This window comes from Coptis chinensis, chromosome 3, assembly GCF_015680905.1.
Source record: "Coptis chinensis isolate HL-2020 chromosome 3, ASM1568090v1, whole genome shotgun sequence".
In the NCBI taxonomy this organism is placed as follows: Eukaryota; Viridiplantae; Streptophyta; class Magnoliopsida; order Ranunculales; family Ranunculaceae; genus Coptis; species Coptis chinensis.
In genome coordinates this window covers 11,976,709-12,104,208 of record NC_141458.1, presented here as the reverse complement: position 1 = coordinate 12,104,208, position 127,500 = coordinate 11,976,709, and the positions used below count along the sequence as shown (strand labels likewise).

Genomic DNA, 127,500 nt, shown 5'->3' with positions numbered 1-127,500 from the left:
GGATAAGTTGTAGAAAGACAGCCCGCATTAATAATGAGGATGTGGTTTTAGCAACGAACTCATTCATTGTATGTGTAGGTCCGGTCTCAATTCTGAAAATGAAGGTGTCAAATAGTTTGTCCTTCCAAGATATCGTTTGCTAGGAGGATTTAAAAAATTATGAAGCTAATGAGGAGAAACAAAAGGATCGAGTGCAAACTCGAGATTCCTTTGAAAAAGGGTGGAAGGAGGGAATCGAGGTGGATGTTGTGGAAGTTAGTTCTTGATAGGGTGAATTGTCACCTACTCGAAGAAACTCATCAATTCCTCATCTAGATTGGTCATATCCACATTACTATGGTAGTCCTCTACATCTTTGAGAAAGTCATTTATCCCGGCCCTCATCAATAATATGTGTATCGACTAGTGTAGGAATGAAAATGTTGGAGTCCGACTTTCCAAAGGAAAGAATTTTGGGAATATGATTATCGGGGAACGTGTTGTTGAAATAATCTCGGCCGAAGCTCGATCATGCTTACCTCTCCATCCATAGGCGAATCGGGTAATGCGGTCCTTGTTTTAAAAACATTGACTTCAAACAAGATGGCCAAAAGACATGGACATTGAACCATCGCGGCAATTAATGAGCACATTGGCGGTTGCCGAGGAAAGGGCCCTAAAATGATCGGACAGAGTCGTTAGCGACTTACGTAGATCGAGGACTACAAAATCAGCCCGGATAGTAGAAATCTCGAACTTTTACCAAAGACATTTTCGACTACACCCTTAGGATACTTAATAGACCGATCGCCTAATTGCAACGCGTCATTTTAGTGGGTTGCATCTTGTCTAGACCTATTTGTCTATACAAATAAAATGGGAGTAAGTTAACACTAGCCCCCGTGTCTAATAACGCGTCGTCAGATAGGAATCTCCTAAGGTGCATTATCAGATAGGAGATCTACCGGGGTCCTTGTACTTAACAATTCCATTATTTTTCGGATAAGGTTGGGAATTGTTCGTTAAAAGCGTCTTTTGGTATATTTGTCTTACGCCTAGTAGTACACAATTCCTTAAGAAACTTAGCATGATGTGGTAGCTTTTTAATAGCTTCGAGGAAGGGAAGGTTTATAGTTAGATTCTTAAAAACGTCCCTAATCTCCTCGTGAATTTGTATCCCTAGTTAACATGGCTAATTTTTGTGGAAACGGTGGTTTCGTCTATATTTAGCAATGGAATCACCGGATATTTAACCGTGGCTTTCTCGTTTCTTAGGTCAGGTCAGAATCGGTACCTCTACGATTGGTAGGCTCTTAGGTTTCTATTTCGTATCTAGTCAAATAGTAGGTGTAGGGGTTATCTTGGTGGGGTAACTATAGGCATAGTTACCTTGTTATCAACCACTCGCCGAGCGGAGAGTGGTGATAGCATTTATCTCACCTACATTTTCATATTCATTACTAGTATTATCGGTTACCTCAAAAAGGCTGTGTTTGTTGTTTTAGGATTAGGTATTTGCGTGACTGGCAACACACCTTTGGTTTGGGCTTTATCTTGAGCCAACTGTTGGGTTAAATTATTAACGGATTGTAGAAATTTGTTGGTTAGATTGAGCCATGGTTTGGAAAAGTTTTTGGCTCACTTGTATGAAGGTGTCAAAGGCGATCGGTTGTGTGGGTGTAGTAGTCACGGGTGGTGTGGATGGAACTATTTCACGTGAATTATTTATTGGTGGATTCGATAATTATTATTGACCAGGAACGATACCTCTATTAGCATTATAATTATTATAATTACCTTGACCTTGTGCTTGACCTTGTCGAGGTTGCACTTGGTTGTTATAATTATTAAAATTACCGACCAATCATCCTTGTCTTGATGGAGCTTGGTTAAAGCCGCGGCGTTGGCCTAACATATTGATTATTGTACCCTCGAGGTGGGACTTGTTGGTTATTTCTCCAACCGGAGTTGGGATTTTGTCTCCAAGGGCGTTAGGTTCACTATTAATGGAACAAGCCCTGTTCATAGGCTATAGGACGATGGGAATGGGATGCTCGGGACTCCAACGAAACTACATGGGTTTGAATTTACATTCATGACGGGATAGGCTTTTGTTGTACGAAATGGCCTCTACTTTTTAGTGAGTGATTCGATTAGAGTTTTAAGCTCGAATCGTGTTTAATTTCAAACATACCGGGCGGCCTTAACTATTGAAGAAGAACTAGCGAGCCGGGAGTAATCGCCACTACCCCCAATTATTATTTCGCTTTTAGTTTGGTCCTCTAAAATTTATAAGCCTCCGAGGCTCCTTTGCTTAAGAAACTACCCCATTCATTATGTCAAGGACTTCTTTATGGTGGTGTAGAAGTCCTTTGAAAAGGCAACTAACTAACGGTCTTTTCGCTAAGTTATGGTGTGGACACTCTATAAGCAGATCGGTGAAACGATTCCAAGCCTCGAAAATGATTCATGAGGATTTTTTGAAAGAAATGAATCTTGGAAAGCATCTCATCCGTCTTTAGGGGTGGGTAAAATGTTCCATAAACAGTGAACAAGTTTAGCCCACGAGTCCACGTAATTAGCGCCAAGGCGCTTAACAAAGACGCCTTTATCGGCTAAGGTGAAAGGGAATATCCTTAATTTAATTTGTTCCGTATCAACCGTAGGATGATGGAATGTTGTTAGGACTTGTTCAATCCTACGCGATTAAGCCGATAAGGTTTTTCATGGTCTAAACCATGAAAACGGGTAACAAATTAAAAATATTTGGAGGATTCTCAAAATCCCCATTGGTCTGCTAGAACGATGCAAGATTTGGGGCTATCGCCAAGGCTTTGTAGAAGTCCGAGAGAGGAGTCTCTCTTTCTTCCCCATTATATCGGTGGTGTGTGTGAAATAGTAGTTAGAGGTGTAGTGGGTGGTATACTAGATAGATTTGCTTGTTGATGTTGTTGTGTATTTACGTTCGGTGTTTTGTTCGGCCGACCTTAATCTCATGCAAGACTAAGTCGAACTTAACTAAACATGCAACACTCCAAACAATTCGATATACTAGTAGAAAACCTCTAACCGGAGATCGAGGTATGGAAGAAAGGAATACCCGACAAGGCCCTTGATTCGCTTTATGAATAAGCGTCTTGTTTACGCTTGTTCGGTGTATATAGCAGGTTAGAACACTGAAAAATATGAAAGATCAAAGTTGAATCAAACTCGTGGAAACCGGAAATTTTTTGTGGCGCTTCACAAGATAGAGGCGCCAAGGCTCAAGTAATTTTCAGATTACATGTGTTTTTGTATGGTCGCGCTCAAATGGGGCGGTCGCTTCGGTGAATTCGAAGTTCCAGTGTTTGAGCTGGTCTTTTGGTATGAAGCTTGCTTCGCTGTGGTAGACGAAATTCCATTAACTTAAGCGAACTTAGCTGGTCAAAGGACCAAGCGTCTTGGCGCTTCGGTGTAATGTTTGCCCGGAATTTTTCAACTCTGAAATGGACAACCACAGTATGAAACAAACAAGGGTGGGTGGGTTTAATGGGACTTAAAAATGACTACTTCTACAAGGAAAACAATGCTAAAGTGTAACTAAGATGGCAGCGGCGCCATTTGATAACTGTAAAATGTATAGTCTACCTACGAAATGAACGATGAATTCACAACGTAAGTAAACTAACACTAATCTTTTACACTCTATTATCAAAGCTTCTACTCTCGTGCGAATTGCACTAAGTGGAGTAAGAAGTTCGTTCCACTTCTAGTTCCCTAGCATGGATTGTTTTCTAAGTCTAAGAAATCGGTCTTAAGTCAATGAGAGCTTTACGAAGGGGAATTAGACTACGATGCAACTACCCACGAAATGCAACTAGTCGACTATCTGACAACTAAGGGAATACTACGTTGATTCAATGTTAAGGAGTTAGAGGGGGATTGATTCCACCTTAACTCAACTTAATCCACTAGCGGAAGTCGTCAGAATCCGAATTGAACTCGCTACGCTGAGAACAATCGGTTCTTCCTAATCCCTAATTACACATGGCATTTCTACCAATTAATAATTAGCATGTGAACGATTAAACCCATTCTCATGGTGAACTAAACGTTTCTAGAGTGGAAAGGAAATTACGACAATCTCCGATAATTGGAATCAAGCTTTTATCAAGGCTTCTCAACCCCCTCTAATGGAGGTTTAGCCTTGAATCATTCCGCAATCATTTCCATTTAAATTAAATCTAAACATAATATAAAGCATTGAAATTTACTTAATTAAACAATAATGAAATCTAAATTAATGACTAAAATGAAATAAGAACAAGAATTGAAATTAGATCTAGAAATGGAAATGACAAAAATCGAAATTGATAAAAAATACTACTTTATTGATCTAATCAAATGAAGAACAAGATTCAAAGGTTTAATCTAATACAATGAATTGAAACTAATTAAACTAAGTTCTAAAACTAATTAATGGAGGCTAACTAATCTAGGTCTAACTATCTACCTAACCTAACTGCCATTAACAAAGAGCTAAGCTTTTGTTTTTATACATTCATATCCAAAAATCGTGCATGGGCTTGGAGCCATGTTTTGGGCCAGAGAATCAGGCCCAAAACCCAATTCTTTCAGTCCAAAAAGGCCTCTTCAGCTGCAGTTGGCTTCCACAGACTTTTCGTCCACTTTTGCTCCTCTGATTGGGTCAAGGCTTGGACCATTGCGAAGCTCTTTCCGAGTCGGTCGTTTTGACATAAGGTAGGCCTCAATCCGAGGTCTGAGTCCAAAGATATGGCATTCGGACGTTCTGCTGACTTTTGCTCCTTTATCTCGCTAAAGTGGCACATTTCTGCACATAATGGACTTTGAAGCCTGAAATGCATAAAAACACGTAATCAGTATTAACTCTTACTTATTATTCACATAATTGGTCTAACAGTATGATTATTAAGGGGTTAAAACTACAGTTTTGGGCTCTTATCAGAGGACTCCACTTAGAGCGTGCTATGGGTTGCCACTAGGGCAGGGAATCGGGTCGGGTTTGACCCGACCCGAATCCGACTTTTTATAGCTCGGGTGCAGGTCGATTTTTATATCTGTTTTCTTATTCGGGTTCGGGTTTGTCGGATTTTGGTTTGGGTTCAGATATATTTTTTGGGTTTTTTTTGAATTTTTAGTGTTATCTGATTGGATTAGTCAGATTCGGTTGGGTTCGGATATTAAATTTTTGATATAATCGGGTTCAGGTTTGGATTCGGATATTATGAAACTATTCGGATTCGGATATAGCTGTAAAGGGCCATTCAGGTTTTTCATTAGCTGCAATGAAGAGAGGAAAATGGGTTGAGGTTTTCTGGAAAGACCGAGTTCGCTGAGGAGCGAGCTGCCTACGTATCCTCTCTTGGTTTTTCAGGGGAGAGAAGAATCAGGTCTCACGTAGTTCAAGCAGGTGGTATTTATAGGCCTAAGGGAGTGTCGATCCTAGAGACACGTGTGCCTCTTGCACATATGTAGGGTGGAGATTATGAATGTGTGTTGGGCTGGTTTTAGTATGAGTCGTGGGCTGATTGGAAGTTGGTGCGGTAGTCCCTATTTCCCGGTGGTGGGAAGTACAAGTAAGATTTTGGTAATGATTACACCTGGTGGTGACTTTATCTGAGGCCACTACAACATAAATGGCATTTCCCATCACTTAAAAAGTGATGTCAAAAGTATAAGACATCATTTTTGAGAGTGATGTGAATGGTGGCGACGTGAAAAGTCAGGGTTTTCCACATCACTTTTTAAACGATCTCCACAAGTGATGTTACTTCACATCACTTTTTAATTGATGTCCACAAGTGATATTATAACTTTGCATCACTTTTTAATCGATGTCCACAAGTGATGTTATAACGTTTAACATCACTTTCCATTCAGATTTCAAATTACTTGTAAAGTGATGTAAAATAACTCTATAAATCACTTTAAAAGTGATGTCCCATTTATCAAAAGAATAAAAAATAAATTAATAAAAAAATATAATAATAAAAAAACAAAATTAGCAATATCATCTCAATATAATACCATTTTCCCCGGTCACTTATCATCAAATAAAAATGAAATTATCTTCAAAATCACATTTAAAGGTTATGAGGTAAACCTTGAAATAACCGAATCCAAATAACCACAAGTAAACCTTAAAAATGAAAGTCATAAACATAAGTGTGTAGAAAGTCAATAGAGTGTCAAAATCATAATAAGAACATATCACATGACAGCCTAAAAAGTACGATGGGGAAAACCCCAACTTGATAATTAGCACCTTATAACTTGTCCTCAAATTCGGAGAGAGGTGTCATTTGCTCCTTCAAGCCCTTCCTCCTACTGAATCTCGGACACAAGAGTTCTTTGCCCATGAATTCCAACCTCCAAAGGATCCGAGGACATCATGTCCCAAAGTGATCAAACACATACTTGTGGGGAGGCCCGTCGGATGTTGCAAACTCTAAGTTGACCGGAGAACCCAAATTACTCAATGACTGGCAAGTACACTTTGATGTTATATAATGGAGTACCTGGCCTCTACATCTTCTCAAAGACATGCCCACGTTTCTTATTCAAAACACCATAAATGCCACCAAGTGCACCTTTCGGGGCCGGATCTCGACCATGTAAACAGGCTCCAATAGCCTTGGCTTGGCAGTAATCTGTGAAGCATAGATGACTCTCCTTGCTATTGGAATAACCTGCCCACCACCTCTGTGAATCGTCTAGAGCCTCAAGGAAGGATAGTACACTTAGCTTGTCTGCAGCCAAATAAAAAAGTTATATCAGCATCGCGCTTAATAAACAGTTCAAAAGACCCAAGGCAATGCAGGTGTCAGAGCTATCGAAAACATTTAAAAATTGGTTCTAACAAAAAAAAAAAAAAACAGACAACTTGAAAATTTGGTCCAAAACGTGCAATAAATGGGGACCGACAAAAAGAATTGCGAAATGAAAAATAAGCGATATCCATCCAATAAAATCTAATTGCAGCCAATACTCGACTCGAAAAGACCAAAGATTGCTCGTTACATTTTTACATTTACTTGGGTCCATTCCAAACTGAGACAAATCTACCTCTCCTATATGCAAAGACCTAGAAAAAAAAGATTGGTATCTTAGTCCAAACTTAATTATTCAATAAGGAAATTCGGTTAATGAAAAAAAGAATAGTACAATATTCTCACATAGGTAAATGCTTCTACTTGTTGGCTAAAAGGAGGACTCTGAATAACTCCGGATCCTCGAGGAGTCCATTGACCACTGCATCATCACAGCCACAAAAAAAAGTAGTATCCGGGTCCTACAGTCCCCTACACTAACTAGAGTCAAGTTGGGCAACAAGCTCCCAACAATCCAAAAACCATGTGTCCTCACATTTGGTCTGATCACAACAATAGTGAATAAATAAAACCTAGTAGTACATAGACACATGCCATACTTCTTGAAATTAACCTTCCAACTCACCCCGTGTGCATTTTGGGAAGTCATATTAAAATTTTAAACGCGTTGAGGAATTTCAGAATTTAACAATCCTACCTCAGGCAAGTATGAGGCCAATCGTTGTTCTAAAGGAAGTGTCTCAATCAACGGCAAGAAACGCTCCTCCCAGAATAGCCACAAAAGTTGCAATTAGGTGCCCAGCAATTGCTCCGCTAGCCACACCCCAAGGAGACTATACAACACCTACAGCGATTGTTGCAGACATAGATCGGTCCCCTCATTCAGCAAAGAACACAAGGTTGAAAGACTTCCATATGATTTCAAGTGGATTTGTTAGCCACTTTGCCATCTTTTTCTTCACAAGTTCCTCAGCTTCAACATATTCTCCAAGTTCAGGGCTTTTCTCATCAACCTTAACGACATTCGTCGGCAGATCCCACACGGTTTTTAATGATTTGAGACCAAAGAACATAAGAAGAGTTACTGCAGCATATTCACCAAGAGGTAAAGTTATCTGAAACTGTGCAGGAACTGAATGAAATATTCTTCCAATTACCATGGACAAGATAGTCATGTTTAGAGAGAGAGAAGCCATATAGCCAACAAGACCAGCCCTTTCTCATACTGCATAGCTAACAATGCGGCAATAAAAAATGTCTTGGCCCCGATTTCAGAAACAAAAATCAATGTGAATGCGGGTGTGAAACCTGACTTTGCAATTGCTTCTAAGATTGCTGAAGGACTCCCTTTTGCAAAAGCAATCAGCGAAAATGCTAGAGCATATCCAAGTAATACAATAACTATGGAAACAAAATATGGAACTTGTATTACTGCTTAATTGAAGGAAGAAGGCTCGATTGGTCGGTTTGAAGTTGGAGGTCGATTGAAATAGAAGAGGATGAAGAGCATAACCATTTTTTCGGTTTGTTTTGGGTTGGGCTATTTTTGGTGCAAGAAAAGAGTCAAGAGGTTTTTTATTTTTTATTTTTTGTTTAAGGGCAGCTAGTCTAGCAAGCCAAGCATGCACATGTTTCATTTCTGTTTAACCTAATTTTTTTTACATGGTCTTTTTCTAACTAATTAATTTAATTAAGAAGAGATATGTTAATAATAACATTTTTGGAAGTCACATTATAAGTGATTTTGAAAACTTGGCAAAGTCACTTTTAAAGTGATGTTGAATACATAGATATTACATCATTTTATAAGTGACATGGTGAGTGACAACACCTTTAAAGTGATGTTGAACACATAGATATTACATCACTTTATAAGTGACACAGCGAATGGCGTAAAAAAGTGTTATTACATCACTATCACGACATCACTTATTAAAATGATGTTGTATAACTCTATTACATCAGTTTCTAAAATAAGTGATGATATTAAAAAAAATGTGATAATTATTACATCACATGCTAAGAAAAGTGATGTCATAGTTTTTAGATGACATCACTCCGCTGAAAGTGATGTAAAATTAGTGATGTCATATGTTATATTTGTTGTAGTGGGCGTTCTGTCTCCAGCCGTTTGTTCGTCCTGAGACATCCTTGAACGAGCTTAGGCGTACCACCTACATGAAGGGAGCTGCTCACAGATCGGTCTTGGAGGTCGATGTCCTGAGTTCGCTTATGCTTCACGCGTGCGCTATATCCCTTAATGAAGATATTGCTCCCCTACACCACCTACATGAAAGGAGCTGCTCACAGATCGGTCTTGGAGGTCGATGTCCTGAGTTCGCTTATGCTTCGCGCGTGCGCTATATTCCTTAATGAGGATATTACTCCCCTACACAGCCCCCTCTCAGTAGATTCTTTATATCCATGGAAGCGATCTGCTGAGAGAAAAAATGGAAGTTCGTGCAAAGCATGAGCGAGCTATGGTGAACGTTCTGACTGAGATGTCGTAAAGTTTGAATCGTGTGGCATGATGATTTGGCGGGAAAGGGAAGTTGGCCCATGATTGGCACGTGACCGAATCGTAGCAGTTGGTAAAGAAACGTGTCGCCGCATTATTCGGAACTTTGAGAAGATAGGTCCTTGGAACACGTGTGTGGGCTAGAGCATAGGCTGTAATCATAACTTCTTGGTAACTGAATAGGCGGTTGTACAAAATCAAATTTGGGACATTCGAAAAAGTATTTCTTGTTTCCTTCTCCAACAAAAACGCAAGCTAGGGTTTCTCAGGTTAGTGCTTCTGCTGCTGCTGCCTTTCATTTTCAATTTGCTTTCTTCTTGTTCAAGTGCGATTTGTTGAGTAGGTAGGTCAGTGTTAGGCTGTAGGGTTTAAGCTTGGGTAGTTGATAAGAAGGAAACGTCATAATGTCTGATTCTGACGATACTCGATCAGAAGAGGTTCGAGAGGTTTCATTAAGTTGTGGTGAGTATGAGGATGACAATGAAGAATCGGTGAGTGTTGGCATTCAGGTTGAGTTGGATGAGGGAGTTAGGGTAGACGAGGGTAATACACGATCTGGGTCGGAAGGTGTGCGCGGGCAAGACGTCCAGTCGAGGGGAAAATTCGTCATCAAGCGAAGTTGCCCCTCAGGGACGGTGGATCGTCGTCTTTGAGCCTCGTTCTAACCGAGGGAAGCTTATGGGATCAACGTTCCCGATCTAGAGATATACGAACCACGGTTGAGTGAGAATGTATGTAGTGAGGAGTACAACCCGCCGAACGGGGTGGGGGGGGGGTAATCATCTGTGAGGGCCAGCTGAGAGCGTATATGCAAATACCATTCTCGAAACTGGTTTGTGACTTCTTGGCTCATTGTTGGAAGTCTCCTTGTCAGTTTGTTGGTAATACCTGGCGACTGTTTAGGGTGTTCAACCTGTTGAATGCGAGTGGGGAATACCACATAGGGATGTCCGACATAATCGAGCATTATGTCGTGAGGCGATCTGGTAATCTGAACTTTAGTTTGCAAACGATGATGACGCAGCGTCGGCAGCGTGATTGGACGGTGTAAGCAACGAGGCCTGGACAAAGAGGCCATTGCTGCTAGTTGGCAACTACTGTGCTAGTGGATGTAGGTTGCAAACTATGATTTGTAACATATCCGGTGGGTAGGAATGTCTTTCTTTTGTTGCTTTACTTGGTGATTTACTGTTGTTCTAACTGGCCCAAGTCTTTGCTTTGCTTGTAGATTTTTCTGTGAAAATGCGAATTGATCGGGGGGAGATAGAGAGGTTCGCGCGGCTGACTTGAGCAGAAAAACAAATGAAACTTCCCGAATTTGCTCATTTCTTTGTGGAAAAGGGTGGGCCTGCGATCCGAGAAAAAAGAAAGGCTCAAAAGGACCGAGCTCGAAGTCAGACAAGGTGAGGGGTGATGGAAACGTGTGTAAGTGATTTGGTAATGCGGGAAGATAGGAATCGGGCTCGTGGCGGCTCGAGACGTCCCTCTGGAGGTGGTGCTTCAGGGGCTGGTGGGTCGAGCTCCCGACGTGAAGGGGGGTCAATGGATGCTCTTGTAGAGCTGGAGACGATGGTCTTCAATCCTCGTGTACGAAGCAGGTCGGAGACGAGAAGAAATGACGCCTCCGAATAAGATGTTGCCCGAGTTGCCAAAGTTGCGCGGCATGCTCTTGGGGAAAGCTCCGCGGGGGGGCGCTTCTGGTGGTGGTCAGACTGGGGCTACGGCTAGAGTCGGGTGTGACCGGAGCAGGTCATGGACTTGGCCACCTTTGGGGTGGGGTCTAGTCCGTCTCCTGTGGTGCAAGAACCTAGTCCGCTGGCGAAAGCAAAGGCTCCCCGCAAAGCGAGTGGAAAAGCTGTTATGGTTGCTGATGACTTAGAGTCACAGTTTGTGTATTTAGACGACAACGGGGTTCAACGAACTGTGAGGCGAACTGATTGTAGCTTCAGGTCGAGTATGGTAGCAGCCTGTCTGCTATAACAAATAGCTCTGGACGGCAACCGTAAGGAGCTGGATGAGAGAGGGCTGGCTGATAACCTGAAGCGGATGCAAATCGCGCAATGTCTGGTATGTGGCTTTGTCCCTCTTTGATGTATTTGTTCACCTATGTACGCTGGTGTGACCTGGTTATTAACATATGTGTGCAATTGCAGCTTGTAAGTGAGTTTCAAAAGTTGAAGGAGATTGCTTTCGGGCGCATGGAGGCGTATAGAGAGATCAGTAGTGAAATTTGTCGACGAAGCTGAAAAATGTTCAAGACGCCGCTAAGATGGAATGTGAGGAGATGGAAGACCTGAAGAAAGCACATCAAGCTCGAATCCGCAAAGATGCCGAAAAGATATCGGGCGTAAGATCCGAGGCAAAAACTTCTGGAGGATTTGAAGAGAACGCCCCGGCAGCGGCCGGATGGAAATTGGTAAAGGTGAACGAGTATGCCTTAACCGCAAGAAGGTTACTCGGGACGCTTATGAAGACTTATGACGTTCGGATCTCGACTTTGTTGAAATTTTGGAAGCCGGACTATAACGCTTTTGAAGGAGGAACATGCACGCGTTACGCCTCGCGACCATGATGGAGCAGTCGCGAGTGGAGATGTCGGTAGTGTGCTCGCTTCTTCAGTGATGATTCCAGAAGTTGTGATACCGCGAGCTAAAGCTGTTGTGTCTAATGTGCTTATGAGTTTGGATTTGGATGGAGTGTCTGTTGTGGTTGACGGGAGGGATGCTGAAATTGATGAGTCACTGGTGGCTAGAGAGCTAGTTGTTGCGCCTGGAGATGGCGAATTGTAATTTCGTCTTGTTAATCTATTTGCTTGTAAGCTGTGATACAATAGAGCTGGTTTCCTGGGGTAACTTGGGCAGTTCGCCTTTCTTGTGTTTATGTGCTACCACTTTGAACGATCTGATACCCCGTACTGGTTTGGGGTAACCATGTGATGATGAATATTGGTTAGCCGGGTTGGATTTCCTGAGTAGGCTCAGCAACTCGGCTAAAGAACGAACTGTGGTTAAGGCTTGTCCGAACAGGTCGTTGTCTTGCTTATGTGCTATGTTTATTTCTTGTTTCTCTGTCGTGTGTGTGTCGTCTGCTTGATTGAATGTATGAATGGTGATACTGCTATATCTATGCCTATCGGATGCACTGCGGTGATAACTGACCTGCAAGTAACCTGTAGTCTTGAATGAGCGTCTTGTCGTTAAATTGTGCTCAGCTTTAGGTGTCCCCCGTAATGATGTTACCAAATCGCTGCGATCTTGTCCATAGAGTAGGACGTATGGTGGTCTGTTCATTGCCGCGAATGGGAGTATTTCCTCACGTGTGTGACACGTGTAGGAAAATGAGCGGTTCAAGGAGCTTAATGATGGCGGGCAGGTGGTCTAACGTTTGGCATCTCAAGGTAATTATGATGTGCTTAGGGAAAAGACGTTACCTAATAAGTAAACTGTTCGTAGAATACCAAAGGTATTTGCTTAGCTTCTTGTCTTAGCTCCTCTCTGCCTTAACGCTGTACACTACCTTCATCTCTGCGTCCACAGGTATGTTTGTTTTCATTTTTGAATGCTATCTTTGTGAGAAGGAGTTGGTGTATATTTTTAACTCATGCGGTATTGTCTCTGTTCGTAGGTTTGATCATGGCAAGGTGTCACCCATATGTGAGAGGAGAAGGAAGCATGAGAGAAACTTCACCTCTGATAATGGAGGAGATAGAGTTCAATCCTCATGTTCATGGCGATCGTGGTAAGAGGAAGGATGTTTCTATATGAGCCAAAAGCAACAAGCGACCTAGGAGAGCTGGTCGTCCGGTTGGTGGCATTGTGTTTAGGTCGCCACAGCGGGTAGGCGACACTGATCGTCATCTTGTGGGCGTAGCGACCTGAGGGAAGGTCGCCAAGTCGCTGGTGAGAGTTCGTCCCCGCGATGTGGGGATGTGGGGAGCGAATTCTACTACTTGGGGAAGACAGGGAAGAAGCATATGGTGAAATGCTCGAACTGTAGCTTCCACTCGGCACCCATATCAACTAGCGTTCTGAAGGGAATCGTGTTAGATGGTGACAAGGCGGAGGTGAAAGATGAGGACATGGAGACGCTGTTAGGGACGATGGATATGGCTGCTTGTTTGTTGAGCTCATGATGCGCTAAGTTGTTGTGTCTGTTTCCAGGGCAATTTGGATCTTTAACTTTGTTCGTGCAGTTTCTTGCAGGGTATGATAAACTAAAAGATGCTGTGCAAAAGGTTGAGACTAATAATAATCCTCATGTCGAGCTGGGATGTATGCGAGTTGCGTAGGGGGATGACAAGAGGAAGCTAGAAGTGATGACCAACAAGTATCAGAATGCTGCTGCCGAGAATGTTGCATTGGTAAGTGATATGACTGATCTAGAGAGGGAATTAGCTGAGGTAACTGCATATGCTAAAAAATGTCAAAAGGTAGCGCACAAAGCACAGAAGGCGTATACCAAGGCACCGCGGTCGCGATATGCCGCCTCGACGAGAAGTATCGGCCCCAAGAAGAAAGCCTAATCGAAGGTGAGGAGGAGGAGAAGGTATGTGATGATCTTGAGATCCGCGACGATTAATACTCGCCTCAACTAGCGCTACCCCAGAAGATAAGCATGTCTTGACTGATATTTGATGATGCAATCTACCTTTGTCTATTTCAGCGAAACATTGTAAGTGTTGTTTACATTCTCCTCTCTTATATGAGAGTTAACAATAGAGTTGTGTCTTCAGGCTTGCTTGAGTAGTTCGCTATTTTGGTACAGAGAACTGGTTTCCACGGAAGTGGTAGTTCGATGCTTTGTTAAATTTGTAATAGACACCAATCTGGATTTCCTGGGTAATTCCAGCAGATCGGTGAATCTAGTTGTTGTGGCTGTGGTCAAGTATTGCTACGGATTGTACTCAGAATGTATGTTTCTGCTTAATTGCTTGTAGTTAGCATCCTGCTTATTATGCATGTGGCTTGAAATAACTAAGGAGCTTGAGACTTAGATTAGAGACACGTTTTGCCTATGCTTAGCGCTTTCTTCCTTGTTCATCATGTTATAAGAGAAGAAACGTTGGGAACATTCTAGATAATATGCGCTTAGAATTAAGAGTTCTCCACTAGGTGCATTGATCTGAGCTTAGAAGTAATACTCAGGAGAGTGTTTTGCTTCAGGCAGAGCGTGTTGGCTTATAAAAGCGTACTGCTCATGGAGAACGTTCCCGTATGGTCGACCTTAGAAGTATAGGTTCTTCGACGAGCGAGGTTCGGAGAGGCTGTAGAGCCTGTGAGCTCCATAGAGCTGTCTGCTCACGGAGAGCTTTCTCGTTTGGTCGATCCTAGAAGTATATGTCCTCGACTTAACAAGACTTGGAGAGGCTATGGAGCCTGTAAGCTCCAGAGAGCTGTCTGCTCACGGAGAGCATTCTCGTTTGGTCGATCCTAGAAGTATAGGTCCTCGACTTAACAAGACTCGGAGAGGCTGTGGAGCCTGTAAGCTCCAGAGAGCTGTCTGCGCACGGAGAGCATTCTCGTTTGATCGATCCTAGAAGTATAGGTCCTCGACTTAACAAGACTCGGAGAGGTTGTAGAGCCTGTAAGCTCCAGAGAGCTGTCTGCTCACGGAGAGCGTATTAGCTTATGACAGCGTATGGTTCGCTGAGAGTGTTGGAGCAGGTAAGTGTACTGGTCGTTCTTCCGGTGTGAATTGTATGACTTTTCAATGCAAGTAAATGGAGTAGATTGTAATAGGCAGCATAAGAAATTTAATCTTGAGTTTATACTAAATGAAAAACATAATATACAACATCAGTGGTTTTACTGATAAAACTTTTTCAGCAGATAAGTATTCCAAGGGCGAGGCAACAATTTCCCCTCTTGGGTTTTTATCCAGTATGCTCCATTGCCTACAACGCGTTCCATGATGTATGGGCCTTCCCACGTAGGTGCTAATTTGGAGTCGTCTTGTGTCTTCTTTAGCACTAGATCGCCAGGCTGGAAAGATCTAGGATGCACTCGTTTATTGTAGAAGTTCTTCAGAGTTTGTTGATAAGAAGCGACTCTGATGGCGGCTAAGTCACGCCGTTCTTCTAGCAGGTCGACCTCTCATGCTAAAATGGAGTCATTGTGTCCCGTCTCTACGAGCTCTGACCGAGTCGTAGTGACTGTCAATTCGGTGGGAATTATGACTTATGTGCCATAACACAAGGAGAATGGAGATTCACCTGTACTGGACCGAGTTGTGGTGTGATTAGCCCACAAGATGTTCTCCAACTGATTCGGCCATTGGCTTTTGTTCTTTTCAATCTTTTTCTTCAGATTTTCTAAAATTGCTTTGTTGCTAGCTTCTGCTTGACCATTACTCTGAGCATATTGTGGAGTAGAAAATGCATGAACGATCTTCCACTTGGCTAGAAATTCTTTAACTGTTCTGCCTTTGAATTGAGGGCCATTGTCCATCACTAGTGTATGTGGTAAACCAAATCTGGTGCTGATGTGAGTCCAGATGAAGTTTCTGACATGTGATTCTTTGACATGCGCTAAAGGAATGGCTTCGACCCACTTAGTGAAATAGTCGGTTGCAGCTAAGACGAAACGGAAACTGGTGCTTTTCTATGGAATGAATGGTCTCATGATGTCCATGCCCCACATGTGAAATGGCCATGGGCTCGCTATACTGATCAGCTCGCGAGCGGGCTAGATGATGTTGTGGTCGAATGTTTGGCATCTTATACATTTGAGGATGTATGCTTTGGCATCGATCTGCATACGGGGCCAAAAGTATCCTTGGGAAATTGCTTTATAGGCTAAAGAACGACCTCCGGTATGGTTTTCACATTCTCCTTCATGGATTTCCGCAAAAATCAATTGACCCTGCTCTGGAGTAATGCACCGCAAGTGTGGGCCACCAGCAAATTTCCTGAATAACTTGTTATGAAATAAGCAATAGCGACGAGCTTGATATGGGATTTGCTTGGCCTTGGTACGTTCTACAGGGAGCGTGCCATGCTGGATGTAGTCTATGATGGGTTGCATCCATGTCTGACTCAACTGATTAGCGGAGAGAGGGAACAGATCGCTTATTGCTAAGGCGTGCTCAACTTGGTACGCAGGTCGGTCGGCTACTTCGATGAGTAGTTGTCTTGGGGAGCAATTCGGTGTTTGAGTGGCTAAGTAAGCTAAACTGTCTGCGTGACGGTTCTCGTCACGCAAAAAATGATGTATGGTAGCTTTCTTAAAGGAAGGCAGTAAATAATGTACGACTTGAAGATATTTCGAAAAGTTACCTTCATGGGTAGTGTACTCTTTTGCAACCGGCGAATCGACGATTCCATGAGTCACTAAAGACTTGAAGTTCCTGTACACCGAGCTGTAGCGCCATTCGAAGTCCCATGATCAATGCTTCGTACTCCGCCTCGTTGTTGGAAGTTGCGAAGTCGATTCGAACTGACTTCTCCACCATAGTTCCATCGGGTGACACTAAGACGACTCCGATGCCACTCCCTCCAGGGTTGCTAGAGCCATCTACAAAGAGAGACCAGATTGATTTGATACGCTCCTTTGTGTCTGCGAGCTCCATTTCTGGTTCCCAATTTGGGTCATCGACAGGGAAATCTGCTAGGAAATCTACGACGACTTGACCTTTCTGAGAAGTTCGAGGTACAAACTCCATATGGTGTTCACCGAGTTCTTCGGCCCATACTACCATACGAGTAGTCTTGTTTTCTTTGTGGAAGATTTTCTTCAAGGGGAGGTCGGTAAGTACTTTGATCGGATGTGCTTGAAAGTACATCCGAATTTTCTTGCCGAATACAACAAAGCAAGTACGGCTCTTTCAAGGAAAGAATAATTCCTTTCCGCTGGCGTGAGCGTCTTGCTTGTAAAGTAGATCGGTTTTTCTGAGTTGTTCTCCTCTTTGAAGAAACTGAGATGATGGCGAAATCTGATACCGCAAGATAGAGCCCTAGTGTTTCTCCATCTGTTGGTTTGGCTAAAACGGGAGGCGTGGTGAGGTACTCTTTGAGAGTGGCGAATGCTTGGTGGCATTGATCGTTCCATGAGAACTGCTCGCCTTTTTTGAGGAGTTATAGGAAGGGTCGGCACTTGTCTGACTCCCTGGATATGAATCGGTTGAGTGCAGCGACCATGCCTGGCAGCTTCTATATCTGTTTCTTTGTCTATGGATCGGGCATGTCTAAGAACGCTCGGATTTGATCTGGATTTGCTTCGATCCCTTGTTGTGACACCTGATATCCTAGAAACTTTTCGGAGGACGCTCCAAAGAGGCATTTCTCAGGTTGACCTCATTCGAGCTCGCGTATCCGGAGAACGCTTTCTCGAGAGTGAGTGAGTGGTCGCCGCTTTCTTTTTTTGGCGACCACCATGTCGCCGATGTAAACCTCCATGGTATCTCCTAACATGTCCTGGAACATGTCAGTTACCAGACATTGATACGTCGCTCCAGCGTTCTTAAGGCCGAACGGGAGAACGTTGTAGCAATAAATTCCTTGCTCGGTAATGAACGAGGTCTTCTCTTGATCCTCCTCAGCGAGTGGGATTTGGTTGTATCCACTGTACGCGTCCATGAAGGAGAGAAGTTCATGACCACAGGTTTGGTCGACAAGTCGGTCAATGCGAGGTAGGGGAAAACTATCTTTCGGTGTTTCTTGATTGACATTCGTGAAATCGACGCATAGGCAAACTGTTCCATTCTTTTTGGGGACCGCGAAGATGTTGGCGATCCAGTCTGGATAGTCCACTTTTCTGATGAAACCGACTTGCTTGAGTTTGTTGACCTCGTCATTAATGGCTTTCTGAAACCGTAGGGATAACCGGCGAGGCCGTTGGTGAACTGGTCTAGCATTGGGATTTACATTTAGTCTATGACATGCTACATTAGGATCTATTCCGGGCACGTCGATATACGACCAAGCGAAAACATCTTTATTCATAGCCAAAAAGTTTACAAGTTGGTCCTTAAGTGTGGGGGTCAAGGTTAGCCCCTACATATACGAACTTGGGATCATCATCAGTTCCTAGGTTCACTTGCTCTCTGTGTGCATGCTGAGGTGTTGTCTTTGGTGCTGATACTTCTTCAGATGGTGATACTTTATCGATCTGAGGGAGAGTGAAATTACCGAGAGTCGGAGCGATATATCGCGGGCAACGCATAAATGGGGGCTGGAATGGCTGCTGTGGTCATGACAATAGAGTTTGGGGTGACCTCCGGAATTGATATTTGTTGCGCGAAACATGACGACGCGACTTTTGGGGTGCTAACTGGTGGAACAACAACAGTGGAGGGGGCTTCTGGGGTCTTGACTGGTGGATTGACAACAACTGATACGACTTCTGAGATCCGATCTGATGGATCGACAACGGTTGGACTGACTTCTGGAGCTAAAACAGACGACTGAACCTTCTTTGCTGGAGCCCCCAGCGTTGTTTTGATGCTTTGGCTCTGACCTCGGCAACCAGGTCTTTGGCCATTGTATAACTGGTGGGCTCGTTCCTTAGGTGGATTGGTCCACTGTCCGTCTTACTTGCTGATAGGATTTGGTTACAATGATACGCTTCAAGTTGATTGCTGCTGTAACGCCCGTATTTAAAATACGTATTTATTTATTAATTAATTAATTTAATTATTTATATAAAATCTGTTGGATTGGATTTGGATATGTGGGCCTGGTTTTTTGGGCCCGAGTCTGCGTTGGGCTAGGGTTTCAAACCCAAGTATATATTCGCATTGTTCTAGAGAATAGGGTTTTTAGAGAATAAAAAAATAATAAAAATTGAGGCAGAGCTAGAAACGTGTTTGCTCGAGCATTGGAGCGCGACGATTCGGACGATGAGGGTTTCGTCGAGTTGAGTTTTATTACAGGTGAGTAGTTTACGCGATGTATGTTTTGCTGTATGTTTTTCGGTTTATCATGCTGTAATAATTCTATAATAATTTGTGGTCTCGCCAATTTGTAAAAACGGTTCACTGTTATTATATTGTTGTTGGTATATTGTTTTGTTGGAAAACTGCGGAAAACTCTGTTTTGGGCGTTAATGGCTGCGTGAACCAAAGCCAAAGAATAGTTAGGACTGTTAAATTTCTATTGCAGGTGGTCTTAATATAGATTGGTGGGATGGGAAGATTTTGAGTTTGATGTTTGGGTGCTGTCAAAGTTTGAAGAAATCGTCAATGGAGATCGAGTTGTTTCTATAAGTGGTGAATGATGTTGGAATCGAGTTGGTTAGTAGAGTATAATGTTGGGTTTTGTTGGGGATCAAAACCCAACTGTTTAGGAGCGGTGGACGATGCCGTCGGCTCAGAACGATTCATGGCGGCACCAAGAAATCGTCAGCAATAGTTTATGTAACTGTTATTGTTGGTTTTTCGCTTTTTGATTATGGATGATTGGGTTGATGTTTGGTTTTGGGTGTTTGAGGTGCTGCCAAAGCTTGGAGGCGTTAATGGCGTCGGTGGTTGGGCTGTTTTTGGGTTTAATTGGAGTGTGAGGCTTTTACCTAGACTAGTGTAGAGTTGATTGTAGTGAGGGTGCGTGAGGGCTGTCGAGTGGAGCTTGTAGAAGCCATTAATGGCGCTTTAAGTTCTGAGATCTAGTTTTAGTGAAGTTTGTGAATTCCAGAAATTTAGGATTTCGTGTTTGTTAAAGTGGTGGGGGTTTGCACCCTCTTCATTTTTGGTTGGTTTGTGTGGGGTGGTGTGTGAAGGTTTTGGGGTGGCCGGTTTTGGTGGCTGGAGGAAGAGAAGCTTGGAGAAGATGAACAATAGCCGATTTGGGCTTTGGGCCTTGGGCCAAAGCCTTTAGGTTTCGGTTTTTGGGCCTTAGCTTATTAGTTGTTGGGCCCGGTTTTGTTTTAAGTTGTTGGGCCATTTCTAGATTAAGCTCTATGGGCCAGTTTCATTTGTTTTGATTGGGCCCGAGTTTTGTTTTAATTTGTGGACCAGTTCAGTTTAAAGTTTTGGGCCAGTTTCTAATATTGCTTGGGGCTAGTCCAGAGGACTTAAAAATAGAGATTCAAATGGGTCTTTCAACATGTAGACTTTTGGGTTTGGGCTCGGCTAGTTGGGTCCGAACCGTTTCCTTAGTCATGAGCCCATGAGCCATGCACCTTGACCTTAGCCATGAACCATGGCTATGACCCTGAACCTGTCGAACATGGAAACGACAGTTTGACTTTGACAATGACAGTTTGACTTTGACAATGATGTGTTGACTTTGACTTTGAATTTGACCGTTGACCGTGGAATGTTGATTTTTTCCAGTTTTTCATATATTTAAGAATATGGACAAATGTAGTAATAAAATACTGTCGAAAATGGTATAATTTGGTTGTCAGTATCTAGGAAAGATTTGACGTTGATATTGTATATATTTTGACACGTGATGAGATAGAAACTTTAGGAGATATAATTATTCCTAAAATGCTATAAAAAAATGTTATGCGGTATGTTTGGAGCTATTGTGACGTTATGGGGTATGTTGAAATTGTTGTTCTGTTAAAGGATATCATATGATAAAATATTGACTAAATGCAATATCTTTGAGAACTTTATATAAACGCTCCATTATTATATATGTGAGATGCTACTATGAGGTAGTATAATATTGGTGAATATTTTCCCACGGGATTGTGACTTAGTACAATAATATATTGGCACGTGAAAGAAGAAAAGTGGTTATGAGTTATAATTGAGATATTTCTAAATATTTTGGCTTAGTGCAATAATGTATTTGACCTGCACGTGATATAGTAGAATGATTATGAGTCATAAATGTATGACACTTGAATAAATTACATAACGAAAATCCTAGAACCTAGCTACCACAACTCATGTGATTTGCCCCGTATTGGGCGCACGGGTGCAATGGATTGGCCCTTATGGCGCTTTGATGAATCTGAATGGCCTTCGGTTAGGTAATAATGGATTGGCCCTTCCGGGCGCTTTGATGAATCTGAATGGCTTTCGAGCATAAGTAATGTGATTGGCCCTTCTGGCATTTCAGTGAATCTGAATGGCCTTCGAGCGTAAGTAATGTGATTGGCCCTTCTGGCATTTCAATGAATCTGAATGGCCCTTCTGGCGTAGCCGAATAATGGCTTGATTATTCCATTCGCAAAATAGAACGAGACGCGCGATATTTTATGCCGAATAGTGGCAGTACTTGCATAATGGCTTTCGTGTGAGGGTTACGGTGCGCGTATCCCGCCGGGGTAGTTACGCACGGAGTGGTTCATTATGTAAGGGGAGGCATGTGGATGTACATGTTCGGCGTTGGAAAGCGATTGTGGTAGCCAGGGAAACTAGGTAAGACATAGATACGACGTGATTTTAGGGACACACAAAGAAAGCCTTAATTAATATAATTATGGTAATGTGTTGGTTAATAATATATCTTGAAATATATGATTGGATAGAGTTTTGCATAAGGGTGGGTCAAACTAATTACTTGGGCAGAGACGACCCACTCTGTAATTGAGCATGAAATGCGGTACGGATATAATATGCTTGGTTGGTTATTTGTTAGATGTTAGAACCTAAGGCGCCTCGATGGAGGAACTACATGTGCCTTATTTATTATATGTATAGTTTGTTGTGTGGTTAGTAGGAAGTTAAGGCGCCTCAGTGGAAGAACTACCTGCCTTAATTATTGAACTTAAGGATGTTGTATTAGTTATGGAAAGTTAAGGTGCCTGGGTGGAGGAACTAACTGCCGTAAGGATTGTGTATATATTTGGTATAAGTAAATGTTGTATTTTAGAGCTACTCACACCAGCATTTTTATAATGCTGACCCGATTTGCATGTTTGCTTATCGGGTGTGTTCATTAAATGAACATAGTTGATAAGTCTTGACATGTTTAGTGTTGAAGAAGATTAGTTGCTGCTTGTGGTTTGCGTTAGCGTCGCATTTCAAGATAGGCTTTGTTTTCCTTTGAGGTGATATAGATTTTCAGTTAAGATAAGGTTATTTGCATTTTCATTTGTTAATTTTTGTAATGAAGAGGACTTTTGTTAATTTGAAAATTTTATTGGTTTTTAATTATCTACATATTTAAACTGTTCATGGGTTTTTGGGAGTTGAGAGTGCGTCACACCTCGAAGATCGAAGAGTCGGGAACAAATAATGTTTTTCAGTCTCAGCCGAAATTGGGTGTGATACTGCCGCCAGTTCCATCTCCCTCTAGGGCCTGGAAAATGGAGAACTTGATGCAATGTTGAAGGTACAGCTTGCATTTGATGGATCCACCGACCTAGTATGGCGTTATAGATGTTGATGTCCGTAAACTTTTGAAGCGTGTATTGCAGCTGACTTTGTCTTCTTTAGACCCTACCGATACTGGGAGTATGATGTCACCGACGGGGTCGGCCCTGGAGCCATTGAATCCATAAAGGGGGGCAATCGGATCCATGAGGACTGATTTGGGTAAACTCATCTCTTGAATGGTGTGATAAAATGAAATGCCGCACGAGCTCCCAGGGTCAATCAGGACGCGCTTTACTGTCCAGTCGATAATCTTGACGTGGACGACAAGTGCGTCGTTGTGAGGGAGGCAGACCTTGTTGAGGTCGGCCTCTGTGAAAATAATATCTCCCGAAGTTCGCGACACGAAGCCAGCGGAGGGTGTGCTACCGGGAAGTGAAATGATACACTTCCCCGAAGAGCCGACCGATGTCGATTTTTTCTCTCAGAGGAGGTTACGTAATCATCGGGAAAGTAATCATATGAATGGTTCTAGCATTGTCACGAATCGGACGAAAGTGTTGTCTTCACCGTGGCGAACGGTCTCAGGGGCGCCCTCGCTTTGAGGGCGAAGCTTGAAACTCTTTGGTGGTTACTTAAAGGCGGAGATCGATTGCAGACTTTCGGGCGCGAGCCATAAGTTTATGGCGCAAATCTCTCCGTCGGGAATATTGGTGTCTTGTTTAATATGACCAGCTTCCACAAGGTCCTGAAGATAGTGCTTAAGCCCCCAGCACGCATTGGTTTCATGGCATTTTGCTTTGTGGAATGCGCAGTAAGGCTTGTCAGGTCGATCTATTGGTTGCCTCACATCCGGCCGGAAGTATGAGGCTCATTTGGATCTTGTCCAAGATGTAACTAGGGGCGTGTCAAGACAAAGAAACTCTCTGTTGTTATGCGGTCGGATAGTCGCTTTGGTGCAAGCGACCTGGATCGCATTTTGGCACGCGGGTATGATCAGAGATCGCTGCCACCTCCTGGTCCTCGGCTAAACCACTGGACTTCAAACTTTCTTGCAACTTAATATACTTGTCGGCCGAAAGCATACGCCAGTTCGGACAAACATTTCGGGCACTCTTTCATCAATGATCCGGAGAGGTCGGTATTACGACTCGACAAAGCGTTAGAAAATGCCGGTGTGGCAAAAGACTCTTCGGGCCGCTTTCCATACATAACATTTCGGCCTTGAACCGCCCTAAGAATTGGCGAATGGTTTCATCTTCCCCCGAATGATAGCCGAAGCGGTGAGTCAAGATCCGCTTTCTTTTAAATCATTTGTGCACGTATTGACCGGCAAAACGGTCAAGAACTGTTCAAAGGTTTTGATAGAATCAGGCTCAAGTGAGAAGAACCAATCAAGTACGCCATTCTTGAGACTGGCTGCAAATAATCGACAGTGAAGGTGGTCAAACTCGAGGGAACTGTACAACACCAGACTTTGGATGTAGCGAGCCACATGCTAACCGGGGCACGTGCTGCCATCGTACATTGGGAAACGTGGCTGGATGAAATCTTGAGGAGAGGGTTTATCGAGAACCGCCTTTGACCGAATCCGGAGACGCGGTATGTCTTGAGCATTTTTGAACAATTTGGTCGATTCTTTCTTAATCGCGACTCTGGCCGATCGGCGACGCTGATGCCGTTCTTTCGTTGGTAAGCATCTACTTGTGCTCGTAAAAGCAAAGATTTTCTTGCCTGAGCAAGGAAATGCTCTCGTTTGTTAAACCCCAGTTGGTTTGCGAGGTTTTGAACTTGAGCTTTGAGGCTTGCCATGCTTCGTGGGCTTGAGAATTGTTGGGTTTTTAGTAGTGTGAAAGTGGATTCTCAAGTAATCGAGACCACTGACGGCGCCAATGTAAAGGGGCGTTCAGGTTTTTCTTTAGCTGCAATGAAGAGAGGAAAATGGGTTGAGGTTTTCTGGAGAGACCGAGTTCGCTGAGGAGCGAGCTGCCTACGTATCCTCTCTTGGTTTTTCAGGGGAGAGAAGAATCAGGTCTCACGTAGTTCAAGTAGGTGGTATTTATATATAGGCCTAAGGGAGTGTCGATCCTAGAGACACGTGTACCTCTTGCACATGTGTAGGGTGGAGATTATGAATGTGTGTTGGGCTGGTTTTAGTATGAGTCGTGGGCTGATTGGAAGTTGGTGCGGTAGTCTCTATTTCCCGGTGGTGGGAAGTAAAAGTAAGATTTTGATAATGATTACACCTGGTGGTGACTTTATCTGAGACGTTCTGTCTCCAGCCGTTTGTTCGTCCTGAGACATCTTTGAATGAGCTTAGGCGTACCACCTACATGAAGGGAGCTGCTCACAGATCGGTCTTGGAGGTCGATGTCCTGAGTTTGCTTATGCTTCGCGCGTGCGCTATATTCCTTAATGAGGATATTGCTCCCCTACACCACTTACATGAAGGGAGCTGCTCACAGATCGGTCTTGGAAGTCGATGTCCTGAGTTCGCTTATGCTTCGCGCGTGCGCTATATTCCTTAATGAGAATATTGCTCCCCTACAATAGCCATATCCGACCCGAACCGGATCCCTGCCCTAGTTGCCATGTCTTAAAGAGGTACAGTCTTATTGTCCCTGCTGGGTGTTCATTGTAAAAGAGACTGCCACACGTGTTCGGCAGTCTTTCAAGCTAAATGTGCTCATAGGAAACCGATATTTACGTCTCTCCAACCAAATCAGCCACATAGTCATAAAAGAAGAATATTTATTTCCGGCTCTGTCTCTCTCTTACACCATAGATGAATAATAATAAAGCTGAATCTCAAAATCTTGTAAATGTTGTGCAATCCAAATTTTGCATTCGTGTTGTTCTATTTGCAAGCCAACCCCATGAACCAAACAGAGCACTAGTAAGTAGTAAGTACTAATAATTTCCAGGCCCAAACAAAAGATGGTAATATATCCAATAATAATACTCAGCTATGGACTGCTCAGCAGCAAGCACCACTCTTCACTTCCACCACCACACTCCCAAACGCCTCCAAATTTCACCGAAATTCCAAAATCTCAAAACCCACATAACCCGCCGGTCCCTAATTATCCTCACATCCACTCTATCCCTCCCCACACCACTCTCCCTAAGCAGTAGTGAGGTCACTCCCACACGACAACCTGACGTCACAATAACCGACCGTGTCTACATAGACTTGAGCATTTGCCCAAATTACTTCCGACCCGACCGAACCTTAGGCGACGACGAATACACCGCGTGTGAAGAAACCGAACCATTAGGCCGAGTCGTAATTGGTCTATACGGAAAACAAGTCCCATTAACTGTCTCCAATTTCAAACAAATGTGTATTGGCACGTCAACTGGTTCGTCCTATAAAGGAACATTAGTACATAAAATATTTCCCGGGGAATATTTCATTGCTGGGAAACAAGGTAGGAGAGATAAAGGTGAAGTGAAACCACCTTATGATGAGTTGGCCAGAAATACGGAAACGGTTGAGAGTAGAGCGTTTCTTCTACAACATTCTAGACCGGGTGTTGTTTCCTTGTGTTTATCGGAGAATGATGATGAGGATGAGATTAAGTTGGACCCGGAGTATAGGAATGTTGAGTTCTTGATTACTACTGGGCCCGCACCGACTCCGCAGCTTGATGGTAGGAATATTGTGTTTGGGACTGTGCTTGAAGGTTAGTTAGTGCTTTTTCTTTGTTACATTTCTTGTTTTCACTGTATTGCTTAACTAATTAACTGAGTTACTCATGTGAAAATGCATGTTCCTAAGTTTAGAGTTGGGAATAGATGGAATCAATTTTATTTTCTTTCACTTGTTGAAGAGAGTGTAGTTACCATAACTGTAAAATCCAAGCAAAGGGTTAACCATGTGAACATTTTGTGAGCCAAAATGTTGAAATTTAAAATAAAATACGACCATATGAGAAATTACACAAGAGAACTAGAGTGGCAACTTTGGCTACACCAGAGGAGGTCATAATATTTATGAAAGCTTATGTATGTCATTGGTTTAAAATCTTCAAGGAGATTAGATGGTGCTTTTTTCGTGTCTTTTGTAGGTAGCTGGGATTGTTTATTGTCTTTATTCTTTAGATATGGGGTGACAACTTTTGTTTCTCAACTTCGAGGTGTATTGTTTGTAGTTCTCTTGTATTTGGAGGTTTCTTGGTCTTTGTTTCTCATTATTGAATTACCATCTCTCGGAGCCAAAAAAAAAGAAAGAAAAACAAGCAATTCATTGTAGAGAATAAAAGGAAGGTTATGTGATTCCCTTGAGGAACCAAGGTACATACTTAGATACCAATTATCTGACTAGAATAGTTTAGTAAGTTGCTAATATTTACGTGACTAACTACCACTCTGTTCTAGTTACATAGATACTTTCTTTTTTCAAAATTAAGTGGAGAAATACGTTTTTCTCTTAGTGTAAGAATCATCGATATATAACTTAAATAAAACCTCTTTAGTTTTCAGTATCAGTTGAAGATTTCTGCTTCCGTATTTTGTTTAGCGAATTTTCTTCAAAAGCAACCTTGTTATTTTTACAGTCATTTCTGTTCTGTTTTGAAGGGAGATAGAGAAGAGCAGAGGACAGAGGGACCTCTCTGAGTTAAAAAATTTGCAACGCTTTTCTAGTCAGAGTATTCAATGAGTGAACTGTGATCTGTAGGTTTTAGTTCATTGTGTATTTATTTATTCATTATATATAGACAGTGCTAGGTTGTGGACTGTGGTGTTATGGTTGTATCACTATGGTGGCGGTGCTTAGGCTTTGGCCTATTGTTCTTGTCTTTTGGCTTTTCTTTACATGATGTTTATGTTTTGTTTCTTATTTTCTTGTCCTTTCTACGTGGGGCTCATGGGTTTTGGGATTGGTCCTCGAATGGTATTCTGTAGTCTTCGCTACTCTATGAAGCATGGATACTTCTCCAGAGGCAAAGTATTTGTGTGTCCGACATGTATCGGATACTTACACGCCTCAGACACATGTCCGATACTCCATTTGGAGTATTTGATTATCAAGTGTATTTTACAATTTTGGACACGCTGGGGATATGCACAGGGAATTATTTGTGTTTTTCTTAGTTTTATCAATCGTAAAGAATTATAACAAAACAGGACCGAATATATGGGTTTTATCCACTCGTTTAAAACAAAATTGATTTTATGCTTATTGCTTAATCTTTTAGAATTGGCCATACTTTGAATTAGATGATTAGATTGAAAATTTGGGGGAGAATATTAGTTTTCAATTGTAGGTATACATCTACAATGTTTCTTTTAGCATATCCTTCACATATCAACATCTCACTTTTTTTTAAAATGGCGTATCCATTGTGTCCCTGTCGCGTTGGGCCGTATCCGTGTAGTGTTAGTGCCTGTGCTTCATAGTCGCTACTGTTCTTGGTGCTGATGTATATTCACTGTGATACTAATATAATATCTTTTATTGAGAAAAGGAAAAAGCAAGGTATATCTGTTATTTTTTAGTAGAAATGCATCGAGTTAAAGTTGGCAATATTGTTATTTATGAATATCCAATATAAGATGGGCACGTGTTTTACAATGGGTACATTTGATACTAAAAAGTAAAAAAATTTATTTTTCTGTGAGCTTTTTGATACCAACATGTTGTGATACGTGTCATTATTTGATCTATGATTTTGGCGAATGAAGCTGTATCCCCCTAATAAGTATTCATAATCATCTTATTTGTCGTTCTTGGGATTCAAATAATAAGGAAGTGCTCTATACTCTTTTTTTGCTTAGTAGGTTTGAATCGTGTTAATGTCAAAAGGTTACATTTATAGTGTAGTAAGAAATCTGGAGTAGTGAACTCCAACTCATGCTTTAGAAGCTCGACCAAATCTATGGTATTTTCTATATTTATATCATGGACCTCCACTTTGTTTAGATCCATGGGGGTTTACCATCACACAAAAGCCATTGTTGTTACTAAATCTAACACCAAAGTGTGCTGTCATCTCCGCTGCAAAGTTCACCTCTGGAGTACGCAAGATGTTCTATACTGAAAGAAGGGTTGTACATTACTGAGATTAAGTTACAATAATGAGAGATGATATTGGTGTCAAAGATATAATGTAATATCTCTTTGTTGTTCTGAAATTCACCCATAATTTTTGTCTATCTTTTTAGTATTTGTAGTCATGAAGACACCAGGTGATTTACATACGTGTCTAAACAAAGTATAAGGGTCTGCGTATCAAATACAATGCTGCTACCATCCCAAATCACCACTCTTTGACTTCACCAAGCCTCCTCAAACCGCCACTTTTGTCTCTCAATCACAAATCTGAAAGAACAAAGAGAGAGCAATACTGGTGAGAGGGTGGAAGTTCTGGGGAAAATATGGTTGTCCTTAATTGTTGAGAGCTTGGTTTTGTGGGGGTGCTCTGAATATGGATGACCATCCTCGGTAGTTTTGGTGGGCGTAAATGACTTGAATGAAAGAGAAAACTGTTAGAAAAAGATAAGGTAAAAAAGGATCAGAGTAGCTCTAATATCCCAATGTATTACTATTGTATGAATTTAGTGCTGCTTCTTTGTCTTCGCTTGTTTGCCTTTCTTTTAAAAAATTGTGTTCTCTCGTACCATGATTATCTATTTTTTACAACCATTAAATATTCTTCTGTATCTCTGTTATGTTTACCTAGATTAGTTTTATCTATATTTCAAATCCCATTTTGAGTTTATGACTACTTCTTTTAACTATTTTTGAGTTTGTTTGAGATGGAGGTGTGACATTACAGTCTGGTCTTCAACTAGAAAGGTGTCCAGTTCCCTAATGGTCAAACCTTGGGAGGTTGGGCCTAAAATCTTGGGAGCAAACACCTTCAGTGCGAAAGGGATTTAAGATTTTAGGGGGGATAAAGTAGTAACTATTGGAAAGAAAAAAGGTGGAACATGATGTCGAATACAAACTTCTACATTCTGTTCAATCAATAGTTTTTATGTAAATAATAAATGCTCTTTTCCTCTTTTGCTCTTGGATCTCTTTTCACGGAATTTAAGAAGATTGCAGCAAGTGATGTCATATTTATCATTTATAGGGTTTTCATGGTGCTTGCAATTATTGCCTTTTTTACTTTCAACTTGCATATGGTTGTTGTCGTTCCCTTCCTATGGATCTGTACCGTCACAAAGTGGAGATGCTTGTGCACTTGCCTTTACTTCTTCTTTATTTCGAGTCTGTCTTTTCGTAGGGAAGGGAACAGGTTGGTTTCAGGCCTGGTTGAAATATATCCGAATCCGAATCCAAAACTTGTTTACTCATCCGAACCTGAACACAACTCACCTGAGCACAACTCGGGTCACAAATTCCATTAGTATATGAAACTGAAATTTATATCAGGTTTGTTGGGTTATCAGCTCGAATTCAAAACCGTCTTCCATCTCTCCAAAACTCCCAAGCCTTTATTGTTAAATCTCAAAAAACCAACTGTGAAACAATATAAATATACAGTTTAATGTAAAAAACAAGTTTGGAAGCAATTTCCATTGCATATCTTCATCAGATCTGTATGAGAAGAGCAGAGAAAGGGAAGAAGAGTTGAAAAGTTAAGATTTTCATCATTAGATCTGTTTAGGAAGTGCAGAGGAAGTGATTCAGAGGTGGAAATATTATTGAATTCATTGCAGATCATGCTAAGTAAAGAGAAGTTAAGAAATTCCAAGGAACAGCCATCAGTCACTCAATGAGGGTTTCAAAGAACTCTGCATATGCTCTATCGACACATAGGGTCTATTTTGTGTTCTGTTTTCTCGGTAACTTACTTTTAAATTGTATTTTATGACACTACCCTTAGTGAATTCTTAAATTCCTTTAGTAGCTAATCGGATCTAAACGGGTTTTCCGGGTGTCAAGTATTTTCCGAACCTGACCAGATTATGTATTTTGGATACTTTAAGATACCAAACCTGGCATTATCGGGTTTCTGTGGCGTCGGATATTGGGTGAATCTGACCTGATTCTTTGCCGTACTTTTCGTCATTCTTATTTATTTCTAGGCTTCTAGCAGATTATTCGTTTTTTGAAGAAGTTTTGAAGTTTCTAGTGTGATCTCCTAGTATGTGAGTATTAACACAATAATTATGTGCATAGGATGCAGAAATTGTCAATCCAAATGTGGCGTGTGTGTATCAGTAGTATTAAGATTTTGATTTGTTGCTTACTTACTGTCCATTACTGTGTATGTCATTTTTGGTTCTTAATTATATGTTGGACAGTGCACTGTGAGTGAATTTGTGCTGGAAGAATGAAAAAAATAGAAGTGGTGCTAAATTGTTTATTAATTTTTGTTTCAGGCCTTGATGTCGTAACGACCATAGCTGCTATACCTACTTACAAACCATCTGATCGGATACGCCAATTCAACGATTTGGCTGAGTTTTTTGGAGACGAAAGAGCTCAGAGTGCACGTAATATATGGAACAGACCTCTTAAAACAGTCTATATAAGTGACTGTGGGGAGCTTAAAGTGGCCAAGCCTTTGCTTTCTCCAAGTCTGCCTTGATTGTTCCTTTTCGAGATCCAAGGGGTATGTTCATAATTTGAAAGTTTTACTTCATCTACTGATACATTTTGTTGTTCCTTGTTAATTACATGGTCAAAGTGGTAAACACACTTCATACTATTTCATTTTCTTAAATAGTATAAGCATTACAATTCTTTGTGGAAGTGAACTTTTCCTCAAAACTATATTTTACCCTTTTTTGTTAGCAATGCTCATATATTGTGGTCATCTCGGCCAGCATGTTATGTACAGTGTCACTAAACGTACATGCATTAGTATGTGTTCCAGAGCCTCTGTATGTACCATTATATCATGATCATTTTAGCAAAGGAACGTTGCATTAAAGAATCCTTGACACGGTTGACAAAGGGTCAACCATAAAACCTTTACACCAAAAAAAGATGATCTCTGACTCCCAACACTAATCCCAAGAAAAAGGCCCTGATTGTAATAAAGGAAAGTGTGGTTCCAGCTGCCAATGAAGTATGTGTTACTTGCTATGATTTGTTTGCAGGGCTTTATGGAAAGACATAGCCATCTCCTTGGCTCGGCACAGTTAACTACTTCACTTTACTATTTACCTATAATATGCTTTGCAATATGGCCTAGATCAGTGTCGAGTCGAAATCCAAAGGTGTTGAAACATTTTGCTTTGTTATTTTCCAATATCTTGTAAGTAGTGGTTAGATGAATATGGAGTGGAAATATGAAGTGGGGGTAAGTTTTATCTTTGAGATCGGTAATACAACATAAAGCTTGTCAGTAAAGCTTTCTTCTTCTTCTTGTTCTTCTTAAATTTCTGTGTATTTTGATAATCAATAGTTGATCGATAGTGATTTTCAATCTCGAAAAGGTCAGATGATTTTCTAATGAGTGTGGACATATACCAACCTAAAAGGAAATCGATTTTTGATTTATGATTTTTGGTGTCTAGAGTTGAAATCGGGTGGGGCAAATATCTGATGTAATATAAGTGAAACATCATCTACTTTGAGGGGGACCATAAAACCATTTACTTTTCCTTTAATCTTCTTTTTTGAAAATCGGTGTCATCCCATCATCATCATTTTTAAGTCCTCATAACCTCATTTGATGTTTTTGTGGTGTCCATAGTTTCACGAGGGGATTAGATTGAATCATAGTTGGTGATTTCGAACGAAACCTCAGAATTGAAATTGAAATATTCGGTATGTGCCGCTGGGGTACTATTGTAATTACGGTTAATTATTTGAATTAGCAGCTAAAATCCCTAACCCTAGCTTTACATCTCCAGCCAAATCTAAATTTTAAAGTCTGCTGATTTTCGAAGAAAAATGATATGTTCACCATCAATTACTTTCATCGTCTTCTCCATATAGGGATGATCTCCAACAATAATCGGATACTTGTTTTTAGTCACCACCATCATAGAATCCAACGCCACACCATCTTAATTAAAATGGTTGGTGATGATAACCAGATCTGGGGAATCCAACGGCCCAGATGTATTTTGGAAACTTGTTTATTTCGACACTGTTGTCGAAATGCCAAACGGAATTTTTTTTTTTTTGTTTTTCTTTTTTCCCAAAACAATTCGGAATTTCAATAATTTCGAAATCAGAACAAAGGATTGAATGCACGAAGAAGGTAGGTAAAGCAACAGAAAAAAAGAGTTGGACCACTGACATTTGCCAGATCGATGAAGGTAAGGAGATACTCTCAAAAGTCCTCTCAGTTGAAACAAGGATTTGAGATCTCTACAACTGGGATACAGAGATTATCTCTGTAACCGTGTTATCTTGCCATTGATCCGAATCCAAAATGTATGTGTATGTCTCGATATCTGTGTGTGTTATGAGATGTGTGTTTATGCGCTGAGATACGAAATGTGTGTGTGGTACAGATTGATCTCTGTACCCAGTTATAGTGGAACCGGTCTCATGAAACAAAGCTCTTCTGACCCTCTTAAATTGGACCACACAAGCTGTGCTAAGTTTATGTCTTTACTCTCAATCTTGTCGTCTAATTAAGGTCGTGGCTCTTCATTAGGTGACAATGCAGGAGCGTCATTTCTATTCTACTGATCATATATCAATGTCATAACACGTTCCTAACCTTCTTTTACGGTTGATAATAATGCACTTGGAGTCCGGTTCCTCTGTAACCGGTACAGAGAATCTCTGTAATTGTTATAAATTTTGTGCCACCTGTCTACTTTAACAGCCCCATAACTTCCGTTAGTTTTTCTTTTTATTTCATGTATTTCCATTTTTTCTCTTTTTAATATCTAATTAAAAAAAAATCATAATTTAAATAAATAAACGACCCATCTCAACAGGGGTGGATCCAAGGGGGGCGGGGGGCTGCAATTAGTGTCATGATTTGGAACATAATATTGAAATTCTGCTCAATATTTTAGTTTTTCAAAAAATTGAAAAAAACAACATAGGGTCTAATATTGATGATTTTGAAATTAGTTGAAATTCCGAATATAACATGGGTTGAAATATTATGAATTTCATTTTTTGGATAGAGCGGAGTTATGATAATTTTGAAATCCTAAACTATGGCTGCAGCTAGGGCCGGTGGAACTTGGGTCGGGTTAGCCCAAGCTTGATAGGCTAAAACCCGATTTTGTTGGTCCTGGGCTCTAAAGCACGGACGCACTAACCCACGCATGGTTCGATCAACTAAACCCGGACATGGGTCAAACTAAACCGGGTGGGAATTTGGGTCAAGACTTTTATTCACACCGGATCTAAGGTCAACATAGTCAGAATGCGGATTTTGACCCAAAAAAATTAAAAAATAAATCAAAATAATATTAAAAAACTCAATTTTTTCATTTTTTGTTTTTATTAAGACTTATGACATGTTTTTAAAGTTTGATTAGGAAATATTAAACTTAATTTTGTGGCTATTTATCTTTAATAGTTTTGAATTTATGAATGTTGATACATTTAATTTAGTTTTTAATATTCAATTTATATAAAATAAAATATATAGAAAAACGATGGGTCTAGTGAATAGTGAATGTGTGTGGACGTAGGGGCATTTTGGTCATTTCACTTTTTTTATTATTTTTTTTAAATTTTGAGAGGTAAAATAGTAATTAATTTTTGAACATAGTTTAATAGTAATTCAAAACTAATGTTTTAAACTTAAACTTTAAAAAAAAAAAAAATTAATTATAATGGGTACCACATGCACAATAGCTAGTATAAAATAAAATTATAAATATTAATTAATTTCCGCGTCTTTTACTGCGTCCGCGTCCTACATTTTTGAGATATAACTGAATCACCGCGTCTGTGTTTGCATCCGTGTAACATAGGTCCTAAGCTAGCATTTCAGATCCGTGATGCGGGTCAACATAGGCTTGGTATTGACCCAAAAATAAAAAATAAATCAAAATATTATTTTGGTTTTTTTCATTTTTTGTTTTTATAATATCAAATATTAGGAAATAAAACCCGAGCCCTTTTGCATATATGATACATTTAATTTAGTTTTTAATATTTTTATTAAAATAAAATTTATTCTTGAATAGTGAAAAAATAAGGTTGAGAATATCAATTTTAAAAGAGTAAAATAATTGAATCAATATCAGGTTAGTTTCATTGATGAGCTAGTATAAAATTTCAAATAATCAAATCCCTTTGATTTGGTTAGAATATTAAATTTCAATGTTATTTATCTCTTAATTTATTTTTTTAATAGTGAAAATGCGTTGAGTTCTTCACTGTTTAATATTGAAACCCGAGAAACTTGATCAACCCAACCTGACCAACTTGAGTTAGGCTTGGGCTAAAAATTTAAAGACCGACTATAACTTGGTCCCGGGCTTGGGTTAGGCCTCAACCCAACCCAACCCGCCCGAGTTCCACCCCTAGTTAGGGGTGCAAACGGATAGGTTCAGATTTGGATATGGCTGTATCCGAATCCGAACTTATGCACTCATATCCGAATCCGATGGATGTACAACAATAGTATATGAAGATGTCCAAATCGGATATCGGATAATATCTGATCCGATAAAAAATATCACAAAAACTCAAAATAAAAATTAAAATTAATAAAACTCCAAAGTTATATCTATCTATTCATTCAAATAAGGAAACTAAATTATTAGCAGCACAAGAACAATTACCACCTTCACTTTCAGCAAGTAGTAGCAATTACCATATTCAATAACAATTACTAAATTATTATTGAATATGCTGGTGGTGGTGGTATCATAGTTTTATTTTTAAAAACATTTGAAATGATTTATCGTTGAATTAGATCCAGACTTGCTTGTTCTTGTTCTTGTTACTAATAGGCTGAGAATTTGATAGAGGAAGAAGAGGTGGGTGTATTTGATTCACACAGGGAGATTGAGAAAAGAGGTGGAGAAAATAGATGATGTTGTGAGCCGTGATGGTGTCATGCGGTGGTGGTATTGCCTTTGAGAACATCAGAACTTGAGGAAGAAGGGGACGGAGTGGTGTACTGGTGTATTGAATGAACCTATAATTTCAAACTTTTTCTTCCTAAAACACTGGCATTAATAGTTATTGTTACTGGGATAATGGACCATATTTTATAATAATACTTAAATAGTTAAGTGTGTCGGTATATAAGAATGAAATATTGCATTTATGTTATAAGAAACCGGATTGGATATTATCCGATAGAAATCACTTGAATTTATCTAAATTATTCGGATAGAAAAATTTATCTAAATCCGAATCCAATATCTGAAATTTTCGGATAATATCCTATTTTTTGAATACGAATACAAATCGGATTCGGATTTTTGGATATCCGTCTGCACCCCTAGCTGAGCTACAGCTAAGGGGGGAACGGAACGGGTTCGGTCGGATATGGCTATATCCGAATTCGAACCCGAATAGTTTGACAATATCCGAACCCGAATAAAACCGAAATCTTATATCCGAATCCGACCAACCCGATCGGATAACACTAAAAATGCAAAAAAAATCCAAAAAATATATCCAAATCCGACCCCGAACCCGACCCCGAATAAATAAACGGATATGAAAATCGACCCAAACTATTCGGATTCGAGTCAAACCCGACCCGATTCCTGCCCTAGCTGCAGCACACCCAACTTTTATGTTGAAAAAGAAAAATACTAGTTATAATAGTGTATAATTCACCAAAAAAAAATATATTTATAGTGTATGTTAGTTGTAGCAGCCCCCTTGAACGGCAATCCTAAATCGCCCCTCCATCTTAGTGGCTTAACCTTTATTCCTTTTCCTCTAAATCCAGTTAACCGGCCTCCACCCCACGTACAACCCCATTCATATCATTATATATATTTTTTTAGGATTCATGTCATTTTTAAGTTAAGACAAACCATATTAGTCATTTGATCATCTGGTTTGAAAAATTGGGTGTGCTGCAGCCATAGTTCGGGATTTTAGAATTATCGAAATTCTGACAAATCCAAAAACCAAAATTCACAACATTTGTCATATTTGGAATTATGAATAATTTCGAAATCATTAATATTTCGACACTATGTTGTTTTTTTCCGTTTTTTTAAAACCAAAATATTGGGTGGAATTTCGATATTTCGTTTGGAATCATGAACACTGACTACAGCCCACCCCGCCCCTTAGATCTGCCCATGGTGAGATGGGTTGGGGTTTTTTTTTTATTATTTAAATTATGAACTTACGATACATGGGGTTTTTTTAGTTATATATTAAAAAGAAAAAAAAAATACATGAAATAGGATTTTTTAGTTAGATATTAAAAAGAAAAAAAAAAAACATGAAATGGGGTTTTTTAGTTAGATATTAAAAAGAAAAAAACAAATACATGAAATAAGAAGAAATAAAAAGGAAAACTAACAGAAGTCATGGGCTGTTAAAGTAGACAGATGACACAAAGTTTATAACAGTTACAGAGATTCCGTCTCTGTACCCGGTTATAGAGGAACCGAACTCATGCACTTGTACCACTTCTGTTTCAGGAAAATACCTTTTACCTTGGTACTCCATAGGTCTTTAAATGTTTTCCCCACCTCATAGTGATGGTATATCTGAAGAAGCAACCTTTTTATGGGATTTGTTCTTTTTACTACTTTTACTTTTTGCAAGTCAAAAAGTGTATTTAAAACTAAAATGCTTGTGTAGAAGACAAGAAAATATTTTAGACTTACGGAACCTTTAAAAGAGAGACTTGGAGGGAATATATTTTTCCAGAAACCAACAGAAAGAAAAAGATAACGGATAGAGATACATAGATTCTTCATATTTAGTAGCTTGTAGAATTTTCCCAACTTCTTCCATCTTCCATGATAATAAACTGCAACATTTGTTTCTTTCTTATTGTGGTACTTAATGATGTTGTTTGCCAAAACCCTAACATGAGATGCAGATCTTGGGTATATTTTGCCGATTCTTCCTAGCATTGATCTCCCTTTTCACTTTTTGTTGTCTTTCAAGGGATTGCTTGGTGCAACTCTTTAAAGGGTAGCTTCAAACCATTTATTTGCACAGAATGGAATAGGTTCCGAAGTATAATAAGTAGTTCCCTCATTCAAAATCTATGTCAATCAACATCTATATGAAGATAAGGAAAATTATTGAGGCTTCATGAAGTGATTTAAGATCATTGGATTGTCATAAGGATCACCTTTTTGGTTAAGAATTTTCCAACAGCAGAAGAATAAAGGAAATTAAGAGTGTAAATAATTGGATTAAAGCACTACTATAACAAGATACTTCAAAAACTCAACTTTTATGGATGAAGTTCAATACTTCAGTGTGGGGTACTTGCATGATTCCTTTGTATTGTTTCACATCACATCAACTAACTTCCATTTGAAAAAATATATAAAGCATTTCCCACTTTGCTTCTCTCTTTATTTCATGCATTTGTTTGACCTCTCGCGATTATAGTGTTGGTGCAAAATTATTGTGACATATATATATATTGATAATAAATTAATAACCCAAGGTTCATTTTCCGAATAATTGAATTTGTACACACCATAAAGTAGTGGAGTACTTCTAAACTCGGGATTAATTGACAATAACCCTTCGTTCTAATTGATCAGTATTTTTCAAAGTAGCAGAAAGTAGATATTTCTGGCAATGTTTTCAATCACTCAAATACTATACACCATATATATCGCGGCATACTTGGATAAAATGTTACAGTTGGTTTATTTCAAAGCATTTTTGCCTTTCTATGTCTGTGTCAAGAACCATCACTTCATGCCTTGGACGATAAGGTGAGACTATTTTGAAAGCTCAGTCAAGTATTTAACCATGGATTAAGACATGGAAAGAAGTTTCATGGTGCATATATGATATATCATGCCTCAGAGGCAAGGTTCAAAATTTAACCTAGAGTCCATCTCTTCCAGGACATCTCAGTCCCACAGTACTGGATGGATAGTACGTGGGCAACATGGTCCATCGGGAAATAAATTGTTTGAAGAAAGTAGGGGTGGAATTCGGACGGGTTAGGTCGGGTTGAGGTATAATCGAGTCTAATTCGAGTTTCAAATGTTTCAGTCCGAGTCTGGGACCAAACCCTAGCCGGTTTTTAAAGTTCCAGCCTTAGTTTTAGCCTACCAATTCAGGTTGGGTCGGATTGGTCAAACTTTTCCGGTTTTTTTTTTTTTAAAATTATGAGGCAAAAAACACTGAAATTGAAATCTTATAATGAAATTAAAGAGATTTGATTGTTTGAAAGAGAAATTAACCTTGTTGATTACATTATTATTTCTAAAATAGATATTTTCAACTTTATTTTTTTTATAAAAATAGAATAATTGAAAGATAAAGATATATATATATATATATATATGCTCGGATTTTTTCGGTTTTTTAATATTCTAAGCCGAGCCCAACCCAAAACCGAATCGGGTTTTTATTTTACAAAATCAAACCCGGACCATAGATATGACATGTTAGCCCAAAACTAACAGAAATCGGATTTTATTACATTGGCTTAGACTAACCCGACCCAAGTTCCATCCTAGAAGAAACCGGTTTATGACTTATTTTTAACTGTATGACTGTATGAGTAGTCTTTTTGAAACTTGTTTTACTATCCCGACGCTAGTCACGGCGACGCAGCAATATATCATCAACCACGGAATCATAAATAAAGGTTTCGAGATGCGATGGTATACATGCATGCAGCATGCAGCCCTTATAACTTCAGGGTATTCATAGCTGCCTAGTTGCTACTTGCTAATGTACATTAAGGAGATCTCTACAGTAAGAGGGTTTTGCCAAATCTTAGTTTTTAAGATTGGTTTACTTCGAAGCAATTTCTTTGATAATAAGAGAATAGAATAGACTTTACTATAAGTTACCGCCACTTTACGTCTTTACCATTGTTGTCTCCAACCATGTTGAACACTTGAAGTTCTCTTTCTCACAATCTGTAAGTTGTAACATCATAATGATTGAAAAACAGATATATAAAAAAATCCTAATTGTGTACACTACTCACAGGACAGGAGACAAGTTTGGAACTTCTTCTATTCACACATGTGATTCACCATCCACACCATTAAAAACTGCTTCTACCCCACCTACAAAACTATATATATGACCAAATCAAATCAACCATAATATAAGTTATATAATTAAATAAAGAAGATGATACATTATGAGATTTTGTACAAGACATTGGTGGATGAGCTGGTGTTACAAAGCCTAACATCAAGGGTACCAACTCCATCCTGATAACATAAATCAAAATTATAAGGACTAGACTTACCAAACATAACCAACACTTTCAATAAATTAATGTATCAAAGGTGTGACATTAGAGACTTTTTCTTTGCTCTCAATATTGTCTTTGTCCTCTTTGTTGGTTAGTGTTGTTGGAGTGTGGGACCTTTTTTCACCTCCGAAATGATAATGTGATGTGTTTTGCTTAATTTCTACGTTGGCCCCACAAAAACCAAAGACTTGTAAGTACGTAACCCATTTCTGCCCCCCCTGACTTTTATAATTTTGACTACAAGGAAGTAGACCCACAAATTAGTTTGATTAAGCACTAGTCGTGACTTGCCAGCTTGTGAGTTGTGACCGGCCCCGTTATTGAAACTACTTCAGCTCAAAAATTGACAATGGGATATTCTCAAAATAGAAATCCCACCAATATCATTTCTCATTCACAATCACGCAAAATCAAAGTGCCAAATTTTATAGCAAAAAGGAGGAACATGAACACCCAATTATCTTTCTATTTCAGCTGTACCTCTCAACCTCATTTATCCATGAAAAAAGCTCTTCTGGCATATCGTATAATATTACTGAATAATGCTGAATAGAGGCACCTTTAGCTATATTATCAACTATCATATATATCCTTCACGGAAGGAATGCACAAAAAAACACATCAAAATCAGCATATTAGCGCCGATAACATAATGAAAGTTCATTCGTGTAAGTAGACTAATATGCAAGTGATCGAGTTAAAGGTGATTCCTATAAGAGGCTTACAAAGACATGAGTACATGACTTTGAGAAGTAATCAATCGTTACTAATGAAGTCATGATATATAGTAGATCAAAATGCATATTAAAACATTGTTAATATGCTCTTCTTTACTTAATTATTAAGTAGCAAACATGTAACATTATTTTGGTTTACTGGTACCTTCAGTTAAAGCTATTTGGTTTGCAAAACGTACAATTTTAAGATGAAAGCCCCAAAAGAACCAATACCTCAATGCACTAGTTGGCCGGCAAAAAATAAACTCGATGAAAATAATGAGAAACTACATGAAATGGCTAGCATAGTAGCATGTAACAAACTAACAACAACACGACAATTGAAGCAATAATAGTTTCAGTATTTTCTCCAATTTATACCAAAAGAAATGGCGTGGGGACAAAAATAAACAGCAAAAATACGTTTTAACTGTTTAAAAAAACGTGCTTCTGGATGGCGAAGTTTTGTTTTAAACTAACAAAAGATGTTTTTTTGCATAATCCATCCATTTTCTTTCTCTCTGTCCCGGTATGGAGGCAAATCACGAGTTAAGGCTTTGATGAAGGACCACAGCTATGAACCACTTAGGGGGACCATCCTACAATCATCAAAGATGGACGATCTTACATTAGCTGGTGCACTGTGACAGCAATGCGGTCCCAAACACTGTATCGGTAAGCAAAAAAAAAGAAGGACCACTTTACTTTTAGCATGAATCCAGGACCACTTAATTAAAAGCTTTTCCTTTGAAGAAGTCGGCGGCGCCACAGAAACAGCAAAAAGTTTCCTTTTTTTTTCCTTGAGGAACCTCGATTATCGTGCAACACGTCAAAGTTCTTCTGCGTTAGTGGTCCCAAATTGCCTTTGTCTATGTTCTCTATTCCACGTGTACGATCCTGATTCGAAGCATCTCTACGCGTGCTCTAACTGGTCCCTACAATGTGGTCCTGGGTGCCACGTGTCAAATAATTGGATCACGATCGTTGTCTTCGTGTGGTGAAGAAAGAAGCAACGTAAATGTTTTTCCTTTCTTTTCATTTTCTCGTATTATTATTTTGTCGTGTTTCGGACTTTTCGTAAGTTGATAACCGGCCTGAATACGGCATTGTATATTGTCTTTTAGGCCATCGCGAAGAGTTTTGTAGCCGTTGATTGTTTTCTCTTTAGATTCTGTGTCAGAATTAGTCGAGCTAATGTTACCCAAATTTCTGCTTTTTCCCAAAGTCTTATAGAAAGTAAATTCGACGGCGTGAGACATCCGTACCCCCCCGAGAAACGAGCTTTCTGTAACGGTGTCCGTAGTAAATGTTGTGTACGGACATGTCAAATCGTGAGGACTTTTTTGGTAATTGCTTGGTACGAGCCAATTTGATTTAGTTTTAACCAAAAACATAATAATTATCACAGACAGCAACTTTTCATAAAGATAATGAATGATTACTTGTACATTTCATTGAGGAATTTAAAGGGTGTTTGCAGTAGCAACATTTCGACAATTGATGAATTGAACACATTGTGCGTGCGTCCCTCCAAACTAAAATTTTGCTTCCATTTTTGTTCGTCAATTTAACGCCTAGTAGTTTACAATCTTTAGGGCGTGAATTGAGAATACATTGGGAAAAAGTGATCCAGAAGATCATAACAGAAAGAGTTCCCAACAAAAGGAATGTGAAGATGCAAAATGAGGTGCATATATCCTTTACTACTAGTGTGGCATCTATTCAACTCCTTGCCCAATTGTTTCTAATCTCTTGACACTTTTGGTATTTTAGCATAATGAATACAAAATCACCTACTTATCAAAATTATCGATCAAAACGTACTAGTTTGGTGATCGATTAACATTTAACAATAATATTTAATTTAATTTAATCTTATCCTTCCCCATTCTTTAACTCAAAAAAATTAATAATTTGTCTCCATCTGTCGGTCGCTTATGTAATTAAAAAAAAACATTCAACTAACATACCAGTGAGCAACCTATAAAAAATAAAAATAAAAAAAAAGCTGACGTTTTCCAAACAGTGACGTTCTTGTTTGTCACACCACCCGGTTTCACGAGCTGTTTTTTTTCTCTCTCTCCATTTTATTAAGTCAAGTTACTACTAGTTGAAAACAAAGACACTCCTCCGCTGATAATAATATTACATGAAACAAGGAACACTTTTTTTGGTCTAATGGCATTCAACAACAACAACCTTACACATGAAATGGCTTTACACCACTTTTCAGACCAAAACAGTGCTGTTTTACGATCCATAATACCAGATGAAAACAATACTGGAAAACCAGCTAACAATCATCTTGCAGCAGCTGGTCCAACCCCAACGTGGCTAAATGATGCTATACTTCGTCAACAAAGCCATCATCACCATACTCCATATGAAGGTGGGACAAATTTTCTTCACTTGCAAACTAACAACAACAACAACAGTAACAGTAACAACAACGTGGAAATAAGTACAAGGAATAATAGTGGGAATGAAGGAGTGGTGGAGTTAACAGGTGGTGGAGAAGGAGGAGGAGGAGGAGGAATGAGTTGGGAGAATGTGAAATATAAAGGTGATATAATAAACCATCCTTTGTATGAACAATTGTTATCTGCACACGTGGCGTGTTTACGCATTGCTACACCAGTTGATCAATTGCCTAGAATTGATGCTCAGCTTGAACAGAGTCAACGCGTTGTTGCTAAGTATTCTGTTCTTGGTGCTACTCAACAGCAGCATCTTGGTGCTGCTGGTGCTGGGGATGATAAGGAACTTGATCAGTTCATGGTATGCTTCCCTTTTTCTTTCTTTTTTGGGTCAAAGTTTGTCAATTTATGAAAATTTTCATTGTTTTTGTAAGTTTTTTGGTAATTTGTGAAGCAATTTGATGTTTTTATTTCAATTTTATACCTTTTTTTGTTTGTGAATTGAGATGAATATGGGTTGAATTGGAGTTGTATTTACAAGATTTTGAGAAGTAAGGGAGTTGGTTTGGTTTTGAATTGGAATTAGAGAGAGAAAATTGAAATTGAATGGAAGTGAAGTGCTTCTAAAGTTTTGATAGTTGGTGCAATTTGATTGGATGAGAAGAAGAATGCAAAGTGGACTGATGTTGTCAAAAGAAGTATGGAGAAACATGTGGGGATTGAGGTGTAAATCAGGTTTCAGAGGATTTGGAGAGACACACGTTGAGGTTGAAATAAGGTAAAGTTGTCACCAAATTATGTAGGTATGAGACGCTGATATTATTGCTACAAATTTGATTGGGAGTAAACTTACCAATTTTGACGCCAGGCCTGTTAATGATCTGAAGAACAAGTTTTAAGTTATCAAATGGTTTTTCAAGGGTTTCATTGTAATAGGAGCTTTACAGTATTGTACATTAAGTGGGAGATGACTTCAAACTTCAAACTTGAAAGGAGAATGCTTGGATTGGTAACTTAGGGTTAATAATTATAGCCAGTAACAAGAAATGTAAAGGGGTGATGTAGGCGTCTTTCAATGAATGAATTCGCAAGAGGGAGGAAAGTGTTCCGGAGTGTCAAATTCTGTAGAATTACAAAGAGAATACTAAGACTGTATCTTACAAGTTCAAATCGTTTACTCTGAGCTTCATAATCACACCGAAGTCATGAGATTCATTTTACTTGCTAAATCATCTTTTTTGAACTTCACTGCTTTCAATCTTAAACACCCTTTGTAGTTTCACTTGACTTTAGCATGGTGGTTAGGATCAGTGCCTGTATCATATCTGTTTAAGTTTGCAAGTTATATGATTTAGATCAAGTATTGGTATTCGTGCAACCTAATAAACTCTGAACGTTAAGGAAAAAGCAGCTTAAAATTTTCTAATTAGCGAATTACAAACTTAATAAGAAGGAATAAGTGTTTCTTGAACTTATGATGATGACGTTCACTTATGATTTTGTTAAAGAAGCTCCGAACAATGTTGTAACCACTTCCATTGTAGCATTCATAATGAAACTTTTCTCAGAAACTAGTACATGCTCTGCGTTTGTATAAAATAAGTGTAAAGAAAATTTGATTTAAAAAAGAGAGAAATAACTTGAAGTAATCCTGTTAAGAGTACCCTCAATGTGTTCCTCCTTGATCGAAAATGAATACAATCTATTTTCTTGGCAATTTTGTGTAAATACGGCTTTCCTTTCAAGTTGTTTCATTGATGAGATTAGTAGGAGGAACTCATATTCTTGAAATGGAAGCGCTTAATCGTGTTCATAAAGACATGGCTTTACAACAGAATAGTATCTGTAGAAAGTAGAAAGATCAGGAATACCAGGGATAACCATGTGTTTCCAGGGGCTGATCTAGGCTGTGTTTACCACATTCTTGTGAACGCTGCATGGCTTTGCATGTTGCATGCATGTTAGGTATTGTCCAAGTAACCTGTACTTCTCATGACTTCTTTGACCTAGATGATATTGGTTTCAATTTAATTGTCAGGAAGTCTGTTCCATTAGGAATATGAGCAACTCATGCTCCTCTATTTAATGTAATATAAGTTATATTAACTCAAGTTCCTTTAAAACTGACATCAGAACTGCATCTGATATCATCTTTGGCCTAACTCCTACCTTTCAAGTTTTAAGCTCCGCACCAGTAAACTCCCATTTGGATTCTGTGGGCATGAAAAATCTTTGTTGCAAATGTCCATATAAAATAACTTAACAACCCTTACCCATTTTTTCCTACCGAGACTACAAAGTTTTTGTTCTTACATGCATTATTTGTAGTCGTTTCCTTCTCAGTTTTAATAGTCGCCCATTCCAACACTAGCATCTTTGCATGAATATGAAAAGGTTTTTTCATTGCCTTATTTGCCTAAAATTATTTTCATAGCTGGTCTCATTGCAATCCTATGAAAGGTAATTAAGTTTGATGGGATGTGTGAGTCATACGACACTGCTGAAGTAACACCTTGGATACGACCTATGTTTTTATTAACTTTGGACCTAGAAGTACAGTTGGAAGTCTGCCAAAAGATATTTTAACCATAAGAAAGATAGTCATGCTTGATACTACTAACTAACAATGATGCTTAACTAACAACTTAAAAATAGTTCTAGAGTCCTGATCCCAGGTGTATTTTGGTACCGATCCAGAATGAGTGTCTTGGATCAGTTTAGAAGATGCCTGGTTTAATCTACTTCCCATGTATTTTTTTTTTTTAATTTTCACTGTAACTTATATGCTTCATTTTTGAGTTCTGGGACCAGTCCAACTTTTTTGAGTAAAGTCCCCCATGCATCCTTACAAGCTTGAAACAGTTTTTTTTTCTATATATCAACGATTGGAGAATGGGAGTTTGCATGATTACAAGCGTGTGTACTTATATTCCAATACACTTGTATACAAGACAATGTCTTATGTGATACGTTTTGGGTTCCTTATTGTACCTAATAAAGCACCTTGCAGCTCAAATGTTTATGACACATAGGAAACTTGGTCCTTTTCTTTCTTTCTTTCTTTTCTTTTGACATGATAGTAGGCACCATAAATTGTGTAAACATACATGTGAAGGAGTTTTATTTATTTATTTTTAACTTGGTTTCGAGAAAAGGTTGGTATAAGAAAAGGAAATAGGAGATGACCTAAATGACCATTATAATATTTTCTTGATACTGGAAAAGGGAAACACCAATGGATTCTGGAGGGAAGGAAAGGGTGGTATGACAAGAAAATTAACATTGCATCATGTGAATATGTGAGAGGGTGGGATCACAAAATGTTGGTTGGTTTGTATAATTGCAGGCATTTTTTTTGGTTTTTTAAAAAAATTAAATTAAATTAAATTAAATTATATCTGATGAGGATATCTGCCTTTCATTTTCTTATTACTGCTATAGATGCATGAATGTCTCGTGCTGTAAAATTAAGTTCTATGGTGGTATTGATACATAAGCATTGTGTAATGTTATTTACTTATTTAAGATATACTAGTAGTGGTGGTCTTCTCTTTACATTTTGTTCTTCGTAGAGGTTGCCATATCAGCCTTCTCATCTGATAAACTTTGCTTGAATTGTTGGCCTGTAGACCCACTATGTTCTACTGCTTTGTTCCTTCAAGGAACAGCTTCAACAACATGTTCGCGTGCATGCAATGGAAGCAGTAATGGCTTGCTGGGAGCTTGAGCAATCTCTACAGAGCCTAACAGGTGAATTCTACTTCTCTTTCAAATCTGGAATCTCATTTTTCTTTTCTGGGTCAAATCTGGAATTTGAGAATTTCATGTTATGTGGGCATTGAGTTTTCTAGATGTGAAACCTCTACTTCAATTTACTGTGAATGTGCCTCTTCGTTGCAATATTGTGTTTTAATTCTAAAATTTGTTTTTAAAGCTGGTAATTGACAATTTTTTCCTTGCAATAGATTCCTTCAGATACAAAGTGACAGAGTAGTGAAAGCCCAGTAGAAATTCATCTTAAAATTCAAACATTGTATGAATCTACAGAAGTTTCCTTACTGAAAATGTTGTAGATCATTTAACAGCATTCTACTCAATCAGGTATTCAGGTCCTATCTTGGACCCTGTGTCCCATAGCAGATCCTTAAGAATATAGTTCAACATGCTGGATGTGCCCCATGCAAATTGAGACTAGAAATTGGTTACTACTTACTAGAGGGTGCTAGGATTAGAATTTGAGATTATAGGTGGTTAGTGACTTGGACTTTGTTCTTGGATTCCCAAGACTCTCTGCTGTCTCAGCCTTTAGGATCACCTGGATCGAGATCACTTGCTGTTAGATGGTGACATCTATTTTGGGACTTGAGAATTTATAATGCCACGTTGTGGAGGTACATTGTGATTCGAGAGTCTTGCTGCGCTCTTGGGGAGGTTGGAGACTATTCTTGCAGTGAGACCGAGTAGAACTTGTCGACACTGTGGTCGGGGTAAGAATGGAAAGTTTTTCTAGATCTTTCTATTATGGTCTTTGTTCTCATCTCCCCTGGTTACACACCGGGCCAACCAGATCCCTAAAGTTCCCAACATACATTTGGGAATCTAAAAGTTCTTGTAAGGTCTCTTTCTTTGTGTGAATCAGTAGAATAAAACTCTTACCATCAATAACCTTGTTAGGAGCAAGAAACTTATCATTATCTTCTGCCATTGTGTATGTCTAATGAGGACTACTTAGTGACACTCTCATCCATTGTCTGTATTCCTAGGAGGCTTATGTTGTTTCATGGGGATCTATCAGTGCAAGTCAGTTCGATCTTGAATAGCATAGAAATTAAGGCACTATAATTATAGTTGAGTAACCAGTTATATAATTCCTATCTGAAAATAAATGATCCGTCACTCATGAGTGGTTTTGGGTTGTTCCCCAGTCGTTGAAGGAGTTGTTAGCTTCACAGGCCTTGAGGGTGCACTCCTCGATGGGTTGCAAGTTGTGGAGCATCATATTTTGCGAGCATGTGAGGCCTCTGGTTGGAGAGGAACGAGAGACATTCTGATGACAGAGCAGAGCAGCATAAGTGGAGGAGATTATTTTCTCAATCCAAGGTCTGATAGTTTGTCGAAGATTTAGGAAAAAGGGAGAGATACTCCTTTTAGAGCCTTCTTGTTCAGTTGAGACTCATTGTTGTGCTGTGTTTAGTGAGATGCATGGAATTGCCTCATTGTTGATTGTGAAACTGTTTTTGTATTACGTGTTTTCTATTTTTATCTGTCTTATAGGATAGCTCATCCTACTAATTTTTGTGCTTCGAGTGGACGTTATATAATTCTACCTTTACAAAAATACAATAAGAGAGAAAAGGGAAAACATGTAAATAAAGTCCCTCAATAATATAGTTCCTATTTTTATTTTTATTATTTATTTATTTTATGGAGCATGATGCAGTATGGGAACTAAATATTAGAGTTTGTTTTCTGTAAGTTATGACATCGCAGCTCCATGTGGCAATCCCCATGAATCTTATGCTCCCTCTTATCGTTTTTTTAGACTTGTATAAGGTACATGCAGTGTACATTATATTATCTTTTACAAGCTTTAATTGTGATTACTTTGTTTGGTTAGGTAGTATTGAAGCATTTTTAGTGACACATACCTATTTAGTAAAAAAATCATGTAAGACACTTCAAATGACATCTGCAAGTTTGTTTTGCTGTGTCATCAGGTGTCTCGCCTGGCGAGGGTACTGGTGCAACGATGTCGGATGATGATGATGACCAAGATAGCGACACGAACTTGTACGATGCCAGCCTAGAGGGCCCAGATAGTATGGGGTTTGGACCCCTTGTTCCGACTGAGACAGAAAGGTCCTTGATGGAGCGTGTGAGGCAGGAACTTAAACACGAGCTGAAACAGGTAATTAGTTGCCTCACTTGCCTGTATGGCAGTTGATTTTTTAAACATGTTCGCAGTATCTTATCCATTCTCTTCAATTTAGGGATACAAAGAGAAGATTGTTGACATAAGGGAGGAGATTCTACGCAAGAGAAGAGCAGGAAAACTCCCTGGAGACACCACCTCACACTTGAAGGCTTGGTGGCAGTCACATTCCAAGTGGCCATATCCAACTGTAAGCCTGTTTGTCCCCCCTTGTTGATTTTAGGGCTTGTTTTTAAATGCTGTGGCAGCTTATCAGCTCTAAATAATTTTTGTTGCATTGCTCATTGTGCGTTTCCTTATCCTGTATCAGGAAGAAGACAAAGCAAGGTTGGTGCAGGAAACAGGCTTGCAGTTAAAGCAGATTAACAACTGGTTCATCAACCAGAGAAAGAGGAACTGGCACAGCAATCCTTCATCCTCAGTTCTAAAGAGTAAACGCAAGAGGTATGCTCACTAGATTATGATTCCTTCGACAAATTTGATTATTTCAAGGATTTCCGTCCAACATAGTTTTGTAAAAGAAGTAATGCAGGTGAAAATAGTGGGGAGCGCTTCATGTAGATGTCATATTCAGACTCAAAATTAAATATCAATACAGGTAGTGCATAGAAGTTACAGAATCAGGGGGTGTAGCAAGATGTTGGTGTTTCACATGGATAGTATTATTTGCATCTACAGAAAAGACCAAAGTACCAAACAAACTGCCAATACTAGGAGGTGCCGACTCTTAAAGGTAAACAGTGCCATTTGGCGGGTACTCATGGGGGCACACCAAGCATAGGATGTATGTACTGGTATATCATTAACAACTTCAAGTATTAAGAATATAAAACTGTGGAATAGAAGCTTTATAAATTTCTCTTGCTGTCTATGTTGACAGATTTAAGATTTTTGTTGTCACTTGTTAAATCCGTGAAATAAGAAAGTTATAGGTTTTGGATGTACAACATATTGTAGAAAGTAGTACTTTTTTTTTTTATATTACTACTGGGTGCTATAGTCTATTCAGCACAGGCTGGACAGTGCTTTAAAGACATTGCTGACACACAGAAATTTGGTATTCTCAAATGTTAAAGAGGATAACCCACACCTAAGTATCAAAATATAGATACGCGCAAAGTGATTCCTTTAATGTCTACGTTTCAAAACAATGTTGATCCCTTTGCTAAGAAATTCTGATTTTACACTCAATCATGTCCCTAGGAAGTCTCCCATGTTATCGTCACCACTGTAGTTTCCGTTTAGATTGCATAGCAAAATGAGTAATGCGAACAATATCTGGGAGTTCGTTTAGATAGAAGTATCCACATTTTTACCAAGCATGTAAAATGTGTAGTGAACAGTTGATGATGACGATATCTTGACCTTTTTAAATCCTCTATAAGTGCAACTAATGGAAACTATCTTCTGTATACCGATAGCTGTGATGACTGAGGACCGATGTTACTGGAGCACCTGGAAAGGCTGCAATCTCTATTTTTGATTTAGATACAACTCTTCCTTCCTTGAGCGATCAGCTGCAATACATTTTGTTCAATTACTGCTCCTTTCTTGACAGTAAGATCTCCCATAAGGAGATTACAGAACTACAACAACAAAAGCGTATTGCGATTTGTACTGCTCGAATGTCCAAAAACAGGGATTTTAACTTTTTTTGTAATTAAACAAATGCAGACCAAATGTGATCCCTGTGTACTGATCACAAAAGAAAAAACAAACCCCCCAAAGGCTATCCTGCCTATTTCCTCTATTGTGTTTGCTATGTGTTTTTTCACCTGCCATGTTGGTCTTAGTCGACCGACAATCTGAGTTTCAGTGCAACGTTTCACGAAAAATACCCTTACAGCACTGGATTAAGAAAAATATGAAATCACCACCAAGCTGCCATAACATGCATTTTGAGTGGTTGAAATCTGCCTTTTCGTTGGAGTTTGAAGCTTATACTGACTCACTACACTGTAGCCGTATAAAAATATGCGGAATATAAATACTCAAAGAAGTGTTTAAAAGATGGAGCAGTCTTAATTAGTGAAAAAAAAAGATGGAGCAGTCTTCGCTTCATGTACACTTTCACAAAACAGGAACACGCATATTCCAATCAAAAGCAGTTTACTTTTCTGCTCCTTAAGTGCAGCCTTGTGTTGAGAACAACCTTTACTTGATAAAAAAACACTTGATAGAAAAAGAGACAATCTCTATAAACCAGATTAATTGCATTATGTACAAAGCCAAATCCTTCAAATATCCATTTTCAAACACATCCTATGTTCAAAGTAAAAAGTAAAGCATCAATCTATAACACCATATGTCACCAACATTGTATAACTACTTGCAAACTAATGAAAGTAAATTTATTTACAGCCCAGCTACAGATTCAGAAAATGTGTCATTACCACTCCCTTGCTCTGATTCTTCATCTTCAGTTGTCTCTACCAAAACATCCAACGCCTTCATCAATTCGTTGTTGTTACCACCGAAGAATCCCCCTCTTCAGCCTTCTTCAACTGGGTGATTCTCTTTCTCCATACGAGACTGCTTTGCCGTGTCATAAGATGCATGGAGGCCAAAGAAGAAATAATACAACAAGAGTATTACTGTCCATACTGCAAATCGCGCAAAGGCAGCACCAGCTATTGATCCTAAAAGGAAGATGTTCACTGCAATTGACAGAGATGGCAACCATGGCACCAATGGAACTCCCCACAGTTTGGGATTTCTAGCTTGAGGAACAATAACTCTTAGTACCACAGTTGCCGCCAGCCAAATTGGAACTGTTATTATATATCCAATCCAGTCATCACCTTGAGTTGCCCAGTAGACAGCAGTTGCAAGAGAGGATCCCACTATTATTGCAAGGCATATGAGGAACTTATTTCGGTTCCCTGGTGAAGTCTCACCAGACAAATAGTAGCGCCGGACTAAAAGAGCGACTGCAACAAGCATGAAAATGAACAGTGTTGAGATGGACAGGAGGTCCCCGAGGATCTCAAGATCAGTGAAGAAGGCAATGATTGCAGTTGCGACCATCATTACCACTGTGGCATTCACAGGTGTTCCTGTCTTTTCATCGACGTTTGCAAACCACGGCGATATCATGTGTGTCCGTGCAATGTGGGTCAGATACCGTGCCTGACCTATCGCACTAACGAGCAACACAGTGGTCATACCTTTCAACGCTCCAAGCGCAACAACATACTTCGCCCAACCCATTCCAACACCCACAAATGCAACAGAAAATGGAGCATTCTCGTCAATGTCTTTGTATGATTGCATTAAACATAGACTGACGGCCATCAAACAGTACACCGTAGTGGTAATTACCATGGAACCAACAAGACCAATTGGGATGTCGTGACCAGGGTTCTTTGTTTCCTCAGCCATGGTGGCAACAGCATCAAAGCCAACGTAAGCAAAGAATAGAGAAGCCGATGCCGTAAAGATACCACGAGCACCAAAAGGCGTAAAAGGTGTGTAATTCTTCGTATCACCTTTGATAAAGCCGGCAATTATAACAAATAAAATGACAATTAGGTGAAAAATAGAGGCGATGTAGTTTAGGCGCGAAGATCCCTTAGTACTTTTGACGGCAAGGATGCATATGAGAGCGATAACAACCAGAGCAAGGGGATCAAGCATGTTATAACCTTTAGCTAGGTGGGGGGCATGAATAAAGAAGAAGTCTGAGTTCTTGTTTATGAGCGTTGCAAAGTAAGATGTCCATGACCGAGCTACAGCAGCACCACCAATCACATACTCAAATAGAATGTTACCCGCTGCGACGAATGCCACAAAGTCTCCAAGCTCCACCCTTAAGTACGCAAATGATCCACCTGAAAGGTATAAATGGCAAATGATGAGCTTGCATTCTCTTTTTACTGTTTAAAATTATTCTAAACCACACATGCTTGTAGATTGAAATCCTACACAGAACCTACATAGGGAAGGACATCTAGCCAGATCGAGAACTACTGACCATGAATTGGTGGAGTAATAGACTGGGGATTGTTCATCTGCGATTCACATTCAAGTTCTTAGAAAGGAAAAGGGAAGGGTGCATGTACACCAAAGCCACACTTCTTCCACATTTACATGTTTAGCCATACACTAGAATAAGAATCTGGTTTCCACTTTATAGTATAGAAAACATGGCTCGGTGTCCATGAGTGAGCTTAAATGTGCGTATTTGCTCACTGTTATTTATGCTAGGAGATACATATGGTGGTTAGCTTGTTAGGTTAAAGGGATTGAGTGTGTAGAAGAAGAAGAAGAGAGGATGGAGGCACAAGAATAAGGTATGGTTTAGAGTATATATTACTCTAACCTACAATACATATATTTATACTAGAGATGGAATAACCAAAATAGCAACAAGCTAAATAAGATACGATCTCATACTTATAGAATGTGTGAGACCGACACTACATATTTCAACACCCCCCTTCAAGCTGGAGCATAGATATCTCTCATACCCAGCTGGTTACCAATATAACTCAAAACTGGACGAATCACTGGTTTGGTAAAGATATCAGCTAACTGATCTCGAGAAGCCACATAAGGAGTTATTTATCTCCTTTGTTTCAACCTTATGTCTGACATAATGACAATCTACCTCTATGTAGTTAGTTCTCTCATGAAATACTGGATTAGAAGCGATATGAATGGCTGCCTGATTGTCACAATGAAGAGGGATCGGTAGTTGTACCTTGAAACCTAACTCATGTAGTAGATTACGAATCCACATTAACTCACCAGTCCCTTGAGCCATATCTCTATACTCAGCCTCTGCACTAGACTTTGACACAACTGTTTGCTTTTTACTCTTCCATGTCACCAAATTTCCACAAAGGAAAGTGCAATACCCAGTGGTGGATTGTCTATTTGAAACTGATCCTGCATAATCAGCATCTGAATATCCAACAACATCAAAATTTCCATTAAAACGATAGACCAATCCACGACCAGGAGAACCTTTCAAATACCTCACAATACGAATAACTGCCTGGTAGTGAGGAATTCGTGGCGCATACATATACTGAGATACTACATTGACTGCAAATGAGATATCGGGGCGAGTAATAGTAGCATAGACCAGCTTTCCCACCAATCTACGGTATCCCTCAATATCGGCATACATCTCTCCAACATCCGACTGGAGTTTGTCGTTTGAATCCATAGGAGTCTCTACTGGGCGAGCTCCTAAATTACCTGTCTCACTGAGCAGGTCTAATACATACTTTCTCTGTGAGAGATGAATTTCACCAGGGAACCTGGTAACTTCAATGCCTAAGAAACACTTTAATTCTCCTAGATCTTTGGTTTGGAACTGTCTTGAGAGATTGACTTTAAGTCGATCAATACCCTATTTGTCAGACCCTGTGTCAATGATATCATCAACATACACAACTAAGACAATAATCCCTTGCTGGGTCTTTCGGTAAAACACAGAATGATCATATTCACACCTAGTCATTCCATTAGCCATCAAAACCTGACTAAACTTCGCAAACCAAGCTCTAGGAGACTGCTTGAGCCCATAAAGAGACTTCTTTAATCGACAGACTTTCCCCCTTTGAGCAACAAAACCAGGAGGTTGAACCATATAGATTTCCTCCAGAAGATCTCCATGTAAAAAGGCATTCTTCACATCCAATTGAAATAGAGGCCAGTGATGATAAACAACAAAAGAAATCACAATACGCACAGTGGCGAGCTTTGCAACCGAAGAAAATGTCTCGGAGTAATCAATACCATACGTCTGGGTAAAGCCTTTTGCAACCAGATGAGCCTTTAAACGAGAAATAGTATCATCCAGATTATGTTTAATAGTGAAAACCCACTTACAAGCAATTGCTTTCTTCCCAGAAGGAAGATTTGTAAGAACCCAAGTGTCATTAGAATACAAAACACTCAACTCCTTGTCCATTGCTTGCTTCCAGCCAGGATGAGATAGAACATCCATGTAGTTAGACGGGACAGAGACAGACAACAAGGACATAGCAAAAGACTTGACAGATGGTGGTAAATGATTAGTGGAAACATACTCAGAAATAGAATACTGAGCATACTTACTAGGAAGACGCATACTGGCAGGTGGACGTTCAAGTTTTCGGAGGGCAATAGGAACATCGAGGTCAGATGGAATGGCAATAGGATCCATAGACACAGTGGGAAGAGGGGAGGGCAGCGGAACAGTTGAACTTTCAGCCTCAAACTTTGGAATGGCAACTAAAGGTACTGGGCACGCCCGCGCTCCTGGAAGGCTATCAATGGGCGCAGGTCGCGCTCAATCGCCAGGACCTCAACCATCAAGGGGGTGCAGGTCGTGCTCTGTAAGGCCATCTATGGGCGCAGGGTGCGCTCCATCGCCTAGACCTCAACCATCAAGGGGGCGCAGGTCGCGCTCTGTAAGGCCTTCTATGGGCGCAGGGTGCGCTCCATCGCCTGGACCTCGACCATCAAGGGGGCGCAGGTCGCGCTCTGTAAGGCCATCTATGGGCGCAGGGTGCGCTCCTTCTTCACGAGCTCCCTCATTTTCATCAAGATCATATCCAGCAACACCAGATGGCATAACACAATCCTCAAATGGTTCATAGGACATCTTCCCTTCTGAAGAGTAAAACGGGACATCTTCAAAAAAAGTAACATCAGCACAGACAAATGATTTGCACAGATGAGGACTATAACACTTGTACCCTTTCTGTGTACGTGAATACCCAAGGAAAACACACTTAATAGCACGAGAGTCTAACTTATCACGACCCGGCTGAAGATTATGAACAAAACAGACACAACCAAAAATTCAAGGGGGAAGATGGAAAGAAGATTGACCAGGAAAAAGAACAGAGTGTGGTGTTTTCCCCCCTAATACTAAAGAGGGCATACGATTAATCAAGTATGTGGCAGTAAGGACTGCCTCTGCCCAAAAAAACTTTGGGAGATTTGTTTGAAACATTAAGCATCGGGCGACTTCAAGAATGGGTCTGTTCTTTCTCTTAGCAACCCCATTTTGTTGAGGTGTATCCACACAGGAGGTTTGATGTGTAATGCCATGGTCATCTAAAAAACTCTGGAATATTGTAGAGGTATAGTCTTTGGCATTATCAATTCGAAAAACATGCATGTGTGCAGAATACCAATTAGTAATCTCAGTATAGAATTTTTGAAAAACAGAGAATACTTGAGAACGATTTTCCATAATATATACCCAATAAACACGAGAAAAATCATCTATAAATGTAATAAAATACTTGGCACCAAAAAGACCAATGGTTCAGTGGTTCTACAAGGACCCTAGACATCTGAATGGACTAATTGAAAAGGAGCACAAGAACACTTATTTAACCTATTTTTGTAAGTAGCACGACGATGTTTAGCTAACTCACAAACCTCACAACTTAAAGACTGAATACTAGAAGAAATACTGGGAACTAAACTTTGCAAACTAGCTAGAGGAAGATGACCAAGACGTTTATGCCATTGAACATGAGAGATTGAGACTGTGAGAGCCTGCTTCTGGTGAGAGTGCCCATAATCATCTTGAAAGTAATAGATGCCCCCGTGCTCATACCCCCTACCAACTAGTGTCTTTGTTTGTAGATCCTGAAACACAACATGAGTGGAAGAAAATATGACATTATAGTGAAGAGATTGGGTGAGACGATGAATAGACAATAGATTAAAGGCGAAATTTCGAATAAGCAAGACTGAGACAAGTGATATATTACGAGTTAACTGAATAGTACCCCGACCAAGAATACAAGCCGTAGCCCCATTTGCTAATGTGACATATGATGGTGTGTGAGTATACGCAAGATTAGAAAACAACTGGGGATTACCTGTCATATGATTAGAAGCTCCTGAGTCAATAACCCAAGAGTTGTTACCACTTGTATGAAGACATGTTTTATCTGAATCGGCTAGGGTCGCAGTAGGGTGGTCCGGTTGTTGGACAAACTCGATGAACTGGGAATAGCTTGTATCCGCTTCATCAGGGCTGCAAAGTCTTCTTGAACTCGTTGAAAATCAGTCACTTGTGATCAACTACTGTGGCATTGTTGGCTTTGTGCAATGGTGGGCGTCCTGTTATATCCCAACAAAAATCAGAACTATGATTTGTGCCCACAATGCTCACAAGGCTCAAAACTGCCAATACCATGACCACGACCACTCCCTTGGGTACGACCACCCCCACGGCCACGACCCCCTTGACCTCCTCTACCGTCATTACCACAACCAGAAGAGGGGTTGTTATTACTGCTTGGAGGGATTAATAAAGCCGTACTGTCATTGTGAGTTGGAGGAGGTGCAGTAATACGAGACAAACGAGAGTAAGCCCCAGACAAAGTAGGGAGCTTAGATTCAGCTTGAACTTGGGCTTTCACATTAGCAAACTCGGGACGTAGCCCAGATAGGAATTTGGAGACTCGAAATTCCTCTATTTGTTTCTTCAACTGATTTATGTCTGTAGTAAGTGGGTGATATATATTCAGTTATTCCCACTTGCTACGAAGAGAATTATAATATTCAGAGATAGACATATCTCCTTGAGTGAGATCAAAGATGTTCTCATACAACTGAAAGATACGAGAAGTATTTTGAGATTGAGTATGATTCTTGTAGATACTCCCAAATCTCCTTCGAGGTTTTAAAAAACCGCACAATATTTCAAACATCTTTCTCCATAGTATTCCACAGGAAATTCTTAACCAAGGCGTCATCTTTCGTCCAGTTGTCTTTCCTTTATCATCTGGTGGATCTATCAGATGATTTTCTTTACCTTTCGAAGAAGATAAAGCGAGAATCGCCTCGCCCATTTGAAGATAATTGGCAACACCCTCCAATTGGATGGAGAGGTCATACCAACAGAGAAAACAGACGTATTACCGAATTCATCGGATTTTGAAACAACATCAGTCATTATAAAGAGAAGAAAAACTCACTTGATGAAAAAGAATACGAAACTGCAAAACTGCGAGACAAAGTACTACGAGCGCGTGGCGCGCTTCGAAGAAGTTTTAACTGAGTGTGACCCGCGCATGCACGTAGAGATTGAGAAAACCAGCGAGATGACGATACCACGCCTTCGCCTTATGAAAACCTGACGTACTCCTCTTTATCAATACTGAGAGATTGCGGAAGCGAAACAATACTAAAACAACAACTAATACTAAAACTGGAACTTTGAAACTGAGGATCTCTCTCCTAGCATTCTCTAAATAGAGTCGGCTCCGATACCATGTTATTTATGCTAGGAGATACATATGGTGGTTAGCTTGTTAGGTTAAAGAGATTGAGTGTGTAGAAAAAGAAGAAGAGAGGATGGAGGCACAAGAATAAGGTAGGGTTTAGAGTATATATTACTCTAACCTACAATACATATATTTATACAAGAGATGGAATAACAAAAATAGCAACAAACTAAATAAGGTACGGTCTCACACTTATAGAATGTGTGAGACCGACACTACATACTTCAACACTCACATTAGCAAAACCCCATCGACAGATCCTACACCATCAAAACATCTCCCCCTCCCCATACACACACACACCCAAAGAAAGAGAAAACACTAGCAGTCTAGCACATTCTAAAAAATAAATTAAACCATTAGGAATGAGAAAACGAGACCCAACAGATTAAACCCTTAGTCTCAAAGTCGGTATACCACTATACCATGTAAAAATAATCACAACTTGTATGCATGGAAGCTATAAGAGTTCGAAAACTTTGTACTTGTCCTATAATATTCATAGCCTTTTATATCGTAATTCCTAAATACACATCTCCACCCACTTCAATGAGATATATATGCTACATAAAAGGTTGTTTTTCCGTCTATGCAGTTGTAGAATGACTTCTGCTTACATCAAACTTATCTTTGCATATAAACACAATTTTACTTGAGTGCCCTAAACTAGAAAAGATAAAATCCGAAGAGGTATCCACGTTTGTAGTTCTTAAACAGAATGGAAAAACAGTATTTAAAGAATGTAAAATCTATTAGAATTCAGAAATGTACCTGCAGCTGGGATTTCAACTGCGAACTCTGTATAACAGAACACAGAGAGCAGGGCAGAGAGACCAGAAATGGCATAGGAGATAACAACGGCAGGGCCAACATGTTCTTTTGCTTGCTTCCCAGTAAGAACAAAGATTCCAGAACCAATAACAGCACCAATACCAAACCAAATGAGATCCCACCAATTAAGAGTCTTCTTCATGTCATGCTGACTTCTTGCTTTCATTTCATTAAGCTCAGTATCATCAAGTGATCGAGTAAGAATACGGTCCTTTAATCTGAAACCAACCTCTTTCCATGCCTTTCCATAGTTCCCCCAGCTTTGAAAAGACTCTTCAGGTAGGAAATCATCTTTCGTGCAAGAACAACCCCTTCTTCTCACAACTGTCCCTTCATCCACTGCAACTCCCATTTTCTTTTTCTTTGTTCGAGAGTTTATTTGTTCGTATGTAATCTGTCCGAACAAAAGAGATTTATCACGCATAAGATTGTAGACAATTTTTTAATTACAGGAACAACATGAGACACAAGGGCAGCAAAATGCAAGGGCCACGGGGTACAAGTAAAATGATCTTCAACTACTTCCAATACCACTGATCTCATCAATATTTTATTTGCATGGCATTGCTTAATCAAACTAATCAATAAATTTTAAAGAACATTTTTGTTACGATATTTTTAGTACATACTTAATTGACTCCAGAGTCCCAGGTTGACACGCTCTCACGCTCTCGGACTCTCGGTCTACGGTTTAGTTTGCATTTTCCATTCAAATGTCACTTATAAGCAACATAAGTACTCTGATTTCATTTCAATAATAGAGATATGTGAAGGCAATTAAATTAATTACAAGTCATGGACTGCAATTCTGTCTTGCACAAGGAAATATTTTGCCTATAATGCTCAATGGGTGGTCACCAGTGGTTGAATGCCAACCATCCTCTGGCCACTGTGCAATAATCAGTCCTGTACAATTGTCGTAAATATTGTATTCAAACATGCAGTATAACTGGTCCACTCAAGTTTCTACTTATTCTTCTTTAATTCTTTTCTTTTTAGATAAACCAGCTATACATTATTGATTCCAAACACCAAAATTTGCTATTTAATTAAGTAATGAAAACAAAGAAAGCTATCACGTATGGATGAATTTGGCGAACCTTGGCATGTGCAATGCAACAAAATCAGATTCCAGCTAATCTTTCTTTGAAACTTGACTTGTAATGAAAGCTACATACATTCCATCGTGATGACTATGACACTAGAAGTAGTGTATGCTGTAATCATGCATCTAAAGGTTGCAAACATACTACCATGCAACACACACTAGTACTACCGTCACGCAACACGTACACACTAATGGACCAAAAACGTGGAAAGCCTAACATCTAACCACAAAATATCGCAGAAAGTGCAAATTTTAATGTGTTGGTTCTACAAGTTGGCGTTGAGATCATCCTCATAAAAAATGACAATTTTGATCAATGTTGTTTGTTTGATAAATAGAAACATTCCATGCACGCTTTTCTGTCTAGCAACTTTGGACGCTAGAACAGCAAGAAAGCCTCTAAAAATGTATTAAAATGTTCGACAGAGACAGAATATAATACCTTTTACAATAACAAATGCTTTCTTATTCCCTTCTCTCTACTGGGCAAGAGAGAATAAAAGAGTCTTTGATCAAATGAAATAGACGTATTAGAGAGATTCACATAAAAAGGAACGACAAAAAGAGTTTTAGGATTCCAAAGATATTATACGAATCCCGAAGATTTTGGTCTTGAATTCAGGAGTCCAAGTGTATCAAGACCGTTTTTTTTGCACTGTGGCAACTAACAAGTAACAACGTTGCAAAAGTCAATGTTTATTTTTCTATCGTATATAGTGGGCTGCGCCCGCTAATCAAGGTTTGAGATTTTATTTTGCACTCGGACTTGAATGGGCTGTTGGTTAATCCAGCTCTTTGAATACAACCTGTGCTGAAAAGTGAGAACTGAGCTGCCGAGAGCAGCCTTTACTTCAACCGTTCAACAAAGCAATTGATAGACAAAAGAAACAATCTTTGCAAATCAGATTATTTGCATTATGTACAATTACAGAGCCACAAAAAAAACAACAACAACAACAACAATCTATCCCACAATATCCGTCAATCTATAAGAACATGCAATACATGAAGCACCTACACTTATTTACGTCTAGCTGCCCCTTCAGCAATTGTAGCACATTATCTCCCATGTTCCGATTCTTCACCTTCAGTAGTTGTCTCTACTATAGCAGACAATGCCTTCATCGATTCGTTGTTGTTACAACTGAGGAATCTCCTTCTTCAGCCTTCTTCAACTGGGTAATATTTTGCTCTTTCTCCATACGAGACTGCTTTGCCGTGTCATATGATGCATGAAGCCCAACGAAGAAGTAATACAACAAGAGCACGATTGTCCACATCGCGAACCGTGCAAAGGCAGCACCGTCAATTGACCCTAAAAGGAAGATGTTCATTGCAATTGACAGTGATGGCAACCATGGCACCAGTGGAACTCCCCACAGTTTGGGACTTCTAGCTTGAGGAACAAATACTCTTAGTCCCACTGTAGCCGCTAGCCATATTGGAACTGTTATTAGATATCCAACCCACTCATTACCTTGAGTTGCCCAGTAGATAGCAGTTGCAACAGAGGATCCAAGTATCAACACAAGGCATATGAGGAACTTGTTTCGGTCTGCTGGTGTAGTCGTACCAGACGCATAGTAACGACGGACTAAAAGAGCAACTGCAACAAGCATGAAAATGAAGAGTGTCGAGATGGAAAGTAGGTCTCCGAGGATGCTGAGCTTAGTGAAGAAGGCAATGATAGCAGTTGCGACCATCATTACCACTGTGGCATTCACTGGTGTCCCTGTCTTCTCGTCTACGTTTGCGAACCATGGGGATATCATGTGTGTCCGTGCAATATGAGTCAGATAACGTGCCTGACCAATGGCACCAACAAGCAATACAGTGGTCATACCTTTCAATGCTCCAAGTGCAACAACATACTTAGCCCAATTCATTCCAACACGCTCAAATGCAACAGAAAATGGAGCATGCTCGTCAATGTCTTCGTATGATTGCATTAAACATAGACTGACGGCCATCAAACAGTATACCGTAGTGGTAATCACCATGGATCCAACAAGACCAATTGGGATGTCCCTAGCCGGGTTCTTTGTTTCCTCAGCCATGGTGGACACAGCATCAAAGCCAACGTAAGCAAAGAATAGAGTAGCGGATGCCGAAAAGATACCACGAGCACCAAAAGGAGTAAATGGTGTGTAATTCTCCGTTTTACCTTTGATGAAGCCGGCAATTATAACAAATAATATGACAATAAGATGGAATATAGAGGCAATGTAATTTAGACGCGAAGATCCCTTGGTACTTTTAACAGCAAGGATGCATATAAGAGCGATAACACCCACGGCTAGGGGGTCAAGCATGTTATACCCTTTAGCTAGGTGGGGGGCATGAATTAAGAAGAAATCCGATTTTTTATTTATAAGCGTGGCAAAATAAGATGTCCACGAGCGAGATACAGCAGCACCACCAATCACATACTCAAAGAGAATATTACCCGCTGCAATGAATGCCATGAAGTCACCAAGCTCCACCCTCAAGTAGGCAAATGATCCTCCTAAAAAGAATTAATGACAAATGATGAGTATTTATTTGCTTTTACTGTTTGGGAAATTGCAGAGCACAACTTGTAGATTCGCATGAATATTCTTATATCATGAAAAAGGACTGGGGTAGATGGAATCCATACTTCCTCATATAGATGTTTAGTCATATAATTGTTCGACCAAGTTAAATTAATTAAGAATCAGGTCTAGACTTTAGAGTATAGAGAACAGGACACAAGTTTCCAGCAGTGAGCTCAGATGTATGTACTCACAGTCCTAAAAATGATCAAAAGAAGCTACTAGCGTGCTTTACTTTCCGTAGTCACAGTAGAAAATTTGGAAAAAAAAAGCTCACACTAAAACACCACACCAAGAGAACTTAAAACATCATAACAGCTACTGAAAAGAGGAAAACAGAACTAGATGAGTCACGTTCTGGAATAAACAAAACCATCACGAATGGGACTAGCACACCTGGTTAGTCGAAACAACAGAAGGAATCACCAATAGTCTAATATCAAACTCAGAATATAACGTAAATATGAATTACAAGTTGTAGCAGTAATATTTTGTTCTTTACCAATAGTATTCATTCTTCTAATATCTAAGTACACATTTCCACACCTCATCTTGATTATCTAGTACCACATAAAAGGTTGCATTTCCGTTGATGCAGTTGTAGAATGGCTTTTCATCAAACCTACCTCTTCGCAGAAGTACAATCTATTCTTATTGGCCCCTTAAGAAAGGGTTACTTGAATTAAGTATCCTATTGTTAAAGCAATATCAGAGTCGAGGTGCACTAGTTGTTCCATTGAACATTTGAACCTATATATATGTGTGTGTGTAAATAACCATGATTCTAATCAGGCAATAGAAGCATGAGTTCATGCAACTGACAATGTTTCCGTAAGGACATAGGCTAATTGATAAGGAAACGGTACAAGATGAACTTGGGTCTAGGCGCCGGAATGGATTTCATCTAAGTATGGATATAAGACCAGTCATTACCATCTCAGCAAGAAAGCAAAAACAGATTGTCAGATTGAATCGTTTAAAAAATGAACTAGAACTCTAGAAGGGTCTATTCCAAGAGACATCCTAATTTTTAGTAGATAATAGTTTTTCATACTGAATGGAGATATGGTATAAAATCATTGTGTATCTATTAGAAATGTACCTGCAGCAGGGATTTCAACTGCGAATTCAGTGTAACAGAACACAGAGAGCATGGCAGAGAGACCGGAAATTGCATAGGACAGAACCACGGCAGGGCCAACAGTCCCCTTTGCTTCCTGACCAGTAAGAACAAAGATTCCTGAACCAATAACAGCACCAATACCAAACCAGATGAGATCCCACCAATTAAGAGTCTTCTTCATGTCATGTTGACTTCTTGCTTTCATTTCATTAAGCTCAGTTTCATCAAGTGATCGAGTAAGAATTCGATCCTTTAATCTGAAACCAACCGCTTTCCATGCTTTTCCATAGTTTCCCCAGCTCTGGAATGACTCTTCAGGTAGGAAATCATCTTTGGTGCATGAACATCCCCTTCTTTTTGCCAGTGTTCCCATATTCTTTTTCTCTTAGTCCAAGAGTTTATTTGATTTTATCTAATCTGTCGAAACATGTAAGAACTATTCAGCATTAACTCCAAGAAAAAATTTCCTAAACACAAAGCAACACGACATGTATGCCTGCATATGATGCAAAGCATTTAAATAAATGATCTTACAACATGACATGTGATTTGTGTTTAGGAAATTTTTTGTAGGTGATGAACCAGCTAACTATTACTAATTACAAAATTCACAAGCCACCGAAGTTTGCTACTTAATCAATTAAAGAAAACGAAGAAATTTATCACTCAATGGAACAGTAATATGGACCAACATGGTGAAGCTGGCATGTGCAAGTGTGCAAGTGTGCAACTACGCAAGTCAACAAAATCGGATTCCAGCTAGTCTTTCTTTGAATCTTGACTTGTAATAAATTCTACATGTGAGTACGTGACAAATTAACGCAAGCATCGTGTTGACTATGCAGTTAGCAGTTGAAACGCAATCAAGCAAAAGAAAATATTACGTGGTAGTTAAGTCAACTGAACAAGAAATCCTACCATGCAAACGTCTCAAAGTTGCACACATACTACCTCATACCCGGCCTCGATGGACTAGAACGAACAAATGGAAAAACTAACCCAAACTAGCTAAAAGCCTAAAACTAAAATCTAATCGCCAAATATTGTAAAAAAAAAAAGGTTGGTTCTAAATTATGTTCATGATTTTGGTATCGAGATCATCCTCATACTGATGCACTTTTTTTTTAATGTCTAACAACGTGGACGCTAGAACAACAAGAAAAATTTGAAAACCAAATGAAAATAAAGATGAAAACAGTTTCAATGCATAGAGTCATAGACCAAGTTGTTTGTAATGAAAATAAGAGAAAGAGAAAGAAGATGAGTTATTGTACCTTTGCAATGGAAACACTGCAGAACTAACGAACGTTTCACAAGAGCATGTAGGCTTTATGTTCTCTTCTGTACGTTTCGGCAAGAGACTCTCGATAAAATCGAAAGAGACTTTTTAGTAGAAAGCTATTGATTCTTTTGTTATTATATAAATAGAATCTCTGGAAGCCGGATTCATATTTTGGAGATTCCAACGAGAAGAAACTATAATTGGGTAGACATATCTAGTTGTACTTGGTGTTGAATTTAGATATGGTACAAAACTACAAATGAATGAAGACCAGTTATTGCCATGAAGTAACCAACGCGGCAAAAAGTCAAACTTAACTATTAACTAGCTATTTGGCCCTGCCTATGGCCGGACTTGCTACATAGATAACTAATGACTCAAAAGCCTAAAATCCACTTGAATAAATAATATATGTATATTGATAGCTAATGATTTATTGCTTATAGTATATGTATACTTTGTTTGAAGGGTTTATGTTTTTCTAATTTTTTTTGAAGGGGTTTATTTATATTTTTGGGTTATTATTGTTCCTGTTGTAATAAGTTGTCAGGTTGCCGATGAAGGAGTATGGGACCTAGCAGCACCTTCTGGCGAATGCTTGCATCGTGGGTTTTCTCTAGACCTAAAGAATGTGAGTTGCATCAATTACTGTTCAAATGCTGCTGGTTCTAGCAACAGGACATTCTGGCGAGCCTATTCCAAAGGATTCAGCGATAGATACATTTACCGAGTCCACATATTCACCAAGGTTTAAAGCATTAAGCTCAAAATCAGAAAAAAAAACCTTACTTCCTTATAACTAAAGTTTCAAAACCAAATTACGAACAACCTATTATGCATATCTTATAGAAAGGTTTGTATTTGTGCAAAAGACATGTTTCCCACCTATTTAATCACGTTAATGCATATTAAGTATATCAAGTAATTGCAAGGCAACCCGAATTCAACATCACAATTAAAATCTCGAGTACTGAGGAGATACCTTGTAACAAAATAGACTATATACTGATCTCAGGCCTCAGGGCGAACCATCGTGCTTGTTTTATATATATGGTATAGTGATGATGATGTGGAAATGGAAATGGATGGTGGTACCGATGATCCACCTCCAGAAATATCATTACATGCGATTGCTGGAACTCGTGCACCTGATACAATGTGAGTTAGGGGAAGGTTGGGACACAAACCAGTCACGATTCTCATTGATTCAGGAAGTACTCACAATTTTGTGTGTGCACGAATGGCAAAGAAAGCGGCATTGCAACCAACTTCATCTACCAAACTTCGAAGTGATGGTAGCCCGGTGAAAGGTTGAGTAGTTTGGGTAAGTGTGCTCACACTCAACCCCTGAATCTGAGGGTGTTCGATATTTGTTGATTTTTATGTGATTCCACTGGAAGGTTATGATGTTGTCTTAGGTACTCAGTGTTAAGTGCTCTAGGACCTATTGAATGGGATTTCTCTAAACTTAGAATGAAGTTTAAGGTAGAAGGTAAGGAAGTGACACTCTGGGGCTTATCGTTCCGAGGAAAACAAAGTTGTTGGTAACCTTCAATTTATGCAAGCATGTGAGGAAGAAGCGGGGAGGCATGCTACACTTGTATTCCTTAAGGGTGTCTCAAACAAAGGCTATTAATTCTTGTGTACCCTCACAAGTGGAGAAGCTTCTACATCGATATAAAGGGGTGTTGGTAGCACCTACAAGCCTTCCTCCTCGACGTCTGCAGGATCACAAAATTCCATTGTTGCCCGATCAAGGACCGGTTCGGTGAAGCCATATCGCTATCCTCATTTTGAAAATCTGAAATCGAAAAGATGGTGGCGAGGCTGTTATCTTCGGTGTGATTCGACCAAGCAATAGTCCTTATTCTTTCTCTGTTATCTTAGTGAAGAAACATGGCGGTTCATGGCGATTGTGTGTTGATTACAGAGCTTTGAATAGTATTACAATCAGGACAAGTTTCAATTCGGTGATCGATGAGCTGTTGGCCGGCTGAATAATGCAAAATTCTTTACAAAGTTAGATCTTCGTTCGGTTATTATCAAATTCGTGTCCATCCATACGACATAGAAAACGGCTTTCGAACACATCATGGTCACTATGAATTCTTGGTCATGCCTTTCGGTCTCACCGATCGCCTTCATCTTTTCGGCTTTATGAGCGAGGTATTCAAGGATTATCTAAGAAAGTTTATTACGGTTTTCTTTGATGACATTCTCATTTACTGACAAAACATGGGCTGAACATATGCATCATTTAGAAATTGTATTTTCTATTTTAGAATCTAATCAATTGTATCTTAAGCAAGAAAAATGTCGGTTTGGCCAAAACAAGGTGCAATACCTTGGCCATGTAATTTCGAACCACAGTGTTCTTTGTTGATCCGACAAAATTGAAGATGATGATACATCGCCCAAACCGAAAACATTGAAAGCATTGAGAGGGTTCTTGGGGTTGACAGGCTATTACCGAAAGTTTATCCAAAGCTTCGGCAAGATAGCTGCTCCACTCACTAAAATGTTGAAGAAGGATTCATTTGTTTGGATACATGAAGCTGAAAGATCATTTGAGCGGTTGAAAAAGAAGCTACTAAAGCTTCCGTATTAGCTTTACCTGATTTCTCAAAGCAATTTACCGTTGAATGTGATGCTAGTGGTTCGGGTGTGGGAGCTGTACTAATGCAAGAAAGGCCTATCGCTTTTTACAGTAATGCATTACGGGGAAGGAATTTGTTGCTGTCCACTTATGAAAAAGAGATGCTAGCCTTAGTGTTGGCCGTGCAAAAATGGCGTCCGTACTTACTAGGACGGCAATTCTTGGTACGGATGGACTGATCATCATAGTTTGAAGTACTTGTGGAATCAGAAAATTACTACTACAGCACAACAAAGGTGGCTCTATAAGTTGATGGGATTTGACTTTGTTATTGAGTACAAAAAGGGTAAGGAGGACATTGTCGCTGACGTTCTTTCAAGGAAGAAAGAATCCATACTGCATGAACATGAAATTTGAGATTGCAATCATTAGCCAGCCGATTCCTGATTGGGTGGAGGCTATCAAGGAAGAGGTGCAAGGAAGAGGCTATCAAGGAAGGGTTGATAGCCTCCACCCAATCAGGAATCGGCTGGCTAATGATTGCAATCTCCGCCTTTTCATGTTCAACAGGCTGGATGGATTCTTTCCTTGAAAGAACGTCACCGACAATGTTCTCCTTACCCTTTTTGTACTCAATAACAAAGTCAAATCCCATCAACTTATAGAGCCACCTTTGTTGTGCTGTAGTAGTAATTTTCTGATTCCACAAGTACTTCAAACTATGATGATCAGTCCATCCGTACCAAGAATTGCCGTCCTAGTAAGTACGGACGCCATTAAAAACGGCCAACACTAAGGCTAGCATCTCTTTTCATAAGTGGACGAGAACAAATTCCTCCCCGTAATGCATTATCAGTAAAAAGCGATAGGCCTTTCTTGCATTAGGACAGCTCCCACACCGAACCACTAGCATCACATTCAACGGTAAAATTGCTTTGAGAAATCAGGTAAAGCTAAATACGGAAGCTTTGGCCATAGCTTCTTTCAACCGCCAAATGATCTTTTCACTTCATGTATCCAAACAAATGAATCCTTCTTCAACATTTTAGTGAGTGGAGCAGCCTATCTTGCCGGGCTTTGGATAAACTTTCGGTAATAGCCTCACAACCCCAAGAACCCTCTCAATGCTTTCAATGTTTTCGGTTTGGGCTGTATCATCACTTCAATTTTGTCGGGATCAACAACAACACCTGTTCCGAAATTACATGGCCAAGGTATTGCACCTTGTTTTGGCCAAACTGACATTTTTCTTGCTTAAGATACAATTGATTAGATTCTAAAATAGAAAATACAATTTCTAAATGATGTATATGTTCAAAGCCCATGTTTTTTGTAAATGAGAATGTCATCAAAGAAAACCGAATAAACTTTCTTAGATAATCCTTGAATACCTCGCTCATGTTTAAAAGATGAAGGCATTGGTGAGACCGAAAAGGCATGACCAAGAATTCATAGTGACCATGATGTGTTCGAAAGCCGTTTTTCTATGTCATGGATGGACACCTAATTTGATAATAACCGAATCTTAAGATCTAACTTTGTAAAGAATTTTTTTATTCAGCCATTCAACAGCTCATCGATCAATCGGAATTGGAAACTTGTCCTTGATTGTAATACTATTCAAAGCTCAGAATCAACACACAATCGCCATGAACCGGCCATGTTTCTTCACTAAGATAACAGGAGAAGAATAAGGACTATTGCTTGGTCGAATCACACCAAGAAGATAATTCGCCACCATCTTTTCGATTTCAGTTTTCTGAAAATGAGGATAGCAATATGGCTTCACCAAACCGGTCCTTGATCGGGCAACAATGGAATTTTGTGATCCCCGCAGACGCCGAGGAGGAAGGCTTGTAGGTGCTACCAACACCCCTTTATATCGATGTGTTTTCCACTTGTGAGGGTACACAAGAATTAATAGCCTTTGTTTGAGACACCCTTAAGGAATACAAGTGTAGCATGCCTCCCCGAAGGTTACCAACAACTTTGTTTTCTCGGAACGATAAGCCCCTCAGAGTGTCACTTCCTTTACCTTCTACCTTAAACTTCATTCTAAGTTTAGAGAAATCCCATTCAATAGGTCCTAGAGCACTTAACACCGAAAGTACCTAAGACAACATCATAACCTTCCAGTTGGAATCACATAAAAATCAACAAATATCGAACACCCCTTGAAGATTTGAGTGTGAGCACACTTACCCGAACTACTTAACCTTTCACGGCTACCATCACTTCGAAGTTTGGTAGATGAAGTTGGTTGCAATGCCGCTTTTGCCATTCGTGCACACACACAAAATTGTGAGTACTTCCCGAATCAATGAGAACCGTGGATCGGTTTGTGTCCCAACCTTCCCTAACTCGCATTGTATCGTGCACGAAGTTCCAAAGAATCGCGATGTAATGATATTTCGGAGGTGGATCATCGGTACCACCATCCATTTCCATTTCCACATCATCATCACTATCGCCTTGGTGACTGAATTGAGAATAATTTCTTTGCGGTGATGGGAACAAATTTTCGTTATAAATAAAGCAAAGCCCCTTTCTTCTCCTGTCATTCATTTCCTCAACAGCCAACCTTTTAATTGATGTTGCGGGTGAATTAGTGGTGACAGCACTGCGAACTTAAGAGCTGACTTTTGAAGTTGCTGGAGGCGGCTTTTGGTGAGAGATATCTCTGGCTTCATAAAGGCGAGCCAACCCAATAGCTATAGAGAGAGTAGAGGGTCTGTTGGCTTGTACATCAGTTCGAATAGAATCCCGTAAACCACTAACAAAACAACTCACCTGTCGTTCCTGTGGTAAAGAGCCTGCCTTGGCTAGTAGTCTCTCAAAACTTGCTTGATACTCTTGTATGGTTCCTATTTGCTGCAACTTGGTAAGTTGTCCAAAGAAATCCATAAACTTGTTCGGAGAATATCGAGAATCGATTCCCTCCTTAAAGTCTTCCCAAGAGACATTACCCATCTCTTCTTGCAACAACTAGTACCATACTTGGGCATCACCTTCAAGATGGAATGAGGCTAAGGGAACACGATCAACAAGTGGCGTATGATGAAGTTCAAAGAATTTCCCACCCTCCACAACCAAACTGTTGGATCTCCTTCTCTATTAAAGCGAGGAAAATCAATCTTCACTTGTTTTGGCACAATGGAACTGCTTGAAGTGGTGTGCTGTGAACCACGTTCCAACATTTTATCTCCACCATTTTGAATTTTGTTAGCGGAAGTTTCAGCATCATTGTTGGAGTGAGCTAGTGTTATTTGTTGTACTTGAGTGTGGAGTTTCTCTAATAAATCAGTGATAGACTTCATTTGTGTTTCCATGCTCTCCACTCTTGTCTCCATTCCAAGGCTCTGATACCAAGCTGGTATATACCGAGGAGTGTTCCTCTTTTGTTTACTAGAACCTATGATGAATTAAGAGATAGGATGGTAGAAAAATGATAGAAGGCTTATAGAGGAACCTTTTACCTCAGTACAACTCAAGAGTTGAACAATTAAGATACGAGATAAGTCATCTTATTCCATATTCACTACACCTTATATAGGTGTTTGATTACAACGGACTTTACCAAGAAAATAGGATAGAGTTACAACTACTTACTTACTATCTCCTACTATCCAGGAGAAGACTAGTTCTTTCCTACTTATTAGCAACTAAACCCAGACTTATTCAATTAGCACGTAACATAGTCCCATAAATATAATAGTGTATGCTTTCACTTGAAAACAAAACAGGGTCATGACATATGAAACAGAGCTTTATACTTGCCATTAAACTTTTAAGTACCTCGAAGAGGAGACAGTGCTAAAGAATTGTTAAGAAATGATTTACACTACACCATAATAGGATATTTGCAACACGCACCTTTTTTGATTTGCAACGCTTATTTAGCGTTAGTAATTTTCCAACGTTAAATAAGCGTTGGCAATGTTGTAAAGCGTAGGTTTATTTGGGTGAATTTCCGGAATTAATTGCTAACGCTTAGAAAGCGTTGGAGAAGTGTTACAAACTTAAAAATTTCGCAAACAGAGGAAAACGAAAAAAAATCGAAATATAAAACATAACTTTTTTTTCTCTCCTCTCTCTCTCTCACCGCCCCATTATTTTCGCACTCCTCAAAACCTAATTTTCAGATTCAGATTCAATCAAAGAAAGAAGAAGAAGAAGAAGAAGAAGAAAACAAGGTAATAATCTTTCATTTTCTTTCTAGTTTTTTTCATTCCTTTCTTGATTTAACCACCGTTTCATTTTCTGTGTACTAGTTTACGTTTTTTTTTACTATTAATAGAAACTCTCATGAAATCATCTCTTCGAGTTCCAGTACTAGTCTTCTTGTGTTTATAAACAGTACTAGTTTGTGATGATGAGTTGTTTTTGGGTTGGGTTTTTCTTTCTACTTTTAGTAAAAAGAAAAATGTACCGTGTCCGGTTCTCTTTGATTTGCTTGCTTGTTTGATTTCCATGTTTTCAAATGTAAAAGATGGTTGTCTTGTAGCTCTGAAATGAACGACTGTTTTACCCACTTGCAAAACTTGATTTACTGCCATGGATCTGTTTTTAATAATATGTATGTTCTGTTTATGTAATATTATCTGTAAATCATGTGTGTGAAGTGTGTTGTTGTTCATACTTGTAACATGGCTGTTATATGTTTGATTTTGTGACCTTTACTGTAAATTGATGGCTGTCTCGTAGCTCTGCTTTGTATGAACTTGAGTTGTTACCCATTACCATCATTCATATATATACTGTTGGCCTGTTTATCAATAATCATTTGGGAATGTTCTGTTTGTTCGCTTTTGAAATTTGTCTAGTACATTGAGAATGTGGAATGTGGTTTGCATAGTGTCCTCTCACCACAATATTTTCGACCAGAAGGTCATCAGTGATTGTGCAAAAGCTGCTTAGATATTGAGCGACTCTTGTTGGTAAAAGCAGTAAACAATGCAGATAATAGCAAACCCCTAAGTAAGACGTGATCATCTATAAGGGGCAGGGGGGGCATAAATGGTGTGCTAGTGGTTGTTTTAGTTAGTTTAGTTAGTGTCTTAGAAATGGATGTTTAGCTAGTGGTTGTTTTAGTTAGTGTCCACAGCCCATATTTTGTCTCAAGTTGCAGCTTTACTTGGTATCTAATTCCTCTTCTTTGATCCGGTGGTTGGTGTAAAATTGAACATGGTGGTTTGCTACTAGTTGTGGCCTTCTGGTTTTGATATGATAATTTCTCTCGTGGTGCTCGAATATGTAGATTAGGTTTGATTTGTTGGCATTTATTCTAGTATGTTATTTAGAATACTAGCAGGAAATCTGTATATGCCTTTGACTTGCTAGGCTTCTCTCCTGATGACTGTCTCTCTTAACAGTTTCTGCTCACTTTTCTAGAATCTGCCAAGAAGAAAGGATTTGATCAGGTCAGTGTTGGCATTACATTGCTTTATTTGAATTACAATGTGGTCTGCTCACTTAAATGAATATTATACTGATATTTCACTCTATATAAGACCCGAGCAAGTATCACACTTGAACCACAGCGATAAGGCTTTTGCGCACACAATTGAGGGCTGGCGTTGTTCTGACTGTTCAGCCTGCAAATTACAGCTCTTGGAAAAATAGGTGAATTAATTCTCCCGCCAGAAAACTGCGGGGGTGGGAAACCAAGGCCCAAGCCCGGATAAAGGAGGAGGGAGAGTGGTGGACAGTTCTGTGGTTATGCTACGTTGGTTGACGTCCATCAGGTAGGACAGCAACAATTGTTCTTCGTCGTGGAGCTGATCAGGTATCTGAACACCTGTAATTGTGTGATCTAAATAAATTTTGTGTGTTAACGATTACTCATTGATGAACATCCTCTGTTTTCATTTCAGTTTATTGAGGAGGCTGAGCGAAGTTTGCATGATGCGATTATGATAGAAGTTAAGCAATAAAACCTAAAAAGATTGCAATTCTGTGGACACAATGGTCTGTCCACTTGTTTTACATTATAATATGTGCATAGTTTCTGCTCTGTAAATTGACTGGCTAATTTGAGCATTCAAATACTTCAAGCACTGATAGTTACATTTTTCTTTCTTTTAGGTATTTCATTAAGCATGGATCAGGTTTGTTTATTTTCTTTTTGTAATGCATCCTCCTTTGCAGTTGCAGTTGTCTCTTGAAATTTTTGCTCACCTATTTTTGCTCATTTTGTTGTAAAGTGGAAGAATCTCCGGAAACATATGGATGCAATTGACAAAGCATTAGCTGAGAACTCTTAGGCAGTTGGTATGTCATTCCTTGAAGCAGCATTTTGTAAGAAGCGCTAGTGTTTATGTTTTTACCCTGCATACAGAAATGGCAGTTACTCTACTAACTGATTAGTGTAAGCATCCTTTTGAGTATACATTAAGTGTTTGAACTCGACAGCGTAATATGAAATATGTCGTCCATTGTGATTAGAATGCTTTCTTTTTTCGATGTATGAGCAGCCTTTTTACTCTTACAGTCATCTTCAGTTTACTGCAAGTATGTCTTTTAGTGATAAGGCCATTATTGTTTTAATGTTGTATGAGACTATGAGCTGCCTTTTTTGTATTCTAGGAATTCAACTTTATTGGGCTATAGTAGGTGTTTAATCCTGTTTTCCGGGAGCAGAGGGTTTCTGAACTATGCATTATTCTCAAGTAGATTACATTCAAATTCACCTTAGCTGCCCCTACCCACCCTATGGTTAGTTTAGTTAAGTGATAGGCTGCTTTTGTTGCACTAATGAGTATAATAAGTGTACTATCAATTTTATTGGATTTAATAAACTGGCACTCTGCCAAACGCCCAAACCCTCCTTATGTGGAGGTTTGTTGGAAAACAGAAAATAAAATTTGGAATTATAGCTTGCTAAAGAAGCCATATTATTGTAGATTAAAGATCAAGGTAAGATTTACTGATTTTGAAGAGATTTTGTGTTTATTACTGTTTTTTCTTAGTTGTGCTTCTTGTTTTTGGAAACAGAATCTCTGTTTGTGAAATCTGGGCATTTTGATGATATCTCGATTGTTTCTGCTAACTTCAAGGTAATGTTTATTGTTTTTGAATGAACTTCGTTATTCACAATGTTAATCTTCAAGTAATTTTTGGATTTTTTTCTGCAGATTAATTCCACTGGTTGTAAGATTTTGTCTGAGAAAGTAAGTTTCTCTCATCACAGTTTGGTATAGATCTGCATATTAAATCCAAACTCTGTTTTTTAATGAATAAATTGCTGGATGTTCTAATTGACTTATGATAAATGCTTGGTTATTGCTGATGGGATTTTCTTTGATATTTGAGACATTACTAATTTACTATGCTATGGAACTCAGAAACTGGCCTATTAATCATTTCAAGCAAAATTCTGTCCACTAGCTCTTTTGTGTAATAAATATCATAGCTAGCTACTATTAAGTAGGATATGAAATTAAATCTTGAAATTTCAGGATGGATAGATTATATACTGCGTGAGAGATAGGTATTGGAGCATGTTTGTGAATGGTACGGTGTTTTTTTATACCATGTGATTTTTGTTACCAATTCATGCATGCATTTCGCCTCACATACACTCATTTATTAGCTAGCATTAACTAGTATATATAATCTAACATTGACCTTCTTGGATGGACAATAGCGAGGAAGTCCATTGTAGGAAACCTCTTAATGTAAGTGCCAAGTACAATGACACTGTTTTTAGGACAACTCATGCATAAATTTTCTTGATCCAAGACTTACTAATGAATTTTCCTTTGCAGTGTAACTTTCATGATGTCAGCAATGACATCCTTGCATATTTCCAGGAAGTTTTGTGTGCTTTTCATCTGTGCTCAGCTTGTTTAATTTAATGGTTTAATGCCCTACATAACCCCAGGCCAGAATTCTGTGCAAGGAACAGTAGTCCATGTAGCACAGTGCGTGTTGAACACACTAAACTCTTGTACCACAGCTCTCTCCATTCCACGATGTTTCACTGCTTGGGTATAAGATTTAGATATGTTCTGTCCAGCATCAAGCTGAGCTGATAATGCCTGAGGAATAGGATGGTGTTAGACTCCATCTCACTTTGGAGCTCAGACTTCTCTGTTTGGTGAGTCCCTTTCCCGTGCAATACTTGAATTTTTCAGCTTAAATTTTCCAATAAATTTTTCAGACTTCTCTTCAGTGTTAATAATAGTGTACTGTATAATTTTTCTGCTGCCTGTTTCCTATTAACACCCAAAAAAGGAGTAGGGGCATGGTTGCGAGAAATATGTATGCGAGAAATATGTATGCTGTTCTTACATTGGTTCTGGGGTCATGTGCAGGTCGCAGAGGTGCACAGAGGTGGACTTCATCTGAGCTTCGAGCTTCCACTCCAGTTATTGGAAATAATAATATTGAAATCCCAGATGAAGCAAATATTCCACCTGAATTGTGTACACAATGCAATCATGGTTGTAAGGTATACCTTAATATTTTTTTTGTCTTCCAGTCCAATTTCTATTTTAGTATTCTGAGGAAAGCTCTATAATAGCTAATTCTATTTTTCACTATATGGGTTGCTTTATCCATTTTCTTTATCTGTTAGATATGGTGTGTTTTTGAGTTTATAACAGTGAACTACTAAATATATATCATATACTGAAGATCTCTCCAAATTCAGATGCTACCAGCTTTATTTCTTGAAGATATCACTGTATGAGTCCTCCACTGTTATTAGTTTGGTTTTTCTTTGCTTTGAACGTGAGAATTATGTGGAACTTAAGATAGCTTTATAAATATTAACCTATCGCCTTTATTTGCAGCTTCCTGCCCTAATCTGTGGTGGAATAACTTTAGTGATTTCTCCTCTTGTCTCACTCATTCAGGATCAAATAATGCATTTGTTGCAGGTAATATTAAAGTTTAGATTTTTTTTATTTGCTAAGGTGCCTTTGATTATCTGTACCTCATCTTATTATTCATTTAACTTGTGTCTTGCTTTTTGACGTTTGAATCTTACAAATTACAAATGTAGGCAAATATACCTGCTGCTTACTTGAGTGCCAATATGGAATGGAGTGAACAGCAGGAATTTTTAGGAACTGAGTTCAGAGAATTGTAAATACAAGCTGTTATATGTCACACCAGAGAAAGTTGCCAAGTGCTGTGCTGTGTACTTTTATTGGTTACTTACAGTTAAAGCTGTTCAGTATGACAAACATCATAAATGAATAATCAAGTAGGCGAAGTATCACAGTGAAAAATATCCTGCTATGTATGGCCTCTCTTGCTACCACTTTTATTTATTTGAGATGTAATGTGTTGTGAACAAAACAGCCCCATCAAAATATGAGAAATTATGAGATGTAATGGTTTAGCTGGTCTCGCTACAAAATATGAGAAATTATTATTTTTTTATTAGCAACCCATCAGCAACGGTTTATAACCGTTACAAACGAATTTTAAATTATTTTTTTAAATTAACTAACAACTTTGCAACGGTTAAAAACCGTTGGTAAAAATTTTAACAAATTACCAACGCTTAAAAAGCGTTGCAAAGGTTTTAAATATGTATACGCAGTAGTTATAATAAGCGTTGGAAAGTTCTGTTTGCAACGCTTTTTAAGCGTTGGAAATTTCTGTTTGCAACGCTTTTTAAGCGTTGCAAATATTTCCAACACTTTACCGACGCCATATTTGCAACGCTTAAAAAGCGTTGCGAAAATTATTAGCAACGCTTTTTTGCCGTTGCAAATAGCCTGTTATGGTGTAGTGTTAGATAGCAATATTATACAACAGAAGAAATAACCAACAATCTAGATGCAAAACGTTGATTCCGTTACATTTAATTAATTGCCGAAGTTAAGTTCATACTAAAACAGTTGAAGATTTTTAGAGGAACTCTCTCTACTTCACTATTAACACTTGTGACTCATCTACCGAAACAAAAAATGTATAAACGAACTAAGATACATTCTCCGGCATCTTGCCTGGCCGATTCATAACAGCACCCCTTCATTTTCCTTTCCAATTTTTCTGTCCAAGCTGCGTCGCTAATCAACATTATATGACAATGCTAGCAATTGCCCTTATCTAAGGGCATTCACAAAAGCCAAAAGGGAATCTACATCTCTCTTCTCTGATGGGTACTTGATGGCTTGGGAGGAATGTTTAGGGAAGAAGAATAAATCTGCAGACCCAGTGACCCAGGCTGTCAATAATCTTTGTGACTTACACTAATATCAGTTCAACACAAACCAAATGTTATTAAATTATTACCAAACAGGATGACCAATGGTTCAAATATTATTTATACCAAGTTCTCATTGTATTGTTCTTTAGTGGTCACTATGATGTCCTTTTCAATTTCATATTTAGGAAGTGCAAAAACAAAACAGAACATAAAAAATCATATAACAGTTTTGCACATATATTTCAAACTGGGCCAAGTTTAGAGCTCATATAATTGTAAACGTATGTATCTTCAATCTTTAATTACTACCTAAACCAGCTTTTTAAAATGACAAAAATTAAATATGGAAAAAAAATGTAACAACAAAATCTTTCTTTTCAAAAACCGCTAAAATCCATTAGAAAGATGATAACTAAAAAATATCAATTCAATACAAAAGTCCTACGTTCCAAATAACACATTTCTACCCTACCTACCTCTAAATGAACTCTAAAGACGGCAAGAACATCACATCTTTCTGCTTCTGCTTTCTCATATCCAATACTTTCCTATGAGAGTTTGAATGCAGGTCACCAGAGAAAGTCGGGCTACTCGCTGGCCAATACTCTGGCAATAGACGGCCAGACTTGTACCTCACACCACATGCATTACAAAGTGTCTTCGGGCCAAGCGGCCCTGCTCTCCATTGCAGAGTCTTTTCCGATTGGCAATGCAGATACCGCCTGCCACTCGAATTGGCCATTCCCGCCATTCTTGTCACTCCTGCACTCTTCTTCTTAGGTTCATATTGATACCACCATTGTCAACCTGCAAAGTCCGAAAACAAAGTCCGTCTCCGTCTTCTTCGTTTGCTTCTTGCTTGCACCGGAATACGAATTATACTGTCACTATTCCCAAGAACCGATATAGGACTCTGGTTCTTTGGAACATTGTTGTTAGGTTTCATAGGAAGAATATCAAACATTTCTATCTGCGGAAATGCGTCTTGGTTCGATAACCATTCAAGTTCTTCTTCAACTAACAACTGCATTAAAAACTAAAAGTAACATATCAAAAACTCACTCAAAAATTTAATTCACTGAGTTAACTCACAATGGGGCATGACATTTTTACGTAAAACATATAAAAATGCAATCTTTTTCTAAGTTAAGTTACACAGGACCCAGAAGAGAATTCCATCTGGCACCTATTCCACGTTACATTCAACAAATTAGTGTCAACATGTATGCTTCTCTGTTTCACATCATACAAACAAACACTCTGCTTCATTAATAGTTCAAGAGAAAGAAAACTTCAAGAACCAAAGAGAGAGAAATCCCATTTTTAAGAAGCCAAGAACTATAAGCCGTCATTATTGGAAGAATTATAGCTAACAAAATCCTTCATCAAAATACCACCACCTTTTCCATCTTCCATCGACGGTATGTAAGTCTCAAAAAAGAAGAGAAAAACGGTGCTTCGCCTCTATTGTGATGCCTTCTTCTATGAGTATCCCTTGACACATCCTCACCATCATCACTTGATGTGTGCGAATCGATGACTATCTTCTTTTGTGTTGTCTTGATCCATGTCTCTTACTTTTCCCATCCCCGTCGTGATTATTGGTATAATATGAAGGGCTAGAATCAGATCTTGAGACCGATGTATGTGTGCTTCCTCTTACGGTGCCTTGCTACATGACCATATTTGGTCATGCCTTCAACATGATCACTTGTAAAGTCCGAAGAGCTAGAGTTTGATATCAAAACCCGATCTTTGTGACTCTTCTTCCAGACTCGCTCCTTTCTCCTCTGACCTTCCTGTGAGTCACTCCCATAACCATCATTGCTGCTGTCATTACCTGAACTTGATGAGCATTTCGTAAGCTTTCGCCTTGACTTCTTATCCTTTCCCTTCTCACAGTGGGATGAAGTCTGAATGACAATGTTTTTGGTACTTCTTGTGGGCCCTTTTCTTCAGCCTTCTTTCCCTACCACTGCTATCACTTCTGTCATCATCAGAATTAGACATAGATCTTCTTTTCTTATAACAGCTCTCAGCTTTGCCTCCTTTGCTTCACGATCGGCTTTTTGCTTTTACAAATGGTGACTTCAAGCTTTTGTTCCCATTTCAAATGAGCTTCTTTTTCTCTTCAACCAACTGCATGAACTTCTTACTATCCATTTGGATACAAAAACAGGCTCAACAATTGCATGTTTGTAAGATGATGACCGGAAGTGCATCTCATAAAAGAAAACGAAACAATGTTAGTTTTTTCGCCATCAGCAGCAAGTTTTACAATGAAAAGGAATCAATGCATTATCATGTGTCAATTCAGAAACATTATATGTATTAGAGATCTGAATGATCACATCGGCCTTTCTTTCTCTCTTCTTATAAAGATGATCACTCATCTTCTAGATGCCTCTGAGGACTCTGGGGCAACACTTTTACGATGAGAATCATATTATTTAGAATTACAAAGCGGTTGTTACCCATTACGGTGTTTTATTTGAGAAGAAAGGATGTAAGATTTGGAATCTCTAAATGAATAAAACAAGAAAAGATTACCAACCTCAACCGAGTATATGTTTGTCATCGGTCAAAGAAGTTGTCTTTTTCAACATAACTTTGTCCAACCCTTTTCTTCGGTGGAAATGTCCCAGTTATCTTAGTCTTTTTCCCAGCCAACCATTCCGGGCTCACTTTCCCAACCCGCAAGAATCATTATTTGGTTCAATGTTGAAGGGCTAATATTCTTAGCTAACGCACAACAGACTCAAAACTGATCCCAACCGAAATAAGTTTACAAATCAAACTTTACACGGTTCAGTAGTGCGAGCTCTCAGGAAAGAGAGCTTAAGTTACACGTTAAATTCGCTCCTCCCACCAACTTCATTGTGCAGTGTAGTTTCATTTCTAATTATACTTTTCATGATAGAATATGTCTCACAGTTTAAATGTAACTAAACAAACTTTTTCACAATGATAATGGCTCACAGAGCAATGACTTGTACATTTTGGAAAAATGTATATTAAATTATGCCAGAGATAATTGATTCTGACCAAAAAAAAGACAGGCGAGCAGCAATTACAGCACCACTCACTCACCGGATAACCTGAAACCGGGAGGCAATTGAGAAACAAGTGGAAAAAAAATACATAATGTTGAAATACGAAAAAACCTTCTCAAAGTAGGATAAAAAGATTTGAAAAATAAATAAAGATAAGGAAAAGGAAGTCATCCACACACACTTGGATCAATAGAGTGTCGTCCACACGAACTATTTTGTGGAATCACTCCACTTGCAAAATATATAGCAATCCACCTTGAACTTGTTATTTCACCATAAACTAATCCATATACTCTGAGTCCCTCTCGAAGCACTCGATGCTTTTGCACCCATTCCCCGTGCCCAATCACCGGCCTTCATGGACATGTATAGACGTAGTAATCATCCCTCCCCACCCCAACCCTTCAATTTAAGCTGACAAACATGGTCGTGTTTCCCAACAATTTCTCCTAGTTTAATTTCATTTTTTCACCATCAGATAAAACAAAGAAAAAAGATGTAAAATTAAATGAAAAACAAACCTGCAATGACAACACCCCAAATAGAACTTTCGAATTGGCGAGAAAGTAGGATAACGATTGCAAAGAGATGAAAAGAAAAACCATGCCTTTAAAATATGTGAGACACAAAATAAAATTAGAGTGCTAAAAAAATTTAACTAACCCTGTCAAGTTACCTATTCAATAGATAATATACATGAAATTAAGTAGGCATAACTGCATGATTTTGAAAACTTCATTACCCGGGAAGAGATGAAGTTGAGCTACTTGGCTCAGGAGTTGATTTCAACTGATCGCTTGGCTCCTCAATCTTGGTATTAGCCTTAATCTATGTTGTTTTCTTCACTTTCAGAACCTGACACTGGATATCCAAATCATAGCTAGCTTGATTAGTGGGCTGGGAATGTTTGGTCATCCACTTCTGGCTCTTATATCTTTTGTGATTGCACCTTTTCGTTGGACCCTAGCAATTTCTATTTCTAAATGTTGCATCCTTCCATGAATTAAAATGCTTGAAATGAGCTAAAGCTTTTGGACTCTAATTTTCTGCTTTCTTATTTTAACTCCACACGCATTTCATGGTCCTTATCTCATACAGGTGTGCTATAGGTAACTGTTATAGCGACCAAGTTGGATCTCTATTAGTTAAGCAGGTTAATGTGGGACAAATTATCAGCTTACCTACCTTCTTGTTGCAGTAGTCACTCCCTGCCGAAAACTACCATTCCCATGTTGGTATCGTGTTATAAACTGTATGAAGAATGCAAAGCCAGGTTGGATTTTCTGCTCATCATCCAACTCAAAGATTAAGGCAATGCATGTCTTGTTTGTGAGTGTGCCCAACTTCCACAACAGGTACCACCTTGACCAATCTCATTCTCACTAACTGAACTGTTTAGTTTCCCAAAAGATACACACAGACCAAGAATCCCACATATCTTTACATCCTTCGATGCCACATCAAAGTACATGTTGAGGTGTCCATCCCCATCACGCATGAAAATATGCCGCAAACATTTTCTGAACTATATATTCAGACTCAAATGACTCCCCTAGCATCAGGAAGCCACCTGAGCGCTCAACTGGTACTTTCAATAGTGCTAGAGGAGGCCTTATGATGGCAGAGCCAAAGAGGTTGGGGGCTAAAGAAATGAGAGTATGTCCATCAGAATCAACACTTGAAACAATTGATTTTAACAGCATCACTCAAATTAAACAGGTAAGAAAATGACAAATGTAGGTTAAAAAAAGGAGAGCAAGTTAAGGGGGAAAAATAACTTACTTGCATCAAAAAGTAAAAGAAAATGGTAAAACTTATGGCATAGAGACCACCAAGATCAGCGAGGAAGCTCAGCATTAACAAACAATAAATCGATATCAGATTACTCGTGAAGACTATGAAGCTTGAGCATGAATAAATAGTATCCCCCTAGACTGCATCCTCCAAATTTAAATAGTATATATTGTAGAGAGAAAGAGATTCAAATGTCTGCAGATTTATATATTCCTCATTTCATCTTGAGTCATGAATTCAAGTTTGTACCTAATGTCTGCAGCCAAAAATCTATCCTTGCAGTAAGTTAGGGTTTCCTTAGTTACTACTTAGCTCTCACTTTTCAGGTTTTCTTTTGTTTAAGAATGGAGATAAGGAGTGGAGATAAGATTTAAGAATGAGGTTTTTATCTACTTATCATTTTGGGTTTTTATGTATTTTGGGCTACGAACAATTGAAATCGCCAAAAAAGAGCGTAGAATTCATTTTTTTAGGTAAAATCTGATGTGTCAGTCTGAGAGAAAAAAGGGGGCTGACGTGGGTCACTGGGAGCATTCTCAACTATTCAGTATTAATGGTCTTTGATTTGTATATTAGTGGGCCGGGTCTGATAATATTGGACTTGGACCTAGACGCCCCCTATTAGCAAGTTTTTGTTGTTCATGCAGATCGAGTATTGAATACAAGGCCTCAAGTCTACCCAGGTTGTGATCTTGAGTGATTTTGGATTTTTTTTTTCAAAAGTTTAGAGGTTATGGCCGACCTCAACCTGTATAATAAAAAGCCTTTAAGTACATAATTCATTTCCTATATTCTTCCACTATGTTATGAAGATTAAGATAAAGTGGTGGAAGAAATGAAATATCAAGATCATCCAGTGATCTGTACAACTTTGAAAGGTAGTTAGCTGCCTGATTACCCTCTCTGTAAATATTCTTGAAACTGCATTTAACAAAGTGTCTCCTGAGGGCCGAAATTAAGGCCACAATGTTAGAGCAGTACCATGGGCCTGTGTCCTAGATAATGTTGATAGCTCCTGCGGAATCTGAGTTGACTTCAAGATTGATAATCCCCTTTTCCTTTGTGTGCTGAAGTCCTTTAGCTATTGCAAAGAGCTCTTGATATATCACCGAAGGTTTTGAAGAAGAGCCAGCATATGCCAGAGAAACATTTCCCATAATGTCTCTAATTACTCCTCCGAACCCATTGCCATTTTCTTGGACAGAGCCATCTGTGTTGAGCATATAAGAGTCTGCTGCTGCTAGTTCCCATTTAATCCATTGTGGGAATGGTTCTTTGAAATTCAATTCCAATCGCAATCTAGCTGCCACAATCCTCAGAGAAGTGGATTCCTTGACATCTGCTAAATTCTTTTGGAAGTATATCTGCATATATCCCATAATCTTTGAACTCAACTGCTGCGCAGAAAGTTTAAGATTCTTTTTCTTCTGTCTGTTTCTCTCACACCAAATTTTGTGAACAGTTGCTCCTATACATGCTTTGTAGATATCAACACTGATAGAGTTAATACGATAAAGTCGGAAAATATCATACCATTTTGTAGTGGATCCCTTCACAGACCCTCCAATCTTAAGTCTATTCTTCACTTGTTCCCAGACTTGTTTAGAATATTGGCAATCAAAAAATAGATGCTTGGAATGCTCAGACGAGGCATTGCATAAGCTGCATACAGAATGTTGCAACATCTTTTTTTGTATTAGCCTATCTTGCATGGGGAGACAATTGGAGAGTAGTTGCCATAAAGTAAATGAGTGTTTGGGTACAGATAGTTTTCCCCACACCACTCTATACCATTTCACCTTTGTGTATTCTTTCCTCAGCACTGGATATGCCAATTTCACTATAAAGCCTCCAGAAGTGCTTGGAACCCATACCACTTCATCTTTCTCAAGATATCCATTGACTTCAGTCCCCAAAATAAGATTTTTGATATGGCCCTCTGGGAGTGAAGTTATCGCAGTAGACCAAGCACCTTGTACCAGAACCTCACTAACTGTCGCTGCCTCATTAAGGTGGATAAGATTTCTTGCTTTTGGTATATCCCACAAAGGTTTGCTTGAGCACCATGGATCATGCCAAAACAATATATTAGTGCCATATGCAACAATATATTTGATATGATTTCTGGCAATATTTCTATGCTTTAGGATTCCTCGCCAAACCCAAGAGCAGCTGGATGGAGTTTTCATAGTCTAGAAATAGTGTTTTTTAATCTGCTGGCTCCATGTCCAGTTGGCCCCTCTTTCGCTGCAATTCTATAAACCAATCCACAACATGCAACCTTGTTCCATGTTCGTGCATCTGTCATGCCTAAACCCCCCTGCTCCTTTGAATATCTTAGTACCTCGTGACTTGCATGATGCATTTTAATTATTTGCCATATTAGGACCAGACCAAAGGAATCTATTGCATATCTAGGATACCTTATCAAGAATTTTCTTAGGAAGCACAAAGGTGTTTGACCAATATACCTGCCCAAGGGCATCATCTGCAAAAGTCTTTGCCCACCAAATCCCAGGACTTCTTGAAGAAAAAAGAATTGAACCCATCAGGTCCTGGGGTTTTATTGTCATCTGTAGATGTTAGTTATTTTGGGACTACAACCTGATGATTTGTTGGATAGGGAATGACTGTACTCTTATTAGGATAAGAGTTGCCTACGTATCAAGTTTTTCGGGGTAAATTTGAATCAAGCCTTACGTAGTTTATCTCTCTCTATTTATAGATATGTGCTTGAACCATTATGGATTGCAGATCCACCTTGTGTGCTATCTTGGTGATTCACCATTAATGTGTTGTTACAAAGTTAATGTTTTCTTGATTGTGGCATTGATTAAGCTCTAAGATTGTGCTAGTTGATATCGTTCCATGAATGGCTGTAACTGCTACTGGTGACGACCTGGGTTTTGGGTCGTTGGTACGATCTGATATCGTGGGACGAGCTGAAGTAAGACGTCCTGCCATGTGGACACGTGCTCTGTAGTGTAGAATGGAGGGTACTTACACAACCCCCTTTATTTTTTATTCGTTCATTGGACAGCTGTTGCGTGGAAGGAGAACGGTTAAAAAGTAAAGTTTGAAAGCACGTGTCTGACAGCTGGTTTGTTTTGAATTTAGGTTTCGGGGAATGTACGGGAACTGTTGGGCTAGATTCGTAGGCCCGGAGTTACGACGATTTGTGGGTGAGTAATGCTTTAGGTTTTGGGAACACGAAATGCTTTGATTGTCTCGAGGTGTCTGGGTAGTTGAGGGGTTTTTTGACTTGTAAAAGCTTTTTGTTTGTTCACTTTTCAACCAAAGGAAAAAAGGAAAAATCCAGAGAGAAAGAAAAGGAAAGAAAGCAAAGAGAAAAGAAAACTTCTCATCTCTTGCCATCAAGTTCGTGTTTTTAACTTTAGAAATTTGAGCTTTCCTTCTTTCTTTGATTGTGCAATGTCTATGACTAGTGATAGTTTTAGTGGTGAGGTTGAAGTTGGTAAATGGAGAGAGAGAACGGTAAGTGACGAAGAAGTTGAGGAGAGGGTTCGTAGTGGTGATGAGGCTTCGTCGTCTTCCTCGTTGGAGACAGTGGATGAGAGGAAGCCTAAGTCGGTGGATTGTTATGCTGCTTTGAGGAAGGAGTTTGGTTGGATGAAACCGACCACATGCGGTACGATCCGGCCGGGGAGAAGAATTTGTATACTAACGACTACGTTCCTTGGGGTGGAGGAGTAGTTGTTTGTTATGGGCGGTTGAAAATTTTGGGATGATCGCCCTTTTCCCATCTTTACCGTGGAGATTTTGAACTTTTTGGGGAAAGCCCCCTGTCAACTCGTGGGGACAGTTGGAGGATTCTCCATGTGTTAGATTTGTTGAATGACCGGGGCTACAACATCTGTTTAAATGATGTGACGGAACACTTTATTGTGAGGAGGTCGGGTGCTATGAACTTTAGTTTTCATGTTTATAAGGGGAAATCTCCTGTTATTGTGGGGGTGAGTAAGGAGGAATGGGGGCGTAAGTCGTTATTGGTTGTAGGTAGATATTGCCCGCCTGGTTTGGAGATTGATAAACGTGTTGTACAATTTCCTAGTAGATCGTTGGTTGTAGGTCGTAATGTGTATGGTAAATTATAATTTGGACGTTCTGATTTATTTGGTTTGTTTTTGCAGAGATTACAATCCGTTTTCGTACGAAGAACGGTGTTATTGAAATGTTTGCTTGTTTGAGTTTAGAGAATAAGCAGGCTTTGTTGGGGGAGGTTGCACATTACTTTAAGAGGCATGGAGGAAAGAGAATCAACCATAAGAGATTGGAGCAAAAGACTAGGGCTCGCAAGGTAGTGGTTGAACTTTCTGATTCTAGCTCGGAATCTGCCGTGGAGAGGGAGGGTCAAAAGAAAGCACTTGTTTATGGAATGAAAAGGATTTCTTGTCTTTGGTGGCACCAAAATTACATTAGAGCTAGGATGTGTGCGGTGGGTCATGGAATACCATTTTGGCGCGGTGAGGATAGCTGGAGGGGTGACACCTTCCAGGGCGCCCCGAAGTCAAGGTGGACGAAATCATTTGTTATCCCAACATTCTGAGTTGGGTGATGCAAATCCTTTGGCACCTCAACATTCTGAGTTGGGGGATGGAGGGCGCTCTACGTCCAACCATTTTTCCTCTGGTGATGCAGATCATTCTGCATCCAACTACTTCTCCTTTGGAGATGCGGGTGCTGGAAGTGCTGGTGGTGGTGCAAGTGGCAGTGCTGGTGGGGAGGGTGATGCTCCCCGCTTTGAAGCCTAATCTGAAAAGCGTTTAGAAGTGGTTGAGTCGGAGGGGCTAAGAAGGCCGAACTAGGGGTGGGAATTTGGCCCTAACGACCCTAACCCGCCCCGACCGACCGACCCCTAAGCCCCTATAAAGCCCTTACAACTAAAGCCCTTTACGAGTTTAGAGGTGGGCCGACTCGGCCCTAATGCCTTCTAAGGCAGGGTCAGGGCTAAGGTTCTGAAACATAGGCCCGACCTTAACTAAGCCCTAACCAAACCCCTAATTATAATTTCACTATAAAATACACAACTAAAACTATCCAATTCTTTATTACATATTTTCAATTAAAATGTGTCCTTTTTAATTTATCACTTACCGTATGGGTACTTCTAATAACTTGTCTTATATCATAAAAACTTGTAAACCTAATTGTTTCTATCTCACAACTCACGTACACCTCACAACTCACCGTCTAACCTAGTCGCCAAGAACAATAATGAGCACTGGGCACTAGCCTAATGAAAAATAGGTTGACGTCAGTAAAAACTCATTCCATACTCTTATTTGTCTTTGTGTTCTTCAATGATAAATATAATTTTGGTGAGATTTGAGTACAAGAAATAATGGTATGTCAGTGAAAGCTCATTCCAAAATGTGTCTTGTGCATTTTAACTGTAATTTTGAAATATAAATATGAGTCTATATATACTTCAGTTTATTAGATTGTGGATATGCATTTTAAATTGTTGGACTTATCAAGAATTATTACTAGATTGGTTGTTATTCAAATTTCAAAGTGGTGGGACTTTGAGTTTGCAAATCTTTGAATTTTTTTTGTAATATAAATGAGTTTTAAAACGATGCGCGATAAAAGAAGAAAATATATAGGCCTAGGCCCTAAACTGTTAAAAAGGGGCTTAGGGTGGTGGTCGAGGGCTTGAAATTTAGACTTATGACCGGCCCGGTGATCGCCCTAATAACCGAAAGGCTTTAAATGTTTAGGGCGGAGCTAACCTAACCGACCCATTGCCCACCCCTAGCCCGAACTAAGTTTGAAGACCGACCTGGTACTGTTGAAGGTCGTTCGTCTTCAGGTCGGGTTCATCTGAAGAGGATGAACCTGATTGATTTGGCTGTTGATGCTGGGGTGGCTGAGGTCCGTGGAAAGAAGAAAGTTGGTGAGGCTGAGCCTGTTGCTGAGCAGGGCAAGAGGTCAGAAAGTACAGACCCAAGTAAGAAGAGTGACCGTGCTGTCCTTGATAGGATGGTTATGTATGAGGACCCCTATAGTGGGTTGAAAAAGTTTGTTGAGAATGGTGACTATAGCTTCAAGTCCAAGTTGGTTGATGGGGCGTTATTGGAGAGTATTGTGCTTGACGGGGATAGGCGCAAGCTGGATAATAAGAGTCTAGAAATGAATTTGGTGGAGATGGAACGGTCGTTGTGCTATGTGAGTATTCTTCTGTTCTGAGCTTGCTTCTTTTGGGCCTTGTTGATTTTGATCCACTCTAATATCTATATTTGCTGTCGTGTTTGTTAGGTTTTGGCAATGTATAGGAAGCTAAAGGACATAGTGTCTATCTCCGATCATTACAAAAAGGAGCTAGATGTTAGCAAGCAAACTTGTAGCAGGCTGGTGGCTGAACAACAAGTGGAGAGAACTGAGGTTGCAGGGCTGAGGGATCAAGTGCAACAGTTGGGTGGTAAAGTGGCTCTGTTGCAACCCGCTCTGGATTTTGCAAAGCTGGAGGTTCAACAATGGGTCGCTGAGTGTAAGAGGCTGCATTCCATTGCTGAACGAGCTGAGACTGCATATAACGACTTGGTGGACACGGTGGAGAGTGGCGACGTTTATGTGCTGATGGATGATTATATTGAGGTATTGGATAAGTATGATCGCCTTAAGATGTTTGTTGAAAGTGGGGATGCACCAGTGTCTGCTGTAGATGCTGGTATAGATGCTAATAGACCATCTGATCTGCCATCTGACCAAGTCATTGTGCCACCGATTACTCCAGTTGTTTCTTCTGTTCCTCTTGTTGTTTCTGGTTCAGATGTTTCTGAAGTTGTTGTTGATCAAGCTACTGGTTCTGGTACTGTAGAGGGTGGTGATCTAGACCCTTTGAATGTGGAGGATCTTTCTTGTGTGAATTGACTCTGGACGTCTTATGTTTTCTCTTGGGTTGGGAGGTCGTTGAACAATATTTAAACAGCTCTTTGTTCTTGATACTGATACAATATTATTTTTGATGGGAATACTGAGGTCGTTTTCCCGGGATAACCTGGGGGCCTCGGTATCTAACCGATTTTGTATTGAAGTAGAAATACTTAAATTACTTACTTGTTGAAGTTGGCTTGAAGTATGTATGTGATTGCTTTTGTTGCTACTGATTTGTTGTTTGACGACCTGTGCTGCATAGTACTAGTCCTAATTAACTGCTTGACTTTGCTAGGTCGTCTTTTTTTGTAACAGGTCGTAGAGTGTTTGAGTACGACCTGATGTATTTGCGTAGTTGGCACCTAGGCTCCGTCTTGTCCCCAGTTGTATGTCCTAATTCGTTCCCTTTGGGGGAACTTCTGATTGATATAATTAGCCTTTGAGTGGCCATTATATTTGAGTCTGTCTTAAACCCTTTGTGAGGTTGTAAGTTGACTTGGGGTCCTTTTGGGGGTCCCCTAGATTGAATTTTGTTTGATAATTGGCCTTTGAGTGGCAATTACAGTTGAACCATGCTTAACCCTAGCATTGGTGTTAAGTTGGTTTAGGATCCTTTTGGGGGACCTTGGTTTGAATTGATTGAAAATTAGCCTCTACGTGGTTGTTGTTGTTGTTGAGTCGTAATGGACTCCGTCTTTGATATCCGACCTGACATTGTGATGTCTTAGGTCGGGCTGTGTAGTGTGAAATGCAAGGTGCTCATGTAATGCAAAAATGATAGCTGCACTCAAAGTGTTGATGAAATTTCATTCATATTTACTTATGTACTTGGAGAAAAACTTATTGATAGAAGCGCTTGAGGAGAGCTGTATTCTAAGGTCGGGGAAGCCTATCACCGAGCTGGGTTTTGATCCAGTATGCGCCATTTCCAATGACTTTGTCAACAATGTAGGGGCCTTCCCATGTTGGGTCGAGCTTGGCTGGTGCTAAAGTCTTTTTGAGGACTAGGTCGCCAGCTTAGAAAGATCTTAGGACGACGTTCTTGTTGTAGGAACATTGGATTGTTTGGTGGTACCGAGCTAGGGATATTGCGGCAGTTTCTCTACGTTCTTCTAGTAGATCAACTTCTTTTGCCAAGACGTTGTCACTGACTCCTAATTCAACAATGTCAGAACGTGTAGTTGTGATTGTGATCCCTGATGGTATCACTGCTTCCGTTCCGAAACAAAGTGTGAAAGGAGACTCATTTGTACTGGATCTAGCTGTTGTTCTGTATGCCCATAGAATATTTTCGAGTTGCTCTGCCCATTGGTTTTTCTTGCTCTCCAACTTCTTTTGGAGGTTTTCTTTGATGGTCTTGTTGGTGGCCTCTGCTTGGCCATTGCTTTGTGCATATCTAGGTGTAGAAAATGCTTGAGTGATGCGCCATTTTTGTAGAAAATCCTTGACTTGTGTGCTAGCAAATTGGGTTCCATTGTCCATGACTAGGGTGTGGGGTAGACCAAATCTAGTGATGATATTGGTCCAGATGAAGTTGATTACGTTGACTTCCTTGACTTGGACTAGTGGGATTGCTTCAACCCACTTGGTGAAGTAATCTGTGGCTACTACGACGTATTTGAGCCCTGATTTCTTTTGTGGGATGAACGATCCCATAATGTCTAACCCCCACATGTGGAACGGCCATAGGCTAGCTATGCTGATCAATTCCCTTGCTAGACTTAGGTGATTGTGGCCAAAAGTTTGACATTGGAGGCATTCAAGAACGTACCTTTTTGCCTCAATATGCATGCCTGGCCAATAATACCCTTGGGCTATTGCTTTGTGTGCCAGTGATCTTACTCCTGCGTGGTTGCCACATTCACCTTTGTGGATTTCGTCGAAAATGAGTTGTCCCTCCCTTGGGGTTATGCACCTTAGGAGGGGTCCTCCTGCTGATTTGCGGAACAGTCTTCCGTTGATCACTGTGTATCTTGGGGCTCGGAATTGTATGACACGAGCATTCTTTGTTTCTGATGGGATCTCATCATGTAAAATGAACTTGAGGAATGGGCCCATCCAAGATTGATTGATCTCTTCTTTGGATGAGATTTCGGAAATCGCGGAGAGGTTTGTTGATTAGAGGCGAGGGATCGAGATTCGGGTTCGGTCGGATATGGCTATATCGAATTTGAATCGAATAATTTCACGCGATATCGAATCGAATCCGATTATATCTAAAATTTTATATCCGAACCCGACCGAACCTGACTAACCCAATCGGATAACACTAAAAATTCAAAAAAAGCCCAAAAATTATATCCGAATCCGAACCCAAACCCAACATACCCGAACCCGAATCCGACCCAAATACATAAACTGATATGAAAATCGACCCGAACTCGATGTATTCGGTAATCGGGTCGGGTTGGATTCGGGTAAACCAGACCCGATTCCCTGCCCTACTGTTGATACCTTCTTTCTGGTAAGCAGGTCGTTCCAGAATGTCAATGTAGACTGTGGTCGGACATGCCTTTTGTGTTTTGGAGGCTAAGAAAGCCAAGCTGTCTGCGTGTCTGTTGTCTTCTCGAGGAATATGTTCTAAGGAGAAGGTTTTGAAAGAGTTGATTATGTTATAGACGACTTGAGCATACTATGCCAAGTTTATTTCGTTCGTGACATATTCTTTGGTGATCTGCTTGACGATTAGGGGAGTCGTTGTAAGCTTTAAGCTTTGAGACTTGTAGTTCTTTGTGCCATGCAAGGCCTGTGATCAATGCTTCATATTCTGCCGTTGTTGGGCGTTGCAAAATCGATTTTAATTGATTTTACGTAGCTAGGCTCCCTCGGTGAAGTTAGATATTTGACCCCCACTACATTGTTATTGCATCGCCATTTACGTGGAGGTGCCATGTGTCAGGGTGGCTTGTTGATGTAGTGAAATGATTGGCTCGGGTTCCGGTTGATGTCTTTGGGGGAAATTTGCTAAGAAATTAGCAACGACCTGACCTTTGCGAGACGTTCTGGGAACGAACTCAATGTGATGTTCTCCGAGTTCTTCAACCCATTTGGCCATGCGGGTTGCTTTGTTGTTAGAACTCAATACCGGTTTGATGGGTACATTAGTGATGACCTTGATGCTGTGAGATTGGAAATAAGGTCGGAACTTCCGAGCTGAGTAGAGTAAAGAAAGCATTGTTTTCTCTATTGGAGAGTAGTGCTTTTCTGCATCTGCCAACGTCTTGCTGGTGAAATAGACCGGCTTTTCGACTCCATCATGCTCGCGAAAGAGAACTGAGCTGATTGCGAAGTCGGTAGTTGCAAGGTACAGCCCCGGTGTTTCTCCTTCTTCCGGTTTGGATATGACCAGATTGGAGTTGACAAATAAGCTTTCAGTCGGTGAAGGCTTTATGGCACTCGTCATGTCAAGTGAGCGTGAACTCCTTTTTTGAGTATTTACATGAATGGTGCAGTATTTGTCAGATGCTCTTGAGATGAACCTGTTGAGGGCTGAAACCATGCCAGATAACTTGTGGATTTGTTGCTTTGTCGTTGGTTCTGGCATTTCAAGGAGAGCTCGTATCTGTTCTGGGTTTGCTTCAATGCGTCTTTGTGAGACGAGGTAACCTAAGAACTTCTCTGAGGCTACTCCAAATACTTATTTGGATGGGTTGAGCTTCATCTTGTTTTGACGAAGTCGTTCAAAGGCTTCTTGTAGGTGGGAGATGTGATCACCTACCTTTTCGCTTTTGACCACCATGTCGTCTATGTAAACCTCCATAGTTTCTCCTAGCAAGTCTTTGAACATTTTGGTGACCAGTCTTTGGTAGGTCGCTCCTGCGTTCTTCAAGCCAAAAGGTAGGACGTTGTAGCAGAATGTACCTTGCTTGGTTATGAAGGACGTCTTTTCCTGGTTTTCTTCTGCAAGTGGTATTTGGTTGTATCCACTGTATGCATCCATAAACGATAAGAGCTCATGGCTGCATGTTTTATCTACCAGTATGTCGATTCTTGGTAGGGGGAAGCTGTCCTTTGGGAAGTGCTTGTTGACGTTAGTGAAATTTATGCAGAGTCGTGACGACCATTCTTCTTTTGGAGCGGCTACAATGTTGGCAAGCTAGGTCGGTGCTTCGACTTCTCTGATGAATCCAACATTTTTGAGCTTTTCTATTTCTTCGTTGATGGCTTTATGAAACTTGAGTGCTAGTTTTCTAGGTCGTTGTTTGATAGGCTTGATGGTTGGATCAACATTTAACTTGTGGCAAGCGACCTGAGGGTCGATTCCTGCCATATCGATATACGACCAAACAAAAAATATCTTTATTGAGAGATAGAAATTTGTCTAGCAGCTCCTTGAGCTTGGTCTAAGTTAGCCCCTACATAAACAAATTTTGGGTCATCAATTGTGCCCAAATTGACTTTTATCTTGGTTCTATTTGAGCTTGTTTTCTTTTGAGCTTTTTCGATGCGTTGCTATAGTATCGGGGCTGTTTGAGGATCTTGCCTTTTGGGACGTCCTTGGCCCGGCGACCGAGGCTTGGGTGAGGTCGTAGTGTTGACCTGATTGCATCGGTGAGCTTCTAGTTGGTTGCTTCTGAGCTCTATGATGCCTCTGGGACTGGGATATCGTAGGACCTAGTGTAGGGTTGATGGAATTGCTTGGATTTTGTGAATCCAATGTCGTCCTAGAATGGCAGTGTAGGACAACCTGACATCGATCACACTGAAGCGTGTTGAAGTTTTTACTATGTCATCTTTTTCGCCAATGGAGACTGGTAGGATTACGTCTCCGATGGCATCTGTACGATCTCCGTTGAACCCATAGAGCGGTGCATTGGACTCTATCATCACCGAGTCCGGCAGGTGTATGTCCTTGTATGTTTGATAGAAAAGTATGTCGCATGAGCTCCCTGGGTCGATGAGGACTCTTTTGACTGTCCAACCGTTGATTTTGACATACACTACCAGGGCATCATTGTGAGGTAGGCACACCTTGTCTAGATCCTCTTTTGTGAATGAAATTGTTGTTGTCTTCTTAGGGTCGGTGGGGTTGATCATCTCGGCTTTGTGTGAGAGATGGTAGATTTCTTGGATTGCTCCCATTCTTTTGCGCTTCTCCCGATCTGAGATTTCGTCGTTTGAGGTGTCTGTAATCATGTTGATTATTTTGTCCTCATCTTGGTCGGAGGAGTGCTGCCTCCTATTGTGCCTTGACCGACCTGGAGATTTAGATCGTCGGGTTGATCTGCTCCTTCTTCTGTTTCTGTTGTTGGCAGGTCGTTCATTGCTGCGGCTCCTGCGTGGTGTTTGGCATCCAGTTTGTGCCTCAGGTCACTTTCCGGCAGGAACTCTTTTAATTTGTCTTCCTCCACTAGGTCTTGGAGGTAGTGCTTGAGGCTCCAGCAATCATTGGTGTCGTGGTGGTGGAGTTTGTGGAAATGGCAGTATGGACGTTCTGGTGTGACTATCACCTTGTTGATGTTTGGTTTAAAGTATGGTGCTGTATATATTTTCTTCAGGATTTGACTTGGCGTCCTGGAGAAGTTAGAGAATTCTCTCTTCATGTATAAGGGTTTGCTGGAGCTGGATCTTTTGTTGCTGTTGTTGGTTGAATATTGCTTGCTTTCCTTGGGGTCTGGCTCGTTGCTAACTGTGAGGACCTCTTTGCCTTTGCACTTGGCCATCCACTCTTAGTACTTGATGTACTTGTCGACTCTGTGATACAGGTCGGCTGAGGTGTCTGGCTTGTTGCGCATGAGGGACCCTGCTAGGTCGGAGTCGTCCAAGAGGGTATTTGTGAACGCAGAAATTGTAAAACCATCACTGAGTCCTAATTCCAGCGAGAGGAGATCCTTCTTAAAACGTCCTAGGAAGGCTCAGATCGTTTCGCCATGAGCTTGCTTGAGTTGAAACAAGAAGTCCAGGTCGGTGCGCTTCTTTATGTTATGGACGAACTCTGCTACGAACATCTCAGCAAGGCTGTCGAAGTTGTTGATCTAATCGGGAGGGAGTGTGTAAAACCAATCTATTGCTCCGTCCTTTAAACTTATTGGAAAAAGTTTGCACTTCAGGTAGTCGTAGTCAGGATGGCTGTAGAGTGCTAGGATTTGGCTGAAGCGAGCTACGTGCTCGCCTGGGCAAAAGGTACCGTCGTACAACAGAAACTTTGGTTGGATGAACTCTGAAGGAGGTTGTTTGTCTCTGATATCTTGGATGAATGGTGATGCTTTGTACGTTTCTAGCATCTTTTGCGCGATCTGGATCACGCTGGATCTTTCGTTTAACTTCTCTAATTTTTGCGCAAAGTCTTCTAAACGTTGATTGGTGGTGTTGGTTAGGGGTGCTGCTTGGTGTTGTGCTCCCGGCTACAATGGTGCCATTGTTGGCGTTAGAGTTGGCTTTGCTCGTATTATCCGGTTTTCTTGTTCCAAAGTGATGAAGGCTTCTTGTAGTGTCCTTATCCGGTGCGCCAATGCTTGTAGGTTGGGATCCATTGTGGTTTTCTGACCCGGCCGTTGGGCTTGAGAAAAGAGTGGTTGTTCTTTTCTTAAGAAAACGAACCGGCAGACGGCGCCAATGTAGATGTTGGTTATTTTGGGACTACAACCTGATGATTTGTTGGATAGGGAATGACTACACTCTTCTTGGGATAAGAGTTGCCTACGTATCAAGTTTCTCGGGGTAAACTTGAATCAAGCCTTATGTAGTTCATCTCTCTTTATTTATAGATATGTGCTTGAACCGTTATGGATTGCAGATCCACCTTGTGTGCTATCTTGGTGATTCGCCATTAATGTGCTGTTACAAAGTTAATGTTTCCTTGATTGTGGCATTGATTGAGCTCCAAGATTGTGTTAGTTGATATCTTTCCATGAATGGTTGTAATTGCTGCTGGTGACGACCTAGGTTCTGGGTCGTTGGTACGATCTGATGGTGTGGGACGAGCTGAAGTAAGACGTCCTGCCATGTGGACATGTGCTCTGTAGTGTAGAATGGAGGGTACTTACATCATCCATAGAGAAAATTGCTTCCTTGATCTCTAAGTCAGTAATATCCTTCATCAGATTGTTGGCCATTTCTGGAGATAACACCTTCAAATTTAGTTGGTCTAAGAATTGAGGAGAGCATGTGGATGGGGAAGCTTCACCCAAGAGATCTGAGTAAGATGTAATAAAAGCTTGAGCTACCTTGTCTTGCTCTTCTTGCATAATTCCTTGTGAATTCATATATAATAGACCAAATGTTGTTCCTGGTCTTCTTTTCTTTTATAGAGTTGTGAAAGAAAGCATTGCCTTTGTCCCCGAGCGAGAGCCAATCGATTGTGAGTTCTTTGCAAAAGATCATATTCCTCCATGAGCATAGGATTGCATAACTCCAACCTCTTTGTTCTTTCCAGATTACAAAGATGCATATCAAGAGGTTTCAAGTGCAGTTGTTTCTGAATATCCTTAAGGTTTGCTTTTGTTGCATCCACCATATTCTGGATATCAGTGGTACGTGCTGGGTCTGGGCCATCCTTTGAGAGCTTCCTTTAAGAGTTAAAGCTTCTTAGAGAGCATGTAGGAAGGATTTCCTTGGATAGGAATGGACCAACATTTGATAAGTGTTTCCTTGAATAATGGATTAACAAGCCAGTAGTTGCAAAACCTAAAAGGAGATCTGCAATGAATCTTATTAGAGAGTGTTAACACTATCGGGGTATGATCAAATAATCCTTGAGGTAAGAACTCAACACCAGAAGAGGGGAACATAGATGCCTACATAGGGTTGATTAGACACCTATCTATCTTGGACCACTTTCGAAAAATTCCATCTCCATTGTCAGTCAAAGTATAAAAACAACCACTAGAACTGTGATCATAAAGACTTACAGTATTGAGGCAGTGTGCAAAAGGAGTAGTTTTCCTAGGATGAACCAGTTATGAGTTGATTCTTTCATGAGAGTAGAGAACATTATTGAAATCTCCCATCACACACCAGGGACCAGTGACTGAGCCTTTTAGATTAATGAGATCTTGCCATAGAATCAGTCTTTCTGCTCTATTATTGCTTGCGTAAATACTTGTGAGATGGAAAACTTGTGAAGTAACAAGAACAGTGACTTGAGCATGGATAAACTGGGAACTTTCCAGAATCTTGGAGATATGCATCTTAGAAGGATCCCAAGAAAGCCAAATACGATTGGAGAAGTCACTAGAGTAGTTATTCTCAAATGCCCAAGAAGCGGCAAAGACACACACCGATGCTCTCGATATTTATCTCTTTTCACTTTTTGTTTCTAATAAGCAAAAACATAAGAGTTTATTTCTAATTATGAAGACATTGAGGTCTTTTGCTTTCTTCAGATCATTGACACCTCGAACGTTGTATATGCATATCTTCATAAAACTATCGTTTTTGTTTGCTTTTGTTACCTAAGCCCTTAGGCCTTCCTTTACCCCTTTTGCCTGATTGTTGCTGCTGTAGCAATTGAGCTCTGGTAGTGACCTATGAAGGCATTCGCAGAGGTGTGGTTGGAGTAGGCATCACATTCTGGTCATTAAAAGGTTCCTCACACTGTTCAGAAATATCATCGTCTACTGTGCCTTCTTCTTCAAGAACCAGAGTTGCATAAGTATTGTTCGCAAGATTGAAGTTATATAACTCTTCCTCAGTTAGAATACCATCATCAGTTGTGACTAACTCATCTTGCACTTGGGTTGTGTCAAAGATCACAACTTCTTTCCCCGGGTGCCATAAATACTTTGTCTCGTTTTACGGTTGGAGAATGAGTTCTCAAGATAAAGGAGAGTTTCCACGAAGAGAAATTTTGAGTAGAGAGCCTGAGAAGAAGGTGAGTTCTCGGCAAGAAGAGTAGGCGTGGCTAATAGCAGCCCTAAGATACCGAAGTTGACCTTGCAATTCCATTCGAGCCACCTTGTCCACACTCGGAAAGAAGGTGATGAGGAGATAGAAAGATTCACCAATGGAAGGGGTGGGGATCGATATTCTTTGAGGAGCTAGGTAAAAAACAGATAGATTATTATCCGATTATGAGTTTACAACAAGAGAAGGGGTAATGGCAGGGGTTGCATCTCGAACCGCTATCATATCTTGTGCTCGATGGAATGATAGGGGTTGCATCTAGAGTCGCAACTCGATGGAATGGAATGAGATGAGATGTTCGTAAAGGGATCAACCTTAAGTCTACACCCCAATGGAAAAAAAAAAAAAAAAAATATATATATATATATATATATATATATATATATATATATATATATATATATATAACAATTTGATTTTAATTTTTAATTGGCAAAAAAGGTTAGTATTTGATCCGTGTTAATTATTAAGTGTTACAATCATTTGATATTAAATTATCAATCATCTCTAGGCTCTAGGGGTGGGTGTCAATGGTGCGGTTCCTAGTTACACCTCAAATTCTTCGATTCTCGAAGTTCCTAATGATATAATAACAAAGAATCATTTAATTCAATTTTGCGGTCCTAGTTTTTTTTTAGTGAATCATTAAGTTTTTGGAGTGTTTCTATTCACTATGCCACCACATAAAAAAATAATAATAATAAAATTAGAGAAGCATGAGAAGGCTTGTAGGGAAACCAACATTGTTTTATTCTGTTTAGTTTTGACATTTTTGGGTTCTTGGCACAATAGTCTGTTGAGCTCCTCAAGAGATTTCAGAAAGTTATAGACATAAATGTAATGATAGCTGGTTCTAACGAGTTTGTTTTTAGAAATAAAGACAGAATTTGCTATTCATAAAGGATTTGTGGTGCAGCTTGTTACACGTCTGTCTTAATTATTTGTAAAACTCGTTATCATTATCAATAAATTTTCCACTTAAATAAATAAAAAAAAACAAAGAAAAACAAAAACAAAAATATGTGTTTGACCTCTAAATCATCAATTGTTTGATTTATTTTTCATATCAATAAATATATTTTTTATTTAAAAAAAAAAAGAAAAATAATAAAACACTCCGAATTGAAAATTGTGAGTGGAAGGTGGGAAGCACATCGCAAAAGATTAAAGGTGGTATTCTCGTGTCTTTAAAAGGGTTGAAAGATTACGGCCATAACTGACCATAATCGACAAAAAATAAAAAAAATTCAAATTCGGGTAGTAAACTTCAAAAAAACTTCAAAAGAACTGGGAATCGTGTGAGTTGAGTTAGGAGCAATGATAGTAAATTTTTTGAAATAATTGTTTGTATATGTGACTTGGGGTTTTGATTTAAGTTGGTTTAATTCTTGGGTTTACGACTGAGGCATGAGGTTTTATATAAGCCTTGGATGTATATTTATTGGATTTTCAGGTTAAGACAGGATGTGTGCATATGAAATGTCAGAAATAGAAAGGAGACTTTGCCGAATTTTTTCTATAATTTGTTGTTTTATAGTTGGTTTTAGTAAATAGAATATAGTTGGTTGGTCCATCACGTCTCAAGTTTTGAATATAGTGTATAGTGTATGAGTGTTTGAATTAGAACTTAGTATATGTATGAATGTATGTGGCTTTTGGATACTAGAACTTGGTATTTTATCCGTTCTAGAACTTGGTATTTTATCCGCTCTTGGATACTAGAACTTGGTAGATTTGTGATACAGATATGGGGAGGCATTTTTGCTATGTAGTCCTCGAAGGCTTCACTCGTGGAGTTTACAAAGATTGGGAAGATTGTAAAACTCAAGTATAAAAATGCGGAGTTCTATGGATGCCCGTCCATAAAAGAAGCTGAAGAAAAGTTGGCCGCTCACCTTAGGCGTAGAATGTCTACTACATCTATTCTAAGTAGGTGCATTCGACCCGTCGAAGAGACCCAGACGATGATTGCAACTCCCCAAATATGAAACCTTCTGACAGTCCAAATGCACCAACAGAGAAGATGGGACATAATGTGGTTGAGCAACGTGATGATTGGGTGTACATCCGGTATTTGATAGTTGTGTTTTTAGTTGTTTTAATTGCTGTTATGATTAAGTTACTTTTCGTGTTGTAGTCGAATGCGTTGTAATTTAAAGACTTTGAACCAAGTATTAAGTTATCTTTGTTCGTGTAAGGTTGTACTTACATATTTTCATCTTTGTTGATGTAAGGATATTTTACTTTGTATTCGTCTTTGTTCATGCGTTGTAATTTATTAATTAAATCTACATTTGAACCAAGTCTTGTTCTCTGCGTTGTATTCGAATGTTTTGCATCAATTTTGCAGGTAAGTGCAGACTGTGTGAGTGCTCTGTGTAGGTGAGTGCTCTGTGTGAGTGCTCTGTGTAGGCGAGTGCAGACACTGTTACAGGTGGTCTGTGTGTGCACTGCTAGTGTAAATCTTTCTGAGTTTAGTAATGTCCTCCGTCTTCCATCTACATAAAAGAACAAGGTGATAAAACCTTCGAGGATGTTGGTACAGGACAGGCACATAAGAGTAAACAAAGCATTCAGGATTTGATTATTGACTTCAAACCATGCATTCCTGTGGGATTTCTTTGGTATTGCGTGGTTTAACATGCCTATCATGACCATGAACAGAGACAGCAACGCAAGTGATCCAAACAAAAAGGGCCATGTTCATAGGGTTCTTGATCCATTCTTTGCTCATTTTTCACAGTGCATCCCAATCAATTCTACGAACAAAGGGCAAATGGAAACGTTCACGAAATATGTGGCTTGGAGAAGAAGGAACTGAACGTGAAATCTTGTCTCTGTCCCCCACAAACTGCGGAACTTAGCGGATGGTGAAGATAAACTATGCCGGGAGCGAATCAAGTTTCAAGAAACCCACTCTGCCAGCCATCCTTGTAACGGACTCCATGAAACCTTTTTTAGTGTTTTCATGGCCTAATAGTCCCCTTTGAAATGTGAAGAGGAATTCGACTCTTGACTTTACAACCATTCGTGGTACTCAAATTTGATATTGAATTTTCACTTAACTTCCTCCACACCTTCTCCATTAGCAGTTGAAACCATTGCAAACGTATATTTTTTAAGCTTTTTCAAGCTCGCTAAACGTTGGAAAATAAAAACCAAATCCTAGAACTCATAAGACAAACCACATTTGATTATTCTTTGGTACAGCTAAAGATCTCAGTATAGCATACAACAACCCAAGATTTGCAGTGTGGCAATAAGGCTAGATGACTTTCAGCAGAAACTCATAGACACTGCAAAACTTATTGTGAAAACAGAAACCTGACTTCTCGATCAGTGTCAGAGATGCCAAAGACCTTGTCAAAACAACTAATAAGAAAAGTTTGAATCAGTGATTCTGCCATCTCCATCTGAAAATATATTGTCAAACTAACTTAACATATAAACAGAAATGTAGTCTAATCAATTTCAAAATGATATCTGCTTGGAACCACATGAAACATACACTTATCCCTGTTTATTAATGTGGAAAAGCTGCTAAAATAACTTATTCTAGCCAATTATGTTAGTGGGAACTACAATGCAACCAACCAACTATTCTACGCTAATGGAAAGTAAATAGTCTACGTAGCATCTGATTCCAAACAATCCACCAATAGCATTTCACACAGCAGCAGGCCAGCAGCAGCCACCAATAGCACACTTCACACAGCAGCAGCCACCAATGGTAGCCAAGTACACTTCACACAGTAGCAGCAGCCACGCCAAGCACACTTCACACAGCAGCAGCAACCACCAATAGCACACTTCACACAGCAGCAGCCACCAATAGCACACAGCAGCCACCAATGGTATCCAAGTACACTTCACACAGCAGCAGCAGCCACCAATAGCACACTTCACACACTCGCCTACACTTCACATAGCAGCAACACACACTTCACACACAGCAGCACACCACACACACTCGCCTACACTTCACACACAACAACATACACTTCAACAAATACGAAGTCTACTGCCATGAATACTCCACTGCAGGGAATGAATACTCCACTGAAGGGAGGGAGGGGGTAGTATCATCAACCACACTAGAAGGTTCACCAAGTCCACCAACGTTTTCAGTACTCTCAACTTGTGTATCACCAAAGCTTTCACCAAGTACACTCGCAGCTTGTGGAGTGTCACCAACAACTGGCCCAAAACTTTCACAAACATTCGGAGTATGAAGTGAGTAGTCATTCCCAAAAATTACACAAGCTTCAGCAAAATAGGTAAACATCCTCCCTTTTAGGTGTCTCGCTGCGGGATGCGCCTATAACAATAAACAATTTCTAACAAGCACGTTATGGCTATAAACATAGTAATAATTTGTTACATGATAGTCAAGTAAATTACCCTGAAATACGCATCCCATGCTTGACGATCAGCGTCAATACACTTGGTTTGTTGGTTGTATGAAAAACCAAACTCAGTACTCTCGAGAAGTTCTTTGACAGCTATGTAATCTCTCTTCAACGTTTTCATCCTAGAACGTACAGTCTCATCCCCAACTGACGAGTTGAATCGTTGATTCAACTCCCTAGCCATCATGGACAAGGTCTCACTCTCCCACCTATTATTTGACGTTCTGCCCGTACCATTTACAGTATGATCCAACAACAATTCAATTAGGATCTTATCCATCGTGGGAGACCAACGGATATGCTGACGACTTGCCATAACTACGAGAAAAAAAAGTTAAATGTGAAATAATTGAACAACGTATTCACAAGTAATCAAACTAACATTTACAACCATTTTATATATACACTAAACAACATTGTGTATAAATAATGATAATTACTCTTACAACCATTTTATATATACACTAGATAGGGGGCCAAAACAACCCAGCTTAGTAGGTGCTTAGATGTTAGTTCCGTCAAGTGCGCCAACATGCAAACTATGGATGCTGACTACACGGAATGAGAAAAAGCATACTTAGGGCCGAAGCGAATCAGGTTGAATTCTTTATAGTTCCGTCAAGGCCAAGAGCAAACTACTTTAGTCTCATGTAGTTCCTCGCAGCTGACTACTGATACACCTATAAAGAAGCTGCTTTCAAGCCGGAGTCGCGGAGGTTCTAAAGGATCTCGACCTAACGGCCCCCTCGACCGACCCATCGAAGGCGAATCCCAAAGTAGAAGAATGTTTAGCTACTTGAGAATTTTTTTTCTACTTGACTCAACTTTCCATTATGAGCATTCGGTACATGTATAAGTCCTTGGAAGAGTGAAAGGGTCACCACTACTTGAGGATCTCCCCTAATCTTAGATAGGTCGTCGAGGATTCGGCCGGTTCATTCTTTGTGCTTACACACTAGCTACCCTTCTCCGAAAGCTCTCCGAGACCACTTACCGATGAGTCTTGGCCGGAGGGGTTTATTGCACAAAAACGCCGGACGAGGCTCTCGAAGAGGAAGCCCAACGAATGTCGGATGCAAAGCCCGCACCTCATTAAGATCATATTGGCATACTCTCCAAAAAAAAAAAGCGACCCCATTGAAGGCGGGGAGTGAGGTACAACAAGGCCATTTCTGTCCACCGCCCTTTCGCGGCGGGCCGTGCGTGGGCGTTACGCTCATCTGACTCGGCCCGACCAGCGGTTAGCCTTCCTCTACAAGGAATGGAAGTGCGGATGAATCGACATCAAATAGAGGAATTCGGTTTCTCTTTTCAGCAATAACATGATAAGAGCATCCCTTTCACAAAAACCTACGGCTTTGCGAAATGATTTTTCTCTATCATTTCGCAAAGCCTATCTTCAAGCCTAAGAAATTCAAGATAGGCTGCGTTCCGCTGCTCCGCTTGGGCCGCTTGTCTCAGTTGATCTTGCCAGGCGTGGTTGTAAAAGCTTGTGTTTGCTTCTACAACCTATTGAAAGATAATTAAAGTTCACGCCCATAGACCCGGACTAGCCAATAAGCTATCCGTATGGCGGGGTCGAATTCCATATGTTTTTTCAATAAGAGATACTTTACTTTGGAATCGATGGCGGTTGGAGGTACCCGTAGCGAGATCCCCACGAGTATAATAAATGGAACGAAAGATTCCATAAATATTATCCTTAGTTTTTCCACATAATTCAATATTGAGAAATGAGTGGATTCTAGCATTCAATTCCTCCGTTGGACTTGTTACGAGTCTATCTCGAACAAATTCCACCCCCCCATCGGCGAGGGAGACTCGGATACCCTTCAAGCAAGGCAAGGTCACTTCACATTTGCTAAAACAGGGCATCGAAGAAAAAAAAAAAAGGTGATACACCGGGTAGGAGTGTCTCGAGAACCCCTAGGGCCGGGATAAACGATTCTTAAAAATACAAAAGAAAAAAAAAAAGTAATGAAGTAATGAATCTTAATAGCCAAAAAAGGCTTTATTTCTTAAAAGAAAGAAATAGATCCCTGCCTCGACTTCAAAAAAAAAAAATGACGGATTCCTAGCCATGGAATGGATCAAAAGAACTAAGGGCGTTTCCAATCTTCGAAAAGAAATAGATCCTTCGATTGTCTATAAACTACCAACGGGCAACATATACTAGAATTTACCGATGGTTTTCTCTAAAATTAAATCATGTCTACAAAAGTGGGGCACAGTAAATGTCAAAACTATTTAAAAAAAAACACACACACACAATTCATGTTATCTTGATTTTCTCATATACATTATGGGGAAAACAAATATTACATGGACATGCTATATTTTGAGAATAATCTGTGTCGGATACCTATCTACGTCTCCGTGTCGGACACACATCACACACACACAAATTGTATGTAATATACCTCGATTTTTGATATTTTGCCGTGTCGTATCTGTGTTAGAGACAGGCACACCTATCCGTGTCCATGTACCTTGGGAAAAAACTAACATGCATTCACTTTAATTCTATTCAAGCTGAATTCTCCAACTAACACAAATCATTGAAATAGAATCTCCCAACAAGAATATGACAAACAAGTATCCATGCCATATTGCCATCCACTTAAAACACCCCAATATAAATATATAAATAAATCTTTCACAAAAAGCAAAGACAGAGAAAGCTAACCGTTACTTTGTGTATGTGACGATTCGAAGTTAGAAGTAGTATTCCAAGCGCGAAAAGAAATAAAAGAGAGCTCCTTATAAAAAAAGTTCAAATTATTTCTTCTCTTTATTTGAATCTAGTTAACATTAGATGGACATCAACAAACATAACTTAACATCACGAACTCCATGCAACTACATCTCTTATGTAAAACAATGTAAACAAAACAATGTGTGATAATGTAAAACAATGTAAATTCGTTGATAGTGGTCTTTGTTGAGTTTGTGTGATAATGTATCGTGTTATATTGGCATTATGAGATTTGATTAAGTATTTTACTTGATTAAACAAATAAATAGACAGAAAGAGAAGTAAGAATGGCAAAACTTGAGTAAATTTCTAACCTTGATTCGAATTAAAAGAGGAAGAGGGCGGCTACGTTAACTGAGAGAGAGAGAGAATACAGAGGAGAGAGCGAGAGAAGTCACCTTTTTAATAGATCTAGGGTTAAAAATATTTGCCGAATTTGCCAGCAAATTTTTTTGGGTTATCAAGCACCGTCAAACTTGGCAAATGACATTTGCCAACATTTGCCTCTCGACGAAACAAGCAGCGGCAAATAGTTATTTTCCTGCTGGTAATTTGCCGGCAAATTATATCATGGGAAAATGTTTTCCCTCTTCCATATTTGCCCAGCATGCGGGAAAACTTATCAAGCAGGCCCTAATTGTTTTATTGTAACGCTATTCAAACAATCAAGCATAAGAAAATACGTATTTAAGTCAACTGGACAAGAAATCCTACATACCATGCGAACATCTCACAGTTGAACGCATATTACCCCATGCATGATGCCACACACCCGGACTCGATGGACCAAAACACATGGAAAAACTAACCCAAACTAAAACTGAAATTTAATCGCCACATATTGTTAAAAAAGTTGGTTCTAAACTATGTTCATGGTTGCGGCATGATAATCTCCTGGCTTGGTTTTTGCTACTTTATCATGGGTTATGTTTGATCTCTTAATAACAATTTTTGGTCCTTTTAATTTGACGAAGATGGATGGTTTTTTGGAGTTCGTTGTTTTGTCATACAATTAATACTACAACAGTGTGGACCAGTAAAGAAGTTACTAGGATTCTGATGGAGCCTGAAAAAAATTCAAATTGGACCTGGAATGCTATGATAGAAAGCATTCATGCCTCTTTAAGTTCTTTTTCGTTTTTTGTTTTTAGAACCACTTCTGTAACTGGTAATTCTTGGTCAATGAGTTTGGCTGACTGGGCTAGATCATATGGACCAACGGACTTTTATATGTATTCTCCGGATGCTATTATGCAGGTTTTAATATAAATATATCTATGAAGTTTTTATCAAAAAAAAAAAAAAAAACAGTGTGGACCGAACTCAATATGGAGTGTTTTTTCCCTCTTTGTCACGGGTGTGATTTCCACAATCTTAACCGTGACACAATCTGACCAAAACGGGTTTACTGGCATTGTAATTTCTTATCTGGGATTTTTAAGTGGGGGGTATGGAGAGGGTTGCTCCTCTAGAGAGATTGTCAATTATCTGGTCGGTCGTTATATTTGCCTTCTATGCTAAGGTATAATTTATGGTCATTTTATTTTTGTTAATTTAATTCAAATTTAAACTTTCTTATTCTAATAATAAAATAATTGTTCTCAGATGGCTGATAATATGTTGAGGAGGTGGCTGGTGGTTAAGTGGAAATTATGTTATATCGACTCTCCAGCATTAGAGGCACCGCTAGATGACTATGGAGCTCTTCAGGGGCGGCTCAAGGCTATTCGGGGCCCTAAGCAAAGTTTGAATAGGGGGCGTTCTACAATTAATACCAATAAAAATTGTTTACAACTTATTGCTTTATTTACGTTATTTCATCATATGAGTGCAAACCCTCATCCTTTATCCGGGCTTGGGACCGACAATGTATTATCAAAATACTTTGGCAGATTACGCGAAGAAATTTTTACATGTCACAAACTTCAATTAAATTTCATTTTTCTTACTTTTTGAGCTGCAAAATCACTAATTAAATCTTTGTATTCAAGTTCTTCTAGAAAATCTCTTTCTATAGGTAATGTAGCTAATCCACTCAATCTTTCTTGTGACATGGTTGATCTTAAGTAAGATTTAATTAACTTTAGTTTTTAAAAACTCCTTTTCTCTTTGAAGCTTGATTCACATGTCTTGTCAACAATATTCTATAAGCTAAATAAGCATTTGGAAAAGATTGTATTCTTTTTAGATAGTTCAATATTTTAATTGCGGATTCATTTTTGGTATCTAAAATTTCTCTTAGTAGTCTTAATTCTAAAAACAAATCTGTACCATCAATATCACAACTCTCTCCATGTTTCAGAAAACTTTCAAGATTAAGATAATATTCTTTTAACCTATCATCATCTATTGATTTTAATTTTTTCACGTTAAATAAAAATCCGAGCGTTTCTTCAAAACTTTTTAAATGTTCAAATTTATTATTAAAATATGATATCGCTTGATCAATTATATATAAGAAAAAATTAGTTCTAAATGACTCTTCAGGTGTTTGAGTTACTTCATTGTCAACATTCTCATCAAATTGTCTCTTCCTCCGAATTACACGTTTTTCACGAAATACCGGTTCTATATCCATTTGACGTGCAATATCCACAGATGCTATTTTAGCCTTTTCAAATCCTTCTTCTCTGTACTTTTTAAAAAATGTGATTAGACCTTTTATTTGATTTATAGCCATGTTAATGGGCATATCTTTAGATTGTAAATCCTTACTAACCAAATTCACAGTAGCTAATATATCATACCAAATAACCATTCCAAACAAAAACTCATAATTTTCTAAATCATGCAATGCTAGACTTTCGGCTTTACTCTTTGTTTTTGGATCCTCGCTAATTTTTGTTAGCTCAAGTAGAGCATCCCTAATTTCTGGCGCTTGAGTAATCAATGTTTTAACACTCTCAACTCGACTTTCCCAACGTGTTGGTGACAAAGTCTTCACCATATATTTAGTTAAATATTTACATAAAACATCCCATCATTTTGTAGAGGAAGAAAACAAACAATAAATACGTTGCAAAATTCCAAAAAAATGATATTGCCTTTGAACAAGAATTCGCCATATCACATAATACTAAGTTAAGACTATGACATCCACATGGAGAGTAAAATGCTCTAGGATTTATATCTAACAATCTTTTTTGGATGCCTTGATTTTTACCTTTCATATTTGATCCATTATCATACGCTTGACCTCTTATGTCGTTAAAATCTAATTTATATTCTTCTAAAACATGTAATAGCTCATTAAAAAGTCTTTTACCCGATGTGTCTTCTACTATTATAAAGTCTAGAAAATACTCTTCGATTCTTATGAGACTTGAGGAAACATCTACACAACGTAATATGACAGTTATTTGTTCTTGGTGACTAATATCAGGAGTGCAATCAAGTATAACATAATAATATTTTGCTTCCTTAATTTTCAGAATAATTTTATTTTTTATTTCAGATGCCAACAATTGTATCAATTCATTTTGTATATTGTGACTAAGATAATGAACCTTTAATTTATCATGTTTGATCGCGGAGATGTTCTTGCATAATTGGGTCAAATTCTGCAATCATTTCAATTAAGCTAAAAAGCAGACCATTATTAGCTTCATAAAGTTTCTCATTCTTTCCATTTAAATGCCATATTGTTTTTAGAAATTGTCTTAACAACAACAATAATTCTTAGTAGTACATTACTCCAATGTTCTTTTTCCCTATCAATTTGCTCTTGGATATGCTTATCAATTGTTGTTTTGTTGTTTAATCTTTTGCTTAACTCATCCCAAAGTGTCAAATTTTCAATGTGACCAAAGTAGAAAGTTCATGTTTTTTAAGTTTGGTACCAATATTTTGCCAATCATCAGTCCCTTCACCGTTTAATTGAAATTGGGTGCAACTTGAGTTAAATAACTTGCAACAGAAACAAAAGACCTTAATGCAATATTTTGAATATACTAACCAATTTCTATCACACTTCTCTCCATTTGGTGCTACTTGGGTGTAAAATTTAGCTGAAAATTTTCTTTTTGTCTTCATATCAATAGAAAATTCTACATCACTAACTCTAATTGGACCCTTCTTAACTAACAAATCTCTTAGTTTTGTATCAATTTTACCCCATCGTCCAGGGTTATAAATATCTTGAACTAAAGAGTTGGATTGTTCATTGAGGTTCTCATCAATACTAGCAAGCAAGTCTTTTGTTGAGTTATCATTTCTTTCATTTGTTTGATTTTCTTCAATGTTATCTTGAACAGAAACACTAGGAGCAAAATTTACATTAGGATCAATATCAATGTGTTGTTCATTATATTTTCATTATTATCCACTTCTATTGGTTGGTCAGGTTGTTCATTTACTAAATTATCACTTGAACTAACCGATTCACTTTGTTTATAGTTTTTTATAAATTTAAAAATTGTTCCACTTTAAGATTCAATCGCCTCATCTACTTTTTCTTTTTTCTTGACGCTTTTTTTATTACCGGATTTATACTTTCGGTTCATGTCAAAGTAGTAAAATAATATGCAAGCAGCAAGCAATAAGTCCTCACATAGTCACATAACATACCAAAAAATAAAATAAAATGGAAACAATCACCGTGAGATGAAGCTTAATTGATAGCAGTAAGTCGCGTCAAGTATAGGGTAAAAAGTAGACAATCCACGAGACCACGGCAACCACTTTGGCTAAGCAACTAGTCCAATTATACCTATTAAAACCACTATCCACTATCCAAAAAGAAAAGAATGAGTTTGAGTGGAATTAAATTAGAATTTAAAAAGATAACAATTTAACAATTAAAGTAAAAAAGACACCAACCTTTTCTTTTCTTTTATCTTTCTTGAAAATAGAGAGAAGAAGAAGAATATAGAGAGTCGGAGAGAAATAGGGATTATAAAAGTAATAAAACCAAAGAAGGCAAAAAGAAGATGATAGAGGTAAGAGTGTATTGTTGGTTTTATAAAGAGGTGAAGAAGAACGTTGATTAGTTATGGAGGTGCATTATTTTGCTTGAGAATTGAAGCGTGGGAAACGGTAGAGAAGGCGATGGCATAGAGAAACGAAGGGTATGTTCTCTCAGTATACCGTTTTTTTTTTTTTCTTTTCCAATGTAAAAACATTTTTTTTTTCTCTTACCGCGATAGTGGACTGGACTGGACCGCTGGAATATATTGGGGGCCCCTTGAGCTGCGGGGCCCTAAGCCGTTGGTTATTTTGTTACATGGATGAGCCAGCCCTGGAGCTCTTGCAGGAGGGATAGATTTTCAAATGTTCATCACCTGAGGTGATTTTGCCTTCCGAGGATTCGTATTAGTAGATTGAGGACTGCACTTTTTAATTACTCTCTTTAATTAGGCTTAGGGGGTATTTGGATCTTATTTATTTATTGTCAATAAACATTTATTAGTGAAAAAACGTATTTTAAAAAAATAAACATGTTTGGTCTATATTTTGGTAGAAAGTAGTTTTTCACCCAAAAAACATTTATTGGTAAAAAAACATGTTTTATGATAAATAGCAAAAACTTGTTTTTCAAGTTAAAAAACACTTTTTTTTTTCTCAATTTCTCATCTAGCTCTAAAGGCATATGGAATATGGATTGCCCATTAGTGAAAAATGCCGAGATATGCTACGATATTTTGAAAAATATCACGCAAATTTACTAATTTGATAAAATAGTTTTTAAGAAAAAATCTCAACCAAACATGTTCATTTAAAAATTGTTTTTAGAATAAATATTTTTTCATAAAAATATGTTTTGAGAAAAACTGGGTTTATGAAAAAATTAGATCAAAACACCCACTTACATTTTGGGCTTTTGTGATTAGTACTGAGTTAATTTTGGACTTCCAATCCCTTCTATGATCTCAACGGAATCATATTGTAAGTTATTATATGTTTTTGGGAAACAAGACATTATATTCCAACTTGTGGCCTACTGCCTAACGAAATATATATATATATAGTCCTTCTATAAAAAGTAGCTACTTAAGTTAATTTAAAATAAGTACGTAGGTAAAATTTCACCTATAAAATGAATTCAAACCTAACTTTTTATGGTTATGAAGTATTCGCCATAAAGATCATCTCCACAAAATTTCAGCTCATTTGGTAACCTCTAACATAGATAAAAATTGTTGTGATCTTTAAAAAGAAATCTAACGGTCTAGAAATGTCGAGTTTTTGTAATAATTTTTTGCCAATGTTGGAGGTTTCCAAATGAGTTGAAATTTCATGGAGATGATCTTTATAGTGAGTATATCATATCTACAAAATATTGGGGTTGAATTCATTTTATAGGTGAAGTTTTACCTATGTACTTATTTTAAGTTAACTATATATATTAATACTCTATGAAATTTTAAGTATAACTAAAAAGTAGCTACTTAAGTTAATTTAAAATAAGTACATAGGTAAAACTTCACCTATAAAATGAATTCAACCCCAATGTTTTGTAGATATGATATACTCATTATAAAGATCATCTCCATGAAATTTCAACTCATTTGGAAACCTCCAACATTGGCAAAAAATTATTGCAAAAACTCGACATTTCTGGACCGTTATGCACATTATAGCCACATTGTAAATTAATTCAAGCAAAATTATAGACTTAAAAGTTGAATTAAGGACAAATTTTTTGAAGATATGATCTGCCCACCATGGAGAACATGCTCACAAAAATTTAGCTCATTCAAAAAAGTCTAACATTAGAACATGCTCACAAAACTTTTAGACCGTTAGATGAAAAGTTCAAAAATGAACACAAATGAACACTAATTTATACATGGTTAGACATATCAAAATATTATGATTTTTTTGTGAGAATGATCTTCATAGTGGGAGATCATCTCCACAAAAACTAGGTCTTAATTCATTTGTATGTCGAAAAAATGTGGCTATAATAATGTGAGATAATGAATGTGCCTCTATCCCTAATATATATATATATATAACAAATGCTATGGCTTGGAAATTGATAACAAATGCTACGGCTTGAAATTGATAACAAATGATGTGGCGATGGATGTCAACGTCAGAGGAAAGGTGTCCACGCCACTTATCATTAAGATGCTATGTCCATTACAGTACTCATGAAGAATGTCTTAGTTATCTTTTGTGGCACTGTGAGCATGCTCAAACAGTTTGGAAATGGGTGGCCTCTACATTTGAGTTTCGATAACATTGCTCTTCCTTCACAGAAGCCATTAGTACTTCTAAGTCTAGAAGCCCTATGATTAAACAACTTTGGGATGCCATTGTCACTTCTACTACGGTAACACTATGGCACCATCGTCATTTGATATATCATGAAGAAAAGGTAGTTAACTTCAACCTATGCACTACGAGAATAAGAAGAATGGTTAGGTCCGCTGCTATGTTGATAATTGGGCACTCCTTCCATAGAATGGCAGATCTGAGGATCATGATCTCATGGAATCTCTTGGTACTCCTACCAACCCCCCCTCCCCCCCCCCCCCTTCACCTACAGAAAACACAGTTAAGATTAATTGTGATGGATCAATCGACAATTGGAAATCCTGGTCCGACTAGGATTGGTTCTACTTTCAAGGTTGCTTCAGGAGATTTTCTGCTCGTAATGTGGAGAAAAATAGGTGTCAACACGAACCATATGGCAAAGTGCTTAGCCATCGTAGAGAGTGTGGAGATAGCTATTCAAAGAGATTGGAAGAATGTGTAGGTCAATCGAATCAGATTCAGTGGTAGTGGTTTCGACATTTGGGTCAGGCAAACTTCCATGGTAGCTTAAGGATAGATGGAACAAATGTATATCTGCAATGCACTCGCTCATGATCATATCAACTTGGAGGGAAACGAACTTCTCAGCAGATCAAATAGCAAAAAAAGCAACAACTATATATGTCTTCTGAGTCCCGTTTTCTGTATCATGGCAAGCCTCCATGGTTATATAAATGGGAGGCTTGTACAAGTACTTACTTTAGATTCAACTGAATGGGTGAGGTGCTTGAAAAAGTGTTGTAGTGGAGGCCTACCTGGTAGGATTGCAATTCACTCCCTCAAAAACTATTACCTGGTAGGTTTGCAATTCACTCCCTCACACTATGATTTTGGTTTTCCTTTCTTTCTTTTACGTACACTTTCACTTTCTATAATCTCCATCCCCTTTTTCCTATACTTAATACAATTCTCAGCTCACTTTAAAAAAAAAAAAAATAGTCTAGTTTTCATTTAAAGGACCCAAGAGAATTACAGTCTAATTTCATGGAATGGTTCAATCCCCATATTCTACTAAATCTAGTACAAGTCTCACGCCTTTGCCTTAGACTTGTTACCTCTAAAGCACGGACGCACCTACTAATAGGCTGTGTGATGAGCCCAAAACTATAGTTTTGACCCCTTTAACAATATCGCTTTTGACCAATTATGTGATTAATAAGTAAGAGTTAGTACTGCTATCGTGTTCTTATGTATTTCAGGCATTGGAGTCAAATATGTGTAGAAATGCATCCATTTTGTGAGATGAAGGAGCAAGGGTTGGTTGCTAAGAAGTTCTATGATAAAAGGCCAAGATTCAAGGAGAAAAAGCCATTTTAAATCCGGTCAAAGCTGAAAAGTCAAAGTCAACGTGAAATAACGACAAAAGTCGTAATTAGAACTTCCGAGCGCCGTTACCTTTGAACTCAGACCTTGGAATTGGGCTTACCTTATGTTAAAACGACCGACTTCGGAACGAGCTTTCTAATGGTCCAAGCCTTGACCCAATCAGAGAAGAAGCACAAGTGGACAAAAGGCTATTAAAGTCAAATCCATTTGAAAACCTCCTTGTGAATTTGAAGTAATAAGGTTTTGGGCTCGATTTTTTAGGCCCAAAACATGGCTCCTCAACCCATGCACGAATTTGTAGATCTTGTCTCCTCCATATGAAGAGACAAAGACTTAGCTCTTAAGTTACCTAGTTTTAGATCGAGGAAAACTTAGTTTTAGTTTTTTTAGTTAGTTTTTTAATTAGTTTAGAATCGATAATTAGTTTGTATTTCAAGTTTTAGTTTCTAATTCAATATTTGATTCATAGATTTAGTTTGTCTTAAATTTATAATTAGTTATTCATAATCTTAGTTCTACATTAGTTTTAATTTCAGTTTTAATTCATTTGATTCTTAGACTATTATTTTATTCGTTTAATCAAGTTTATTTCAAGTTTATTTTAATCAAGTTTAGTTTAATTTAATTATGTCTTCCTATTATTGTTTATTGTCAATGAATCCAATGAAACTAGGCTAAAAACTCAATTAGAAGAGGTTAAAGAAGCCATGTGAGGATGATTGCTTGTTAGAATAGTTGTTATTTAGAATATAATTTCAAGTTCATTATTATGAGTGTTTAGAGATAAATCTCATAATGATGAACTACAGTTTAGAGCCACCATCAAAGAGATTTATGGTGGAGCTAAACTCTCATGCTAGTGGAACATTGATTCAAGAGGACTTGGTATTCACTAGGGATCAATATTTGATTCGATGACTAACTAATAGCCAACCAAATTGCATGGTGGAATTTCCCCCCTCTATGTTCTTCAAATTCATTAAATTCACCTTTTAATTACTTAGTTAAATTAGTTAAATTTATAATTAGTTTTAGTTTAAATAAATCACAACACTACTCTCATTGTTCTCACCATTGGTTCATTGTGTTTGATTAATTGAATTCATTTATGTCTTGCTAGTTTAAGGGTGGAACGATTCCGTACTCTATATATTGCATGAATATATATGTGAAAGTAGGAAATAAATAAATGATACCGTAAGAATAAAGTTAGAGCAATCTAAGTTTAGTTTTTATAGGTTATCAAATGGTGCCGCTGCCATCTTAATCTCGTTCAAGCAAGAATTCAATTGCTTGAATCCAAGGGGCAATCCCCCATTCTCTACCCACCACCCTTTTCATTTTTCATTTTTTTTCTCATATTTTCGTTACTATTTACTGTTTTAAGCACTGGGGCGCACACCATCCCTTTTGCCTTGTTCAGAGCACGCCCGCCCTCCCTTGTGTTTGCGGAATCATAGCGAAGAATACTGCGGTAAAGGTATTTTTAAATTTCCGAAAATTCTGAAAATTTCCAGGTATAATATTTAAGGTATTATTGATTTACTGGAATACTTTCAGAATTGTCCTAATTGTTTTACCTTGTGAACAAATACGATCTTTACAGTGCTGCATTTCCGTTTTCAAACCATAAGTTCTTGAAAAACAGACGAGTAAGGTTACTTAGGCAGTTCCAAAAATTCTAAACTTTTTACAGGAGTATCTATCCTAAGTTAGGAGTTTGTAGTAAAACTTTGACGAGTTTTTTATTTGTTTTGACCTCCTAACTAGTGGAGTGTTTCTAGTGTGTTTCTGCAGTTTTGCAAACACTTAATTTCTGGAACAACAGCCAATAAGGAGGATTTGTAAAACTCTAATTTTTCTAAAAATTTTACAGGAATACCCATGATTTGTCAGGAGTCTCCAATAAAATTTTGGCAATTTTTGTCTCTGTTTTTATTGGTTAACCATTCGGTTATTTGTATTGTGTTCAAAAACTGTTTCGCAAACTTTGTAGGGCAGTAGAAGGACTTTCATAGCTCCGATTGTTCTAAAATTTTACAGGCTACTTACTGGACGTCTTAGAAACCTACTGTAAAATTTTCAAATTTTTTGGAGAGCGCAACCCGCGCCCTAACAAGGCAAAATTTGAGCGCGACCCGCGCTTAAAGCACTGTAACTCGAGCTAGGAAGGAGCGCGACCCGCGCCCATACAAGGCAAAGTTGGAGCGCCCCTCGCACCCAAAACACTGTAACTCGAGTTCCTCTTGAGCGTGACCCGCGCCCTACCAAGGCCATTTCTGAGCGCGACCCGATCCCTCTTCTGTACCAGCCCGATTTTCACAAGTTAGTCCAAATTTCCATTGCTTCAAGTTATTCAGTGTTTCTAACTTGTTAATTAATCGAACTTCGCTGAGATACAAGACGCTATTGAAACGCGTAGCAAGGAGGCATTCATGTACTCCTTCTTCCACTCCTCTTTTCTTTTGTTAAAGGAGTTTAATTCTAGTATAATCAGGCTTCTTTTTCGTAAACGTCAACGCACATGCCTATCTAGAAATTTATAGTTAGAGTTTCGTTTGCATATTAATTGTCCTAGAATATATTTTTAAAACCAATATGGCATATCAATATGTAGACGAACAATCATGTGATTATTATATAAACCCTTCACCATGTTCATGCTGCGGTAGTCCTTACCATTGGGCTTCTCATTGCCCATCATACCAAGAATTTGGACCTACTATAGAATATAATAATAATTATGAGCCTCAATTTTCAAAATTTCATAGTAACCAATACAATCAAGAGTTTTCTAGTCATCCAAACTATATATGGAGTCAACCTAATCCAAAGACAAGATGAAATCAACCAGAGTTACTCAAACGCCAATAACTATGACTATCAAACACGTAATCAACTAGAACCACACCACCAAGCTTCCAAAGTAGTAATAACATTTGATTAAATAATGGCCCAAAACAAAATAATACTTCAGAACCTAGAACGGACAAGATTGATGCTAATCTCACCTACGCTAGACCTTTCCACCATGCAAGAAATCACCCACCCATCTAGCTCACCACCCTTCCCAGACCAAATTTCCTAACAAATAGCCAACAATGGAAAAACGTTTAAAGAACAAAATGCAGAAACCTAAACTATGCTTCAGAATCTAGCCAAAATGTTTTCCATGATCCCCTCACCTAACACAGAACTTTCAACCTTACCAAAGATTGACACACAAGATGAACCATTACCTTCCCATGACCCTCCCATTAACTATTATATTAACTCCACACACAACCTGGATGAGAAAATTCTTGAAGACGACTCTGTCGGACTTGTTTCGGATGACCATGATGCCATTGAGGAAACTTATATTGTTTTAGAGGATGAGAGTGAGAAAATAGAAATCAACAATTCTAATCTAAGACATGAACAAGATAATGTGTAGGAATTAAAGGAAGTAACATCTTTAAAGCAATGTGAATCTAAATTTAGTTTGGCAGCTGAGGAAATAACAATGGAAAACATATATGAAATTCTTACAGATAAAGCCATGAACCACAACTTTATAGATTCAGCTAAGCTAGATGAAGAATTCTATGATTTCTTAAGAGCATATAAGGATCCACCAACTGATGAACCATCAACTGACCACCATCCACTTGAGTTACCACGTCGCACAATCCAACCATCTAGCACAACTAAGCCATCCATTCACACACCATTTAAGAAGAACCTCGAATTTGCACTTGAGCCTATTGCCTCAGAGTCCCTTTATAATTTTTTCAACCCTCACGGTGAAGAGTGTTTGCCTAGTACACAATCCCATGAGTACACCATTCCTGTAGTTTAGAGCCAAGTTTTGACCGAGTGTAGTGAGAAACCTAGGTTGTCTTATTTTCCCTCATCTAAGCTTCATGAAACTTCATTCCTTTCTCACTTAAAATATCACTAATTCATCTTTTGGGTCATTCTAACTTTTAAAACAGCCTACAACATGATGGTTTGCATATGTTCTTTGATGGGTTGCATAAGTTTTTTCTTTCATTCTTTTTACATAATTGCTTCAAATTATACAACTTCATTCTGTTTGGGGGTGCATTTAGTATGATTTTTTTATGGCTAGACACCCAACTCTTTCGGCTATTAGTTTATAGTTGACCACGCGATCATCCATTTTGTGTCACCCCAGTTCTTGCTTGTTTGGTGGTGTGCACAATCTAGGGAATTTGACTTAAAAGCGACCCCCACATTAAGTCTAGGGAATCGACTTTAAAAGACCCATATAATTTCTTATAAAATACCACCTTAATGGATTATAGGCCACAAAATTTTCAAACTTCAAAAGAGTTTCAAATTTTGTTTGGGGTGGCATATTTTGGTATTTCATTTCAAATCTTTTGCCACCCTTTTGCTGTCATGTTTACTCCATAGAGAGTTTGTGTTAGTTAGTGCACGTAACAGTTTAATTGTGCTTCATGTTATCATATCTTCTTTACAATATTTACATTCTGAGTACTTGCCAATTTTTCCACGTTTCTATAGTAAATTCTTTATTTATCTCTTTACACTTTGATGATAAAGCGTTCGATTGTTTGGAGGTGGGATAGAAACATTTGCAAAAATTAGACACTTTTAGGATGTAAATTACGCACTTTTATTCATAAAATGTTAAAAATCATAAAAATTAGTTAGTTACATAATTTAATTGTGCTATCGAATTGTTTCATGAACCCCCTTCTCCCAAATTGTTTGGGGGTGGTATAGAAACACGATATAAATGTTTAAGCACATATTAGGTTGTATATTATGTATTATTTGTCTTATAAAAATTCAAAATATAAATAAAAAGTTTATGTTATATACTTAGTGATAATGGTATTGTTCCTTCTCTATGATGATATTAGTCTAAAAATCTAACATAGTACTTGAATTAGGATTTAATTTTTGAAACATAGATTAATACGTAGGTAATAGTCATTGCATCTTTTCACGAACATCTTGCATGAGCATCTTTGATTGTACTTGGCGTATTTTTACGAGACCTAGGTTAGAGTACTTAATACATATCCCTGTGAGCATCTAGCCTAAAATCCTCATAAAAATTAAATATCGAGTGATGACACAAGGGGAAGTAAATTCAGAGTAGAAATCACACATCCACTTGCTTGATCACCACACCATATCCTAAGCTGGAGAGAATTTAGGCCCTCTTTGGATCGATATAGCCAGAAATTCACACCTATATGAAATTTATTATCCGCTAGTTAAGCCTACTAAGCTTTTCATTAGCCTTTTCACAAACCACAAATCCTTTTACCCAATAAAACAAAAAAGAAAAAAAATAAAATCAACCTACCTATCCGGATAAGTCCGAGAAATGGGATGAGTGAAGAAAAGTGAAGAGAAATGTAAACAAAAATTAGTTAGTTGCTTGAGAAAAGAAAAAGAAAAAAAAGTTTACATCCAAAGAAAATAAAATAAAATAAAAATAAAATAAAATAAAAACTCTAAAAAATAGAATAAAATGAGTCAAAAAGCCAAAATAAAAGGCTAAGGATGGAAACAAAGTGTATAAGCAAAATAACAAGGTTTTCTCTAGTTACATAATATGAAGACCCTACTTTCTCAAACTTGTCTTTTGAATATCCATTTCCTTCCTTCTTTAACCAACACCTATGCCCGGATCACCTAATAAAGACCTCTAACTCAATTAGGAATAGGTTGGTGTGATAGTAAGTGGTAGATGTGTTTGATCGATCTCCGCTTCCTTGAATTGTCATTGAGATTTAGAGAAACGTGAAGCCTACTTGCGACACTGGAGTTAGCAAACTTGAGTGGAAAAATCGAGTGTTATGTGTTTGACACATTCCTTGTGAGAATCTACTTAGGCACGCTTTACCCAAAATTTTAGAAACGGGACTGCCATTGCATTTCATATCATAGTTCATTGTATAGTTGTTTATCTTAAGATGATTTGATTATTATGTATGTATTAGTTTAAGTTTTAGAATGATCATTCTTGTTTAAATATTATTGAGATGTATAGATCATTGAGACATAAATAAGGAAACAATAGTTTTATTTCTTAGTCGTTGTAATATAATATAGATGAAGTTTGTGAGTACCTTCTTCGAAAAACTCTCACGGGGCTATAACTCATTCACTAGGAAATTCCTAGTGGTTTAAGGCCTTGTTGCATATGGTCAATGCAATAACTTTCCTCAAAAAACGAGATTAGTTAGAACTCCATTTTTGTCATTTATTCTAATTTCTCATATTTGCTTGAGGACAAGCAAAATGATGTTTATTGGGTGGTTTGATAAGAGCCCAAAACTATAGTTTTAACCCCCTTTAACAATATTGCTTTAGACCAATTATTTGATTAATAAGTAAGAGTTAATCTTGTTATCGTGTTTTGTGTATTTCGGGCATTGAGTGAATATGTGCGAAATGTGTCCATTTTTGAGATAAATAAGCAATGGTTGGTTGCTAATAAGTTCTATGATAAAATGTCAAGATTCAAGGGAAAAAGCCTTTTAAAGCCCGGTCAAAGCTGAAAAGTCAAAATTAACGCAAGGTAGAAACATCGCGTAAAAAAAGTCGTGAGAACTTTCAAAGGTCGTATCTTTGGACTCGGATCACCGAATTGAGCCTACTTTATGTCAAAACGACCGGCTCGGAAAAGAGCTTTCTAATGGTTCAAGTCTTAACCCAATTAGAGGAGCAAAAGTGGGCAAAACGTCCGTAGAAGTCAAATCCAATGAAAAGACCTCTATGGATTGAACAAATTGGGTTTTGGCCTCGATTTTCGCCCGCCCAAACATGGCTCCTCAGCCCATACACGAAAAAATAGATCTGGTCTCCTCCATTTTGTATGGGAAGACTTAACTCTTAAGATTACCTAGATCTAGGTTAGAAAATTAGCTTATACTCCATTACTTAGTTCAATAACTTGTTTTAGATTTAGTTTTTTACATTCAATTAATTAGTTTTAGAACAAGGTAGATTATTATTTAGAATCAAATTTAGTTTTATAATAAAGAATTAGTTTTTCATTTTAATTTAGTTTTTGATTCAATTCTTATTTTAGATTTAGTTGTCTTAAATTCGTAATTAATTTGTTTTAATTTGATAAGTAGTTATTCATAATCTTAGTTCTAAATTAGTTTTCATTTTAGTTTTAATTCATTTTGAATTATTATTGTTATTGTTCAAATAGATTAATAGAGTTTAATACTTATTCAATAATGACTTGTTCTATTTGTTTAATCAAGTTTAGTTTAATTTACATTATGTTTTCCTTTCATTATTTTAGTTTAATTAATCCAATGATATTAGGCTAATCCCCCCATTAGAGGGAGTGATTATGAAACCTAATGAGGAATATATTGCTTATTAGAATTATTTAATTGTGTATGTATTTCAACGAGTTTAGTTTATTGTATGACTTCAAAAAATAAGCATTTGATAAATTAAACTAGGGATTGTTGTAATTAAGTCGAGAGACTTGGTTGTAATAATCCTACATGCTAGTAATAATGACTACAAAGATGTAGGTTGTTGCTAGGGATGATAAAGGTTGAGGCTTTAGGTTAAATGGATTTCGTGAAAACCTAAATCGATATCTTTTCAATGAATAATAATTAGATTATTGCATGAAACTAGTTATTAGGTGGATTGATCACTCTTCTCTATAACTTTCTCTTCCATCGAAACCCTAGTTTTATTAGTTTAGTTAATTTAGATTTATTTGAATCCATCGTATAATCGTAGAATAGAAATTTCACATCACACATTATATTACTCTCACCATTGTTCCTTGTGTTTGATTAGTTGAATTCGTTTAAGTCTAGAGAGTTAAGAGTGTAACAATTCCATTACTCTATATATTGCAAGAATATATATCGCGAGAGTAGGAAAAAAATTATTGATGCCGTAAGAACTAGGTTAGAGTAATCTAATTGAGTTTTACGGTTTATCAATAATGGTCGTCCGGATGCGGACGCTTGATATAAACAGCGATCGGACACGGGTCAACATGGTCAAGACGCAATCAACTAAACCGGGTCAAGACGTCGAATGCGGATTTTGACCTAAAAATAAAAATAAATCAAAATAATATTAAAAACTCAATTTTTTCATTTTTTTGTTTTGTTAAGACTTACGACATATTTTTAAAGTTTGATTAGGAAATATTAAACTTAATTTTGTGACTATTTATCTTTAATAGTTTTGAATTTATGAATGTTGATACATTTAATTTAGTTTATAATGTTCTTATATAAAACAAAATTATAAATATTACTTAATTTCCGCATCCTTTGTCACGTCCACGTCCTACTTTTTTGTGATATAACCGAGTCGTCGCGTCAATGTTTGCGTCTGCATCCGTGCAACATAGCTGGTTACTCGTTGGAGTCTTGGTCTCTTTGAGGCATATAGTAGATTATAGACCCAAAGTTCAGTGATGGATGCATGAAGCAAGAGGCGGCGCCATTTTAACATTTTCATACTAGTGTATAATGTTAAAATTTAGTCTACACAAAATCCATTCAACCACCCTTGTTCGAACATCTTCATCTTCAAGTCTAGTTTTACTGGATTTGATTTAAGATTTAGAATGAAGAAAACGTTGATTTAAATTTGTTTTATGTATTACAACTTCAAACTTGGAAGCTGAATTTCAAAGTCTAGTTAGAAGTTTTAACGGCACAGTACGAAATCTCACTGTCTCAATGGTGCAATACTTTTGTTCGCAAGGTGGTCTTTACTTTTGTTTTTTCTCGTTTATCATTGCTAGCTTGTGATTTTTCTCTAAGATTTGTGCTAGGCCTGGACTTCTTTATTTTCTCTGTGCTTGTTTACTATTTTTTGTTTAGTTATCATCACGTTCTATCTGTTTATATATTCTTTCCCTTTTCATGATCTTGCGTTGGTCCAGTATCCCAGTCCTTATATAATTCTATTATCCAAACCAATTTAAGGTGGGAGACTCGCTTATAAGCCTTATCCAATCCGGATTTAATTTTGGAGTCCTAGTTTTCTATGGTATTTGATCCCATCATGTGCACATCTTCTAATTATCAAATTATGTAAGGATACTAGGAATTGCTCTCACATGCAAATAAGTTATTAGTTGCATGGATGTACTTTTCACTTCCTCAATCTGTTTTGTACCACCTCATATATATTATTGTTCTATTACCTACAATTCCATATGTGCAATTTTTGCATGTGCGCTCCAAGTCAATTTTGCTATTCATCAGTATGTACACTTCTTTATATTTCTTTATGTCCACCTATCACGCTACTCGTGTTCATATTTCAGAACAATTCTTTGGTCCTATTTTACTCCACCTATTCTTGTACATTTTTCAAATCCCAATTATTTCGTTCACAATAATTCACAAATTTTTCTCGACAGTCCATTTTCCTATCATTTACATTCACATGACACTTTGTTATACATTCCGCTCACTCTTTTCTTATTCCATTTTTTCTTTGATTTTTCTTCTCTTCTTTACCATATGAACTTTGTTCGCATGCCAAAGAGGGGGCGGTGTTTCGACCCCACCCACGGTGGCAAACGTCCATTAGTAGGGGTCTCCATTTTATTCGTTTAATCAACAAGGGCTAAAGCCCAATTTGCAATACCATGGATCAATGTACAGGCACATTAACTCATGTGTCTAAGGCTGAACCTTAGCCACATGGCTTGCTACTAACGTACATTAATTTATGTCCAGATTCATTTCTTATCAAAGAGATAATTATCAGTTGAGAGTTATATTCAATTGCAATTACTTGAGCTACAAGAATACTTAATTAAGCGACAAGAAGTCTCTACTCTACCTATATAAATACCAAACTATTTTTCATACAGAACTACGTTTCTGAGACTTGATCCCATCGATAATTTGGGTATGTAGAAAACCGAAAGGTACAGTCTCATCATTCTCTCAGTCACCATGACTTTTCTTATTACTTTTCTACGTTATTCATCTCTTTCGTCACCACTTAGTATTTTGATCATATTTGGTCGAAACAACTACTTTAGTAATTAGCTAGAAAAATGTCCAAGCTATTAGCATTTCCATCCCCAATTTTTTTTCCCAAATGTTTCATTTTTATGCGATTTTAGTTTACTTATTGTAAAAAGTTCACTTGTAGTTTACATGAACTCTTGCACCTCATCAAACTATAAGCATTCCCACCCCCAATTTTATTTTATTTCAATTACTGCACGCCTTGGTTCACTTGTGGTTCCGTCCCTGCAAGCGCAACTAGCTAATCTCAAGTCTACTATCATCTCTCTCTATATTAAAAGCACATTACAAGTGGGTGGACGAGTCTCTTTCCTAGGTGGCATTCTTGACGAGGGAGAGTTACGCCCACGTGGACACTTAAAAATAAATAGAGATTTCCACGTTAAACACTTTCCTAATTCAATTAGAACACTCATAGAGAGTCATAGATTTCTAACTCAAGTTAGAAATTAAAAAGTTTCCTATAATCAGGGAGAGTGTTTCCTATAAACTTTGTTTCTCTTAATAACAAGAAATAATCTCTACAAAGATCTATGGCTTAATTATGAAATTAAAAAGTTTCCTATAATTAGGGAGAGTGCTTCCTATAAACTCTGTTTCTCTTAATAACAATTAATTACAAGAAATAATCTCCACAAATATCTACGGCTTAATTCTACATCACAAGGAAATCTCATATAACCAACTCCAATTGAGAAATCTTTATACAGTAGTTCATGTAATTAATTGCACCTATACTCTATCTTCTTCGTACTAAAAAAGTATCTGGTGATGGATCACCTTATGTGAAGTATAGGACTATCGATATTTCTCTCATCTCAAAGTGTACTACCCTTGATTGATCACACTACTATGCTCATATCATATCCTTTCCATTGGCACCACTATGCATGCATATTCAACAAATCTCATTTGCATATCATATAAGGTGAAAGATATTTTCTACTTTAACTTGATCCAATATGTTGTTAACAACATAAAACACTTATAGATTATGACGGTTTGGAAAATATAAGGAAACCAATAAAATTGAGGTGTTGTTGGCCAACAAATTTGCTTATGCATGTGCTTAATCTTGCTACTCGGACTTAGTGGAACTTAACGTTTTGTTTGATCCTGCTACTACGTACATTAATCCCTGGCGTCTCTTTCCAAGGTGCGTGATCTCCAACTTTTTGTTTTTTGTTTTTTGTTTTTACACAATTGTTACAATACCATTATTACTTTTTTTAATCCATGTAATTGTCATGGTAGGCGTTTTGTACATCACACGTTTTTTTCCCGCCAAGTATTTTGTACATGACACGTACACAAGTACATCCTTCACTACAACAGAGCATGGTTTTAGCAGCGCCATACTCCATCGCTAAAGGTGCCTTTGAGCGTGGCAAAAGATCTGTTGCAACGCACCAGATGGCGTTGCAAAGGCGTGGCTAAAAAGTGCGTCTCAAATACTCAAATGCAACGCCAAAGGTGGCGTGGCAAATGTTCTTAGTTTGTTGTGACGCCTGAGGGTGCTGCTAATACACTAATTCCGTTGCTACTTCATTTATTAAAATTAAATTAATTGCAAATTTTTTTCAAACTATTTTGGCGCATGGCGCCGCAAAAAGAGAGCTTGTAACAACTAGGATGGCGTTGCAAAAGTGATACCTTTAGCTACACAACTAAGGCGTCGTGTAAAAGGCAACCTTTTGCAACACTATTTCGATTCGCGGAAAGTTTAAATATTTGCCTACATAGTGCGGGGAAATTTAAATATTTAGCTGAACATTTGGCATGGCAAAAGGCGTCCAAAAATTTAGCCACACCAACCGTGGCAAAAAATGTCTACGTTCTTTGTAGAATCAAAGCTTTTAGCTACACCAAATTTGTTGCGAATGATATAAACTCTGTACTTTATTTGGGACGATTTAGCATTGCAAATGGTGCAATTCATACATATACATGTACATTTCCATTTACATAATCCTACCCAAAACAATTTTTATAGAAACACGGTAACCTATAACAATTCACCACAAATCATAACAAAATGAATTTCATTACTAAATCATTCAATACAAAAGATCTTAAAGAATTCACATAACTATTTTTTGCGAAAAAACATTGTCTCACATAATCTTAACAACGTTCAACTAAATTTAGACGAATTATTCAAAACTAAAATTCCACAAATAATGTCTATAACATGCTAATTTGAGCAGCATCCACTCGGAGCTTCTTCTTGATTCTACTACTTCTGGCGACCAATCGACCAATCTGGCACAACAAAAAAAAAAAAAAAATCACGTAAGTAAATTTATTAGAAACATTAATAAACCTAATATACACTCAAGTTGGCAATGCATGTGAAACTATACACTTCCTATATGCGTAAATGACCTGCACAGGAACATATTAGGTTTCCAGAACTTATCAAAATTCGTTATGAACAAAAGTTTAGGGCCATTAGGTTACTTTATCTTTGTCAATCAAGGCCTTCCATACATGGCGTGTTCTTCCAAGTTTTCACTAGGCTTGATACTGTACCCAAAATGAGTGACCCCTGCATCCTAAACATGTATTACAGAACACAAACAATAAAGGCATTCATGTATAGCAAGAAGAATGACATTTTAAGGGAAGTAATAGGATAATTTGCATGTTGGTGGTCGCTTACTGAATAAATTTTTCCAAAACCTCGATCGAGAGGAGAGCCATGGTAAAAGGGCTAAAGCGGTACTAGTTAGAAAGCATGAATAAAGTAAAATTGGTCCCATCACCCACCCTAAATTGGTTGGCCAACAGAAGACGTCTCCGAACTTCCGCGATTCTGTGAGCCCATGAGTCACCAAGAACGGATGGGAGAAAGTTGTGTCCAAGGAATAGCTTTCGGTTCTCCTATAAGAAGCCATACGCCATAACAAAAGGAATAATTTGTTAGATGCAATATAGCATGATAGAGGCTTGGCCAAAAAGTAAGTTTCATAAACATTTTAATACCAGTGGTTCCTGACGAAAACAAGATATTTGTCCGCAGATTCTATTGGTTGATAAACTGGATTGTAATAACTTGACCTGCAAAGACAAGGTTTACCTAAAGAAGGATTATTAGGTGTAAATTTAGATAACAATGAACAGCTTGCAACTCAATTTTGTCTAAAACATGAGCCCAAAATTTTCAATAAACCATAATGAAACGAGACGTTTTCAAGTAAGCCAATCTGAAGCGAGAAATCGTCGATTACTTTCGATTACCATCGAAGGCGATCAATCGCGAGAAAGAAATTTTCCCCATGATAAGTCATGC

General features: G+C 38.6%; 5 protein-coding genes, 1 long non-coding RNA gene and 2 pseudogenes across 16 annotated transcripts; 3 read left to right on the top strand and 5 right to left on the bottom strand.

The window, feature by feature from the left end:
* Positions 1-7,287: 7,287 nt before the first annotated feature.
* On the bottom strand, positions 7,288-10,426 carry LOC147507967 (protein PAM71-homolog, chloroplastic pseudogene; annotated as a pseudogene).
* Positions 10,427-25,291: 14,865 nt separating this feature from the next.
* On the top strand, positions 25,292-31,896 carry LOC147507966 (Cyclophilin-like peptidyl-prolyl cis-trans isomerase family protein). 2 transcript variants are annotated; one of them, XM_086600603.1, is made up of 3 exons: positions 25,292-26,240; positions 30,892-31,124; positions 31,615-31,896. In XM_086600603.1, the coding sequence occupies exons 1-2, from the start codon at positions 25,523-25,525 to the stop codon at positions 31,098-31,100; spliced, it is 927 nt and encodes a 308-aa protein (XP_086456729.1). In that variant the 5' UTR covers positions 25,292-25,522; the 3' UTR covers positions 31,101-31,124; positions 31,615-31,896. The 2 variants fall into 2 exon arrangements, with proteins under 2 accessions (XP_086456729.1, XP_086456728.1); XM_086600602.1 differs by lacking the exon at positions 31,615-31,896 and having other exon boundaries at positions 25,293-26,240; positions 30,892-31,345.
* Positions 31,897-42,532: 10,636 nt separating this feature from the next.
* Positions 42,533-49,854, top strand: LOC147507965 (homeobox protein knotted-1-like 2). Of its 3 annotated transcripts, none has more exons than XM_086600599.1 (6): positions 42,533-43,336; positions 46,605-46,725; positions 48,693-48,883; positions 48,966-49,097; positions 49,218-49,351; positions 49,429-49,854. In XM_086600599.1, exons 1-6 carry the CDS (start codon positions 42,737-42,739, stop codon positions 49,466-49,468), a joined length of 1,218 nt encoding a protein of 405 aa, XP_086456725.1. In that variant the 5' UTR covers positions 42,533-42,736; the 3' UTR covers positions 49,469-49,854. The 3 variants fall into 3 exon arrangements, with proteins under 3 accessions (XP_086456725.1, XP_086456726.1, XP_086456727.1); XM_086600600.1 differs by having other exon boundaries at positions 42,594-43,336; positions 49,432-49,854; XM_086600601.1 differs by having other exon boundaries at positions 42,638-43,336; positions 49,440-49,854.
* A 1,232-nt stretch (positions 49,855-51,086) lies between these two features.
* Positions 51,087-59,568, bottom strand: LOC147507964 (cationic amino acid transporter 1-like). Its single transcript, XM_086600597.1, has 2 exons — positions 58,927-59,568; positions 51,087-52,737 (listed from the first exon to the last, which is right to left on the bottom strand). The coding sequence occupies exons 1-2, from the start codon at positions 59,408-59,410 to the stop codon at positions 51,398-51,400; spliced, it is 1,824 nt and encodes a 607-aa protein (XP_086456723.1). The 5' UTR covers positions 59,411-59,568; the 3' UTR covers positions 51,087-51,397.
* A 1,384-nt stretch (positions 59,569-60,952) lies between these two features.
* LOC147507963 (cationic amino acid transporter 1-like) lies at positions 60,953-65,324 on the bottom strand. Of its 2 annotated transcripts, none has more exons than XM_086600595.1 (3): positions 65,065-65,324; positions 63,770-64,207; positions 60,953-62,600 (listed from the first exon to the last, which is right to left on the bottom strand). In XM_086600595.1, the coding sequence occupies exons 2-3, from the start codon at positions 64,161-64,163 to the stop codon at positions 61,216-61,218; spliced, it is 1,779 nt and encodes a 592-aa protein (XP_086456721.1). In that variant the 5' UTR covers positions 64,164-64,207; positions 65,065-65,324; the 3' UTR covers positions 60,953-61,215. The 2 variants fall into 2 exon arrangements, with proteins under 2 accessions (XP_086456721.1, XP_086456722.1); XM_086600596.1 differs by lacking the exon at positions 65,065-65,324 and adding an exon at positions 64,709-64,727.
* A 6,393-nt stretch (positions 65,325-71,717) lies between these two features.
* Positions 71,718-77,058, top strand: LOC147507962 (uncharacterized). Of its 5 annotated transcripts, none has more exons than XR_015217842.1 (14): positions 71,718-71,861; positions 73,041-73,088; positions 73,179-73,453; positions 73,542-73,635; positions 73,753-73,775; positions 73,872-73,938; positions 74,662-74,723; positions 74,802-74,837; positions 75,126-75,180; positions 75,435-75,590; positions 75,686-75,766; positions 75,984-76,120; positions 76,464-76,550; positions 76,676-77,058. It is a non-coding gene; the product is annotated as an uncharacterized LOC147507962 (long non-coding RNA). The 5 variants fall into 5 exon arrangements; XR_015217839.1 differs by lacking the exon at positions 75,126-75,180 and adding an exon at positions 76,322-76,354 and having other exon boundaries at positions 71,720-71,861; XR_015217841.1 differs by lacking the exon at positions 75,126-75,180 and having other exon boundaries at positions 73,276-73,453.
* A 1,145-nt stretch (positions 77,059-78,203) lies between these two features.
* On the bottom strand, positions 78,204-79,670 carry LOC147507961 (GATA transcription factor 1 pseudogene; annotated as a pseudogene).
* Positions 79,671-101,829: 22,159 nt separating this feature from the next.
* LOC147507960 (uncharacterized) lies at positions 101,830-106,552 on the bottom strand. Of its 3 annotated transcripts, none has more exons than XM_086600592.1 (3): positions 106,304-106,552; positions 102,823-103,148; positions 101,830-102,739 (listed from the first exon to the last, which is right to left on the bottom strand). In XM_086600592.1, exons 1-3 carry the CDS (start codon positions 106,380-106,382, stop codon positions 102,440-102,442), a joined length of 705 nt encoding a protein of 234 aa, XP_086456718.1. In that variant the 5' UTR covers positions 106,383-106,552; the 3' UTR covers positions 101,830-102,439. The 3 variants fall into 3 exon arrangements, with proteins under 3 accessions (XP_086456718.1, XP_086456719.1, XP_086456720.1); XM_086600593.1 differs by lacking the exon at positions 106,304-106,552 and adding an exon at positions 105,900-106,239; XM_086600594.1 differs by lacking the exon at positions 106,304-106,552 and adding an exon at positions 105,984-106,228.
* Positions 106,553-127,500: the final 20,948 nt, after the last annotated feature.

Bases quoted from the DNA above. Each gene is read 5' to 3' on its own strand.
- LOC147507966 (XM_086600603.1), top strand. From the start codon at position 25,523: ATGGACTGCTCAGCAGCAAGCACCACTCTTCACTTCCACCACCACACT. The intron at 26,241-30,891 runs GTTAGTTAGTGC...TTTTTGTTTCAG, and splicing joins GTTTGGGACTGTGCTTGAAG to GCCTTGATGTCGTAACGACC.
- LOC147507965 (XM_086600599.1), top strand. From the start codon at position 42,737: ATGGCATTCAACAACAACAACCTTACACATGAAATGGCTTTACACCAC. The intron at 48,884-48,965 runs GTAATTAGTTGC...TCTTCAATTTAG, and splicing joins TTAAACACGAGCTGAAACAG to GGATACAAAGAGAAGATTGT. The intron at 49,098-49,217 runs GTAAGCCTGTTT...ATCCTGTATCAG, and splicing joins CCAAGTGGCCATATCCAACT to GAAGAAGACAAAGCAAGGTT.
- LOC147507964 (XM_086600597.1), bottom strand. From the start codon at position 59,410: ATGCGTGATAAATCTCTTTTGTTCGGACAGATTACATACGAACAAATA. The intron at 52,738-58,926 runs GTACATTTCTGA...TATACCTTTCAG, and splicing joins AGTTGAAATCCCAGCTGCAG to GTGGATCATTTGCGTACTTA.
- LOC147507963 (XM_086600595.1), bottom strand. From the start codon at position 64,163: ATGGGAACACTGGCAAAAAGAAGGGGATGTTCATGCACCAAAGATGAT. The intron at 62,601-63,769 runs GTACATTTCTAA...AATTCTTTTTAG, and splicing joins AGTTGAAATCCCTGCTGCAG to GAGGATCATTTGCCTACTTG.
- LOC147507960 (XM_086600592.1), bottom strand. From the start codon at position 106,382: ATGTGTTTTGGTCCATCGAGTCCGGGTGTGTGGCATCATGCATGGGGT. The intron at 103,149-106,303 runs GTATGTAGGATT...TTTTTCTCGTAG, and splicing joins AACTGTGAGATGTTCGCATG to TTATGGCAAGTCGTCAGCAT. The intron at 102,740-102,822 runs GTAATTTACTTG...TTATTGTTATAG, and splicing joins CATGGGATGCGTATTTCAGG to GCGCATCCCGCAGCGAGACA.